Genomic DNA, 127,838 nt, shown 5'->3' on the forward strand with positions numbered 1-127,838 from the left:
TCCAGTCAACCACACTGCATAATATCTTTTACATATACGACTTAACTCAGCTTAACAGAAATGTACATGTTTTTCCTTCAGACTGCTCTGCAGATACACAAAGTTGTAAAGCATCATTTAAAAAGTTCATTTATTATCATTTGCTGGAGTTGATTCTTTTAAATATCAAGAGACTGTGGAAAAAAGCATGATTTCCTAGATGACAAGATATCATATTAATTTTCTGGGCCAATAATATTTGCACTTGTCTTTTAGTTTCTTGTTGTTGCTATACATGTATATGTATGCTTGTTGTTGTTGTAACATGTTTGCTTCAAATGCAACACCACAAAAAACAGAGCATTAGATTACCGTGATTAGAAAGCTTGGACGGATTCTACTGCTTAAATGTGAAATGTTGGGATGTCTCTAAGATTAATATTTTAAGAGAGTAGTGATATCATGGAATTTTAAAAGAAGATTGTACGGAATTTAAAAATCATTGATGAACACAAATCTGTTTCCAGACATTACTGGTAAAAACACAGTAATTTTTGTCTGTAAAATCGAATTTACAATGTGAGAGAATGTTTCATATCCCAATATTTTCAAGCTATAAGTTTCTGTTTTGTTTTGTCAACAATTCTTGCATCAAGAAGGATTTTAATTTCAATCAATTTAAAGCAGCATTTTGTCGACATTGCTTGGCAACACATCATATTATTTCATGTCAACTTCATTGTATATAGGGCATAGTTTATTGATCATGATATTGGCATGTTTTTAAAAGATCTTAGAAACTGTTGTTTGTTTGTTTGTCAGCAATTTATCACATACATTAAAATGAATAAATCAATACATTCGTGTAGCCTCACTCGACAAAGGAAGCCAGTCTTATTTTTCACTTGCATTTTGATTATGGGAAAGATTCTAGTATACGCTGCATGCGCACGGTTTTTTGGAAAATCATACAGGCAAATGCATATTATCGCCAAATCATACATGGTGATATACAAATAATATATCTCAGACGCTTTGGTATAATTTACCTGAAAATGATTCCCTACTTTATGACTTTTGTGGTAAATGAATTTACAATTTCATTTCAAGTAAGTTGACACCGTGTCATAGTTGATTATTTTATTTTGATGTCACTAACGTGAAAAGGAGTAATATATTTCCGATAAATATTTGTAGCCCTTTGCATTTCTTTCATTTTGGATTAATGAATTATTTATAGAAATCCCTATGGTGTAAATCGCGATGTCCAAAATCTGTATGTTGTACATTTGGTAACAATCTCAAAAATTGGGAAAATAAGTTTGTCGCTGTTTATTGATGATTATTTCAGTAAACAGGTATCCTATACTAAGTTGCATTAAGTAGTAGTGCAGAAATATCTTATCGCAAAATCATGCTGGAAGAATCAATCATACCCCAATTATTTTTCACAAACGTGTATCGCGCCGTAATTTATGATAACCGACACGTATATATTTTTTCATCGTTTAAAATTTCTGTTTATGATTACCATTTGTTGCGAATATGAACGTAGTACAGTAGTTAACAACCTGGGTAAATTCTTTTCATAATTTATTTATTCATCACTACTCATAAAAGCAACACTTGGTAATGCATTTATTTCGAAACCAACAATGATTTACTTTTTCACACCGCATTCCAATGTATAACAAGTTACAAATAGAAACTGTTTTGGATTGTTTTTGGCATTCTTACCTGTCAAACCTCAGTAACTGTTTCTTTGAAATTCGACCAGGTATTTCAGGATGGAACACGAATTTAGACCATATATCAATATAACGACGATCTTAGTTACATCAACGTATGAAAAGGTTGTCTTTTTATTTTTGTTTAAGCTAATATCTTTATACATTTAGATTCTACTTGGATACATCGTCAAATATGCCATATGAGTTTTGTATTTAAAGCAATAACCAAACAGTTCCTAGCTTATCTTAATCATTCTATGTGTGCCTGACGAAAGCATGCAGAAGATTTAATTCTTAATTCGGGAGGAACCCAGATCATCTGGAGAAAACCCACGTGGTCGGGCAGGTGACTGGGATCGAATCTGGTCATTTTGGTGAAGACGAGCGCGCTATCCACTGCGCTATGCGACCCACCATATAAGTTCCTCACCAAGAATAAACATCTTCTTAAGCTTTGACTGTGAGAAAATAGTTTCATTGATGCAAAAATTATATTGTGAATACATTATTACCAATCATATATGATACAAAAATCTGCATTCGGTTGAATGAGGGAAGTTCGGCCACCCCTGATATTTTTATTCTTTAGGTAATATTAAGAACTTTAAGGATTATAACAGTTTAGTCGGCTGGGCATTCACACGAAAAATGGCGAAGAAAACTCTAATGTAAAATTACTGAATAGAAGAAAGCTTCTTTTAAGAGAGTAAAAAGAAAATCGTGACCTCGCTTCTATCTAGTAATACGAACCTTCCTACCAAGCACTTACTATCATATTGCTATACAATAAGAATATATTGAAATATCAATAGGGGCTAGTATAGGTTCGGCCCATGCAACACACAAAAAGTCTGATGTTGCATTTTTTATGACGTCATAATTAAGCTGATTCCAACGTGGGTCAAACTTCCTCGAATGTCTGTCCGATGGCGGGACTCGTTCAACCATCCGATTTCCGACTGTTAAATAAAGTTAAGTAATCCTTCAAAAAAGACGTACTGCAAAACTTCCTAGAACGGACTTAAAAAGAAAAGAGCCGAACTTGCCCCGGCCTCCCCTAATTATTATGTCAGTCTTAAAATCTCATTAGAGCTTCTGTTTTATTGTTATTCCTCGACTTGCCGACTTTAAATAAATCAAAACTTATCTCATTCTGAATCAGTAAATATCAACGATTAACAAAAGCTACACTCATTTTAGGCTTTGCCTTTTCATATTATCTTTTACATATACGACTGACATCAGCTTAACACAAAAGTACACTCTCATGTTTCAGATCGCTTTGTTTCAGACTATTCTGCAGATAATACAGTTGTATAGCATAAAATATAAATGCACCCTTTAAAATGCATTTAAAGAAGCTCAACGAAATAAAAATGCAATATACACATTGGGCTGTTATTTTGAAGAGGAGTTTGGTTACTAAGGACCAGATGAACCGTTGAAGTTGGCCAATGGTTTAAGTCTCTTGTGTCTAGTTGCATGAGCTTTTTAGATACGCCTTAGAAATGGCGGGAGATCAAAGTTCTTTGTGAAAAGAGGATTGCCGTATGGGGAATTTCAGAGTGCGGGGAGTTTTCGGTATCTGTCAAGTATCGGGAGAACGTACTTCGTCTGGCCGATGGTGCACAATGGCTGGACATCTAGCTGACAAGTTGACGAGTGACAGAATGTTTTTTTAGTTCTGTATATGTATCTGAATGTTACTGGTTATTGGCTCACTGCTAAGAAAACGTTTACGAGGGACAGTTGGAGCGCAATATTCATTTGGTCTCTATGTGCTTCTAGTGTGGCTTTGACGATTTTGATGATGTGACCTGGCAGTTCGCTCCCGTCTAAAATCGTAGATGGAATAATGAGTTTTTATATATGCCACTATTACAGTTTAATGTTTTGATTCCTTTTGAGTATGATGTCCCTAATGTTCTAGTGTTGATTTCAAACAATTTGTCAGTGTGCATGGCTACATTTACCAGGCAATTTACAATTTTGAAGAAAACACTGGTCGCTGATGTTTCATGCGTTCTGATAAGGGCAACCACTGGAGGTTTCGTAACAGTTTGGTCACACTAATCTGTCTGTTATAATTTTTGTAAACAATTCGGGTCGCATGACGTTGGATTCCGGTAAGATGGTTCCTGTAACATAACATATATAAACCAATCAGCACTAAAATTGGCATATGATGGGCTTCGTAATTTAAAAGAATATATTTGAATTTGGTTAGAGAATACATTTTTGGGCATCTACAAATCTATGTCTACACAACAAAAGCTAGCTTTTCATGTGGTCTATTTTTGTACTCAGCCATTGGTAAATATTGTGAAAAAATCCACCGGAAACGTGCGTACATTCTCAGTTAAGTACAAGGAATTAATTGATACTTGAATGAATAGCATTACGTTGTGGTTTTTTGTCTTCCTGGTCGGTCCTCCAATCATGTCCATCCAGCAAAAGTAAATCTGTTGATATTAGCTCCAATATTTGTTTTTAAACTTTACCACATTTTAACGAATATTGCGTGCTACAATGCATATATAACAAAAGAAGAACTATGTACTCAGTTTTTTTGTTTTGAGAACGGCATTGTTCCTATTAATCTGTAAGTATCAGAACCTTATACATTTATATTTGCCAATATCGGATAGAAAATGTCATTACAAAATTCCGCTTTTTTGTCATAAACACAATATAGGTCCACGAACTTCCATTTAGTTTGGTCTTTGTTCTGGTTGGCAATACTAAATTTCTGCGATCGCAGTGTTTGCTCCTGTTTGTTTCGTTGAAAACCGCATAACAATATCCAATTAGAAATCCGTATTCCTGCACAGACCAAATATAGAATAGTGTAATATATTCAAACATAAGTCAATCGTAAACGTTAACGACATTCAATAAAAGGTTCATGTTTGCCGCAAGCGAACTTCTGTATAAGTTATTCCAGCAAAACACAGTCCATGTTGTTTCTGTTGGTGCCTCAGTCCAGTTATTGCATACACTTGTCAAATTATCTATTGGGTCGGGTCCAACTACCTGTTCCGCTGTTATCGCTAAATGCTTTGTCAGCATAAGCTCTCACTCTATATATGTTCTTATATGAAAACATAATGAAAGAGGTTTGATAAGAAACTATCGCAAATGATAAACCAGTTTTTTCTATAATGTTGCTGCTGAAATTTCTCAAATTATATATTTAATGAAGAGTGGAGAATACAAGAGCCTGACTTCATCGTGATACACTTGTTTATACCCCAAACATGATAGATTTGTATATTAACAGAGGTGTAATCTGACATGCCTTTGTCACATTGACATACTCCTTAGTGTTTTTGTCGTTCACGGAATATAACATAGGGATTACCAACATCGTCTTTATCTGGAACTACAAATTCGTGTTTCGCGCATTAACATTGTATTGATACATGTAATACATCAAATAACAATTGAGCAATTAGAGACCAGTAACTGGTTGCCAAAATCACAAGAAGTATTTCTTTTTCAAAATTGAAACAATATTAATTTTAATGATTAGGAGGAAGTGTAGACTGTTGACTTGCTGGTACTTCTGGTTTGAGAGTTTGACTTATACAAACTTATTATTCGTGACCAAAATACAAATGAGTGGAGGGTCGGGTAGCACAATGGATAGTTCAATGTTTTTCTACCAAGGCGGAGGGAGTTCGATTCCCCGATCGGACGTGAAAAGGGACTGGTCATATATCGACCAGGTTGTCCTGCTCCGACAACACATGCTTTATTACTGGTGTAAAATGTCACCGTTAAAGCATAAGTGAGTAGATAAGTGAAACGTCTTACATGCAAACACTGCTAAAATCGCTGCTAAAATAATTAATATTTCGGAACATATAAACAAACAGAACACAAAGCATTCAATTAAATTGAAATAAAAATCCCTTATCTTCTTCTTGTATATTAATTTCCTTTTCTGCATGTTTTTTTGCATTGACGGCAAAGCATTAACAGATGAGCATCTTCGTAAACTTAAATTGTCAAAGAAATAATGCATCATGAGAGGAGACAAACCCACAAATAGAAATACCTTTCTAAGCAATAAACGCACAGCTAAACATGTACTAATTACGATATACAATTTCATGACATTTGCTGTTATATTGACAGAGAAAACCTTTATGTTTACTTACTTTAAACATAACGATGGAAGGCAGCAAGTACCTAAGATATAACACGTCAATTGGTTGTGCTACACATTTTATTTACGCATTGAACTGTTTTTGTGTGGGTTTTATGATCTATTTGAATGACACAGCTTTGCAAGCAAACAATAAATGCACGCTGTGTCATTCAAATAGATCATAAATACCATACACAAACAGTTCAATGCGTAAATAAAATGTGTAGCACAACCAATTGACGTGTTATATCTTAGGTACTTGCTGCCTTCCATCGTTATGTTTAAAGTAAGTAAACATAAAGGTTTTCTGTTCAATACAGTTCAATACTTATATTTACGTTTTCTCTGCCTCTTATGTTCATTTTTAACTTACAATTTATATTTAAAATTTAGAATTCCCACCTTTTCGACAGTTCACACAAATTCGTGCAATAGTTGGAGCAGCGTGTTGTCGCGTGATTTAAGTTTATCAATAAAACTCTGAGCTGAAAATTAGATTTGAAATTGTTTCGATTTTTCCCCGGAACAAATTTCGCGCATGGATAAATACAGTGAACACCGTAAATGCGACCTTGCTCTCCACGAGGGAGTTCTTTTTGGAAGTTAATTCGAACTTTTCTCTTTGCTCATTTTGTGAAGAATCAAGACGTGAATTTGTTTGTTGATTGTATGGGAATCTGACTACAGTCGGTAGATTCTATAACAGCCTCGTTATTTGACATGTTGTCAGAAACTGAGGAAACCGTGACTGCCAGACGCGTGAAACTGATAGCGTTTGAAGTGAGTGATCTTGCGACGGAGCACAGTGGTTCGTTACAAATGTCTGACTTCAGTTTAGTTAATATTATATCAATAACTATGTAGATTAGCTTGTTAATGTATCAAAAATATAAAACTTAAGAAAATTAAAATTCAACAAAATATTTATGTATATTTATATTAATTTATATGCTTTAGTTCCAACAGGTAAGTTTTACAGGTAGATTTATTTGTTGAAACTCAAAAACCTTTTTAAGAAAAAGACTATAATTACTATCGAAACAAGTTGCCCAACAGGTAAAATATAAAGTGTTGGCACTCAGAGATACATCCGTCGAAACGCCCCGTGAGAGGTGGTCCTGGCTGATGACGTCGGTGGATATTTTAATCGAGCTATTGTATAAAGGTACATGTTTTCCCTGTCATAATCCTGTTACTCGAGGTACACTGTAAGCTGGTATGGTCCTGCAGACTGATTGCTTCACTGACTATATGTACATATAGCTGTGATTCCGTACAACATTCTTACCGCGGCAATAGAGGTGAACACACCAATTATGTCTTCATGTTTCAAGTTACTATGTCATAAAAATGTCCACCGTAATGTAAATATAACAGACTGACCGTACAAGGAAAACGACAGAAGTGTCATCAAATCACACTTTATTTAGTGATTGCTTGTGGATGTTTTTGTCTCCGAGGTTTGCTGTAATCTTGATGGCCACAGTCTTTTTCTTTTTAGTAGTGGCGTGGTTTATAACAAACACACTTTAATATTATTTAATTTGAAATTTACCAGTTCTCCACTGATTTGTTAAATTTGAACTTAAAGGGTTTTACGCACCTGATAAATGAGTTTAAGTAGTGTATCTAATAAACAAATTATAGTTGTACTGTGTTTATTCTCAGCAACTTCCAACGATTAAAAGGTATCGGATTTGTACCAACTAATTGCTGATAATGATCATTTTAACAATCACTATTGTAGTATGAGCCTTTGATGTGACAAATTAATCACAACTATTTCCAGTCAAAGTCAATTTTCCGTTAAAAAAATCACTATTTGGATACAACAACAAAACACATAATTATACAGGAGAAATAGTGTTTATTTACACATGACTGTTTTAGTACAACACAATCATCAGTTACATGTCATAAGTCTAATGATTAGTATGAATATTAAAAATATAGAGAAAATCACATCAAATCACAATATACGTGATAAAAAAATATAAATATAAATTCTTGTTTACCGAAACATAATGTACGAAAAAACATCAAGAAAACGAATGAGAAGATTTGAAATATTTTAATACAATCGCTTAACATTTTCTCACACTGCCCCTAACTTAAGCCATTATATGACGATATATTATATCTTTATTAAAATGGTGAACATATTTGTTCTGTTGGAACACTGTGTTCCAGTTTGAAGACATTTTCGTATAGATGCTTTGAAGCTTTTTACTTTAACAATAATACTTCCAATGGTTGGTTAGATGTAAAAATAAAGACAACATGCTCATGTGTGCAGGTATCTCACTTCTATGCTGAAGACTTTGTTTTGTATATAGATATATTCATTACAAAATTCCGTTTTATTGTCATAAACACAATATAGTTTCATGAACATCCATTAAGGCAGGTTCTTGTCCTGGTTGGCAATATTATAATTCTTCACCAAATCCAAGCAATCCCAGTAGTTGCTGCTGTTTGTTTAGTTGAAAACTGCGAAATAATATCCGATAGGAGATCCATATTCTTCCGCACATCCAATATAGTCCGGTCTAACATATTCAAACATAAATCGATCGCAAACGTGAACAACATTCAACAAAAGCATCATGTGATTTGCCAGCAACGCTTCTGTACATTTAAAAATGTAACGCAAAAAACAGTTCATGCTGTTATTGTGGGTGCCTCGGTCCAATTATTGCATACACTTGTCAAATTGGCCATTGTGCCGGGTCCAACTATCTGTTTCACTGTTAGGAATATACTATCTTGTCTATATGAGCAGTATATTAAGTCTCATGTGAAACTGATATGCACGTGGTAACATGTAATTTTGATAAGAAACTATCGCAAACAATATATTGTATGTTTCAAACAAAATATTCTACATGTATATCGTTGCTGCTGAAATTTCTCAAAGCATACATTAAATGAAGATTAATGAATACTAGAGCCTTATTTCAATGCGGTACACATTTTTATGCTTTTGTTTTTCGCAGAGATCATAACAGAACAAAATATATGGATTATATATGGACCATTTTTCATTCTGAAGACTACAAAAACGTGGTTCGCGCAATAACATTGTATTAATAATAAATCAAATGAAAGGTCAACAATTAAGACCATCAAATGGTTGCCAATATCCCAGTGTTCCTAACTAAAATTTAAACAAAATTGATTTTTTGATAATAAGAAGAATGTGGAGACTTTTTACTTACTGTGGTATTTAGCTTATACTTCTGGTATGAAAGTTTGAACGAAATGTTAGCAAAACAAAAACGAGTGGATGGTCGGCTGTCACAGGTGAAAGGACACTCTTGACATCAAGGCGGAGATAGTTCGATTCCCCAATCGGACGTGAAAAGGTATTGGTCAACTACCGACCAGGTTGTCGTTCTTCTGTATCTCCGATTCATATCACATGGACGCTTCCATTCGGAGACTTATGTTCGTTGTAATGATAAATTCACCCCTATTCCAGAGGGCGAAAACGGCGCAAATCTCGGTACACAGTATCTCTATACTAACTTTTACTCTCGATAGATATCGACCGTTCCTTTCATCTCAAGTTGTCATCTCATAACCTCATCAAAATTCAAAAATGTTCATTGAATTACAACAAAAATAAAAGTGAATACTTTTTATCGATGAAAAAAGTTGTAAAGTTTTAGTTGACGTCCCCTATCAAATCCACAAAACTTGCTATGTCACTCATACTGTGAAACCGATGTTAACGCTTTAAGAATTAAAATATTATAGATAAATACTTGTCAAAATAACGACCTTGAACCTTCTTCATCCCGGGATGAAGGTTTTTTCAATTGGAAACAAGACCTAAAGGTTAATAAGTAAAATGACACATCTAAAGAAACTGTTGTCGTAGAGTTGAGATCGCAAAATAACCATTATTGACAGTCTGTCTGTAAATGGCATTTATGAAAAATAAAATATTTTTTTACAAAGTGGAATATCTTCATCAGTGAAGATCAATTAGAATATACAACTCTCATCATCATCCTTGATATTTTCAAAGGGCGGTAACTCCCGTGGAATGACCACCATGTCATGGCCGCTTTGTCTTCAGTGCCGTTATCTACGGTGCACTGCCCGTTAAGGTTGGACTCACCGCATGCGTTGTACCACCAGCCTGCTTGGCTAAGTTCTGCACAGTTAGTGGTGTTGTCCATGTCTACATCGAAATCAAATGTACTGAATTTCATTCCATTCAGGTTTCCCATAGAATCACCTTCAAAACAGAAACATATTTCTGATGTGAATTTATTGTATTTTAAAGAAGATTGGATAAATAAAATATTTTTTATCCAAAGGATAGTGAAAGATAAATTTAAAACCAATGGATTTTCATCAATTATATAAACTTTGCAATATGAAGTGTGATTTCTAAAGAGCTGCATATGTTTTGTGTATCTGTATATGAACAGATAACCTAAAACAATATCAGATGATATAATAAATTGCAGTTTCTGTGGGATTTCTTTAAAGACATAATAGAAACAAGTTTGATATGCTTGTTGACATATGCTCATTTAAACTACACTCAAATACAAAAATAAATTTATATAGGGAGTATGCCGAGGAAAACACTATTTATTTTCGAATTGCCAAGTCATCGCGTTACCCTTGGGTACCCAACATATTACAAATGTAGTTTTGTTTCACCGTATAGAAACAATGTACAATGTATTGAATTTCTTGTATTTGTTAGCAAATCTTGTCAACAAACAATATCCCGTTCAACCTATTTGTTTGATGTTCTTTTTCGTATAGTACTGTTGATTAAATGTTATAAAGCAAACCTATGGGAAATATATATTAACAACGAAATCCAATTATCATGCACCTATCAAACACATAAACGAGTTTGCTTTATCGGTTATTAAATCGGTACATCTATATAATGGAATAATGAAATACTGCATTTTGTTCTTTAATGCTAATGCTCGTTTGAAAAATAAACATAGCCATCAATTATCTCTTTATATATAAATTCCTTAAAATTTCTCATGTTAAATCCTGTCTTATATAATTTTATTATATGCGTAATGATTCCATTATAATTAAAAAATCAAACCGTTCATATGCCTTCTAATACATATGTATAAGGAATTCCAATGATATCGTTTGGTTCAGAGAACCTTTTCACGGCACCCTGCACCTTTATGGAGATGGTACAGGTACTAGACAAATGTCTAACTTTGATATATGACTATTTACTTACCGGCCGTTCCAGAGTAACCATTTATAGTAAGCCTATGCTGTTGCTCATACCATCCAACATGGAAATTGCTATACTTAGCAAATTTACTGACTCCCTGCCAGTCTTCCAAATCAATACGGGCCTCGTGTTGTTGGTCGGAACACAAATATTTGACCGTGTCGAACCCTGCAATACCCAGATATTGTATCACTAAACCTTCCAACTTCAAACATTTCTTTTGAACATTAATACAGGTACTAAAAGCAGTTAAAATTTGTGTAGTTCGAAACAAAATAAGAACTCCAGCCCACTAAAGACATTGCAACACTCAATAGACTTAAATAGTTTATACTTTAATATAGAAAACGCACAATAAAGGACCATTATTCCACAATTGAAAAAAAGGTGTCATTGCTCTGGATGAGATATCAAATAAAAACAAAGATGATCGGGTAAAATATAGAAATAGCTCATTGATTTGGCTAAGGTCTGAACGCAGGCTTAAAACCTGTTTTATACCTTTAACATATGGTGGCTTTGCGCTGAAGATTGGCTGACTGTTGTTCAGTATTTAGGCCTCGTGATATTGTCTAGGTGCCACCATTTCGTTATTAATTGATATCTTTCATTAAATATCATGTTTCAAGGTTCTATTGGCGAAATGTCGTCATTTAAATAAACGACAATTATCGGACACAAATCTTTGTTAATATTTCATAACCAAAACGAGTCAGCTGAGCCTTTGGAACTGATGTCTTTAGTCTTAGCTAATATAAATGGACAACATAAATGAAATGTATGTATTACTTTGCTGAAATGGGGTTTTAACCAATGATGTTATAATGAAAGTTATGTGGAGTTATAATAAAAGCAAATATGTCAATTAAACAATAGTAATGTAGGAAAATAATAAATATACTGCAGCCCCGATACCGTACATAAATTCCGGACATTGTACATAATCTTTAGTATGTTTTACTGATATCGGCGGATGCTTAATAAGCACCAATACTAACTCATTTTAATGTTACTATGTCGAACAAATTCTTCTTTATAGCAATTTGACATTCAGTCTGTAGTAACATTCAAATATTAAGAACATTTAGTTACTGTTACAAATGCTTTATAGTCATGTTTCCAAGGCTGTAAGTGACGATTCCAAAAAGCCCTATTTCAAACCGCAGTTGTTTTGTCCAAGAAGAATATCAACACATTTAAGCAGACATCGCTAAAATAATGTATTTTGCAGTATATCAGTTATAACGATACATTTTCTGATTCATATGTATCAATTAAACCCAATTCTTACTAAATGTATTTGACTTTTTTATTATCATACTCTACTGCACCCAAATCATCGTTCATTCATTGTTGTAAGATTCCGACTGATACTTACGCCATTACTTATTTAGCATTTGATCGCTTTTTATTTTATTCTATGCAATAACAAGCAACATTTTGAATAATTTCAAAGGGCTTTTGGAGACAAGAGAAAACTGGTTTAATAAGTCCGGACCACTAACATATACCTTCATTTGCCATACAGCATGATACCTATTGTAAACATAAGGAATTCTAAGAATACTACTAAACGGATAAGTCATTGTTTATGGAATGGCAGTGAACTACCCAAATGTAAAGTGTAATCGATACTGCTAGTATATAAACACACTTATAGCTATATTTAAATTTGCGCTGCAACCCACTATATGAACATTACAAGCAGAAATGCATTCCATTTGAGTATGAAAGCAAAAACTCGACGTAACACGTGGTTTACCTATGACGTCATAAATTGTTTAATGAGAGTCTTGTCGCTTCGCTTCGAATAACATTGAGAATGCCACTGCGTCAAACGCTCAAATGACTACGGTTAATTATTGGCGCCAGTTTTATTTAAAAAGAGCTCGTCCGCCAATGTCGTTTAAAGGACGACGCGTATACAAAACGCAGTAAACAAATAAATTATTTAAGAACAAATAAGTTAAATCAAACAATTGTCTATAGTAAAAATGTAAATATATGGATTGAACGGCGTTTTTTAAATTTCCATGCCGGTATGAACGCGATTCGGTTACAGCCATATACATGAAGTCCTAGCTCAATCCCTATATAGCTGTTCCTGTAAGGTAACTTACCTAGCCAAAATTCTCCATCCAAGGTTCCAAATGTCTTCGTATACTGAGAGGCCGTTTTATTAAACGGTAGAGACCCATCAAAACGATTTTGTATAACCTAAAACAGCATTAAAATTTCATTGAAGCAAAATAGTTTCTGTTACCACATTAAGCTCTTATGCAGTTTAGATGTAAAATTACGTTCAGAATAAGATATAAAAAAATAATGCTTACATAATTGTATTCACTCATTCAATTTGATATACATAACAACCTTCATAATCGTTTGTGATTTATCACTACACATGTTATCAATGTTAGATATATCAACATTAACTTAGAGTATAAAACATTTGATGTAAAATTTCTAAATACGAATCAAGGAAATAATCTATATTATAATATAACAAAGACTACGAAGGTCCTAAACTGACATGCTACCCACTTATTTTGTTTCGTTTTATCGAGATATTATTTCGCTTTATTGAGATACTATTTCGTTATAACGAATACTAATTTAGTTTTATGGAGTTATTTGTTATAACGAATTATTATTTCGTTTTATCGAAATATATTTCGTTATAACCAATTATTTTTTTGATATAACGAAATAATAATCTGTTTTTTTTCGAAGGATTTATTGGTTTTGCCGAATTATTAATTCGTTTTATAAAAATATTACTTCGGTTTTTTTTAGAATTATTATTCGGTTTTTTGGTCACCACAAGGAAGTCTAAGCTGACTTAATCCTATCTATTTTTCGGCATCGTCCGTCGTCCGTCCGTTTACAAGTAACATTGGTTACCTCATTACAGAATGCACGGAACCAATTTTAATAAATAATCCGGAGGGACTGAGGGTCTGGGCCAAAATGGGTCTAGTTTCACCAATCTTCTTCCTCAGACCAAAATATGTTGTAATCAAATACCCCTTCCATGGATGGAAGGATACCCCTTCCATGGATGGAAGGGGTCTTAGGGTTTTTTAGGGGGGGGGGGGGGGGGGGGCGGAGTTAAGTTTCCTTTAGTTTGTTAAGACAAATAAAACTTATTGATATTTATTGCGTATACTCAGTTGGAATTCTATATGTGAATAGAGTTTGATATAAAGACCCAATTTGGCCGAAATTTTAAGAATGTTCTTCTTCAGATCCAGATATGCTGGAATCAAATATTCTTCTTTGATAGAAAGAGCTTAATGTGGTTTATCAAAAATGAGAATTCCATTACCCCTGGGTCAAGAAAAAACATATTTGAATTAAACGTCCTATTTATCCCATCAGAACAAGAAACATCAATTTGATTATAACTCAGGTGACTGTTAAGGCTCATTAGTCTCTTGTTTCGAAATGTATTTCGTTTTATTATTTCTAAAAAATCCGGAATATTAACTCGATTTAACGAAATATTATTTCGAAACAAATAGCATAAAAATAATTCATTATATCAAAATAATAATTCGTTTTAACGAAATAAAATTTCGGTTTAACGTAATAATGTTTCAATAAAAAGAAATAAAATAAGTGTGTACTATGTCAGTATTCTAAAGCTTGTGAAATAAACTTTCATTTCCTTGTATCTTAACGTATTACCAATATATAATCACTTATATAGATGTTATGCATGCATATAACTCTTGTTTAAACTTCATAGTGTTAAAGACGGAATTACCTGTTTAAATTTCAATCTTTCCGATCAGAAGGCAACATGATTGTAAATGCAGGACAAATAATATCAATCCATGTCATTTGGTTTAAATGGTCACGTTTCAAGATTTGTTCTTTCTATAAAAAGAAGTGAAATTCCAAATTCGAATGGATAGCTTAAGAGGAGAATATCAATGTGTCATTGTTTGTTGTTACCCAGAAATATTTGGTTTGAGATGGCTAGATTATATCGCATCATAAGTAGTCTGTTTTTCATCTTGAAATTACGTATTTACAGCTAACAAGATACTGATGAATGTGTACTTGAAAACTTACATATAAAACAAATTGTCAAACTGCCAAGCGAGATCGAATTTGTATTCCTCATACAGCATAAATGTCCTATATATAAGTAGTATGTAATGTGAATACAAATTCTATTTTATACAAAGAACTCTTAACATTTACGTATTTGATTATAGATTCGATATTTGTCTTCGCAGTTTGACAAAAAAGTACCCTGCGAATAATAAAGGTGGCAAGTTATGTCCTTACTGTCCAACCCCCTTCGTCAATGTCCATATCACAAAGTACGGTGAAAGGGGTTTGTTTTGTCCTCCTTAGTATGTTAAATACACCGGTCGACATTGGGCTACATGTCATCTTCCATCCCAGGCAGGTATCAGACCCTATGATAAAGAGTAAGTGAAGCAGGTCAGTAAAAATGAAAAGCAGCCATGCGGTGATATATCCTGCTGATATAAAATTGAATCTACAACTTTCAGAAGAAGTATCAAACCTTTTCGAAAAAAAATCTTCCACCATTTTTCCAATGTTATCCGTCAGGACAATGATAAAGTTCAGTTTCGGTTTTTATTGTAAACGGTATTTTTTCTTTATTTTCTATTACACTCTCTACTCTGAAGTGTCCTTGTTTTCAAACTCATATACATAATTCGCAAGGTGAATACTGTATATGTCTTATTGTTTAAAGACGACACAAAGTCGATTTATCTGAAAGTGATATTGAAGATTTTTTTGCAAGGTTTTTGCTTATAAGAAAAACAATATCGATCAGGCTGGTCGTACAGTTTGTTTACACAGAAATAATTCAGTCTGCTGGAAAAAGTATTGCCGTCTAACTCAGGAACTCAATTATTCTTGCAATTTAACCCTCCGTATAATCAATATTGGTCTAAATCGTGCTTTTATTAAAATATTTCACAAGCATTACAAAACCACGCAATAAGAAAACGTAGATGTATCGTTACTTAGGTATGATGCATGATAACAATATAAAGAAAGTGAAAGTAAGATATTTTAATTGAAACAATTTTGAAAAAAATATGTTTCAGATTGATGAAAAGATCCGTTGAATTCTTAAAATTCAAATTATTATTATATCAGCCTAACAGTTTTACAACACAAGTTTAAATAATTGCGTGGTTTTAGGTACTACCAAAACCTGCCATAATACCGTGTCTATACAGTTTTTTGTAAAGTTTTGGAACTCAATGCAAACCAATCAGGTACTATTCCACATATAAATCCGCATTCAGAAATATTGTGACACAAAAGCATGGTAAGCTTAGATTTCGCCTTTCGAAAAAGAATGGAAAATTTATCAGTTCGAATTCCTTTGTTACCAAGCGAGTATACAGATTTCTTTGCAAGGAGTCATAATATTTGCATACAAGGATTAGATCTTCTTCCTGAAATATCTACATATTTTCCATGCGCGGATCGTTGAGTTTTGTTTTTCAATGATTTGCCAAACATAATTGACCAACTCTGAAATATATTCCTGTCCAATATACTCTCGTTTAGCACATTGTCCGACTTAATTTTTTCACAGAAACAATCAATATCTTGAAATTACCATTCCAGTTGATGGTAGTAGTCTTTCGAAATGTTTCGCCTTTATTGAAATCGCTCACAACTTTACATTGTGGATAACAGTTAGATCACTAGTTACCACGTGTCCAGCCGGATAATATTTATATTTGAAATACAACAGAGCATGGTAACCTATATATTTAAAATAACACCAAAACAGGATACTACGTGTAATATGGCAAGGTAATGTTGGACAGTTATTCTTTATTCGTTATTCAAAATTTTACGGAAAATGCTGCAAAATGGAACACAGTGCACACTTTCTGAAGGGTTGCACGCACCGAGTTTCATTAAGATTGAAATAGGAATTCACCCCGAGCTAGGACCAGGGACATTGAATTTGAATAAAAACTCAATTTTGACAATTTTAGGTTATATGGTCCCAGGGGGTCTACAAACCGTGCCGGTGTTCAATTTTTGAAAGGTTGCATGTACAGGGGGTGCCAATGACAGTATTCACACCGAGTTACATTAAGATTGAAATAGGAATTCACTCCGAGCTAGGACCAGGGACATTGAATTTGAACAAAATCTCAATTTTGACAATTTTCGGGTAAGGGTCCCAGGGGTCTTAAAACTGTTCCGGTGCAAATTTTTTGAAAGGTTGCAAGAACAGGGGGTGCCAATGACAGTATTCACACCGAAATTTATCAAGATTGAAATAGGTATTCAACCCGAGCTAGGATCCGGAACATTGAATTTGAACAAAATCTCAATTTTGACAATTTTCGGGTATAGGTTCCATGAAGGTCTAGAAACCTTGTCGGTGCACACCTGTTGAAAATTGCACGTACAGGGGGTGCCAATGACAGTATTCACACCGAGTTTCATTAAGATTGAAATAGGAATTCATCCCGAGCTAGGACTAGGGACATTGAATTGGAACAAAATCTCAATTTTGTCAATTTTCGGGTATATGGTCCCAGGGGTCTAGAAACCGTTCCGGTGCAATTTTTTTGAAAATTTGCAAGTCCTGGGGGTGCCAATGACATGATTCACACCGAGTTTCATTAAGATTGAAATGGGAATTCACCCCGAGCTAGGACCAGGAACATTGAATTGGAAAAAAATCTCAATTTTGACAATTTTCGGGTACAGGGTCCTAGGGGGTCTAGAAACCGTGCCGGTGCACAACTATTGAAAGTTTGCACGTACAGGGGCTGCCAATTATAGTATTCACACCGAGTTTCATTAAGATTGAAATAGGAATTCATTCCGAGCTAGGACCAGGGACATTGAATATGAACAAAATCTCAATTTTGTCAATTTTCGGGTATATGGTCCCAGGGGTCTAGAAACCGTTCCAGTGCAATTTTTTTGAAAGTTTGCAAGTACTGGGGGTGCCAATGACAGGATTCACACCGAGTTTCATTAAGATTGAAATAGGAATCCACCCCGAGATAGGACCAGGGACATTGAATATGAACAAAATCTCAATTTTGTCAATTTTCGGGTATAGGGTCCCAGCGGGTCTAAAAATCGTGCCAGTGCACATCTTATGAAAGGTTGCACGTACAGGGGGTGCCAATGACAGTATTCACACCGAGTTTCATTAAGATTGAAATAGGAATTCACCCCGAGATAGGACCAGGGACATTGAATATGAACCAAATCTCAATTTTGACAATTTTCGGGTATATAGTCCCAGTGGGACTAGAAATTGTGCTGTTGCAAAATGTTTGAAAATTGCACGTACAGGGGGAGCTAATGAAAGTATTCAGACCGAGTTTCATTAAGATTGAATTAGGAATTCACCCCGAGCTAGGACCAGGGACATTGAATATGAACCAAATCTCAATTTTCACAATTTTCGGGTATAGGTTCAAAGAAGGTCTAGAAACCTTGCCGGTACACACCTGTTGAAAATTTGCACGTACAGGGGGTGCCAATGACAGTATTCACACCGAGTTTCATTAAGATTGAAATAGGAATTCACCCCGAGCTAGGACCAGGAACATTGAATTGGAAAAAAATCTCAATTTTGACAATTTTCGGGTATAGGGTCCTAGGGGGTCTAGAAACCGTGCCGGTGCACAACTATTGAAAGGTTGCACGTACAGGGGGTGCCAATGACAGTATTCACACCGAGTTTCATTAAGATTGAAATAGGAATTCACCCCGAGCTAGGACCAGGAACATTGAATTGGAAAAAAATCTCAATTTTGACAATTTTCGGGTATAGGGTCCTAGGGGGTCTAGAAACCGTGCCGGTGCACAACTATTGAAAGGTTGCACGTACAGGGGGTGCCAATGACAGTATTCACACCGAGTTTCATTAAGATTGAAATAGGAATTCACCCCGAGCTAGGACCAGGAACATTGAATTGGAAAAAAATCTCAATTTTGACAATTTTCGGGTATAGGGTCCTAGGGGGTCTAGAAACCGTGCCGGTGCACAACTATTGAAAGGTTGCACGTACAGGGGGTGCCAATGACAGTATTCACACCGAGTTTCATTAAGATTGAAATAGGAATTCACCCCGAGCTAGGACCAGGAACATTGAATTGGAAAAAAATCTCAATTTTGACAATTTTCGGGTATAGGGTCCTAGGGGGTCTAGAAACCGTGCCGGTGCACAACTATTGAAAGGTTGCACGTACAGGGGGTGCCAATGACAGTATTCACACCGAGTTTCATTAAGATTGAAATAGGAATTCACCCCGAGCTAGGACCAGGAACATTGAATTGGAAAAAAATCTCAATTTTGACAATTTTCGGGTATAGGGTCCTAGGGGGTCTAGAAACCGTGCCGGTGCACAACTATTGAAAGGTTGCACGTACAGGGGGTGCCAATGACAGTATTCACACCGAGTTTCATTAAGATTGAAATAGGAATTCACCCCGAGCTAGGACCAGGAACATTGAATTGGAAAAAAATCTCAATTTTGACAATTTTCGGGTATAGGGTCCTAGGGGGTCTAGAAACCGTGCCGGTGCACAACTATTGAAAGGTTGCACGTACAGGGGGTGCCAATGACAGTATTCACACCGAGTTTCATTAAGATTGAAATAGGAATTCACCCCGAGCTAGGACCAGGAACATTGAATTGGAAAAAAATCTCAATTTTGACAATTTTCGGGTATAGGGTCCTAGGGGGTCTAGAAACCGTGCCGGTGCACAACTATTGAAAGGTTGCACGTACAGGGGGTGCCAATGACAGTATTCACACCGAGTTTCATTAAGATTGAAATAGGAATTCACCCCGAGCTAGGACCAGGAACATTGAATTGGAAAAAAATCTCAATTTTGACAATTTTCGGGTATAGGGTCCTAGGGGGTCTAGAAACCGTGCCGGTGCACAACTATTGAAAGGTTGCACGTACAGGGGGTGCCAATGACAGTATTCACACCGAGTTTCATTAAGATTGAAATAGGAATTCACCCCGAGCTAGGACCAGGAACATTGAATTGGAAAAAAATCTCAATTTTGACAATTTTCGGGTATAGGGTCCTAGGGGGTCTAGAAACCGTGCCGGTGCACAACTATTGAAAGGTTGCACGTACAGGGGGTGCCAATGACAGTATTCACACCGAGTTTCATTAAGATTGAAATAGGAATTCACCCCGAGCTAGGACCAGGAACATTGAATTGGAAAAAAATCTCAATTTTGACAATTTTCGGGTATAGGGTCCTAGGGGGTCTAGAAACCGTGCCGGTGCACAACTATTGAAAGGTTGCACGTACAGGGGGTGCCAATGACAGTATTCACACCGAGTTTCATTAAGATTGAAATAGGAATTCACCCCGAGCTAGGACCAGGAACATTGAATTGGAAAAAAATCTCAATTTTGACAATTTTCGGGTATAGGGTCCTAGGGGGTCTAGAAACCGTGCCGGTGCACAACTATTGAAAGGTTGCACGTACAGGGGGTGCCAATGACAGTATTCACACCGAGTTTCATTAAGATTGAAATAGGAATTCACCCCGAGCTAGGACCAGGAACATTGAATTGGAAAAAAATCTCAATTTTGACAATTTTCGGGTATAGGGTCCTAGGGGGTCTAGAAACCGTGCCGGTGCACAACTATTGAAAGGTTGCACGTACAGGGGGTGCCAATGACAGTATTCACACCGAGTTTCATTAAGATTGAAATAGGAATTCACCCCGAGCTAGGACCAGGAACATTGAATTGGAAAAAAATCTCAATTTTGACAATTTTCGGGTATAGGGTCCTAGGGGGTCTAGAAACCGTGCCGGTGCACAACTATTGAAAGGTTGCACGTACAGGGGGTGCCAATGACAGTATTCACACCGAGTTTCATTAAGATTGAAATAGGAATTCACCCCGAGCTAGGACCAGGAACATTGAATTGGAAAAAAATCTCAATTTTGACAATTTTCGGGTATAGGGTCCTAGGGGGTCTAGAAACCGTGCCGGTGCACAACTATTGAAAGGTTGCACGTACAGGGGGTGCCAATGACAGTATTCACACCGAGTTTCATTAAGATTGAAATAGGAATTCACCCCGAGCTAGGACCAGGAACATTGAATTGGAAAAAAATCTCAATTTTGACAATTTTCGGGTATAGGGTCCTAGGGGGTCTAGAAACCGTGCCGGTGCACAACTATTGAAAGGTTGCACGTACAGGGGGTGCCAATGACAGTATTCACACCGAGTTTCATTAAGATTGAAATAGGAATTCACCCCGAGCTAGGACCAGGAACATTGAATTGGAAAAAAATCTCAATTTTGACAATTTTCGGGTATAGGGTCCTAGGGGGTCTAGAAACCGTGCCGGTGCACAACTATTGAAAGGTTGCACGTACAGGGGGTGCCAATGACAGTATTCACACCGAGTTTCATTAACATTGAAATAGGAATTCACCCCGAGCTAGGACCAGGAACATTGAATTGGATAAAAATCTCAATTTTGACAATTTTCGGGTATAGGGTCCTAGGGGGTCTAGAAACCGTGCCGGTGCACAACTATTGAAAGGTTGCACGTACAGGGGGTGCCAATTATAGTATTCACACCGAGTTTTATTAAGATTGAAATAGGACTTCACTCTGATCTATGACCAGGAACATTGAATTTGAACAAATCTCAATCTTAACAATTTTCGGGTATAGGGTCCCAGCGGGTCTAAAAATCGTGCCAGTGCACATCTTATGAAAGGTTGCACGTACAGGGGGTGCTAATGGTAGTATTCACATCGAGTTTCATTAAGATTGAAATAGGAATTCATTCCGAGCTAGGACCAGGGACATTGAATATGAACAAAATCTCTATTTTGTCAATTTTCGGGTATATGGTCCCAGGGGTCTAGAAACCGTTCCGGTGCATTTTTTTTTGAAAGTTTGCACGTACAGGGGGTGCCAATGACAGGATTCACACCGAGTTTCATTAAGATTGAAATGGAAATTCACCCCGAGTTAGGACCAGGAACATTGAATTTTAACAAATCTCAATTTTGACAATTTTCGGGTATAGGGTCCTAGGGGGTCTAAAATCCGTGCCAGTGCACAACTTTTGAAAGGTTTCACGTACAGGGGGTGCCAATGACAGTATTCACACCGAGTTTTAATTTATTAAGATTGAAATAGGAATTCATCCCGAGCTAGGACCATGAACATTTAATTGGAATAAAGTCTCGATTTCGACAAATTTCGGATATGGGATCCCAGGGGGTCAAGAATAAAATCTCAATTTCGACAAATTTCGGATATAGGGTCCCAGGGGTCTAGAAACCGTGCGGATGCATATATTTTGAATGGTTGAAACTATTTCAAGTCGAAAAGAACCTGGTTTTTTTTTAATTGTATCACTATGCACGCCTGTTAAATTTGTTTGTCAATGGAAATACTGTCCGATAACTTCCTGCTTTTCTACGCTCGACAGTGCTTGAAACAGTTTAGTATTACATCTTCAAAAAAAAGAGAGTACACGGTTTCATGGTGACTACACGGTTATGATAGCTAGGGGATTTAATAGTACCTGCGAAGTAGGGACTACCTTTGTATACAACAGCACCTATTGGTTGTATCTGTCGCATAACATTATAGTTATACTTGCTCAAGTGCAGGCTTTATATTTTCAATATAGAGTGACTGTAAATGTTTCCTTTTTCTCTAAATATTCCATTTTATATTTTTATTGTATTATTATCAATTATTCAAGTATTTGACATAAAATAAAATGAAATGAAATCACCATTTCCTTCTTTTATAGGATATTAGGTGATCGCATGTACCCGTCACTACGATATGTTAATGTAGTAGTCGTTGTTCTCTATACAATGACGTAAAGGTTTAGTCTTGCCGTACCATACATTTTTTAAATGCCTAATATCCGGGGGGAGGGGGGGGGGGGGGTAACCGAGATTGTCGTTATATCGATATTTAGAATTCCTGTTCCATCCTGAAACACCGGATTGAATTTCAAATTTTGTAACTGTCACTGAGGTTTGTTAGGTAATGATGCCAAATAAAATTAAACAGTTTCTGCCTGTAACTAGTTATAAATCGGCATGCGTTGTGAAAAAGTAATACGTTGCTGAAAAAGGGGGATGAACTCGGGTTCGTTGTCTGGACAATTATTGTTGATTTAGACATAAATGAATTATCCCTTGTTTCTTTTATGAGTTGTAATGCATACATAAATTATGTAAAGACTATAACCAGACTTTCAAAATTGTTTATCATTTCGTTCATATTCTCAACAAATGAAAATCAAAAGCTGATGAAATTTTAGACGATGAAAAATAAATGTGCACGTTGACCTATTGCTTTAATGCGGCTCTTTTTGAAAATATCTCCCGGTAGAAAAATTAACAAAACCTGGTTGATGACAAAAAGGATCTTCAAAAAACATCCGCGTTTTTACCTTTTTGTGGCTGTGGCAAAAACTGAAATTAAAAAGTCATGAAGCACCGACAAAGAGATAAATGCAACGGCCATCAGTTCCAAGACTTTCCGGTTATTTTTTATCCTTCCGGAAATAACCGATGAAGGTCGATGGATTGTTACGTGCTTGTGACGTCATGGTATGATAATCTCTGAGCGAAGTTTCATGCCTGTTAGTATCACATTGTATGTGATAGACTTTTTTTCACTCAGAATGTATATTATTTCTTATCTTAATAAAGAAGTAATAAAACATGGAGATTGCTTCAAGACTATTTTTTATTTCGGTTTTTTTCAACAAGCACAAAAAGTAAAAATGCGGATATTTTCTGAAGATCTTTTTGTCATTACCCCGGTTCTGTAGATACTTCTACCGGGAGTTATGCCTTTCTTCAAAAAAAGATCATTTAAAATTTCATCAGCTTTTGATTTCCATTTGTTGAGAATATGAACGAAAGAATTAACATTTTTGAAAGTCTGGATATAGTCTTTATATTAGTTATGCATCACCACTCATAACAGAAGCAATGGAAAATGAATTTATCCGGTGTTTCAGGATGGAAAAGTAATTACTATAGCAATTACCAAACAGTTTTCCCCCTGCTTATCTCAATCATTCTTTTTGTGCACTGACCGTAGCACGTAGAGGGTTTAATTCTTAATATGGGAGGAAGCTGGAGTATCCGGAGAAAACCCGCGTGGTCGGGCAGGTGATATACTCCGGCTATCTTGGTGAAGACGAACGCATTATTTACTGCGCCTCCCAATCCATCATATACGTTAAGCACAGGAACAAATATCTACTTAAGGAGGCTCCACCCTTTCGCAATTAGCCAGCAGAATTCAATGAAAGTTTTACATAATGGTTATGTCACTATATAGAGAAGATTTTATGAAAATCTAAGCATTCCGATAAACTGGGGATTTTTTGTAAAGAAAAATTGATTTTTTTTGTCAAATTCAACACTTTCACATTTTTTTGAGCGTGTGGCATTATTCAAAACTATAACAACAATAAAATAATGAAAAGAAACATTGCTTATCAACCCTACAAATATTTTATTTATCATAAAATATCAACAAAATGTTACAAAAAAGTTTTTTATTGAAATTGTATGGATAAAAGTTACTAAGTACAATCTAAGTGCAAACAGGACACATAGTTTCATACAAAAAGAGTGAAAAATTGAACCAAATGCACACAAAGTCTTTATAATTCATTTATTTATCTATTTTACAATAATATGCACTTTTTTCTATAGCAATTTACACAGAATACCAAACAATTATTTTCCCATCGTATTTCAATCATTCTATTTGTGACCTGACGGAAGCACGCAGAGGATTTAATTCTTAATTTGGGAGGAAGCCGGAGTATCCGAAGAAAACCCGCGTAGTCGGGCAGGTAACCGGAATATAATCCGGCCATCTTTGTGAAGACGAGCGCGCTTTCCACTGCGCCACCCGACCCATCATATACGTTACGCACACGAACAAATATCTACTTTAGCTTTGAAAATGGCGTCATTGATGCAAAAATAATATTGTGACAACATTTTTACAAATCATCAACGATACAAAAAAAATACATACGGAAGACCGCGGCAAGTTCGGCCACCCCTCATGTTTTTGTTTTTGAGCTAATATTTACAACTTTAAAGATATAAAAATTCTTAGCAGTTTAGATGCCTGGGCATTCACACGAAAAAATGGCGAGGAAAACTCTAATGTAAAATTACTAAACAGGAGAAAATTACTTCTGAGAGGGTAGAAAGAAAATCATGATCTCGCTTCAAGTTATGCGAACATTCTGTAAACGGAATTGCCATTTTTTATTGCTATTCTGATGAATAGTGGTAAAAAGAAAAAGGTTTATTGATGCTAGAAGGCGGGTTACATGATTAATGATGCTAGATACAAATGTAGGAAGGAACAGGATAATTGGCCCTAGATAGCGGGTAACAGGACAAGTGGCGCTTCATATCGGAGGAAAGGATAAGTGATGCAAGATAGCAGGGAACAGGATAAGTGGTGCTTCATATCGGGAGGAAAGGATAAGTGATGCAAGATAGCAGGGAACAGAACAAGTGGCGCTTCATATCGAGGGGAAAGGATAGGTGGTGCAAGATAGCAGGGAACAGGATAAGTGGCGCTTCATATCGGGGGGAAAGAATAAGTGGTGCAAGATAGCAGGGAACAGGACAAGTGGCGCTTCATATCATAGGAAAATTATTAGTGGTGCAAGATGGCAGGGAACAGGATTAGTGGAAGCTAGATAGCAGGGGAAAAGGTTTAGTGATGACCATATTGTAGAGAAACAGGATTAGTGGACGGTGGATAGTTAAGGGAATATGATTAGTATTGGGAAGTAAATGGGAGACAATGCTAGTGGTTGGACTAACTGTAGTTAAAAAAACAGGGAATAGGATATGTTGTTGCAAGAATTTATTGGCGGGGAAAGCTTATTAGTGGTGACAAGAAAGCAAGGATTAGTGGTGGCTAGATACCAATGATTAGTGGTGGCTAGATACCAATGATTAGTGGTTGCTAGATACCAATGATTAGTGGTGGCTAGATACCAAGGATTAGTGGTGGCTAGATACCAATGATTGATGGTGGCTAGATACCAAGGATAAGTGATGGCTAGATACCAAGGATTAGTGGTGGCTAGATACCAATGATTAGTGGTGGCTAGATACCAAGGATTAGTGGTGGCTAGATACCAAGGATTATTGGTGGCTAGATACCAATGATTAGTGGTGGCTAGATACCATTGATTGGGATCAAAACTAGGTCATAGATAGCAAGGAACAACATTAAAGGTGGCTAGATTAACTGGGATGTACTCTATGAAGTCAGACATCATAATCCCAGTCTCAAACTATAACAAATATATACAGAAGATGTTTCCTGATCTTTATTCTTCATCATCTTCCTCCCATGATTACAATGATGTAAACAAGGAATCAACATCTAGCTCGCCAACTTAATCATCTCAAATGCGTGGATTTCTCATAGAGTTTGATCTGTTTATTGTGTTATACACTTTATGACATTCATTTTGACACAACATTTGATATTCATAACAAGAGACCAATTGGAACGTAGCCGCCTGTCGGCCATCTTTGTTTTTATGTCAGATCCCAAATTCGATATGCGTAACTACAGACCATAAGAACCCCAGTTCTTTCTGAAAAATGGCGTTAACAATCTATCAACATTCAAAATGGACATCTGTTGGTGGTAGTTTAACACAGTGTAAATTATTGCCGTGATACCACCTGTATTCACTTTCTGCATAAAGTTAACGAATAAGGAATAACGAATAACTGTAAAGTAAACGGATAACGAATAACGCATAACTGTCCAACTTTACTTTGCTGTGTAGGTAATATACCTTATCTTTTATAAAGTACACAACATTAAACTACAATAGCATCTTAACAGTATAACATAGAAGTCATATGATAAGACACAATTATATATTCGATGATACTGCATACGAAATGTATTCAAATACCTACATTGATAATAGTACATCACCCCGTCCATTGACACAGCTGCAGATCCGGAGTAGAAAACTGTGGAATACAATCTGCACAATCCGTTTTCTATGTGGATAGAAAAGGACATGCAGTGATGCATCCTGCAATGTTTGATACATTCCGGGAGTACCACAATGTTACTGTAGTGCTGGATAATATCCTGTGTAAACAAAGTACCAACAAAGTCTGCGTTTTGTTTATAATAGTTTCTGCAGGTTTTTATATCGGACGATTGTAAGACGATCAGGAGGAAAAAAAAGATAATCCTCATGCTGACACGGTAACAACCCAGCCAAGTCCGGTCCCTTTGTTGTACTAACCAGAGCGCTGGGAACAAATCATATGGCTGAGGAGATATAAGTATGTATGTGTCGGTTACCAAGTTGATTGCTTTAAGTGCCTAATTGTTTATTTACTGTTTGTTTATATATTTGTATAAATATTAAAATTGATAGAAAAACCGTTCTCTTTTATAGATTGATACTCTTTAATCTTCGAACAAACTTTCTGCTGACGTTAAAATCAATAAAATATACTTTGACACGGTTTTAATGACGTTTGAAATCTATAAAAGAGTGTTAGCGGTACCTACTATACACCTTGTGCGATATGAATGTCTTCAGCGTGTAATCAATTTTAAAATTTCCTAATAAGGGATACCTGATTGTACCTGAGTAGAAAGTTCAACTTGGTGCTATAAATATTGTAAGTTTATGAATCAATAAGATGATTGTACTCGTATATCCAACGATATCCGTAAATGCTTTATCTTTTTCCTGACAAAAATACCAAATTACACTTATCGAAATACTCTCATTCATGCAGTACTAAATTGAGCAGGATTAGAAATACTGTCATTCATGCAGTACTAAATTGAACAGGATTAGAAATACTGTCATTCATGCAGTACTAAATTGAACAGGATTAGAAATACTCCTTGTATATTGTATAAAAGGCCCGTTTAATGTGGAAAAAGAAACCGCAAATACAATATAACGAAAACAGATCGATTTCTCTATCCTAGGACCGTACACACTCTTCTATTTCAGCCGCTTTCCTCGATCTCGACATTCAACATGACCAACAGCGAAGGATTTGCTGCTTCATGAAGAGTACAGTTTCAATTTTCCGTTCGTGCTCTGTCCCTCTCTTGACGGTAACAACCTTGCTTCCCCAGTCTACAGTGTTTACAGATCGTAGTTGATTCGGTATCGATATTTCGCTCCGAATATTTAGACTTTTATGATCGATGTCGACTGCTAACGGACACATTTGCAAACACGGAGTTTCCAAAGATTTAGGTTTATGAAGACTATGGAAAAGTTTGATGGTCGCCATGATGATCTCAGTGAAACATATATTTTCTCTTTGTGTCTTATGACGGTCAATGCTTTTTGTATTATACTCTTCACTGTGTCTTGTCGTTTTTGTTGCACTGACCTAGTTCTTGCTTGGACGATGTAGCATTACCTGAATTTGACCCAGATTTATATGCTGGGTGTCGTCGATGAAGCAAATAACACTTACTCTTCCGGAACGCCTGGTCTTAATTTTCCTAGTTCCTTTTCAAGAGTCTCAATATCAATCTTCCCTTTATTAAATCTGAGTTCCAATTAAAGTTTTGTTCACATTTCGTTTACTAAGCAGTTCTAAAAATGTTCCCGAAAAAAGAAAGAAACAAACACTAGTATGGCTACTACAGGTATTTTGACAAAGTAATTTTATTTATAAAATCTACAAGCGCACACTTATTCACTTGCCTTCAAAATGAATTTGCTCGTTAAAAGAAGGCTATATACTGTTTCAAGAATATTTTATTAAGGCAAAGATTTGTGATTATTTATAATACATGTATGATGTATGTGTTAACATAGGATTTGATGGTCACTACTTTCTTCAATACGTCAACTACTCCAGTTGAAGCTCCCGACTTGAATAGAAGGTTGTTAGAAAAGTCTCTTTATAACAACCCTGTACAATATGAATCACTTACCACCAATGTTAGACACTGAGACTTCTGTGTAGCAGTACCATATTTGGGACATTGATAATTACATCTCTCATGTCCGCCGACACTGTTTGTTAACACACAGATTATGGTGCTTTAGCAGCCATTTTGCATCAATTATGACACATAATGGTAACCAAGTGTATTGTATAGGGAAACATGCGTCAATGTTTGTGCCATTCAGAAACACATATATGTGAGACTTAGAATGTGAGATGTTAAGTGGGGTTTTTCAGCATTATTTAGTTGAGGGACGAATTGCTTGAACGTTTTAAATAAATGACACGTTTATCTACAAGGGGTAGCTCGTACCTGTTTCAGTTTCAACTTCTATAACAGATCGCTCTTTGGAGCATCTGGAATATCTTTGTAATATTGCTTCGTAATTGAAATAATATATTAAATGAGGTTGTAAAATATCTCAAACTCGTTCCATTCAGCGTAGTATTTAGATATGGTAGTCTCATTAAAATCTCGATTTCTTTTACATTTATTTTCTAATCCAATTAGCGCAAAACTAGCAAAGAATCAGTTATTAAGAGTGTATTTGACGCGTAAAATTATGTCTGCTATTAAAATAATATCCATGCACCAGCATACATTATAAAGCATTATATACATGTAAATGGCTAAAACCTATGGAGTAAGATTAACCTCCCGTTTGACAATAAATCACCGACACCATTTCGAAAATCTATTTGTTGCATTTAATTTCAGCGTTTTCATCTCCCTGTTGACCTAATTACAATAAAGATTAAAAATATAGATTAAACGTTGGCTCCCTATATCAGCTTGATATTCACTATCAAGATGATCAACAAATGTTTGAACGTTTCATTAATACCACTAGTAAACCGTTGAAACATGCGTGTTTAAACATTTGTTATAGCGTAATTTCTTGTATATTGTCCGCGGGTATTACGTGTTTTACCTTGCAAAACTGCCATCTGTAGGCAATTTGATGAAGTGGGCAATGTGATAAAAGGCTATAACGAGTGCGGGTTATGCAACATATTGAAATGTAAACAAAAACGCAATAAAATTATAGAAATTCTCAAGTTTAATCATCATGGCTATGTATGTAATGTTGACATACACAACAATCCATATTCGACCAGTGTTTTTTTCGCCCTTCACATTTAATAATTACTATATATTTATAATGTTTACCAATTCCAGCTGTAATTATAAATTCGCCTTCATTACGGCGGGCGAAAAAGCGATAATTAAAATGCAGGGACCTTTTTCCTTTTATACTGTATGTATTTCCTTTTATATTTTGTAGTCCCAAATAACGAAATATATAGTGTCCGTTTTCATAACTAAAAATTATTTCCCGGAAGAACAAGCAAAGGATTTTTTAAAAATGAATATAAACATTTTACCATAAATATTTCCCATATAGAAAGGAACTTCGAATTAAACATAATATCAATTTAAACACCACTTTTGTTCGTATTTGTTCTTCTGAATCGTTAAAAAGGAAGCTCTTTTGAATGTTTTTTAACTTTGATTAAATTTTGTTTTTTTAATCATTATCCTTAATCAAGTGAGATTATGCGGAGTAATATTCAAATGCCGTCTATAAATGTTTGATACTTTAATGGGAGACTTTGATGCGTGCATTTATATGAACAAAGATACAAAAAAACGGTATTTAATAACTGCTCTTTAATTATGAAAGCGACAGCTATTTCAAAATACATTATAATCTGATTATACAGCACAATATCATCACAGCATTGACAACACTGTATTACAAGGACACGCAGATTAACAAGACAGTAAACACACTATTACACGTTTATATAGGGACGAGATAGCAGTAAACAATAATATATAGATTCCAAAACAGAAGTGTCACGGTTTATTCTTATTGACACCAGTTCGTCACAACGCATGATGTATATTAACTGTGTTAATTTTAGAACCACTAATCATCACCAGGACGATTCTAATACCGGTTCAATTATTTGCTTTTCTTTTTGTTCATAGTTTATTTCAGTGGATGTTTTAATATCAATGCTTGAAGCGAGATGAAAAAAATGTCATTATTATTGCACAAGACTCTTGTTTGAATAATGATTGGTTAACTTTGCAAAATATGAAAATATCTAGGACTCTGAAACGAGCAATACATTCCATTGAACACCTCTTGACAAAGAACAATATTATCAACACTGGAATAGTTTAGATATAATTTTACCACTCTCCATCTTAAAACATTATATTTAAAAAATGATTAAATTATTGAATAAATCAAACAAAATAAAAACAAAATATCTTCAACAAAGACACAAAGCTACACACTAATAATCGATATTTTACCGGCCCCCTCGGTTTCTGTAATACAGATAGCATTCAACAAAAATATCATGGGGAATTTATCTTCGTATGTTTTCCTAGAACTGCATGTCTTATTGTTCTTTACGATCCCTACTTAGTCTTTTCAATTTTATATATTTTACGTTCAATCGAATTGATGATTTTTTGTTTTGTGATTAATACAAACCAAAAAGATTTGAAAAGTTCAACAAAGGAATATAATGAATATAACATAATTAAAGTATAGCTATTTGACCGATTTTCAATGTTATCTATTTTACGTTCTTTCGAATTGATGATTTTTTGTTTTGTGATTAATACAAACCAAAAAGTTTAAAAGTTCAACGATGGAATATAATGAATATGACCTACTTACAGTATAGCTATTTGTCCGTTTTTAAATCTAGTACACTAACATTAATAATGCATTTCTCGAAAGAAAAAGAAAGGCACAGCAAGCATGTCTAATATCAAAACAATGCTTTAAACACTATGATGACTCTCGGTAGGTCCAGCACAAAAATTCCGCCGAATATCAGAGTGAGAAGCCCTATGCCTAAGTACCCCACGTAGGCAGAGGAGGGTCGAGGGTCTCTGACACTAGTCCTCTTCCTTATCGTCGACGACAGCATCTCTTCATTTACTTTCGTTTCCTTCCTCAGGGTGTCAAGTTGTGCCTGTAGCTCCTCAGTGATGTTGACGACAGGGTAGATGTCAAAACTAGGACTGTCATCACAATCACAATGACATGTAGTGGTGTCGATGACGGTGGTGGCTTCAGTATTGACAACTGTTGTGCTTTCCGTTGTCGAGAGATCTGTTGTGATTTCTGTTGTAGGGACAGTTGTTGACACTATAGTAGTAATCAAAATAAATGAATAAATAAATACATTGTGCATCAAAAAGTACGCGTTTTCATTGATAAAGTTATTCGAATTGTATCGAAATATTTTAGAAGTGTCCCCTACCGTTATGAGTTCCAGGGTAACGGATATAAATAATGTAGTTTCATTTGGTATGTGGTAGTCTGTCGTTGTAGTAAATAATTAGTAAATACTTCAGTCAAGGAAGAATCATATTAGCTCCAAAAAATATTACTATCATATCAAGGCATTAAATTACCTATACCAAAATGTTTCTGAAAACAAGTCATATCTAGTCAGTAAATGATCCAATAAGTGATAACTTAAAACTATTTTTAATTGATTCATTCATTGATTCTGTGAATGGAATTACACAAACCGAAAGGTGTGGAGCACACTGCTATTGTGTCCTGGGTACAGTAATAATCGTGCCATTTCCTTGTGTAGTCAAACACCCCGATACATTCCTGATCAGTCCCTCCTGGCTGACCACTGTCCCACACGTACCATGACTGTAGGTGACCAGTGCCTTGTATATCCAAATTATTAGCGTCGAACTTTGTGTAGCCAACATAAGCAACACTGGAAGATGTAAAACAAGCTTTTCATGTGACAAGTTCATTAATTGAATAATTAACGACTTCTTGGCTTAATGAATGATTAAAATATTCATGTCAGGAAAACAGTTCACAGCATAAGTATTGGTAACATGAAATGCAGTATCAAGTAAATCAGTTGATAATGAAGAATTTATCTATTAAGATTTCAAAGAGTTTTTTTTTTTTCTGAACATTTTCTTCGGATTGGTAATTGATAAGTATGAATATGAAACTATTTTCTTAACACAACCTATAAGGGTTTCTATGTAACGTTTCGATGACAACATGTAGTATGGTATGCACTCTGTCACCTTCATCAGACAAATTACCATTGAAGCGTATGTACACAAAGGTGTAAAATGTGTACGAGTTGTCTAAATTTGATGTCGGTTGTGCTACGCTGTAAGCGCATTTACAATTAGTTCTTACATATGTACTAAAATGACTCGATTCAGGTACGCTTCTAAATCGAGATAAACTCTCGCACATCTATGACAAAGTATTAAACAAAGAGTAGCTGAATCGAGCCATTTCGGTACACTGCGATGTATTCGTCCGCGCGTTAAGGGCTTGAAATTGACAATCTGCATAATAAATATTCAGTTTTGTCGATATATGTATTGTTTTGATGTTGTCAGATAGTATCTGATGGTGTAGATAAAATAAAATCATTACTGTGAAATACGTTGTCTTCTTGGTTAGGACGGACTACATTTTATTCGCGGAAGCTTTAGTAGTGTAGAGGCCAATTTTATTTGAGGCCCGAGACGGGATACTTGTAGTCTTTAGTAAAATTGATTTTGTTTCTCACGTCTCGGTTAGGATTAGGTTACAGAGACTGAGCCCTCGACTGAGATTACCCGATCTGGCTCAGTTACAGGTAATTCATTTTAAAAATCTGCCTCACACTGCGGTAAGAAGAAAACAACGTACAAATCCCCCTCCATGGATGAAACCTTATGCCTACTGGTTTAGCGTTAAATAACACACATGAGGGTTCAAGATCAATATGTTTTCGATGAGCGGGACTATTTATTTTTGTTAGTAAGCATCATATATTTACGTGAGAACATGATGTTTTCGTAAAACAAACATCATGTGGCATCTCAATACATACGTTGAATGCTGTTTTTTGCGTCTGTTTAATGTACATGGTAATTGTCATGGCGTGACATCATATCAACATATAAGGCCATACTCTTGTTACTGGAATTTAATATGTCGTGCTTAATATGTTACAAATTATCTGTTGCAATTGTAACTGTTCAATGTAGCAAAACACTATAAGTGAAACTCATTAAAAGTTTTTTTTGTGGACCCTTTCCTATTTGTTATATTTTGTAAAATACGTTGGAATACTTCAGATCGCCATTCTTTTGACATTTATTTCCTTCTGTGTAATGCAGTTTATGTTTACTTTGTTTGGGTTGCTGTTTAGTTTATAAGACTTTTAAATAATAGTGTTCATGCATCATATCTAGAAATTATTAATGTTTAATAGAACCGTTTAATTATAGGATTTTTATTCCTCTGTTAGATTTTGCCACATTTTTTTTTTCTTTTTTTCTAGCGGACATAGTACTTTCTAAGACTACACTAACTGACAAACTTAATGATATTCATTGTAAGATTGTTTAGCTTTAAAATACTATTTTCTTCTTTTCATTTTCCTATACAACTGTTAATATGTACTAAACTTTCTGTTAAATTCTTACTAATGAAAATCCTTTATTAATGAATGCATTACCCGAAAACTCATACCAGGAACGAAATGTGGCATAGTATCCGATACTGAAGACAACTGAGTTATATCAAAGTATTCTAAGTTCATTATTCATTCTATTTATTTACTTTTATCTCTTTATAAAATGATTGCTGAAAATATGAATTCTCAAACTTTCCTTGATTCGTAAATCTAAAGACGATACCAAACCAAATTATTTGTGAAGAATGTTAATACCAATTAGTGTGATTGGAAATAATGAAAATAACAGGTTTCTTTGAAGTAAACACCTCACGGTACATGCAGCATATTATTTTCAGTGGCGGTTTTTAAATTAGCTGAAATAATCATACATTCGTTATTGGAATTAACCAAAGTAAGAATCAAGAATTCATAAAATAAATGCGTATGTTACGTTAGATTATATCAAGACAAAGTTGCTTCGGCTTTGATTTAGTATTTTCCAAACGTTGCAAATCTCGAATTTTATAGTCTTTGATAAGAAACCAACATATGCTGAATTATTGAATTTACAGTTGTGGGATAACACAACGTTACCCGAGTTGCAGTGTGCGCACGATGTGAGCGTGATCAATGAAAAACGATAAAAGCGGTAATTTTGGTGGATTGTGCTATCACACAACTATAATTTCATGTTTTTTTCATTGCATACAAGACATCAAGACATAGTCCATCTGATTATTTTAACCTGACTTGTCTTATCGTTTTCATTTTATTATCAAGCCGCTTACAATAAATCCAGGAAAAACGGTTCGATAGTTATATGCATGAGAGATTTCCTCCTCGACATGGCTCATTTAAAAGAGCACGTGCATAATACATTTTTCAAAAAAGCATGTAGGTGCATGGTCATTTATAAAATGTTAAATGGTAAATAATACTGCGTTGCGGAATAATTTGTATAATTAAATGTTAACAAGAGTACCGCAGGGCGGAACAAAATACGCCCGTCGAATGTCATATAGTGTTATATACTTTCTTTCATTGAAATAAGATCTGCATCATTCTAATTGTGGTTAGCTGACATGCTATAAAAAATGAAGGAGAAAATCTCCGGACAAAAAAATCAAATACTGAAATGAACAAAGGGCAGTAACTTTTGAAGGAGAGACATAACTTCATATCATGATTTTAATGTATACCATGTTTCAAAGAGAGTAGTCGAAAAATGTAGGAGGAGATTGCCGGACAAACAAAAGTATACGCCGGACGGACGGACAACCCCATACCATAATACTCCCGTCAAATTTGACGGGCATATAAAAAGGGCATTTAATAACCACGCTTGTATGAACGCGGATCAGTTATATTCCTATTGCATGGAGGCCGCAGGGTTCCATGTTAATGTTGACGTTACCAATATGCATTCAAACCGGCATGAATATAAAAAGCATGCCGTTCAACCATGTGATTTTACTTTCAATTGTTGTTATATTAATTACTGTGTTTTAAAAACGTGTCATCCATAAAGCAACATAAACGAAACAGCGCTATTCAACTAAAATGTGCATCCAATATCAATAGAAGTCATTTTACAGTTTTGTGATCGCATAACGTACCAAACAGCGTGCGAATATCGTGCATCTGTTGGCCTGTATCTGTTGGGTGCGGTAATTTAATCCCATCAAATGTTTATACATGCAGCTCCATCAACAAACTATTTTTCTTTTCTCTTCATAATATGTATATACCGGTATATATTTTGTGTCTTTTCAATATCAAAATAAAAGGTTAGAATTCAAACCATCAGATTCAATTATAATAAAAATGAGTATTAGTAGTTGTTTCCCCTAATTTGATTATTAATTTGATAATACCAACTTGTTTATATGTGTTTGTATGTGTTCTATGTCTATGCTTGTACCACTGTCTGTTACTATGTTTGGAAAGGGCTTAAATAGGCTATGCCTGCTGCCCAATCCATTTGTCCTTTGACAATAAAATTTATTGAAATTGAATATCGTGCATACATTGTGCGCACACCGTTCGCACATCGTCCGCACACGGTGCACACAACTTTACGATTTAAAATCGTTCGTCCCGTTGTGCTCTTCTCTCCGCACAAATGTGCGATTTTGTACAATTGGTTGATAAAATCAAGGAATGAAAACAAATCCGAAAGTAAGTACATTATATACATTGTATATTTATTTCTTATCATATTAATTAAGCATATGTTCAATTTTACAATGCGTGTTACACAGTGTTATATATAGTTACCGTTAGACTGTTAACAATAGGATTGGCTCCCAGGTAACATAACAGGTAAGTGACATTAAGATGAGTGACCGGAGTTTTACCTGGCCTGTACCTGAACAGAGAGCTGATGTATGATACCGTATGACCATTATGAAAACACAGGTAAATTTTAAGTATTTGTCATTTGCATTGGATTTGACCTATAGCTCCCCTTCACCTGGATTTTCACACCTTGACTACTTACATTAGTGCCCCGGGTAAGGATAACTATGGTCCAGGTACATGAACAAAATGGCTATTGACAATATCCATATGTGGTATAATTTTACATGTGTCGATTTTGGTCGTTTAAAAAACATCGAAAACACCGTTTCTAAATTTAAGAAATTATAGATAGATAAATCAGCTAATATGTGAAGCTAGAATATAGAAACATATTTAAAAAACCAAGTTAAGTGCTTAAACACACGAAACCATATATAATATTAATCCATTCCTCAATTTACACCTTCCACGATTGTAATCGCACAACTTTCCTCCATCTTGCGCCAGCAATAATCGTCCAGATTTGTATCGTTCACACATCGCGCACACATCGTGTAACATTGTGTGATCCAACAACTCGAGAACCGGATAGATTTATTCTTCACGTTATTCGAAGCGATGTTTTTATACTCTCATTGACCAAGTCCAACACGTGCCGTTAAAGAGAAACCAAGTTACCTAGCGAGTTTGTGGTACATGTATTATAGTCTAACAAACTGCGTTACTTCTAGGTCTGGTCATGCTCATATAGTGAGTTTCAGAACAAATGTAAAAACAACACAGTGAATCTGTAAACTTACCCACTGTCACCTGATGCGTCCATTAAGGCCATAACAACCTCAAGGGCTGCTTCATTGGGGATGTAAGCAAGTTTACCAGCATCTCTCTTACATATTTCATCACTGTCAGCGGCATTTTGTTTTGAGGATATCATCCAATAGCAAATTTGACCATGAATGGGATCCGTGTAAACATAGTTCGACGATGAACAGGTGTGATAGGCTGGATTAAAATAATTAAAATAGTATTACAGGATGATTAATTGTCATTTCGGATAGTTAGTTCAATTCACCTTCAAAAGAGCTATTTATTTATATTGAAAATACACAAAACGACTTCCATAAGAATTATCTTATCAAAATTTTTAATCTTATTTGAAATCATACATACCATATGTGGAAACTATCGACATTTGAATGGAAAGTTCACGTTGCAACTTTGAATCACTACTTCCTGTGACTTGCTAGCAACAAATAAGGACGACATTGACGATGTTCAAACTGATGGGTATGCCAGCTAAAAGAATGTCTGTACATTATGTAGTGTAGACGTTAAAAAATGAGTATGCTGCTATTTCTATATATAAACGGTTATTTGGCAATCAAGTATGGGTGAATGTTTTCTCAGTTGAAAGTGATATCATTGGTTGGAAGTGGTTATTCAGGATATGCAAAAATGTCTTTTCTTCTCAAGGAAAAAAGGCGTCCCGCTTTATTAAGACTGTGTGCTATTACTATTGGCTTCTTTATTTTAAACAGACAATCCTCGGCTGCTTGGCGAATCAAGACCTAATATTCACAAGATAGGAAATGTTCATCACTGCTGTTCTAGGCACTGCTCGTGCGCCTTGGTCTTTAATATCATGATCCTTATCGGTTGAGATGCCACATCCCTAACAAAACAAATAATACCTTTCATATCGTGCATCACATCACACAAAAAATGCCAAAAGATGTTTGCCATTTACTGGTATTCTCTCAAAACATGGAGACAAAACATTTCGGCTTTTAGATTTTTGACAAAGAGAGCTAATGACATATTACATTCCCTTTAAAAACGTATTCTTTGGATGTGACTATGCCTAAAGATAAGGGACATGGTTTTGAGTATAAACCACGTATATTATGATTTGCTCCTTTTCAGATAACTGAAAGTTACTTTTGCTGTTTGAAAAATGCCTTATTAATTAATTATCCATATCATTTCCGACCAGTTTTTCGTTGTGTTCTGTTCACTTGTTTTACGAGCAACTCCCCTTGGGAATGTATTAACAATCCCTGCTGACCACCACCACGTTTGTACTTACTTAAGTCGGCATTCCACGACTACAGAGTTTGGCTATATTACGTACAAACACAACCACTTCATTAACACTTTTAAATGCGATTTACATTAAAATGATCACTACCAAAACATATCACGTCATCAACTTGTGTCATAAATTACTAGGTAGATTTATAGTTTTCAAGGTGGTTTTTATCGTACAAATGTACCCAAATTAAAATACATATACTTATTTATCATTGCTCAAAGGATACAAAAATGAAACAGCTTTGTATTGGATAAATCATAGCATATTATTTATCTGACGTTATAAACCACACCAAATAATTTAAAGTTATTATTAAATAAAAAGTCTTTACCTTGTACATGTAGTATACAAAACAACAGCGTTACGAACGAAGTTCGTTCCATATAGGAGACCATTTCATTAGGTACTTTTATTCTAGAACCATAAAATTGCCCTCTCCGATATATTTTGATATCTCTGTTTTTCTACCTATCTACAAATCTACACTATAGGTGAAATATTTAGGAGATTCGGATTGGCTGAATTTGAAAATCCATTCGTTTATATATTCAACACAAACGGTAACTTCCGTAGTTGTTTCTGAAATGCGTCTGTGTTTACTTTAAAGTCAATATATATACTTAATGGTATATCCTATACTGAACAACGTTATTACGTTTATGTTCAATTATCGTCTCGGCATATTTCTGTCTTCTCAATTATTAGCTTTTAACTGAAAATTTTACAAAAATCTATATAATATTCTCGAAATGGTCTGTGGTAGCTCAATTATCAGCTTTTAACTAATAATTTAAAAAAATCTATATGATATTATCGAAATGGTCAGTGGTTACACCGAACAATACTTAACTAGAAAGGTTTAAACTGAACGGAATCGTTCAGACGCATATGTATAAATATAATGAAATCCTACCGAGTGTTCTGAAATCGTCTTACCCTTATGAAGCATTAAGCTTGATAATTGTCAGATTTGCTGAGATTTCATATTTCACCCGAAGGACTATAAAAGACAATCAAAGCTTCAATAATGATGGTTGTTTTTGCCAGATTCTATATTCAATATCAGCCTTCCACTGTTAGATAGCATCATAAGATTATTCAATGTAACCTCCCGTCATTGTCTGTAAGATAGCATCATAAGATTATTCAATGTAACCTCCCGTCAATGTCTGTAAAATAACATCATAGATTATTCAATGTAACCTCCCGTCAATGTCTGTAAGATAGCATCATAAGATTATTCAATGTAACCTCCCGTCAATGTCTGTAAGATAACATCATAAGATTATTCAATGTAACCTCCCGTCAATGTTTTAGGAATATATATACATATATGTATAAAGCTTAAACATAATTAAATATAGATATTTTTATTGATTGTTGAAATAGTGTACATCTACATCTCTATGAGAAAATATATACCTTTATTTGTCACTGTTGATTCATGTGCGACCATGTGCGATAGTTTAATCCCATTGTGAGTACGGAGGTTGATTATTCGAGTGTATCCCATTGTGAGTAGGGAGGTTGATTGTTGGAGTGTATTCCATTGTGAGAACGGAGGTTGTTTGTTTGAGTGTATCCCATTGGGAGTACGGAGGTTGATTATTTGAGTGTATCCCATTGTGAGAACGGAGGTTGATTATTCGAGTGTATCCCATTGGGAGTACGGAGGTTGATTATTTGAGTGTATCCCATTGTGAGAAGGGAGCTTGATTATTTGAGTGTATCCCATTGTGAGAAGGGAGCTTGATTATTTGAGTGTATCCCATTGGGAGTACGGAGGTTGATTGTGTGAGTGTATCCCATTGTGAGAAGGGAGCTTGATTATTTGAGTGTATCCCATTGGGAGTACGGAGGTTGATTAATGGAGTGTATCCCATTGTGAGAACGGAGGTTGATTGTTAGAGTGTATCCCATTGGGAGTACGGAGGTTGATTATTCGAGTGTATCCCATTGTGAGTCGGGAGGTTGATTGTTGCAGTGTATCCCATTGTGAGAAGGGAGCTTGATTATTTGAGTGTATCCCATTGGGAGTACGGAGGTTGATTGTGTGAGTGTATCCCATTGTGAGTAGGGAGGTTGATTGTTGGAGAGTATCCCATTGTGAGAAGGGAGCTTGATTATTTGAGTGTATCCCATTGTGAGAACGGAGGTTGATTGTGTGAGTGTATCCCATTGGGAGTACGGAGGTTGATTGTGTGAGTGTATCCCATTGGGAGTACGGAGGTTGATTGTGTGAGTGTATCCCATTGTGAGAACGGAGGTTGTTTGTTTGAGTGTATCCCATTGTGAGTCGGGAGGTTGATTGTTGCAGTGTATCCCATTGTGAGAAGGGAGCTTGATTATTTGAGTGTATCCCATTGTGAGTCGGGAGGTTGATTGTTGCAGTGTATCCCATTGTGAGTCGGGAGGTTGATTGTTGCAGTGTATCCCATTGTGAGAACGGAGGTTGTTTGTTTGAGTGTATCCCATTGTGAGAAGGGAGCTTGATTATTTGAGTGTATCCCATTGGGAGTACGGAGGTTGATTAATGGAGTGTATCCCATTGGGAGTACGGAGGTTGATTGTTTGAGTGTATACCATTGTGAGTACGAGGGCTGATTGGTGGAGTGTATCCCATTGGGAGTACGGAGGTTGATTATTTGAGTGTATCCCATTGTGAGTAGGGAGGTTATTTGTTGGAGTGTTATAGAATGTGTGGCACTCGCGTTGTTCATATACTCAGTCGAGTCACTCTAGTAGAACATTTATTGTATGACATAACATTGTCAACGAAGTCAGGATTTCAAGATATACATGTAGGTAATCGTGTTAGTCGGATAAAGCCCGGGTAATTTTTATTATCAAACAAATAAATAAAAAACGTAAGATTTATTCGACATACCGTTTTATGTTTAAGAATATATTATTATACTACTAAAAGTAAATTTACAAATTTATTAAGTAAATTTAAAAATTGACAATAATAATAATAAATATATAACTAGAATAATGTTCTAGCGTTTCTGATCAGAATAGATAAAATATATTTCATGATACTGTTATTTTATCACGTCTACAATACGATTTAGGAAAATAACTATATTATTTTATGCAGTGTATATAAATGCTCTTTAGGAAGAAATCATCATTCTAGTCTAAAAAGAAAATCGTGCTTTGACATGTTTGTATTGTTCAAAATATATTGTCTGATATTGCTCTTTTCTGGATTAGAAATGCACGTAGTATCATTAAAAAAATATGCATACACTTTCCTTTTCTTCTGTATTTTGATTTATATGATTGAAATAAAAATATGGTCAAACGATTACCCAGAAATATATTTTCTAACAAAAAGTTTAATTTGTCTTTTTATTAGATTTTCTTTGATTTTTATTTATATACAGTTATATTTACATTTGCGCTGCAACCCACTATTTCAATATTACCAGCAGAAATACATTTCTTTTGAGAATGAAAGATGAAAATCTCGTGAGATAACACGTGGTTTACTTATGACGTCATAGATTAACCTTGCTCAATGAGAGTCTTGTCGCTTCACTTCGGATAACATAGAGAATGCCAATGTGTCAAACGTTCAAATGACTACGGTTAACTAGTGGCACCAAATTTATTAAATTAGGGCAGTTCCGTCAATGTCGTTTAAAGAAGACGAATATACAAAACACAGTAAACAAATAACTTATTTAGGAACAAATAAATCTATCTAAACAATTGTTCTATAGTAAAAATGTAGATATATGTATTGTACGGCGTTTTTCTAAATTTTCATGCCAGTATGAACGCAAATTGGTTACATCAATGATAAACATGAGACCCGCTATGTAACCGTTTTGCGTTCATACCGGTATGAAAAATTAATAAAAACGCCGTTCAATTCCTATTTGGGATCGCACAAAGTTACACGATGTGCGGTCTGCGCACGATGTGTGCAAGATGTGCGCACGATGTGTGCAAGATGTGCGAACGATAAAAAATTGAAAGAGCATTGCTTGCGCACATTTGTGCGCACGATGAACTAATGTTTTACGATAACGGTCGTGGTTGGTGTAAATTGAGGAATGGTTTAATAATATATACGGTTTTGTATTTAAACATAAAAACTTGATTTTGAAGTATGTTTCTATATTCTACATGTAGCTACAACTAATAGCTTATATTTCTGTCTATACATTTTTAAATAAAGAAATGGTGTTTTCGGTGTTTTTAAACGCCCTTTATCGACACATGTAAAATTACAAGACAGTCCCGTATACAGGTTAACATAGCTACTTTGCACAGGTTCATGTACCTTGGCCGTAGTTGTCCTCATACGGGGCACTTACGTAACTCGTCGGGGTGTGACAATCTAGGTAAAGGGGTGTTATAGGCCAAACCGTATGCAACTACATGTAACAAATACTAAACGTCCAGTTTTGTTTACATATCGGTCATACAGTATTACCTACAAGCTGTGTGTGTCAGACACAGGCCAGGTAATACCCCGGTCACTCATCAAATTGTTCTTTATCTGTTCTGTTACCTTGGAGCCAAACCCATTCAATCTAACACTGTGTAGCACGCATTGTAACATTGTACAATTACAGTAATATATACAGTGTACAATGTACATTATTGCATACATTACGAGCCTTCCATTTATTTTTCATTCCGTAATATTGATCAACAAATTGTACCAAATCGTACAGTTGTGCGATAAGAAGCGCACAACGAGGCGAACGATTGTTAAATCGCACATGTGTGCGCACCAGTTCTGGACGATGTGCGGACGGTGTGTGAACGATGTGCGCATGCTATTTGTGGTGTGTTGTACGTGTTGTGCGCTCACATAACTGTACTTCATGTATTATGTGATCAAACACACGACACGACCTGTTACTCTTTTATTGGAAAACAACAAGGATATGTCGGAGAAACATTGCAAATAACAACCTTTATCAAAACAGAAAATCACGGCTGATTCAAGTGAATAGCCAGTCATATTTTATTTAAACGAAAACGCACGGTGACTCAGGTGATATTCAGGTACCATTATCATTAAAAATAATAATAAAGGGTCACATATTATATCGCTAAAATGCATAGTTTTGGTAATAATTCGATCAATAACGCAGTATTCAGCTCAAATACATGATGGCTTAAAGAAAAATGCGATGTACATTTTGATTGTTTTAATTATTTTGGCAATTTCATTTTCCAAAAAAAAAGGAAACTTTCCTAATTTGCGATCTCAAGTAACGAAAAAGTTCGTGTGAAGTCTTTTGTAACCGTACAAATTGTATATATGATAAAAGATTTTTTTCTTCTTTGATATTATTTTCCAGGAAGCAAACGATAAGTAAAGGTTTTGCATTAATTTAAAAAAATGTTTTCAGGATTTTTTTCCCTATGCAAAACTATCCCAATAGTTCATTTGATATCCGAGGTTCGTATTTGGTTGTCTGATACTTTTGAAAGCAGGGCTTTAAATTTACTTTCTTTGTTATCGTTTTTAATGAATACAGCAGTTGTACATTTTATCATCTGCTTCTATGAAAACTTGCTTATCTGTCGATATTTCAATACAACATTAGCCTACACATAATTGCTTTCCAAAGGCTTTTATAAATGTCGTTCAAAATAAAATCGGAAATTCGATTTTCGCATACCTTTGTGTCCTATAAAGTGTCAATAACCCTATACGAGCTGTATCTAAGTGCTTTTCTCTGATAATAAAAGCGACAGTCAGTTTGAAACCATTGTCAATATTCTAACGCGATCTAACAGACTACAAGACAATATCAACAAAATGACAATACCGTATACCATTAGACCTAAGAATCCAAATATAACAATATGAAAAACACACAATTGCAAGTGTACATATATATCGGGTCGAAGTATCAATGAACAATACGAACACAGTGGCGGACCCAGGGGTGTTGCCCTAGTTGCCCGGGCAACACCCTTTTTTCTGTGTCCAAAAATAAGAATTTCCTCTATTTCATATGGCATTTCCTTCTAATATCAACCATCCCTTAAACTATGATTTTCTATGGCTTCCCCTTGCCAGCAGTTTGAATATCTATATATGCCTATTGGTGTTGCCCAAACAAGGAGTCCACTGCTTATACTCTAAATAATAGGGATTAATCCTCCATTATCTATATATTAGTAGGGTCGTCTCCACCAGTCAGGTCAGTGGCCTGGTCAAGGCTAACTAGACTGACTCCCTAATCTAATGTCACGGTGTGGTGATCACCCTGTCAGTTGAGAGAGGACTATACCATCTGTTGGAATTAGGTATATAGGTAAAGTGTTATTTTAAGGTAGAGTCCATTTCATGATAGATAAACCTGTATTTTCACCTGTGGTTTCATATACACATGGTCATCAGGAGTGATTAATTATACCAATTAAACAATATGAATTTCAAAAATTTCAAAGACAATGAAGCACCCTCCTTAGCATCACTTAATCAGGTGTTGCCCTTGTACATATGTATGCGTACAAAGTCATAATTCATATTTATGACAAAATAAATCAATATGTAATTGCCAAATGCTCGACTAAACTATACATGCACATGAAGGGCATGACACAAACATCAACATTTTAACCAAAAAAAAATTCATAAAATATAGATACTCTACGCTATACGATATAACCTGGAATAATACCGCAAACTCAGCAAACTATTCTGCACCTCACTCGATCTGTTTGTCAATGGAAATAATGTCCGATAAATTCTTGCTTTCTACGCTCGGCAGTGCTTGAAATAGTTTAGTATTACATCTTTAGAAAAAACAAATTCGCTCTGCTCGGCGGGGAAATCGTAATTGTCACAATCTCATAAATAACGACGTCATGTATATTTTGAGTGCCAGAAAGTAGTATACTTAACAACCAACATGACATTTCTAATTTATTAGTTTTAGATAAGTGCCAAAAAATTGTCTTTTTCTGAGTTTAAAATATTGGGTAACACCCAAAACTAATTCCTGGGTCCCCCCCCCCCTGTAACATGTCACAAATCTAAATCAAAACTGAACTGATTCTTTTTTATTTACATTATTTCTATTCAACGCATCAAGTACATTAACATGTTAATTGTATTGTCATCAGCATACTCATAGAGATATTTTTCAAATTGTATTCAATTATTTTGAAGAAAGCTTAATTTGAATATTAATAAATAACATTGATCACGTAGTACCTTTAATCCAACCACTATTCATGTCTAAAATATATATTCAAACAAGTCAAAATTCAGCTCTTAAACACGAATTTACACATCTATTGTCAACGCCCTTGGTACATGTATCTGTAATATAGTTAACAAATACCAACTAAAGCTACCTTTGTATTGTGTTTACATAAATCAATTGTCGTTTTTCTTCACGAACTCAGCTTTTATCTATTTTACGTTCTTACAAAATGTGATATTGGTGTGGGGTTGAAAATATTCAAACATCTGTCATATTCAACATAAGACCGCTGAATGTTTCACGTTGAAAGTATTTTTTATGTCACTATTTTACATTCAGTACAGTTGCATTAAAAACCAAAAGAAGGAATAAAAACAAACATGTAAAAAACTAACAAAACGTTTTCAACACCATGATCACTCTCGACAGGTCCACCATGGAAATTCCCCCGTAATATTGCGGTCAGATGCGCTATCCCTAGATAGCAAAGTTAGCTAATTAGGAGGGACGAGGGTCATTGGTACTGGTCTTCGTTCTTATCGTCGACGAAAACATCTCTTCGTTTACTTCGGTTTCCTTTTTCAGGCTGTCAAGTTTGGTCTGTAGCCACTTAGTGATGTTGACGATAGGGAAGATGACAACCCTACGGCTGGCATCACAATCACAATGACACGAGTTGTTGTTGGTGGCATTATCACTGATGACAACTTTGACATCAGTAGTTACGTCATTAGTGCTGTCTGTAGTCCGATAATTCATGTTGCTAGTTAAGACATCTGTTGTGATTTTCTGTTTTAATGAACACAAGGAAATTCTTACTAAAATATGATACAACTATGTTTCAATATTAAGTACGATTTATTTGTAGTGAACTACTTGTTTAAATATATTTTTCTGTTTGTTTTTTGTTTTAAATAATACACATTTTTTTGTATAAGGTCCTCTTTAGATGTTACTCAAAATATCGAAATAACACAATGAATTTTGATTTGTGGTTTAATGAGTATTTTTTATTTACATTTTGTAGATAATAAGGAGTATGGCACGTTATCTAAAAGAAAAAGAAATAAAGAATGAATCGAATGATATTTTGTCTGTACGTACCTGTTTTAAATTGTTTCGAACAGAGTGCAGACAATATTGCTGAGCAACGAAAATCGTGGAATTTCCCAATGAGAATATATATTGCAATGCATTCCTGGCCGTCTAAATGATAAAACGATGCATACGTTCCAAGCTGTTCTGTTAAAAAAGCCGAGGCCTCCAAAAGAGCATCATCGTTCGGAATGTACACCAAGGTACAATTATCTAGCTTATAATTGGCTTCGCTAAATGTTGCGTCTTGTTGTGTGAGTCACCAAAGTCGACAGACACCTTATGTGGAGGATTGGAACCTTCAATTGAATTATCAAAAAAGATTTTGCTAGTGCATAAACAAAATATACATCAATGTATTCGTCATCATATCAAAGTTAATTGATGTGTCAACTGATCCCCATTTTTTGTTTATTGCGAGTACAGTTAAATGTTATTTAAACTGTAAATATTGAGCTTTATGATGCAAACATACAGGTGTATATTAAACTCATTAAACATAGTTGTATTGCTATAAGAGTATGTTATAGATACTCGGACAATATAACAATTCCGTGTGAGGTCTGTAGTATTTACCTTAACTGCATATAGACACACTGAGTAACTGTGTTCTACATCAAATTAGAAGTGGTGTCAGCAAATCAATGATGTATTTTTTAAGATGAAGACCTTTTCGACCCCGTGTCTGGTATATCTTTGTTATAAACTTCCTTTTTGAAAGCGCAACTCTAAAATATCCAATATAAGCCGAGGAGGGACGAGGGTCATTGGCACTGGTCTTCGTTCTTATCGTCGACGATAACATTTCTTCGTTTACTTCGGTTTCCTTTTTCAGGTTGTCAAGTTTGGTCTGTAGCTCCTTAGTGATGTTGACGATAGGGAAGATGACAACCCTACGACTGGCATCACACTCACAATGACATGCAATGATGTTGGTGACGTGGGCATAAGCATTGATGTCAACAGTGACGTCAGAGGTGATGTATGTCGTCTGATAATTGATGGTGTCAGTAGAAGTTATGATTTCAGCTGTAGAGACACCTGTTGGGGATCTGTCGTAGAGACACATGTTGGGGATCTGTCGTAGAGACACCTGTTGTGATTTCAGCCGCAGATACACCTGTTGGGGATCTGTCGTAGAGACAGCTGTTGTGNGACACGTGTTGGGGATCTGTAGTAGAGACACCTGTTGGGGATCTGTCGTAGAGACACCTGTTGGGGATCTGTTGTAGAGACACCTGTTGGGGATCTGTCGTAGAGACACTTGCTGGGGATCTGTCGTAGAGACACCTGTTGGGGATCTGTCGTAGAGACACCTGTTGTGATTTCAGCCGTAGAGACACGTGTTGGGGATCTGGAGTAGAGACACCTGTTGGGGATCTGTAGTAGAGACACCTGTTGGGGATCTGTCGTAGAGACACATGTTGTGATTTCAGCTGTAGAGACACCTGTTGTGGTTTCTGCCGCAGAGACACCTGTTGTGGTTTCTGTCGTAGAGACACCTGCTGTGGTTTCTGCCGTAGAGACACCTGTTGTGGTTCTGTTGTAGATACACCTGTTGGGGATCTGTCGTAGAGACACCTGTTGTGGTTTCTGCCGCAGAGACACCTGTTGTGGTTTTCTGTCGTTAAGACACCTGTTGTGGTTTCTGCCGTAGAGACACCTGTTGTGGTTTCTGTTGTAGATACACCTGTTGGGGATCTGTCGTAGAGACACCTGTTGTGGTTTCTGCCGCAGAGACACCTGTTGTGATTTCTGTTGTAGAGACACCTGTTGTGGTTTCTGTTGTAAATACACCTGTTGGGGATCTGTCTTAGATGCACCTGTTGTGATTTCAGCTGTAGATACACCTGTTTGGGGATCTGTCGTAGATGCACCTGTTGTGATTTCAGCTGTAGATACACCTGTTGGGGATCTGTCGTAGGTGCAGCTGTTATGATTTCAGCTGTAGATACACCTGTTGGGGATCTGTCGTAAATGCACCTGTTGGGATTTCGGTTGTAGATACACCTGTTGTGATTTATGTTGTAGGGACACCTGTTGTGGTTTCTGTTGTAGATACACCTGTTGGGGATCTGTGGTAGATACACCTGTTGTGATTTCAGCTGTAGATACACCTGTTGTGATTTCAGCTGAAGAGACACCTGTTGTGATTTCAGCTGTAGAGACAACTGTTGGGGATCTGTCGTAAATGCACCTGTTGTGATTTCAGCTGTAGAGACAACTGTTGTGGTTTCTGTTGTAGAGACACCTGTTGTGGTTTCTGTTGTAGAGACACCTAATGTGGTTTCTGTTGTAGAGAAACCTATTGGGGATCTGTCGTAGATGCATCTGTGATATCTGTTGTAAAAACGTCTATCGGGATATCTGTTGTAGAAACTTCGGTTGGGATTTCTGTGGTAGAGACATCTGTTGTGGCCTCTGTTGTAATAAAATACAACATACAAGACATTTCCTGAATAGTGTGAAAGCAAAGCGAAATATCACATATGTTATACACAAGGCTTCTTAGTTTCGTCACTCTAAGGTGCCGACTTTACAGCCGCTGCAAGTCAAACAACGGAAGTTATTTATAGGGTTTCGGGAAAGTAAATTCACTCCCGCTTCCTGGTAAGAAGTCTTCAAGCCTACCAGGATCAACAACAAAATCGACCTGAAAGTGTCTTTGAGCAACAGATAAACTCGGAGGCAAAAATTAGGAGCAGTAAGAAGAGACAAGTAAGTAAAATTAAAATATATATTTAGAGGTTATTACATGTCTGTTTTCATATCAGGCCCCATATTGGCCCGAGCTACTTACTGTATATCAGGCCTAAGGGCCGAAGGTCCGCAGGCCTGATATAGGTTGAGGGCCAATCGGTCTGACATAAAAACAGGCATGTTATAACATTTTTATCATATACATTTTACTAATGAAAAAAAATCCTTTAAAACGATTTTTTTCCTTTGTGTTACTATTTCTCATGGTATCGACAAAACTACCGGTGTCCTCTCTTTCGATGTTAACAAACTTTGCCTCTTCAAACCTTTGGTCATTTTCTTTGTCGTGAAATTCATCTGATTCAAGTATTCGTTGAGCTAACGACTCGAGTACTGCCTCTCCATGAGACTCCATTGTAGACGAGGGGTGCTGCGTACAGACGACAACAACAATAAACCTCTAAAATTTGAAGCGGTCACCGGACCGGACTGTGTTGAAGACCCGGATGCGAGCTGATATATAACCGGAAGCGGGCTGATATCACCGGCTGCGGGCTGATATCGATAGGTTATTACACGGGCGGGCAATATCGACAATTGGAATAATACAGTATCACATATGCAATTTGGTCTAAATTTTAAACAAGTATATGATAACGATATATATGTTATCGGATAAGGCTTCTTTATGGAATGGTGTTTACCTCCGTGTCTACGATGTTAATGCGTACATGAGCAGAAGAAAGAGTTTAGGGCATTAATGACAGTTACTGCGTGTTTTGCCACGGTTCAGTTAGAACGTACAGCCTGTACTTTAATTGAAAGACACAGTTTTGCAAGCAAACAACATAATGCGCGCTAGCTCATAAATACCATACAAAAACAGTTCAATACTTATATTTACGTTTTCTCTGCCTCTTATGTTATTCTTTAACTGATAATTTATATTTAAAATTAAAAATGCCCGCCTTATCGACAGTCCACACAATTTCGTTCAATAGTTTGAACAGCGTATTGTCGCGTGCTGATTGGCAAACAAAGTAGTACTTTGAAATTTTAACAAACACTTCAATTTTATTCCACAATTCAGTATTAATACAATTGCGTATGATATGTATATAGGGTGATTTAAGTTTTCAATAGAACTCTGAGCTGAAAGTTAGATTTTAAATTGTTTCGATTTCCCCCAGGAACAAAGTTCGCGCATGGACAAATACAGTGAACACCGTAAATCCGACCTTGCCCTCCACGAGGGAGTTATTTTTGGAAGTTAATTTCGAACTTTTCTCTTTGCTCATTTTGTGAAGAATCCAGCCAGGCGTGAATGTATTTGTTGATTGTATGGGAACCTGACAACAGTCGGTAGATTCTATAACATCCTCATTTTTTGACATGTCGTCAGAAACTAAGGAATGGTGGATTCGAGACGCGTGAAACTGATAGCGTTTGAAGTGAGTGATCTTGCGACGGAGCACAGGTTCGTTACAAATGTCTGAAATGTTTATTTGTGCTTTGACTCATATCAGTAGGTCTGTAACATATGTGTCAGTAGGTCTATAGAATATGTGTATTTCAGACATTTGTAACGAACCCCTGTTGATCAGTGCAGTGTAACAGACGATATTTCTGATAAATTGCATGAGCGTTAAAATTGTTTCCATTGCCGGCATTGGTGATTTCAACCGATGTGCATTTTGTACGATATTGCAGACCTTGGTCTTGTTTTCGTTGTAATAAAAGTGTTTTTTATTTTATTTTTTATTTTGCACATAAATTTACAATGACATTGTCAAATCTCACAATGCCCAGCGATATTTCAGCAGCCGTCATGTTTATTTATATTGGATATTGTAGTTCCGGTCAGTGTTGTATTAATACGCTAAGAATTGTGTCTCGTGATGCATGGTAATTAAAGTCCCATCAACGACACAGCTTTCAAAGAGGCTATATAGTGACAATGCCATGCAAATGTAAATATTAGGACATATTTCGTATATTTGTGTTTGACAAATAATGACTTACAAAATCATTTATTTTCCAATCTAAATATTTTTCGGCTTTTGTTAATGAAACTTGTCCAAACCTTGTAATATATTGTCCCCCCTTTCCGACTCTGAAATTAAAGAAGGTTTAATTGTTATTCGAGAATTGAGTTTTGCAAGCAGAAAGAAACTAATAAAGGCAGCAGCAATATCTATAGCAATCACACTAAGGAACCATGCACTGCCGATCCTACGATTGCCAATGCCACTGTTTAGGAATTCTTAATGCAAAGGATCAAAATAAAAATTAAATAGATTGAGAAAACAATATAACTCTAAGCCCTACAAAGTCATTCATAATGTCTCATCTTCAATGAATACCGGAACATACTATAAATAGAAAATAACACTTTGTAGTAAACCCCGACTGTGACAGTGGTGCCCGTTATAGTATAATGAGGCTGTCAGTGGTATGCTCACTTACATCTTGTCTTCGATGATAACTGGGTCATAAGGTCTCAACATACTTTGTCTATCTCTGTTTGGACCTGTCCTATGCTACATAATTGTCTCGCCCGAATTGAAGTTAAATTCCTCACTTTGCTGTTACTGTCATCCAAGCTTCTAATTCAGCTGCAGGCTATTTTTGTGGTGTATTCTGGCCAGTATCAATCCGTACCCGAACCACCTGCATCGTTGTTGTTTTATGATGCTCTGATATAGCCAAGCTTTATGCAGAGACATAATATCAATACAAACACCACTTTTGTTCGTATTTGATCTTCTGAATCTTTAAAAAGGAAGCTGTTTTGATTGTTTTTTTTACTTTTATTAAATTTTGATTTTTAATCATTATCCTTCATCAAGTGAGATTATGGAAATCGTTAATTCATTGATATTTCAATGATCACTAGCTTACACGGAGTAATATTCAAATGCCGTCTATAAATGTTTTATATTTTAATAGGAGACTTTGATGCGTGCATTTATATGAACAATGATACAAACAACGGTATTTAATAACTGCTCTTTAATTATGAAAGCGACAGCTATTTTAAAAAACATTATAATCTGAGTATACTGCACAATATCATCACAACATTGACAACACCGTACTACAAGGACACGCAGATTAACAAGACAGTAAACACACTATTACACATTTATATAGGGACGAGATAGCAGGCAACAATAATATATAGATTCCAAAACAGAAGTGTCACGGTTTATTCTTATTGACACCAGTTCGTCACAACGCATGATGTATATCAACTGTGTTAATTTTAGAACCACTAATCATCACCAGGACGATTCTAATACCGGTTCAATTATTTGCTTTTCTTTTTGTTCATAGTTTATTGCAGTGGATGTTTTGATATCAATGCTTGAAGCGAGATGAAAAAAATGTCATTATTATTGCACAAAACTCTTGTTTGAATAATGATTGGTTAACTTTGCAAAATATGAAAATACCTAGGACTCTGAAACGAGCAATACATTCCGTTGAACACCTCTTGATATAACACTGGAATAGTTTAGATATATTTTTACCACTCTCCATCTTAAAAATTATATTTAAAAAATGATTAAATTATTGAATAAATCAAACAAAATAAAAACAAAATATCTTCAACAAAGACACGAAGCTACACACTAATAATCGATGTTTTACCGACCCCCTCGGTTTCTGTAATACAGATAACATTTAACAAAAATATCATGGGGAATTTATCTTCGTATGTTTTCCTAGAACTGCATGTCTTATTGTTCTTTACGATCCCTACTTAGTCTTTTCAATTTTATATATTTTACGTTCAATCGAATTGATGGTTTTTTGTTTTGTGATTAATACAAACCGAAAAGATTTAAAAATTTCAAGAAAGGAATATAATGAATATAACATAATTAAAGTATAGCTATTTGACCGTTTTTCAATGTTATCTATTTTACATTCTTTCGAATTGATGATTTTTTGTTTTGTGATTAATACAAACCAAAAAGTTTAAAAGTTCAACGATGGAATATAATGAATATGACCTACTTAAAGTATAGCTATTTGTCCGTTTTTAAATCTAGTACACTAACATTAAGAATGCATTTCTCGAAAGAAAAAGAAAGGCAGGGCAAGCATGTCTAATATTAAAACAATGTTTTAAACACTATGATGACTCTCGGTAGGTCCAGCACAAAAATTCCGCCGAATATCAGAGTGAGAAGCCCTATGCCTAAGTACCCCACGTAGGCAGAGGAGGGTCGAGGGTCTCTGACACTAGTCCTCTTCCTTATCGTCGACGATAGCATCTCTTCATTTACTTTCGTTTCCTTCCTCAGGGTGTCAAGTTGTGCCTGTAGCTCCTCAGTGATGTTGACGACAGGGTAGATGTCAAAACTAGGACTGTCATCACAATCACAATGACATGTAGTGGTGTCGATGACGGTGGTGGCTTCAGTAGTGACAACTGTTGTGCTTTCCGTTGTCGAGAGATCTGTTGTGATTTCTGTTGTAGGGACAGTTGTTGGCACTATAGTAGTAATCAAAATAAATGAATAAATAAATACATTGTGCATCAAAAAGTACGTGTTTTCATTGATAAAGTTATTCGAATTGTATCGAAATATTTTAAAAGTGTCCCCTACCGTTAAGAGTTCCAGGGTAACGGATATAAATAATGTAGTTTCATTTGGTATGTGGTAGTCTGTCGTTGTAGTAAATAATTAGTAAATACTTCAGTCAAGGAAGAATCATATTAGCTCCAAAAAATATTACTATCATATCAAGGCATTAAATTACTTATACCAAAATGTTTCTGAAAACAAGTCATATCTAGTCAGTAAATGATCCAATAAGTGATAACTTAAAACTATTTTTAATTGATTCATTCATTGATTCTGTGAATGGAATTACACAAACCGAAAGGTGTGGAGCACACTGCTATTGTGTCCTGGGTACAGTAATAATCGTGCCATTTCCTTGTGTAGTCAAACACCCCGATACATTCCTGATCAGTCCCTCCTGGCTGACCACTGTCCCACACGTACCATGACTGTAGGTGACCAGTGCCTTGTATATCCAAATTATTAGCGTCGAACTTTGTGTAGCCAACATAAGCAACACTGGAAGATGTAAAACAAGCTTTTCATGTGACAAGTTCATTAATTGAATAATTAACGACTTCTTGGCTTAATGAATGATTAAAATATTCATGTCAGGAAAACAGTTCACAGCATAAGTATTGGTAACATGAAATGCAGTATCAAGTAAATCAGTTGATAATGAAGAATTTATCTATTAAGATTTCAAAGAGTTTTTTTTTTTTCTGAACATTTTCTTCGGATTGGTAATTGATAAGTATGAATATGAAACTATTTTCTTAACACAACCTATAAGGGTTTCTATGTAACGTTTCGATGACAACATGTAGTATGGTATGCACTCTGTCACCTTCATCAGACAAATTACCATTGAAGCGTATGTACACAAAGGTGTAAAATGTGTACGAGTTGTCTAAATTTGATGTCGGTTGTGCTACGCTGTAAGCGCATTTACAATTAGTTCTTACATATGTACTAAAATGACTCGATTCAGGTACGCTTCTAAATCGAGATAAACTCTCGCACATCTATGACAAAGTATTAAACAAAGAGTAGCTGAATCGAGCCATTTCGGTACACTGCGATGTATTCGTCCGCGCGTTAAGGGCTTGAAATTGACAATCTGCATAATAAATATTCAGTTTTGTCGATATATGTATTGTTTTGATGTTGTCAGATAGTATCTGATGGTGTAGATAAAATAAAATCATTACTGTGAAATACGTTGTCTTCTTGGTTAGGACGGACTACATTTTATTCGCGGAAGCTTTAGTAGTGTAGAGGCCAATTTTATTTGAGGCCCGAGACGGGATACTTGTAGTCTTTAGTAAAATTGATTTTGTTTCTCACGTCTCGGTTAGGATTAGGTTACAGAGACTGAGCCCTCGACTGAGATTACCCGATCTGGCTCAGTTACAGGTAATTCATTTTAAAAATCTGCCTCACACTGCGGTAAGAAGAAAACAACGTACAAATCCCCCTCCATGGATGAAACCTTATGCCTACTGGTTTAGCGTTAAATAACACACATGAGGGTTCAAGATCAATATGTTTTCGATGAGCGGGACTATTTATTTTTGTTAGTAAGCATCATATATTTACGTGAGAACATGATGTTTTCGTAAAACAAACATCATGTGGCATCTCAATACATACGTTGAATGCTGTTTTTTGCGTCTGTTTAATGTACATGGTAATTGTCATGGCGTGACATCATATCAACATATAAGGCCATACTCTTGTTACTGGAATTTAATATGTCGTGCTTAATATGTTACAAATTATCTGTTGCAATTGTAACTGTTCAATGTAGCAAAACACTATAAGTGAAACTCATTAAAAGTTTTTTTTGTGGACCCTTTCCTATTTGTTATATTTTGTAAAATACGTTGGAATACTTCAGATCGCCATTCTTTTGACATTTATTTCCTTCTGTGTAATGCAGTTTATGTTTACTTTGTTTGGGTTGCTGTTTAGTTTATAAGACTTTTAAATAATAGTGTTCATGCATCATATCTAGAAATTATTAATGTTGAATAGAACCGTTTAATTATATGATTTTTATTCCTCTGTTAGATTTTGCCACTTTTTTTCTTTTTTCCAGCGGACATAGTACTTTCTGAGACTACACTAACTGACAAACTTAATGATATTCATTGTAAGATTGTTTAGCTTTAAAATACCATTTTCTTCTTTTCATTTTCCTATACAACTGTTAATATGTACTTAACTTTCTGTTAAATTCTTACTAATGAAAATCCTTTATTAATGAATGCATTACCCGAAAACTCATACCAGGAACGAAATGTGGCATAGTATCTGATACTGAAGACAACTGAGTTATATCAAAGTATTCTAAGTTCATTATTCATTCTATTTATTTACTTTTATCTCTTTATAAAATGATTGCTGAAAATATGAATTCTCAAACTTTCCTTGATTCATGCATCTAAAGACGATACCAAACCAAATTATTTGTGAAGAATGTTAATACCAATTAGTGTGATAGGAAATAATGAAAATAACAGGTTTCTTTGAAGTAAACACCTCACGGTACATGCAGCATATTGTTTTCAGTGGCGGTTTTTAAATTAGCTGAAATAATCATACATTCGTTATTGGAATTAACCAAAGTAAGAATCAAGAATTCATAAAATAAATGCGTATGTTACGTTAGATTATATCAAGACAAAGTTGCTTCGGCTTTGATTTAGTATTTTCCAAACGTTGCAAATCTCGAATTTAATAGTCTTTGATAAGAAACCAACATATGCTGAATTATTGAATTTACAGTTGTGGGATAACACAACGTTACCCGAGTTGCAGTGTGCGCACGATGTGAGCATGATCAATGAAAAACGATAAAAGCGGTAATTTTGGTGGATTGTGCTATCACACAACTATAATTTGATGTCTTTTTCATTGCATACAAGACATCAAGACATAGTCCATCTGATTATTTTAACCTGACTTATCTTTTGTGGAAAAATTTGGCAAGTGATTTTCCGTTTTCATTTTATTATCAAGCCGCTTACAATAAATCCAGGAAAAACGGTTCGATAGTTATATGCATGAGAGATTTCCTCCTCGACATGGCTCATTTGTTAACATTTACATTACATAAGAAGGCACTTAAAAGAGCACGTGCATAATACATTTTTCAAAAAAGCATGTAGGTGCATGGTCATTTATAAAATGTTAAATGGTAAATAATACTGCGTTGCGGAATAATTTGTATAATTAAATGTTAACAAGAGTACCGCAGGGCGGAACAAAATACGCCCGTCGAATGTCATATAGTGTTATATACTTTCTTTCATTGAAATAAGATCTGCATCATTTTAATTGTGGTTAGCTGACATGCTATAAAAAAATGAAGGAGAAAATCTCCGGACAAAAAAATCAAATACTGAAATGAACAAAGGGCAATAACTTTTGAAGGAGAGACATAACTTCATATCATGATTATAATGTATACCAAGTTTCAAAGAGAGTAGTCGAAAAATGTAGGAGATTGCCGGACAAACAAAAGTATACGCCGGACGGACGGACAACCCCATACCATAATACTCCCGTCAAATTTGACGGGCATATAAAAAGGGCATTTAATAACCACGCTTGTATGAACGCGGATCAGTTATATTCCTATTGCATGGCGGCCACAGGGTTCCATGTTAATGTTGACGTTACCAATATGCATTCAAACCGGCATGAATATAAAAAAGCATGCCGTTCAACCATGTGATTTTACTTTCAATTGTTGTTATATTAATTACTGCGTTTTAAAAACGTGTCATCCATAAAGCAACATAAACGAAACAGCGCTATTCAACTAAAATGTGCATCCAATATCAATAGAAGTCATTTTACAGTTTTGTGATCGCATAACGTACCAAAAAAGCGTGCCAATATCGTGCATACATTGTGCGCACACCGTTCGCACATCGTCCGCACACGGTGCACACAACTTTACGATTTAACAATCGTTCGTCCCGTTGTGCTCTTCTCTCCGCACAAATGTGCGATTTTGTACAATTGGTTGATAAAATCAAGGAATGAAAACAAATCCGAAAGTAAGTACATTATATACATTGTATATTTATTTCTTATCATATTAATTAAGCATATGTTCAATTTTACAATGCGTGTTACACAGTGTTATATATAGTTACCGTTAGACTGTTAACAATAGGATTGGCTCCCAGGTAACATAACAGGTAAGTGACATTTAGATGAGTGACCGGAGTTTTACCTGGCCTGTACCTGAACAGAGAGCCGATGTATGATACCGTATGACCATTATGAAAACACAGGTAAATTTTAAGTATTTGTCATTTGCATTGGATTTGACCTATAGCTCCCCTTCACCTGGATTTTCACACCTTGACTACTTACATTAGTGCCCCGGGTAAGGATAACTATGGTCCAGGTACATGAACAAAATGGCTATTGACAATACCATATGTGGTATAATTTTACATGTGTCGATTTTGGTCGTTTAACAAACATCGAAAACACCGTTTCTAAATTTAAGAAAATGTAGATAGATAAATCAGCTAATATGTGAAGCTAGAATATAGAAACATATTAAAAAAACCAAGTTAAGTGCTTAAACACACGAAACCATATATAATATTAATCCATTCCTCAATTTACAGTACACCTTCCACGATTGTAATCGCACAACTTTCCTCCATCTTGCGCCAGCAATAATCGTCCAGATTTGTATCGTTCACACATCGCGCACACATCGTGCGCACATCGTGTAACATTGTGTGATCCAACAACTCGAGAACCGGATAGATATATTCTTCACGTTATTCGAAGCGATGTTTTTATACTCTCATTGACCAAGTCCAACACGTGCCGTTAAAGAGAAACCAAGTTACCTAGCGAGTTTGTGGTACATGTATTATAGTCTAACAAACTGCGTTACTTCTAGGTCTGGTCATGCTCATATAGTGAGTTTCAGAACAAATGTCAAAACAACACAGTGAATCTGTAAACTTACCCACTGTCACCTGATGCGTCCATTAAGGCCATAACAACCTCAAGGGCTGCTTTATTGGGGATGTAAGCAAGTTTACCTTCATCTTTCTTACATATTTCATCACTGTCAGCGGCATTTTGTTTTGAGGATATCATCCAATAGGAAATTTGACCATGAATGGGATCCGTGTAAACATAGTTCGACGATGAATAGGTGTGATGGGCTGGATTAAAATAATTAAAATAGTATTACAGGATGATTAATTGTCATTTCGGATAGTTAGTTCAATTCACCTTCAAAAGAGCTTTTGATATTGAAAATACACAAAACGACTTCCATAAGAATTATCTTATCTTATTTGAAATCATACATACCATATGTGGAAACTATCGACATTTGAATGGAAAGTTCACGTTGCAACTTTGAATCACTACTTCCTGTGACTTGCTAGCAACAAATAAGGACGACATTGACGATGTTCAAACTGATGGGTATGCACGCTAAAAGAATGTCTGTACATTATGTAGTGTAGACGTTAAAAAATGATTATGCTGCTATTTCTATATATAAACGGTTATTTGGCAATCAAGTATGGGTGAATGTTTTCTCAGTTGAAAGTGATATCATTGGTTGGAAGTGGTTATTCAGGATATGCAAAAGTGTCTTTTCTTCCCAAGGAAGAAAGGCGTCCCGCTTTATTAAGACTGTGTGCTATTCCTATTGGCTTCTTTATTTTAAACAGACAAACCTCGGCTGCTTGGCGAATCAAGACCTAATATTCACAAGATAGGAAATGTTCATCACTGCTGTTTTAGGCACTGCTCGTGCGCCTTGGTCTTTAATATCATGATCCTTATCGGTTAAGATGCCACATCCCTAACAAAACAAATAATACCTTTCATATCGTGCATCACATCACACAAAAAATGCCAAAAGATGGTTGCCATTTACTGGTATTCTCTCAAAACATGGAGAAAAAACATTTCGGCTTTTAGATTTTTGACAAAGAGAGCTAATGACATATTACATTCCCTTTAAAAACGTATTCTTTGGATGTGACTATGCCTAAAGATAAGGGACATGGTTTTGAGTATAAACCACGTATATTATGATTTGCTCCTTTTCAGATAACTGAAAGTTACTTTTGCTGTTTGAAAAATGCCTTATTAATTAATTATCCATATCATTTCCGACCAGTTTTTCGTTGTGTTCTGTTCACTTGTTTTACGAGCAACTCCCCTTGGGAATGTATTAACAATCCCTGCTGACCACCACCACGTTTGTACTTACTTAAGTCGGTATTCCACGACTACAGAGTTTGGCTATATTACGTACAAACACAACCACTTCATTAACACTTTTAAATGCGATTTACATTAAAATGACCACTACCAAAACATATCACGTCATCAACTTGTGTCATAAATTACTAGGTAGATTTATAGTTTTCAAGGTGGTTTTTATCGTACAAATGTACCCAAATTAAAATACATATACTTATTTATCATTGCTCAAAGGATACAAAAATGAAACAGCTTTGTATTGGATAAATCATAGCATATTATTTATCTGACGTTATAAACCACACCAAATAATTTAAAGTTATTATTAAATAAAAAGTCTTTACCTTGTACATGTAGTATACAAAACAACAGCGTTACGAACGAAGTTCGTTCCATATAGGAGACCATTTCATTAGGTACTTTTATTCTAGAACCATAAAATTGCCCTCTCCGATATATTTTAATATCTCTGTTTTTCTACCTATCTACAAATCTACACTATAGGTGAATTATTTAGGAGATTCGGATTGGCTGAATTTGAAAATCCATTCGTTTATATATTCAACACAAACGGTAACTTCCGTAGTTGTTTCTGAAATGCGTCTGTGTTTACTTTAAAGTCAATGTATATACTTAGTGGTCATGAATAGAGATTTCTATTATGAATGCATACATAACATGCTTAGTAATGTTGAATTTTATGCTTCGGCAAGTGACGATTTCGATGCGGAAACCCGTAGATTAATCAACGAGCTAACACGGACACATGAAGCATGCCTACATGAAAAGGAGATAGATTATCTTGTCAATTTTATGCATAAAACTAGTTATTTCTATGGTTTGCCTAAAATCCACAAAAGCTCTATTATAAGTAAAGCTATAGAAGAACAAAACTGTACATATATTGAAGTTGAAAATCCTACGGATTTGAAGTTTAGACCCATAGTAGGCGGCCCTAATAGTGCAACGCAACGTTTGAGTCATCTTGTAGACCTCATTCTTAAACCTTTATGCACAAGTGTAAACAGTTATATCAAAGATGATTTTGATTTTCTGAGCCGTTTATCTAAACAGGTCCCACATAATGCTAAACTTGTTTCTTTTGATGTTGTTAGTTTATACACTAATATACCGCATGATCTTGGTATTGAAGCTGTTAAATATTGGTTGATCAAAAAACGAGAAAAAGTTAATTCTCGTTTTAGTAATGAATTTATACTGCAAGCTCTAGACATTGTCCTCAATCGTAATTCTTTTTATTTTGAGCAAGAATACTTTCAACAGATTAAGGGTACAGCGATGGGAACTAAAGTTGCCCCTACATATGCAACCTTAGTTTTAGGATACTTAGAGGAAACACTTTATTCTAAGATTGAGACAAAGTTTGGGGAAAACTTTACTGAATTTATCAGAAATAATTTTTTAAGGTTCCTTGACGATTGTTTTGTTATATGGCCTTCTGATAAGGATTTAAATGAATTTCAAAACCTATTGAATTCTTTACATCCTTCTATTTGTTATACGATGGAGTGTAGCGAAACGTCTTTACCTTTCTTAGATGTTTTAGTTCAACTAGATTCAAATAAGATTACAACGGATTTATATTGTAAAGCTACAGATGCACATAATTATCTAAATTTTTACTCTAACCACAGTAAACACACTAAAGTTAATATTCCATTTAATCTTGCCTCACGGATTGTCACTATCGTCAGTGACCAACAAGCTCAAATTGCTAGACTAAGTCAACTAAAGCAATACCTTAAAGCTCAATGTTATCCTACTGAGATAATAGAACATGGTATACAGAAAGCTATTGAAAAGGGACCCTTTACTTCCCGTCTACAAAAACTAAAGGATGAATCAAAGTTAGTTCCTTTTGTTTCTACTTTCAATCCACGGAATTGTAATATGTTTCCTGTGATAAAGAACAAATGTGAAGAGTTAAAGCAAAGTAGCAGGCGTATGAGAAACATTTTTAATAAACATGCTATTTTACACTGTAGACGCCAACCTAAAAACTTGAAACGTATGTTGACATGTTCTAAGTTTGATAATTCTTGTGTAACACCAAAAGTATCCAAATGTAAGACACCAAGATGTGCTACATGTCCTATGATTATCGAGTGTAATACTTTTATTTTCAAGAATGGTTTGAAATTTACTGTGAAGGTAAATATGAATTGTAAATCAAAAAATGTAATTTATGCAATCGTTTGTTCTAAATGTGGTGATTTTTACATCGGTCAAACCGGTAATGAACTCAGAACACGTATGACTGTACATAGACAACAAACTAGAACTGATTCTTTACGAAATCTTCATGTTAACAAACATATTCATGAATGTGCTGGAGATAAATTTAATGTATTACCTTTGTATCAACTATTTTCATCAGACACTATTTTAAGAGAAACGAAAGAAGACCAACTAATAAAAATATTAAAACCGAGTCTCAACAGGCCACAATAAAATTTTACGCCAAATTGTCCACCAATCTTGTGTACTTCGTGACGTCACGTTACTATTGTAGTGTGATGACCTGTAATTGTGACGTCACGACGTTGTTCTCTTTTGAATAAACCTGAAGAGCCCTGTGAAGGGTGAAAGCAGCTAGTTTTTTAGTCGGTCGTTAATTTTATTTTTTCTATATACTTAATGGTATATCCTATACTGAACAACGTTATTACGTTTATGTTCAATTATCGTCTCGGCATATTTCTGTCTTCTCAATTATAAGCTTTTAACTGAAAATTTTACAAAAATCTATATACATGTAATATTCTCGAAATGGTCTGTGGTAGCTCAATTATAAGCTTTTAACTGATAATTTAAAAAAAAAAATCTGTATGATATTATCGAAATGGTCAGTGGTTACACCGAACAATACTTAACTAGAAAGGTTTAAACTGAACGGAATCGTTCAGACGCATATGTATAATCATAATGAAATCCTACCGAGTGTTCTGAAATCGTCTAACCCTTATGAAGTATTAAGCTTGATAATTGACAGATTTGCTGAGATTTCATATTTCACCCGAAGGACTATAAAAGACAATCAAAGCCTCAATAATGATGGTTGTTTTTGCCAGATTCTACATTCAATATCAGCCTTCCACTGTTAGATAGCATCATAAGATTAGTCAATGTAACCTTCCGTCAATGTTTTAGGAATATATATACATATATGTATAAAGCTTAAACATAATTAAATATAGATATTTTTATTGATTGTTGAAATAGTGTACATCTACATCTCTATGAGAAAATATATACCTTTATTTGTCACTGTTGATTCATGTGCGACCATGTGCGATAGTTTAATCCCATTGTGAGTACGGAGGTTGATTGTTGGAGTGTATCCCATTGTGAGTACGGAGGTGGTTGATTACTTGAGTGTATCCAATTGTGAGTACGGAGATTGATTGTTTGAGTGTATCCCATTGTGAGTACGGAGGTTGATTGTTGGAGTGTATCCCATTGTGAGTACGGAGGTTGATTATTTGAGTGTATCCCATTGTGAGTACGGAGGTTGATCGTTGGAGTGTATCCCATTGTGAGTACGGAAGTTGATTATTGGAGTGTATCCCATTGTGAGTACGGAAGTTGATTGTTGGAGTGTATCCCATTGTGAGTACGGAGGGTGATTATTTGAGTGTATCCCATTGTGAGTACGGAGGTTGATTGTTGGAGTGTATCCCATTGTGAGAACGGAGGTTGATTGTTGGAGTGTATCCCATTATAAGTAGGGAGGTTGATTTTTGGGGTGTATCCCATTGTGAGTACGGAGGTTGATTGTTGGAGTGTATCCCGCTGTGAGTACGGAGGTTGATTATTTGAGTGTATCCCATTGTGAGTACGGAGGTTGATTATTTGAGTGTATCCCATTGTGAGTAGGGAGGTTGATTGTTGTAGTGTTATAGAATGTGTGGCACTCGCGTTGTTCATATACTCAGTCGAGTCACTCTAGTAGAACATTTATTGTATGACATAACATTGTCAACGAAGTCAGGATTTCAAGATATACATGTAGGTAATCGTGTTAGTCGGATAAAGCCCGGGTAATTTTTATTATCAAACAAATAAATAAAAAACGTAAGATTTATTCGACATACCGTTTTATGTTTAAGAATATATTATTATACTACTAAAAGTAAATTTAAAAATTTATTAAATAAAGTTTAAAAATTGACAATAATAATAATAAAAATATAACTAGAATAATGTTCCAGCGTTTCTGATCAGAATAGATAAAATATATTTCATGATACTGTTATTTTATCACGTCTACAATGCGATTTAGGAAAATAACTATATTATTTTATGCAGTGTATATAAATGCTCTTTAGGAAGAAATCCTCATTCTAGTCTAAAAAGAAACTCGTGTTTTACATGTTTGTATTGTTCAAAATATATTGTCTGATATTGCTCTTTTCTGGATTAGAAATGCACGTAGTATCATTAAAAAAATATGCATACACTTTCCTTTTCTTCTGTATTTTGATTTATATGATTGAAATAAAAATATGGTCAAACGATTACCCAGAAATATATTTTCTAACAAAAAGTTTAATTTGTCTTTTTATTAGATTTTCTTTGATTTTTATTTATATACAGTTATATTTACATTTGCGCTGCAACCCACTATTTCAATATTACCAGCAGAAATACATTTCTTTTGAGTATAAAAGATGAAAATCTCGTGAGATAACACGTGGTTTACTTATGACGTCATAGATTAACCTTGCTCAATGAGAGTCTTGTCGCTTCACTTCGGATAACATAGAGAATGTCAAACGTTCAAATGACTACGGTTAACTAGTGGCACCAAATTTATTAAATTAGGGCAGTTCCGTCAATGTCGTTTAAAGAAGACGAATATACAAAACACAGTAAACAAATAACTTATTTAGGAACAAATAAATCTATCTAAACAATTGTTCTATAGTAAAAATGTAGATATATGTATTGTACGGCGTTTTTCTTAATTTTCATGCCAGTATGAACGCAAATTGGTTACATCAATGATAAACATGAGGCCCGCTATGTAACCGTTTTGCGTTCATACCGGTATGAAAAATTAATAAAAACGCCGTTCAATTCCTATTTGGGATCGCACAAAGTTACACGATGTGCGGTCTGCGCACGATGTGTGCAAGATGTGCGCACGATGTGTGCAAGATGTGCGAACGATAAAAAATTGAAAGAGCATTGCTTGCGCACATTTGTGCGCACGATGAACTAATGTTTATGATAACGGTCGTGGTTGGTGAAAATTGAGGAATGGTTTAATAATATATACGGTTTTGTATTTAATCATAAAAACTTGATTTTGAAGTATGTTTCTATATTCTACATGTAGCTACAACTAATAGCTAATATTTCTGTCTATACTTTTTTAAATAAAGAAATGGTGTTTTCGGTGTTTTTAAACGCCCTTTATCGACACATGTAAAATTACAAGACAGTCCCGTATACAGGTTAACATAGCCACTTTGCACAGGTTCATGTACCTTGGCCGTAGTTATCCTCATACGGGGCACTTACGTAACTCGTCGGGGTGTGACAATCTAGGTAAAGGGGTGTTATAGGCCAAACCGTATGCAACTACATGTAACAAATACTAAACGCCCAGTTTTGTTTACATATCGGTCATACAGTATTACCTACCAGCTCTGTGTGTCAGACACAGGCCAGGTAATACCCCGGTCACTCATCAAATTGTTCTTTATCTCTTCTGTTACCTTGGAGCCAAACCCATTCAATCTAACACTGTGTAGCACGCATTGTAACATTGTACAATTACAGTAATACATACCGTGTACAATGTACATTATTGCATACATTACGAGCCTTCCGTTTATTTTTTTTCATTCCGTAATATTGATCAACAAATTGTACCAAATCGTACAGTTGTGCGATAAGAAGCGCACAACGAGGCGAACGATTGTTAAATCGCACATGTGTGCGCACCAGTTCTGGACGATGTGCTGACGGTGTGTGAACGAAGTGCGCATGCTATTTGTGGTGCGTTGTACGTGTTGTGCGCTCACATAACTGTACTTCATGTATTATGTGATCAAACACACGACACGACCTGTTACTCTTTTATTGGAAAACAACAAGGATATGTCGGAGAAACATTGCAAATAACAACCTTTATCTAAACAGAAAATCACGGCTGATTCAAGTGAATAGCCAGTCATATTTTATTTAAACGAAAACGCACGGTGACTCAGGTGATATTCAGGTACCATTATCATTAAAAATAATAATAAAGGGTCACATATTATATCGCTAAAATGCATAGTTTTGGTAATAATTCGATCAATAACGCAGTATTCAGCTCAAATACATGATGGCTTAAAGAAAAATGCGATGTACATTTTGATTGTTTTAATTATTTTGGCAATTTCATTTTCCAAAAAAAAAGGAAACTTTCCTAATTTGCGATCTCAAGTAACGAAAAAGTTCGTGTGAAGTCTTTTGTAACCGTACAAATTGTATATATGATAAAAGATTTTTTTCTTCTTTGATATTATTTTCCAGGAAGCAAACGATAAGTAAAGGTTTTGCATTAATTTAAAAAAATGTTTTCAGGATTTTTTTCCCTATGCAAAACTATCCCAATAGTTCATTTGAATACCGAGGTTCGTATTTGGTTGTCTGATACTTTTGAAAGCAGGGCTTTGAATTTACTTACTTTGTTATCGTTTTTAATCAATACAGCCGTTGTACATTTTATCATCTGCTTCTATGAAAACTTGCTTATCTGTCGATATTTCAATACAACATTAGCCTACACATAATTGCTTTCAAAAACCTTTTATAAATGTCGTTCAAAATAAAATCGGAAATTCGATTTTCGCATACCTTTGTGTCCTATAAAGTGTCAATAACCCTATACGAGCTGTATCTAAGTGCTTTTCTCTGATAATAAAAGCGACAGTCAGTTTGAAACCATTGTCAATATTCTAACGCGATCTAACAGACTACAAGACAATATCAACAAAATGACAATACCGTATACCATTAGACCTAAGAATCCAAATATAACAATATGAAAAACACACAATTGCAAGTGTACATATATATCGGGTCGAAGTATCAATGAACAATACGAACACAGTGGCGGACCCAGGGGGGTTGCCCTAGTTGCCCGGGCAACACCCTTTTTTCTGTGTCCAAAAATAAGAATTTCCTCTATTTCATATGGCATTTCCTTCTAATATCAACCATCCCTTAAACTATGATTTTCTATGGCTTCCCCTTGCCAGCAGTTTGAATATCTATATATGCCTATTGGTGTTGCCCAAACAAGGAGTCCACTGCTTATACTCTAAATAATAGGGATTAATCCTCCATTATCTATATATTAGTAGGGTCGTCTCCACCCGTCAAGTCAGTGGCCTGGTCAAGGCTCACTAGACTGACTCTCTAATCTAATGTCACGGTGTGGTGATCACCCTGTCAGTTGAGAGAGGACTATACCATCTGTTGGAATTAGGTATATAGGTAAAGTGTTATTTTAAAGGTACAGTCCATTTCATGATAGATAAACCTGTATTTTCACCTGTGGTTTCATATACACATGGTCATCAGGAGTGATTAATTATACCAATTAAACAATATAAATTTCAAAAATTTTAAAGACAATGAAGCACCCTCCTTAGCATCACTTAATCAGGTGTTGCCCTTGTACATATGTATGCGTACAGAGTCATAATTCATATTTATGACAAAATGAATCAATATGTAATTGCCAAATGCTTGCCTAAACTACATGCACATGAAGGTCATGACACAAACATCAACATTTTAACCAAAAACCTACATTTTAACCAAAAACCTGCATTTTTACCAGTTTTTTTTACAGAATTTCTTAAAATACAGATACTCTACGCTATACGATACAACCTGGAATAATACCGCAAACTCAGCAAACTATTCTGCACCTCACTCGATCTGTTTGTCGATGGAACAAATGTCCGATAAATTCTTGCTTTCTACGCTCGGCAGTGCTTGAAATAGTTTAGTGTTACATCTTTAGAAAAAACTAATTCGCTCCGCTCGGCGGGGAAATCGTTATTGTCACAATCTCATAAATCACGACGTTATGTATATTTTGAGTGCCAGAAAGTAGTATACATAATGTACTTAACAACCAACATGACATTTCTAATTTATTAGTTTTAGATAAGTGCCAATAAATTGTCTTTTTCTGAGTTTAAAATTTTGGGCAACCCCCAAAACTAATTCCTGGGTCCCCCCCCCCCTGTAACATGTCACAAATCTAAATCAAAACTGAACTGATTCTTTTTTATTTACATTATTTCTATTCAACGCATCAAGTACATTAACATGTTAATTTTATTGTCATCAACATACTCATGGAGATATTTTTCAAATTGTATTCAGTTATTTTGAAGAAAGCTTAATTTGAATATTAATAAATAACATTGATCACGTAGTACCTTTAATCCAACCACTATTCATGTCTAAAATATCTATTCAAACAAGTCAAAATCCAGCTCTTAAATACGAATTGACACATCTATTGTCAACGCCCTTGGTACATGTATCTGTAATATAGTTAACAAATACCAACTAAAGCTACCTTTGTATTGTGTTTACATAAATCAATTGTCGTTTTTCTTCACGAACTCAGCTTTTATCTATTTTACGTTCTTACAAAATGTGATATTGGTGTGGGGTTGAAAATATTCAAATATCTGTCATATTCAACATAAGACCGCTGAATGTTTCACGTTGAAAGTATTTTTTATGTCACTATTTTACATTCAGTACAGTTGCATTAAAAACCAAAAGAAGGAATAAAAACAAACATGTAAAAAACTAACAAAACGTTTTCAACACCATGATCACTCTCGACAGGTCCACCATGGAAATTCCCCCGTAATATTGCGGTCAGATGCGCTATCCCTAGATAGCAAAGTTAGCTAATTAGGAGGGACGAGGGTCATTGGTACTGGTCTTCGTTCTTATCGTCGACGAAAACATCTCTTCGTTTACTTCGGTTTCCTTTTTCAGGCTGTCAAGTTTGGTCTGTAGCCACTTAGTGATGTTGACGATAGGGAAGATGACAACCCTACGGCTGGCATCACAATCACAATGACACGAGTTGTTGTTGGTGGCATTATCACTGATGACAACTTTGACATCAGTAGTTACGTCATTAGTGCTGTCTGTAGTCCGATAATTCATGTTGCTAGTTAAGACATCTGTTGTGATTTTCTGTTTTAATGAACACAAGGAAATTCTTACTAAAATATGATACAACTATGTTTCAATATTAAGTACGATTTATTTGTAGTGAACTACTTGTTTAAATATATTTTTCTGTTTGTTTTTTGTTTTAAATAATACACATTTTTTTGTATAAGGTCCTCTTTAGATGTTACTCAAAATATCGAAATAACACAATGAATTTTGATTTGTGGTTTAATGAGTATTTTTTATTTACATTTTGTAGATAATAAGGAGTATGGCACGTTATCTAAAAGAAAAAGAAATAAAGAATGAATCGAATGATATTTTGTCTGTACGTACCTGTTTTAAATTGTTTCGAACAGAGTGCAGACAATATTGCTGAGCAACGAAAATCGTGGAATTTCCCAATGAGAATATATATTGCAATGCATTCCTGGCCGTCTAAATGATAAAACGATGCATACGTTCCAAGCTGTTCTGTTAAAAAAGCCGAGGCCTCCAAAAGAGCATCATCGTTCGGAATGTACACCAAGGTACAATTATCTAGCTTATAATTGGCTTCGCTAAATGTTGCGTCTTGTTGTGTGAGTCACCAAAGTCGACAGACACCTTATGTGGAGGATTGGAACCTTCAATTGAATTATCAAAAAAGATTTTGCTAGTGCATAAACAAAATATACATCAATGTATTCGTCATCATATCAAAGTTAATTGATGTGTCAACTGATCCCCATTTTTTGTTTATTGCGAGTACAGTTAAATGTTATTTAAACTGTAAATATTGAGCTTTATGATGCAAACATACAGGTGTATATTAAACTCATTAAACATAGTTGTATTGCTATAAGAGTATGTTATAGATACTCGGACAATATAACAATTCCGTGTGAGGTCTGTAGTATTTACCTTAACTGCATATAGACACACTGAGTAACTGTGTTCTACATCAAATTAGAAGTGGTGTCAGCAAATCAATGATGTATTTTTTAAGATGAAGACCTTTTCGACCCCGTGTCTGGTATATCTTTGTTATAAACTTCCTTTTTGAAAGCGCAACTCTAAAATATCCAATATAAGCCGAGGAGGGACGAGGGTCATTGGCACTGGTCTTCGTTCTTATCGTCGACGATAACATTTCTTCGTTTACTTCGGTTTCCTTTTTCAGGTTGTCAAGTTTGGTCTGTAGCTCCTTAGTGATGTTGACGATAGGGAAGATGACAACCCTACGACTGGCATCACACTCACAATGACATGCAATGATGTTGGTGACGGGGGCATAAGCATTGATGTCAACAGTGACGTCAGTGGGGATCTGTCGTAGAGACACATGTTGGGGATCTGTCGTAGAGACACCTGTTGTGATTTCAGCCGCAGATACACCTGTTGGGGATCTGTCGTAGAGACAGCTGTTGTGATTTCAGCCGTAGAGACACCTGTTGGAGATCTGTAGTAGAGACACCTGTTGGGGATCTGTCGTAGAGACACCTGTTGGGGATCTGTCGTAGAGACACTTGTTGGGGATCTGTCGTAGAGACACCTGTTGGCGATCTGTCGTAGAGACACCTGTTGTGATTTCAGCCGTAGATACACCTGTTGTGATTTCAGCCGTAGATACACCTGTTGGGGATCTGTCGTAAATACACCTGCTGTGGTTTCTGCCGTAGAGACACCTGTTGTGGTTTCTGTTGTAGAGAGACCTGTTGGGGATCTGTCGTAGAGACACCTGCTGTGGTTTCTGCCGCAGAGACACCTGTTGTGGTTTCTGTCGTAGAGACACCTGTTGTGGTTTCTGCCGTAGATACACCTGTTAGGGATCTGTCGTAGAGACACCTGTTGTGGTTTCTGCCGCAGAGACACTTGTTGTGGTTTCTGTCGTAGAGACACCTGCTGTGGTTTCTGCCGCAGAGACACCTGTTGTGATTTCTGTTGTAGAGACACCTGTTGTGGTTTCTGTTGTAAATACACCTGTTGGGGATCTGTCGTAGATGCACCTGTTGTGATTTCAGCTGTAGAGACACCTGTTGTGGTTTCTGTTGTAGAAACACCTGTTGTGGATCTGTCGTAGATGCAGCTGGTATGATTTCAGCTGTAGATACACCTGTTGTGGTTTCTGTTGTAGAGACACCTGTTGGGGATCTGTCGTAGATGCACCTGTTGTGATTTCAGCTGTAGAGACACCTGTTGTGGTTTCTGTTGTAGAGACACTTGTTGGGGATCTGTCGTAGATGCAGCTTGTATGATTTCAGCTGTAGATACACCTGTTGGGATTTCTGTTGTAGATACACCTGTTGTGGTTTATGTTGTAGGGACACCTGTTGTGATTTCAGCTGAAGAGACACCGGTTGTGATTTCAGCTGAAGAGACACCTGTTGTGATTTCAGCTGTAGATACACCTGTTGGGGATCTGTCGTAGATGCAGCTGGTATGATTTCAGCTGTAGAGACAACTGTTGGGGATCTGTCGTAAATGCACCTGTTGGGATTTCTGTTGTAGAGACACCTGTTGTGGTTTCTGTTGTAGAGACACCTGTTGTGGCTTCTGTTGTAGAGAAACCTATTGTGGTTTCTGTTTTAGAGACACCTATTGTGGTCTCTGTTGTAGAGACACCTGTTGGGGATCTGTCGTAAATGCACCTGTTGGGATTTCTGTTGTAGAGATACCTGTTGTGGTTTCTGTTGTAGAGACAGCTGTTGGGGATCTGTCGTAGATGCAGCGGGTATGATTTCAGCTGTAGAGACACCTGTTGTGTCTTCTGTTGTAGATACACCTGTTGTGTCTTCTGTTGTAGATACACCTGTTGTGTCTTCTGTTGTAGATACACCTCTTGTGGTTTCTGTTGTAGAGACCCCTGTTGTGGTTTCTGTTGTAGAGACACCTGTTGGGGATCTGTCGTAGATGCACCTGTTGTGATTTCAGCTGTAGATACAACTGTTGGGGGATCTGTCGTAGATGCACCTGTTGTGATTTCAGCTGTAGATACACCTGTTGGGGATCTGTCGTAGATGCAGCTGGTATGATTTCAGCTGTAGATACACCTGTTGGGGATCTGTCGTAAATGCAACTGTTGGGATTTCTTTTGTAGATGCACCTGTTGTGATTTCAGCTGTAGATAAACCTGTTGGGGATCTGTCGTAAATGCACCTGTTGGGATTTCTTTGTAGAGACACCTGTTGTGGTTTCTGTTGTAGAGACACCTGTTGTGACTTCTGTTGTAGAGACACCTATTGTGGTTTCTGTTGTAGAGACACCTGTTGTGGCTTCTGTTGTAGAGACACCTATTGTGGTTTCTGTTGTGGAGACACCTGTTGTGGTTTCTGTTGTAGAGACACCTAATGTGGTTTCTGTTGTAGAGAAACCTATTGGGGATCTGTCGTAGATGCATCTGTGATATCTGTTGTAAAAACCTCTATCGGGATATCTGTTGTAGAAACTTCGGTTGGGATTTCTGTGGTAGAGACATCTGTTGTGGCCTCTGTTGTAATAAAATACAACATACAAGACATTTCCTGAATAGTGTGAAAGCAAAGCGAAATATTACATATGTTATACACAAGGCTTCTTAGTTTCGTCACTCTAAGGTGCCGACTTCACAGCCGCTGCAGGTCAAACTACGGAAGTTATTTATACGGTTTCAGGAAAGTAAATTCACTCCCGCTTCCTGGTAAGAAGTCTTCAAGCCTACTAGGATCAACAACAAAATCGACCTGAAAGTGTCTTTGAGCAACAGATAATCTCGGAGACAAAAATTAGGAGCAGTAAGAAGAGACAAGTAAGTAAAATTAAAATATATATTTAGAGGTTATTACATGTCTGTTTTCATATCAGGCCCCATATTGGCCCGAGCTACTTGTATCAGGCCTAAGGGCCGAAGGTCCGCGGACCTGATATAGGTTGACGACTCGAGTACTGCCTCCTCATGAGACTCTTGTAGACGTGTGATGTGCTGTGTGCAGACGACAACAACAATAAACCTCTAAAATTTGAAGCGGTCACCGGACCGGACTGTGTTGAAGACCCGGATGCGGGCTGATATATCCGGAAGCGGGCTGATATCACCTGATACGGGCTGATATCGATAGGTTATTACACGGGCGGGCAATATCGACAATTGGAATAATACAGTATCACATATGCAATTTGGTCTAAATTTTAAACAAGTATATGATTACGATATATATGTTATCGGATAAGGCTTCTTTATGGAATGGTGTTTACATCCGTGTCTACGATGTTAATGCGTACATGAGCAGAAGAAAGAGTTTAGGGCATTAATGTGAGTTACTGTGTGTTTTGCCACGGTTCAGTTAGAACGTACAGCCTGTACTTTAATTGAATGACACAGTTTTGCAAGGAAACAATATAATGCGCGCTAGCGCATTATGATCTGTTTGCTTGCAAAGCTGTGTCATTCAAATAGATCATAAATACCATACAAAAACAGTTCAATACTTATATTTACGTTTGCTCTTCCTCTTATGTTATTTTTTAACTGATAATTTATATTTAGAATTAAAAATGCCCGCCTTATCGACAGTCCACACAATTTCGTTCAATAGTTTGAACAGCGTGTTGTCGCGTGCTGATTGGCAAACAAAGTAGTACTTTGAAATTTTAACAAACACTTCAGTTTTATTCCACAATTCAGTATCAATACAATTGCGTATGATATGTATATAGGGTGATTGAAGTTTTCAATAGAACTCTGAGCTGAAAGTTAGATTTTAAATTGTTTCGATTTCCCCCCGGAACAAAGTTCGCGCATGGACAAATACAGTGAACACCGTAAAGCCGACCTTGCCCTCCACGAGGGAGTTATTTTTGGAAGTTAATTTCGAACTTTTCTCTTTGCTCTTTTTGTAAAAAACATTTTTTTAAATTAATGCAAAACCTTTACTTATCGTTTGCTTCCTGGAAAATAATATCAAAGAAGAAAAAAATCTTTTATCATATATACAATTTGTACGGTTACAAAAGACTTCACACGAACTTTTTCGTTACTTGTGAAGAATCCAGGCGTGAATGTATTTGTTGATTGTATGGGAACCTGACAACAGTCGGTAGATTCTATAACATTCTCGTTATTTGACATGTCGTCAGAAACTAAGGAATGGTGGATTCGAGACGCGTGAAACTGATAGCGTTTGAAGTGAGTGATCTTGCGACGGAGCACAGGTTCGTTACAAATGTCTGAAATGTTTATTTGTGCTTTGACTCATATCAGTAGGTCTGTAACATATGTGTCAGTAGTTCTATAGAATATGTGTATTTCAAGATCAGTCTTCAAAAGATAACCGACTGGTTGCAGAATCAAGACCCCTACAGTGTCCGAAGACAGGTTCGACACAAGACGCCGTCAGCCGAAACACCTTTAGTGGGTGTGGACTACATGTGGGACGCAGATTTGGCAGACGTATCTGACATTAAAGAACACAACGAAGGCACGTGGTTCTTGCTCGTTGTCATAGATCATTTTTCGCGGTACGCTTGGGTTCTACCCCTGAAAAACAAGAAGGCCAGTACGGTGTTAGAAGCTTTTAAAACTATTTTCGGCGAACGAAAACCAAACATCATAAGAACGGATCACGGAAAAGAGTTTGCGAATAAGTTATTTCAACAGTATTGTAAATATGTAGGCATTACGCACGTCTTAAGTCACAGCGCTCATAAAGCTGCATTTGCCGAATCGTTTATAGGGAAGTTTAAAAATATTTTGTACAGATACTTTCATTCCAATCAGACGTTTAAGTTTACCGACGTGTTGGCCGATATCGTTCGTAGTTATAACGGCAGGGTTCATTCGGCCCTGTACGGATTATCGCCTAAAGAAGTAACCAAAAACAATCCTTACGAGGTCCTACGTAGAAAAGACCAGCACGTAAACGGTAAGAAAGGACCTCGCACGAAAAGGAAATATAAATTTAAAAAGGGCGATCAAGTGAGATTGAGTTATAAAACACGTCAGTTTCGACGAGGATGGCAGCAGAAATGGACGGAGGAAATATTTGTAGTGACTCACAGATATTATCGAGGAGACATTCCCGTGTATAAAGTGGAAGACTTCGACGGCGAACCGATACAGGGATCGTTTAACGAATACGAACTACAGAAAGTACACCGAGACAGAGACACAAAGTGGAAAATCGAACAGATAATGAAAAAGAAGAAGGTAAAAGGGCAAACCCAAGTCCTCGTGAGATGGTTGGGATGGCCTAAGAAATTCGATTCTTGGATTCCCGAGAGGGACATGAAATAGTATATATTGAAGTCGTTAGTTTGAAAGCGAAAAAAAAATCATTCCGTCGTCATGCCTCACACGTGTCCGGCATGTTCCAAATCGTACGCATTGAAAAATTCTCTGTGGAAACACGTGGCGAGAAAACACTCTTCTCTACGTAATCCTAGACTCGAGGTATGGCGTTCGCCCGCTCAATTTAGCGGAAATACCTCAGTCGTTTCGTACGACTATAATCTACCGTACGAATTGACGTCTACGCCACTGCATTTCTTACCGCCCGCATGCGAGGCCCATTTCTTTCCCTGGAAACATCCGTTCACGTGCATCATCGCGGGTCCTACTGGAAGTGGAAAAACGGAGTTCGTGAAACGCTTCCTGGCAAACGTCGATCGCATGGTGACTCCTAAACCGGACAACGTCGTCTGGTGTTACGGAGAATACCAGACGTCGTACGGGTTCGTAGACGGCGTCAAGTTCGAACAAGGTCTACCGGACTTGAAGAGTTTCGATCCGACTCTCAAACACCTAGTCATCATCGACGATCTGATGATGGAAGCCGACGATTCCGTAGCTTCGCTGTTTACCAAGAAAAGTCATCACGGTAACATAAGCGTCATGTACGTGGTACAGAATCTATTTCACCAGACGAAATATCACAGAAACATCAGTCTCAATGCCCATTACATCGTACTGATGAAAAACCCCAGAGATTCGTCGCAGATAAGACGTCTGTCTCAGCAAATGTTTCCAGGAGGAGGTACGCTATTATACGAAGCATATTCAGCAGCAACGTCTAAACCTCACGGTTATCTACTCGTCGACTTGAAACAAGACACGTCGGAAGAAGTTCGATTACGTTCGTTTGTTTTCCCGGGAGAATATCAAAAGGTGTATTCCGTTTAAACGTTTGAAAAAGAACCGAAAAAGGTATAAATATACTAGTTTCGGTCAGTTCTCAGAAATCATCGGAATATTTTTCATGTTAGGATGACGTATGCTACGTCAAACATAGAAAAACACGCTAGAGAATTGGAGTTTTTGTGTCGCGCTAAACCTACCGTCAGAAAAGCGGTCGTAGAAAAAGCGGACAGAAATTTAATTAATTGCATCTGTGAATGCTCAAAAAACATCCTGCTAGGAAACGTACACTGTACGAGGAAACAACGTTCGGCTCTTAAACGACATAAATCGGAACTCAGAAAGATCTTAAGAAAAAAACTAGCTATAAGTAAAAAGAAGAAAATCATTCAAAAGGGTGGATTTCTCACGGCTCTTTTAGCCCCGTTGGCGGCTACGTTCTTACCGGGACTCATTTCTAAAGTGGCTTCGATATTTCAATGAGAATCCGTCACGTGGTCATGTCTGGACGCGACGTGCGCTCTAGACCCAAACCGCCCGTCTCGACGTCCGTGATGTCGCTGAACGCCCTGGACGGAGAAATGAATAGGACGTTAGATAGGCTGGACATGGCGGACAGCCAGAAAGCGACGTTATACGATCAGCAACTTAGGAAATACGTCGATCGCTATAGAGAATTCTTAGATAGAGACAGTACTACGAAGGCCCTGGCGCCTACCGAGGCCCCCGAGCCTCGGGTAGAATCCGCAAACGAAGTCGACCACATAGAAAATGCCATTTTAGAAAGCATTCCGCGCGGAGCTCATTCTAAAACTAAACTGTTGTTGGGAAGATTGAAAGACGTCATTCAATGGAACGACCGCGGCGAATTCGGATACAAAGGAAGCTCCGTGATTCCTGGATCGAATCTGGTGGATTTAGTCGGTAATGCCGCACGTCCGACCTCACTCAAACACGTGGCTCCCAAGGGTCTCGACGAATTCATGGGTGCACTCAAACGCTCGAATGCACCCCAAAGTTGGATAAGCAATAAGACATACACCTCAAGAATGCAAAGACTGTCGTCCGCCACGCCGACTAGGAGCCGCGCTAGAACTCCCGAGCGCACGCCCGAGTTACGTAACATACCCGAAACGTGGAGCGAAGACGAAGACGAAGACGACAGCGGTTTTATCTCCTCGTTCCACACTCCGTCTACAGTGCGAAAACAACGAAGGTGGTCGCCTTATTAGTCAAGCGAGTCACCAAAACATCTATAAAAGGGAACTCGCTTTCGTGGTTACTAACAAGAAATGTCGGAATCAGGCAGCGACGCTAGGTGGTCCGTATTTGGCAAGAGAATACCAAAAGGAGAGATATTGTTTTTCGTTCAAGTCTTCGTAGTGTTCACGGTAGTCGTAAGTTGTATACTCAACTTATCGTTTTCAAACGGACACACGGAGTTGTGGATCACTCTACTGAGCAGCAGTCTAGGTTACGTACTTCCAAATCCGTCCGTCAAACGCAGTCATAGAGATGTTTTATCTGACGCTACCAAGTAACAGTAGCATGGATTACTATCCGGGAAATACTTTAACCACTTATACGACGCGGTTGTCACAACCCTTAGATCTAAAAGGAAATTGGGAGGTGGGATTAGCCGAGATACACTATCCACATCTGTGGTATAACGTGAAAAGCGGCGAAGCTCAGCTGAAGTTATCACTGGGAGCAGGTAACGAGGCAAGTCCCGGATTGACGATAGACATACCGGAAGGATATTATTCATCTACGAAAAGAGTGCTGAAGTACGTGGATAAAGCTAAGAGAATGATTTCTCACGGCGATCGGTTTAGCTTTCACGTCCACGAACACGATCACAAAGTTAGGCTTCACATTACCAAAGGCGTGCACGTATACCTCACTCGGGCTTTAAGCGAAATGCTCGGTTTTAGAAAACAAGAATTCGCGGACGGAACACACACGGCGGAATTCAATAGTGACGTTCGAAGAGGATTTTATTCTCTGTACGCTTACTGTCCTCTCGTCGAATCGAGAATGGTCGGAGATACGAGAGCTCCACTACTACGCATCGTTCCGATAGAAGGCAAACCTGGCGACACGGTGTGTAAAGTATTCGATCCCGTACACTACGTACCTTTACAACAGCGTCAATTTCAAGAAGTGGAACTCACGCTGAGAGACGACACGGGCGCACCCGTACAGTTCGAGACCGGCAAAGTAGTGATGACGTTACATTTCAAAAGAAGACCCTTAGACTTTCCCTAAAAATGCTATATATATACGATTCGAAACGACAGTAATCAACATTTCAAAAACTTTCAAGATGAGGCACCCTCCACACAGAAGCGATCCCTACGTGTTCGATCGGTATTATCTCGATCAAGCCGGAAGCGGAAACAACGTTTTCGCCGGAAGTCGAACGCAGAGAGGTCACGGTCTTGGTTCGATATTCAGCGGTTTGTTTAAGGCTGCAGCCCCGTTGTTAAAAAGAGGTGCGAAGGCATTAGGAACACAGGCTTTGAAAACGGGTATGGAAATAGCAGGCGACGTCATAGACGGCAAGAATATCAAAACTGCAGCGTTGTCTAGGGCTCGCAACGCCGGAAGTGAATTGAGAAACCGCGCGTTAGACAACGTTAGAGAAGGTCCGCCGGGACGACGTCGAAAATCGAAACGTAACAAAAAGAGAAGAGTAGACTATTTAGATGATTAGGGGCAGAAAAGTGTATAAATATAAACGAAATGTATCGATTTTCCGTTCGACCGCTATTAAACTTCGCAATACATAAGTCATGTCGTTAGTTCATCCGAATTCGTGCGAGTGCGCGAAATCCGAATTGGATCTTTTTGACGTACCTCCCACCCAGACGAGTGTCGAAGACGGCTACTGGCAACAGATCGGTACGGTGACGTCGGTCAACGACGGAGGTCCGTACACGTTTAAGATATCTGGATCCGGAGAAGATTACCTAGACTTGGGGAACACAAACCTATTCGTGAAAGTAAAGTTGGTAAAGAAAGACGACGGTGCCGCCCTAGCGGCTGATTCGAACGTAGCTCCGACTAATTTATTCTTACATTCGCTGTTCAATAACGTGAGCGTCAGTCTAAACGAAAGGCTCGTGTCTCCGCCCGACAATGCCTATCCGTACAGAGCGTACATCGAAACCCTGTTAAGTTACGGGCCCGCAGCTAAAGACTCTCAACTGACAGGCTCCATGTGGTACAAAGATACCGCAGGTCAAATGGACACTCAGGGCGACGAAAACTTGGGATACGTCGCGAGGAAAGCGATGACGGCAAGAAGTCGCACCGTCGATTTGATGGGGAAAATCCATGCGGACGTGTTTGCACAGGAACGCTACTTAGTCAACAACGTCGACGTGGAAATAAACATGTCACGCAGTAAGGACGTGTTCTGTCTCAATGCAGAGGGCGACACGTTTAAAGCAGTAGTGCAAGATATCTGTCTGTACGCAAGGAAAGTGCGTTTGAATCCGTCCGTTCGCCTTGCTCACGCGAGAGCCATGGAAAAAACTCCCGCCAAGTATCCGATACGGAGAATAGAAATGAAAGTGACGTCCGTGCCTCGAGGTAACATGGACTTTACCAAGGACAACCTGTTCATAGGACAGATGCCCAAGAGGATCGTCCTGGGCATGGTCGACACGGACGCTTTTAACGGTACCGCCACCAAAAATCCTTTCAATTTCAAACACCACAAGGTCGATTACGTGTGTCTGAATGTGGACGGGAAACAAATTCCAGCCAAGCCATTACAATCGGACTTCACGAACGGTCAGTACGTGCGCAGCTACATGAATCTCTATACGAGCACGGGTAAAATTTACCACGACGAGGGAAACAACGTGTCTCGAGAGGAATTCGGGAAAGGATACACCCTGTTCGGATTCGACCTCACGCCCGATCTGTCGGAGATGGGCACATTTCATCTCATAAAAAGCGGAAACATGAGTCTACACCTTCATTTCAACGAGATTTTAACAGCGACGATCAACGTCATAGTGTATGCAGAGTTTGACAACATCATAGAAATCGACCGTAACAGACAGATTTTATTCGATTACAGCGCATGATGAATACCATTCAAATAGATTCCATCTTGAACAAAAACTGTCCTCATTTCAAAGGCGTGTACGCCAGAAACAGATTACCGAGACGATTAAACGTGCCGTGTGCACTCGTGTGTAACACAGATCCCGATACACTTGAGGGTGAACACTGGATTGCGGTGCACATAGACGGTGAAGGCCACGGAGAATATTACGATCCCTTCGGATTTCCGCCGACGAACAAAGTATTCACTAATTTCATGGACAGACAGTGTCGAAGTTGGCGGTACAACGGCGTTAGAGTACAACACCTCCACTCGTTAGTGTGCGGGCAACATTGCATTTTCTACATAGTTCAGAGATGTAAAGGAAAAACGATGTCCGACATAACGTCCTTATTAAAAAAAGACTTTCATGCTAACACGTATTTCGTAGACGACTTCGTAAGAACGCTCGTTTCGTGATGTCTTCGTTTGCCAACAAATCCATGGGATGGCTGGGGGGTTGCTTATGTAAATGATAATCAATCAATGTATCAAATAAAAAGAAGAAAAAAACAAAAACAAAAGAAAACAAAAAACAAAACAAAAAATTAAAAAACAAAACAATTAAAAAAAATTAAAGCGGGCAACAATGAGTCAGTTGGGCACTGATGATACCCCCGACTATGATCGGATAATACGGGGGAAAAAACCCGGGGGACCCGTAGCCACATCTTGATTGCTTTGTTGAATGCCTTAGCTCGATTAGCAAAATACTGTCAAACTTTGAGACTTATGACGAACGAGGACAAATAAGGACAAATAGTGACAACTAGGGACAACTAGGGACAACTAGGGACAACTAGGGACAACTAGGGACAAATAGGGGACAATAGGGGACAATAGGGGACAAATAGGGGACAACTAGTGACAACTAGGGGACAAATAGGGACAAATAGTTGACAAATAGTGGACAAATAGTTGACAAATAGGGACAAATAGGGACAACTAGGGACAAATAGGGGACAAATAGGGACAAATAGAGGACAACTAGGGGACAAGGGACAAAAAAGGACAAATAGTGGACAAGTGTGTACAAATAGGGGACAAATAGGGGACAAGTGTGTACAAATAGTGGACAACATACAATACAGAATCAGCAGTATCTGCATATTTTTACATCAAAAAAAAAAATTCGTACTTGTTTTAATTTAGTCTCGAAATACGTTCTTTCACATTGATCGATTTATCTATCTATTATTAAAATAACCTTAGTTTCAAACTTCTTAGAAAAAATCAAGAAGGATTCTATACAAAAAATAAAATAAAAAATAAAATAAAAAATAAAATAAAAATGACAACGGCGCGCATCGAACCCGCGACCATGCGCCCTCAATCAGAATTCGACCAATCAGATTTAAGGAAGTAAAAGTATCAGCCACATTGAAACCCAAAACATCTAGAAGAAAAAAAACGCATATCGACTTGCACTTTCTGCTACAGCACCGACACACTCACTTCCTACACGAAAAGAAAGTTCATCTCGATTTAATACCACACTCGAAAACACCGTAAATATGCCGTGAATTTTATTTATATTATAAATAACGCATTATTGTGAGAAACAGAGCCCCTCATTTTCACGGAGAGATGATTGCAAACAGTCTACAGAATGTAAAACCACAACCGGAAAAACCAGAAGAACCGAGAGAGAGTGTCTACTAATATTTATTGAGCATATGTACAATGAAATGCATTCTGTTTCTTTCTTTTTCTTCTTTCTCACAGGGCCCGACGTTCGAGTGTAGTCCTATTAACCATGCATACCTAAAAAAACAGAAGGCAGTATTTAATACATATACAGGGGGAGATAATTATGTGAGTACCTCAAAAATGATGACGACACAATCAAAACACATGTGATGAAGTGATGTTACTTTGAAACCGTAGGAGGTGGGGTTGCTAAGGCCACCATCTTGGATCCAAGATGGTGGATTTCCTTAGCAACCCCACTTCAAAGTAACATCTATTCATCAGATCGGTGAACAACACGTATCAATGGAATACCCTTTTGAATTCTGCAATTAAACCGCACTGTAGTAAAAAACGTTCATGTAAACAAACATGTTATTCAAACTAAATAAATTCTTCTAGACTAGATGTGAAACAATGAAACATTGACAATGAAACTCTGAAAAAGTACAATAATAATACAATGTGTTTCGGAGGGGTAAATATTTGTTGAAATTATATATTTGTTTTATTATTTAAACGTACCAGCAGTGTCGGAAGTGATCGATTCCTTGTATTGTACCGGTCGTGGCGTGCTTCCGGTTGATGTGGTCTACATCCATTGTACTTCCGGTTTTATTTCACTGTGCGGATGATCGCACCGTCACGTATATGGCATGTTCAGAGGAGGATATTCGTACATTACGTCACTAGGAGTAGTGCTGGTGGATGGTATAACTTCCGCTAACTCCATACTGTCGACGTACGGCCATGCATGTACCTTTTAACCACAATGCAAGTGTACATACCTGCGACCCATATGTCCCGAGGTTTCAGAGTTATATTCGATACATAATTATATACGGTGATATTTTGTATTGGAACTCCATAATGTTCCCATACCAAGCTGCAATAAAAAAAAATCAGAACACCATTTAATGCTTAACAACCAAAAGAGCTGTGGGAGCAGACAGTAATCACTAATAATTTTAGCTACACATAAATACATGGTTCACAACTTATGAACCAATCGTTATAGCTACACATAAATACATGGTTCACAACTTATGAACCAATCGTTAAAGCTACACATAAATACAAGGTTCACAACTTATGAACTAATCGTACCGTATTAAGATATGCTTCTACAAATATTGATGTCGATTAAGTTTAAAACAAGCAGTACGCAGAAAGCCGAATAAGTTCAACATTACATTTGTTTATGAGAGAGTGAATATGAATATGGTAACATTTAACATACATATATAATCCATTTTTCTGGGAGAGAGTTTATAAACAGTTGGTGACATTTAACGTAAACTCCACTTGGTTTGTAGATATCTTATGAAGACACGTTGACATTTAACAACATTCCAGTTTTACGGAGAGAGTTAATCAGATATGGTAACATTTAACATACATATATAATCCATTTGTCTGGGGGAGAGATTATAAAGAGTTGGTTACATTGAAAATATATTCAACTTGTGCTGGAGAAAGCAAACATGATATGGTTAAAGGACTATGAGCGTTAAGGGTCATTATTGGCCTCATAAAAAGTTTTTAAAAAATCACCTGGAATTTATTTATAAATTTCTGTTATAGATTAGTTTGGTATGATTATAACCGCCTCATATGTTTATTTACCGTTTAGATTGATTATTTGCCGTTTGGTATGATTATGTCAATTTCATATGTTTATTTACCGTTTGGTATGATTATTTGCCGTTTGGTATGATTATATCAATTTCATATGTTTATTTACCGTTTAGAATGATTATTAACCGTTTGGTATGATTATAACCGCTTCATATGTTTATTTACCGTTTAGAATGATTATTTACCGTTTGGTATGATTATAACCGCCTCATATGTTTATTTACCGTTTGGAATGATTATTAACCGTTTGGTATGATTATAACCGCCTCATATGTTTATTTACTGTTTAGAATGATTATTTACCGTTTGGTATGATTATAACCGCCTCATATGTTTATTTACCGTTTAGAATGATTATTTATCGTTTGGTATGATTATAACCGCCTCATATGTTTATTTACTGTTTAGAATGATTATTTACCGTTTGGTATGATTATAACCGGCTCATATGTTTATTTACCGTTTAGAATGATTATTTGCCGTTTGGTATGATTATAACCGCCTTATATGTTTATTTACCGTTTGGTATGATTATAACCGCCTCATATGTTTATTTACCGTTTAGATTGATTATTTGCCGTTTGGTATGATTATATCAATTTCATATGTTTATTTACCATTTTGAATGATTATTTGCCGTTTGGTATGATTATATCAATTTCATATGTTTATTTACCGTTTAGAATGATAATTAACCGTTTGGTATGATTATAACCGCCTCATATGTTTATTTACCGTTTGGTACGATAATTAACCATTTGGTTTGATTATAACCGCCTCATATGTTTATTTACCGTTTAGAATGATTATGAACCGTTTGGTATGACCATGTACCGTTTTATATGTTTTTTTTTACCGTTCAACAGCTTTTAGCAGTTTTACCTACAATATAAGCACCAGGAACAGCCCACTTCATGTACTTAGCTGTAGGATGAGCTTGACCATTTTGAATTTCCGCCTTGACATTTCTATTTTCTTGATAGTGACAGCCCTGCTTCCCCTACCAACTGTGTTCACATGTTGAGTTGATTATATTTTCATAGACTTGCTCTGAATATCTCGATTTTGTATGGTAGTAAACAAAAAATACAATAAAGGGTTTTTGGAAATCAGGTTGATGAAGACTATGGGCATGTGTAAGGACCGTTATCAATACCTCATTGGGAAATGTGTTGTTTCCTTGTGTGATGAACGTCAGACACAAACAAGTGGTTTACAAGGTAAAATCCCCTTAATTATATTCAAACCATTCAAATTTAATATTTCCCGGTAATGACTTTTGGCAAAGTGGCTGAGAAAAAACCATATACTATATTTTGGTGTCTACCTTTCTACTTTGATTCAATAAATTGACATAAAAACTGGAAATGGATATACAGCCCTACGTATACTGTGTCATCAAGGAAAATTTATAGACATTTCACATATAGTATATGTTTCTCCTTTCAACGCTATATATTACCTCACATTTTCCTGATCCCGTGGAACATCGGATCCCATTATATGTTAGTTTAAGATATAACCAATAACCCAAATAGTGTGGTAGCATAACCTTTAAGGTACATGTATCAGCATATTGACGAAGCTGATGCTATAAGGTACTGTGCCATTGTAACGTTGGCCATGCTGTTTAACTTCTAGGTAATAGTTAATTCACTCAGCGATATACATATAGGTGTATCAGGCATACATTTAAAGCTATACACACAGCTATAACACTCATGATGCATTCAAGCGTATATTATTGCGTGTATTGGTTGTTATAAATAGCATTGGACGGGTTTCCTTCTTCCGATTCTGCTGCGTGTAACACTTCCTATTTGCCGTCAGAGTAAAGTTGTACAGTCAAAACCAGAGAAGAGATTCAATAAGGTAATGTAACTATCATTTATTGTAAATGGAAAAGTTCCTACAATGTAGTTGCTTATAATAGTAATATAATTGTGTTGTTGATAATAGTTATAGAACTGTGTTGTTGATAATAGTTTTAGAACTTTGTTGTTGGATATAGTTATAGAACTTCATATGTTTATTTACCGTTTAGAATGATAATTAACCGTTTGGTATGATTATAACCGCCTCATATGTTTATTTACCATTTTGAATGATTATTTGCCGTTTGGTATGATTATAACCGCCTCATATGTTTATTTACCATTTTGAATGATTATTTGCCGTTTGGTATGATTATAACCGCCTCATATGTTTATTTACCGTTTGGTACGATAATTAACCATTTGGTTTGATTATAACCGCCTCATATGTTTATTTACCGTTTAGAATGATTATATAACAGTGATTTTGATAACAGTTATATAATTGTGTTGTTGATAAAAGTCATAGAACTGTGTTGTTGATGAAAGCTATAGAACTTTGTTGTTGAGAATAGTTATAAAACTTTGTTGTTGATAATAGTTTTAGAACTGTGTTGTTGAAAGTAGTAATAGAACTGTGTTGTTGATAGTAGTTATATAACTGTGTTCTTGATAATAGTTATTTAACTTTGTTGTTGAGAATAGTTATAAAACTGTGTTGTTGATGATAGTTATAGAACTTTGTTGTTGATAAAAATTATAGAATTGTGTTGTTGATGAAAGCTATAGAACTTTGTTGTTGGATATAGTTATAGACCTTTGTTGTTGATAATAATTATAGAACTGTGTTGTTGAAAGTAGTTATAGAACTGTGTTGCTGATAATAGTTATATCACTGTGTTGTTGATAGTAGTTATATAACTGTGTTTCGTTAATAGTTATAGAATTTTGTTGTTGATAATAATTATAGAACTGTGTTGTTGAATACAGTTATAGAACTGTGGTTTTGATAATAGTTTTAGAACTGTGTTGTTGATGAAAGCTATAGAACTTTGTTGTTGATAAAAATTATAGAATTGTGTTGTTGATAAAAGTCATAGAACTGTGCTGTTGATAACGGTTATAGAACTGTGTTTTTGATAATAGTTATAGACCTGTGTTGTTGATAATAGTTATAGAACTGTGTTGTTGATGAAAGTTATAGAACTGTGTTGTTGACAAAAGTTATCGAACTTTATTGTTGAGAATGATTATATAACAGTGATTTTGAGAACAGTTATATAACTGTGTTGCGTTAATAGTTATAGAATTTTGTTGTTGATAATAGTTATATAACTGTGTTGTTGATAATAGTTATAGGACTGTGTGGTTGATAATAGTTTTAGAACTTTGTTGTTGAGAATAATTATATAACAGTGATTTTGAGAATAGAAATATAACTGTGTTGTTGATAATAGTAATAGAATTTTGTTGTTGATAATAGCAATAGAATTTTGTTTTTGATAATAGTTATAGAATTGTGTTGTTGATAATATCTATAGAACTGTGTTGTTGATAATAGTTATAGAACTGTGTTGTTGATAATAGTTATAGAACTGTGTTGTTGATAATAGTTATATAACTGTGTTGTTCAGAAAAGTAATATAATTTGTTGTTGATAATAATTATAGAACTGTGTTGTTGAATACAGTTATAGAACTGTGGTGTTGATAATAGTTATAGAACTGTGCTGTTGAATATAGTTATAGAACTGTATTATAGAACTGTGTTGTTGAATATAGTTATAGAACTGTGGTGTTGATAATAGTTATATAATTGTGTTGTTGATAATAGTAATATAATTGTGTTGTTGATAATAGTAATAGAACTGTGTTGTTGATAATAGTTATAGAACTGTGTTATTGATAATAGTTGTTATAGAACTGTGTTGTTGATAACAGTTATATAATTGTGTTGTTGATAATAGTAATATAATTGTGTTGTTGATAATAGTAATATAATTGTGTTGTTGATAATAGTAATAGAACTGTGTTGTTGATAATAGTTATAGAACTGTGTTGTTGATAATAGTTGTTATAGAACTGTGTTGTTGATAACAGTTATATAATTGTGTTGTTGATAATAGTAATATAATTGTGTTGTTGATAATAGTAATATAATTGTGTTGTTGATAATAGTAATAGAACTGTGTTGTTGATAATAGTTATAGAACTGTGTTGTTGATAATAGTTATAGAACTGTGTTATTGATAATAGTTGTTATAGAACTGTGTTGTTTAAAACAGTTATAGAATTTTGTTACATATATGCAGTTCTACCTACAAAATTGTGTTGTTGATAAAACTTACAAAAAATTGTGTTGTTGAGTATATTTTTAGAAGTGTGTCGTTGGTACAGAATCAAGTTATGTAACCTAGTTATTCAACCATGTTTTCTAGAACTTATGAGTATGACACAGTGTGTCTGTTTATTTTGTTAATGTGAATATATTTGAAATATCCCAATAATCATTACTGTTATGCCACTTACAGAATAACGTCGTGTTAAATCACCTTATTAAGTCGACATGGATGTTGTGTGTTTCTCCTTTGACTGTACCTTCAATGATGATGGAAGTTCGAACTGTAAACAATCTACGACGCCAACATCTACAGTAAAATCAACTTCATCACGCCCATCTTCACAGAAACCTTCGGTTGTAACTTCACAGAAACCTTCCATTGTAACGTCACAGAAACCTTCGGTTGTAACGTCACAGAAACCTTCCATTGTAACGTCACAGAAACCTTCCATTGTAACGTCACAGAAACCTTCCATTGTAACGTCACAGAAACCTTCCGTTGTAACGTCACAGAAACCTTCGGTTGTAACTACATCAGTACCAAAACTATCTCCTGGCAAGCCATCTTCGACGCCAATATCTACAGGGAGACCTACTTCGTCACACCAATCTTCTCAGAAACCTATAGTGACGACTACATCTAAAAGTTCTATATCAACCGTGACGTTAACACATATAGTAACTACTCCTATGGTCGTTACAACCACCGCCAACAGCAGTCGACTGTCAGATCCCCCATTGCCTCATAAAGTGACATCACATCCGCCCATTAACTCTGCTGGTGGAAAGTCAATCTACATACCGTGTTTGGTGGTGGGTTGTGTAGTAGTCTTCCTCTTCGTCAGTATTGGTATGATACGTCGGCATAGAAACCGAAGACGAAGGTATGTAAGCCTACACAACTGCATTACTGGTACTAGATAGTATGGTACCTTGGCTTTATAAGCTATTCAAAACGAGCACAGACCAAAATATACGTATAGAAATCCATCTGATACAATATAAATCACAAGTTAGTAACGGAAATATCTGTATGAACTATAATCAAATTTGCCAATTAAAAGCATTCCGTTGTAAGCATAACGACTACACCCTGGCGTCTCCTGGTTGATATACGAATTAAATACTCAAATTTCAAAAACAAATGTGTAATGATCTATATAACAATAGTTTTTTTTTTAAATTTTAGATGATATTTCTATTGATTTACAAACCATTTTACCGATTAACATCAATAAAGTGCGGAACATTTTGTAAATTTGTCGTCCCTGATCAGATTCCCCTGAACTTATGAAATACTGCAGTTGAGTTTGATGATTTATTACCACATATAAAACAGGAAAAGATTTATTAATTCCTGTCTTCTGTCTCTTGTTCAATGGTATGTGTGTGTGTACTACCTTTATAATGGTCCTTATAACGGACCGTATTACGGGCTTGTATTGGATCATATTACCGGCTTGTATTTAATCATACATGTATGACCGGCTTGTATTTGACCATATTACCGGCTTGTATTGGATCATTGTATTGGATCATATTACCGATTTGTATTGGATCATATTACCGGATTGTATTGGATCATAATTATTACCGCCTTGTATTGGATCATATTACCGGCTTGTATTTGATCATATTACCGGCTTGTATTTGACCATATTACCGGCTTGTATTGGATCATATTACCGATTTGTATTCTCAACATTAAGTTGAATGTAATACACATGTGTTTTAAAACTGAAAAAAGTACATCATAACCTACTTTAATTTGATTGATTGATTGATTGATCGATTGATTGCAAAATATAATAACGTTCTTGTTTCTTTTCAACAGGTCGGACGACAGACAACCGTTGAATTCTGAAGCCGAATGTGACCTGACTTTTGAAGATCCTCCATTCCAATTTAACGTACAGGTACGTAAAATGTGCTTTCAGTAGACATCAAAACGTAATCCTGATGTAATCATGTATATTCGTCATAGATACACTTGTTCGTTAAATAGGGCAGAAACTCATTCAACTCTAGTATCAAGTCCGGTTAACCCTCACTTATTATTTGATTTTCCATGATATATCATGACCAAACATAGTTTGTTCATTTTCACTTATTACTCGTTTGGATGTCCTAATATGCGGAAATATCATACCAATACATTATCTGATCGTTTGTTGATTAATGGAAATCTGCTCAAATAAATTCTACCTTCCACAATTATTATAGTAAAAGCATACTTGTTCTTTTTAATCATATTAATTTTATATTTGTAGACAAGTTTTGTCCAACCATTAACAGGACACGGTGACCCCAGATTTTCAATCGACGATAACAGTGACAAAGAAGACAATGACGCTAAACGTCTTGGTTTTCATTATTTAAGTTCGAACGATAGTGATGATTTGGAAACATCACCACAAATTGATTGTGATGAAGTCGTATTTGACGCAAGCACTGTCCTTCAAAAACAACGAAAACATGGTGGCAATAACTCAGGAGTTGTTTGAATACTTGGCCGATTGTGTAATACATAATTTGACCATAAAAAGGATGTTAATAAAATCTTACCAGGACATAGTTCTTAACCGTGGCGCTTGTTTCGGATATAGAATAACCGATTTTAGATACTTGTTGGAATCGTTTCTGGCTACAACAAGTTTGTTTTGAAGGATAACTATGTGCATTGGTTCGATATTATGTTTTTATCCCATTGTAACTTAAAATACATTGTGCAAGAGTGACGTCAGAAACAACAATGACAAAGCGTTCTAGATTCATCTCTCACACCATTGAATTGAAGTCTGTATTTTGAATTATCTTTGATTAAACAGACTTTACTTAATGCAGGTCGGTGAAGACTAGTTAATATTCGTCATAATGAACTCATCGGAAATATTTATTTCCTTGTGTAATCTTGATGTTTTTATTGTGCTGATAAGTGGGCCCTGTGGTTTCGTCGTCATTACTTTAGTTCTCATTTATATTGCAGCTGTCGCCATTGAGCGCAAAACACTTACCCGGAAATCCTGGTCTTATTTTCCTGGTATTTTGTTCATGTTAATATTTTTGTGCATATTCTGCATTATTGCCATAGTATTTAGTTCCAATTACGATTTCGTTGGTTGTCACTTCAGAACTCCCTTATTGTGCTTTTACCTTATTATGTTATCAAATTACTTTATTCAGATCACACGATTAGGTTATTCATAATAATAAGAAAACGATGATTTAAAATTCATGTTCCTCTGGGCTAACTGAGCTACTTGGCAGTTTTGTAAGCTAGTGCTACAATTATATCCAAAACGCAATTAAGGGGAGGTAACTTCGGTTTTGGTGTTTTGCCTACATAGGGACAGAGATCCTTTGAATTTACTGCTGTTTTTGTCTTTGTCGAAGAACCAAATAGTCACTTAATGCTTCTGTGTTGCTATTGGTGCAATTCATTACCAATTTGTAAGGGTTTTATCCAAGAAATATTTATGAATAAAAGTGTAATAACCGAATGCATGTCTTTTCTTTTAATTAAGTGAACGCATCCATGTCAAATTATTGCATATCGCTCCATATCAAAGATCAACCATAGTAACAAAAGACCAAAGACAAAAGAGATGACGTCATATTCTTCAAGACCATTAAAACATTTTGACTTTTGATAATGTCATGGAAATGACGGAGATAGACATGCATGTCATACATAGACGAGATAAAACATGACGTAGGCGTTTAAATGGCATGAACATTTTCTTTGTTGTATAATAACGATTTAGCGACAATACATTTAGTATTCATACTTCCTTCGGCGTTTCATTGGATATTTCTTTTTCACATTATTACTTATTAACGTAAAGTGTAAAATATATATCGGTACAGATGCTTTTAGTACGTTCTCTGTTTAAAAATAGGATATTTAAGCTAAAACTTCCATATTAAATAAATAATTATGTATAGTTACAGTTACTTTCATAAAAATGATCAGTATACAAGTATGTTATTTATTACTAGACCATACTGGACTTAACCTTCCTTGTTTACCAAATCTGTTAGTTATACATTAAGAAACAACCAGTAAATGTGTGTTCATTACGGTGGGTTTTATAATGAGTGTAAGAAAATTATTTAACGAAGAACGTTCTTATCTACTTTGATGCAATAATTCAATATAAGAAACTTGAGAAAGAAATACAGTCAAACGTATAGTGTCAGAAACGGCTAGCTGGTATATTTGTAGAAAGATCAAAATCCTGAAATTTTCACTTTGATATTTCTGCTATAATAATTAAACAATTCATCATTCTTTACTGATTCTGAGGAATAGGGTTTCCTTAATAACCCGTTTATGTTCAACGCAGGCGTCCGGGGTTCGTTCCCCGAAGTCGTCGCACGCATGGAATATTCAGAGAAAGTATTTTTCTCCTGCCCACACAACTCCAACAACCCAGGGGGGGAGCATACAATGGTCTGGGGTGGATGTTGCGGTATCTGTGTTGTAGCATTCAAGTGAGGTGGCACTATAAATGATACCGTTGGAAGCACGGTCCCACTACAAACAGAACACCATACATCTCCAGCACACACGCAGGCATACACACACAGGGAGATATTAGCCAGATGGCATAGGACTAGTAGTTAGCGCCTGCGAATTCCTAAAATTGTATGGATTAATGTAAATGATAATTGTATTGATTGTGAAAAAACAAGTGTATATCTATGTACTGTAAAGCGCTTTAGAGTGGCTAAGGTTAGCTAGATAGGGCGCTATATCAAATGCCGTATATTATTATTCTATGATGGTTTAAAATATTAAATTAACCAAAATATGGGATACGCTTTAGACGATTTTCCTCTTGGTTTATCCATTGTTATGACGTCATTACATTGTTTTACTACATTAGTGTATTTTGAGCCTTTTTAAAATGTCATTACAGCAACTTTCGGTATTGTAATACTAATATTACAGGTACACCGACAACACACACCAAAGGTGTCAGAATACTCATGCAGTTGATGCAATGATACACTGCGTAATAGTGACAGTGCTCAGGTATACCTACGTAATACTCAATTTACTGAGGAACATATAAACACGTGAACCGAGCGTACGTATAAAGCTGCCCGAACAGTAATAATAAAACTCATTGTGCCGTATGGAATAGTGTGTATTGATGTTATTAATAGAACTGGGTAGCCTTCCGTCTTCAACATCTGTGATGTCCAAAACTTCCAGTTAGCCGCCAAAGTGAAAACCTAGCTAACGGAGACAGTCAACAAGGTAATGCCGAGGTTGTTGTTGATATATATATAATATCATATAATAACGTGTTGCTAATAATTACAAAGATATGTTATTAATGATACTTAAAGCAACTGATTGGTGAGAAAACCTGAACTGTAATACTACCGACCCACAGAACTCGAAAACAACGACATCTACACCAACTACCTAGCCTGCTCCATTACCGACACATCCAACATCACATCCAACATCTACACCAACTACCCAGCCTGCGCCATTACCGACACGTCCAACATCACACCCAACATCTACACCAACTACACAGCCTGCGTCCTTTCCAACACGTCCAACATCACACCCAATATCTACACCAACTACCCAGCCTGCGCCACTACCAATACGTCCAACAACACACCCAACATCTACACCAACTACCCAGCCTGCGCCACTACCAATACGTCCAACAACACACCCAACATCTACACCAACTACACAGCCTGCGCCACTACCAACACGTCCACCATCACACCCAACATCTACACCAACTACCTAGCCTGCGCCATTACCAACACGTCCAACATCACACCAAACATCTACACCAACTACCCAGCCTGCGTCACTACCAACACGTCCAACATCACACCCAACATCTACACGAACTACCTAGCCTGCGCCATTACCAACACGTCCAACATCACACCCAACATCTACACCAATTACACAGCCTGCGCCATTACCGACACGTCCAACATCACACCCAACATCTACACCAACTACCCAGCCTGCGTCACTACCAACACGTCCAACATCACACCAAACATCTACACCAACTACCCAGCCTGCGCCATTACCGACACGTCCAACATCACACCCAACATCTACACGAACTACCCAGCCTGCGTCACTACCAACACGTCCAACATCACACCAAACATCTACACCAACTACCCAGCTTGCGCCATTACCGACACGTCCAACATCACACCCAACATCTACACGAACTACCCAGCCTGCGTAACTACCAACACGTCCAAAACACACCCAACATCTACACCAACTACCCAGCCTGCGGCACTACCAACACGTCCAACATCATACCCAACATCTACACCAACTATCGAGCCTGCTCCAATACCGACACGTCCAACATCACACCCACCATCTACACCAACTACCCAGCCTGCGTCACTACCAACACGTCAAACATCACACCCAGCATCTTCACCAACTACCCAGCCTGCGCCACTACCAACACGTCCAACATCATACCGTACATCTACACGAACTACCCAGCCTGCGCCATTACCGACACGTCTAACATCACACCAAACATCTACACCAACTACCCAGCCTGCGCCATTACCAACACGTCCAACATCACACCCAACATCTACACCAACTACCCAGCCTGCGTCACTACCAACACGTCCAACATCACACCCAACATCTACACCAATTACGCAGCCTGCGCCATTACCGACACGTCCAACATCACACCCAACATCTGCACGAACTACCCAGCCTGCGTCACTACCAACACGTCCAGCATCACACCCAACATCTACACCAATTACGCAGCCTGCGCCATTACCGACACGTCCAACATCACACCCTACATCTACACCAACTACCCAGCCTGCGCCATTACCGACACGTCTAACATCACACCAAACATCTACACCAACTACCCAGCCTGCGCCATTACCGACACGTCTAACATCACACCAAACATCTACACCAACTACCCAGCCTGCGCCATTACCAACACGTCCAACATCACACCAAACATCTACACCAACTGCCCAGCCTGCGCCATTACCGACACGTCCAACATCACACCCAACATCTACACCAACTACCCAGCCTGCGCCATTACTAACACGTCCAACATCACAACAAACAGTCACGTCTCCGACATCTATATTTACACCACTTACACCTGTACCAAAACCATCTCCTGGTAAAACATCTGCGACACAAATTCCTACAGAGAGACCGACTTTTCCACATCCATCTTCACGAAAACTACAGTGGATACCACAGCGAAAAGTTATAGATCAACTGTGACCATACCTTATGTAGTAACGACTCATGCGACCTTTACAACCACCGCCGACAACAGTCGATTTCCGGATCCTCCAATGCCTCATCAAGGAAAGTCACATCCGCCAGGTGACTTTGCTGGTGGAAAGTTAATCTAATACCGTGTTCGGTTGTGGGTCGTGTAGTAGTCTTCCTCTTCGTCAGTACAGGTATTATACGTTGGCAGAGAAACTGCAGGCAATGGTATGTAAGCTTAACTAATATACCATTATCAAAAACCATTGTGCCTTGGATATTTAAATTGGCTAAATGATCAAAGACTAAAATATATGCATAAAAAATCATAAAATGCAATATTCATTTCAAGTAGTTTATGAACGCAATTGTATCAAGCATAATATAGGTCAGTCAGTGCCAAATTGGATGTCCCATATTAAAAATATAATTCATCTGTAAGCATAACGACTATACTATGGCAGTTCCTACATACCTTTCACTTACTGGTATATAGTTTTTGTTTAAGTTTCAAAATCCGTTTTCCTTAACAGATTTTATAGAAATATCGGCCTTTTTCGTTTAGATAGTATTTCTATTGATTTACAAACACTTTCATCAACAAATATCCGAAATGCTAATATATTTGTCTGAAGAATTATGTTAATGTGTAGTCCCTGTTAAGATCTCTTAGATTGCGTTATATCACTGAAGGGTGTGATGATTTATGACCATATATAAATCAGGAAAAGATTTAGTAGTTCCCTCTCCACTCCCCCTTGTTCCATGGCATGTTTGTTTAAACTGCTTTTACTACTTTTCACGTGATGATGTTTTAAATTTCACCTATAGGCTATCCTTGTTTTTTCGTATGACAAATTCAGAAAAAATATGCATTAAAATTGTTTAATTCATGATGAATTGGCTTTGTATAAAAAGGTAACAAATGCAGTCAAAGGAGGAGTGCCATTTGGGCCTTTTGGTGGCTATCACCGATAAGTTTTATTTTTCGTATATACATACCTTGGGGTTATACCATCATGATATGACATGAAATTAAGGTCAGCATGGAGACCATTCCGAGATATGAGGGGGTAAAGTGGTGGACCAAAATCACAAATGGACGCCTTTTTACAAAACTACATGTTATCTTTTTAGAGTTTCTTCATCAGTTTGGTGTTTTGCGTAACACTTAAACAGCATATATTAAAATTGGCCGAAAAAAGTAGCACATAGTTGACAAGTATTATAATGCCTTTTGTCATATATTTTCCTCATGACAAAACACCAGTTTACAGTATCATGCAACCCTTAAATATATAGAACATGTATATGTCCCGTTTTAGATATAACACCACATATACTGTTATGGATAAACTAACATAGTTGATTTATGTTTATGTAATAATTATAAACCTTTCATTGCTCTGAATTTTTAATTTAAGTAAAAGCTCAGCACCTTTTTCTCCCCTTTTCATCTCACTAGTTTCAATGCTAATGATTAACTCTGATTTTCATGTAATATATGTATTTGATTTTATTCAGTTTAATTATGATACCTTGTTATATGAATATAACTTCCTACTTATGATTATTTGATTGATTGATTGATTGGTTGAATAATAATGAAAATACTGAACTTGTTTCTTTGTAATCAGTTCGGAGGAGCGACAGCGTTTACATCCTGACTGTGGCATTCTCTTTGACGTTCCTCCGTTCGAAATGATCGACACACAGGTACATCAATATACCTTCAGTTGACAACATAACGTTATCCCAGTAGAATAAACACACTCGGTTGTTCAATAGGAGAAATATAACCATTCAAGATTGATTGATTCATATTTCAATATTTTGACAACAAGTTTTTATTTCATAAGCATTTGGATTGATAAATAATCAGTTGGAATTAGAAAAAAAACTATAAACCCCTCTCCTTTTACATGCATCTTTTAAAACCATGTGTTGCAGATTTGTCTGTCAGTAGTCGATATCTATCACAGCGATCATGATATTCGGAGCAAGATCTTGAATACTTAATGAACAATCTTCATTAATGATTCACAACTATATATTGTCTCTTTGTTATTTTACTGGTATTTTCTATTGATAGAGTAGTGTATATTATCTGTGATATTATCAGCTGTCTCATATCAATAATGTTGCTGTAGTTCGTTATATTATACAAAGATACATATCGACAGGCTATCTTTAATTTAATGTCAATTGATCGTAATCCGCTATACATCTTCCTCACAGGTCATACACAAAACAAAATTATTCATTTTTTATCATGTAAATATTATGTTTGCGTAGGGTTCAACCAACTACATTATCAGCAAACGGTGACCCCATGTTCCCGGACGTCCCCTTAGCTGACGATATCAGCGACACAAAAGAGAATGAAGTTGAACGTGATGACCTGCTTCACTTTAGTTCGGGTAATAGTGATGATTTGGAAACATCACTCATACTTGAAGTCGATGATGTCATATTTGACGCAAGTACTGTCCGTCAAGAACATTGAATTCATGGTGGCAATAACTCAGGAGTTGTTTGTGAAATAATCAGCAGATTGTTTTAGTTCAAATTTTGCCCTCAAAATGGATTTATGGTTAATCGCTCAGGCAGTTAATACAGATACAAGCCACTCTATTATCAACGCACGTGCTACGATAAATTACCCAAAGATTGACGTAACAATGATGGCGCTCTCTAGATTCGTCTCTCACAGCATTCATTTGAAGAATGTATTTTAATTTTCTTTGGTTAAAAATGTGCTGCATTATCCAAGTTTGTGAGGGTTTTTATTTACAACATCTTTTATCACTAAATGATAATATCTTGGTTATTAAAAGATCATATCTGAATTTCATGCGTAATTTTAAGTTGACAATGCGCGCAAACAACAAGTCTCCGAAAAAGATACAATGGTGTACACTGCTTCTGAAAACAATGCGACACCGACCTCAAACGTTCTATCGACCAATCGACGAACCAGATGCAGTGAGTGACACGCTGAAACAACCGTTCGGTTTGTGGGCGTGTTCTTTTTGAACACGGCTTGTTGACGCCGTAACGATTTGATCGTTTTCTTATTTTTGTTGCAAATCACCCCATTTAAAATACCACCTTTGGTGATAATGGATCAAAGAGAAAAGACATGACGCCATTTCTTCAAGGTCCATTAAGACACTGTGACCCTGTTGGTAAGAGTGTACATATTCAATTCGGGATGGCAGCTTTAAAGATTTGACGATGACTACAACAAATGTGAACGCCATGAATTGAACTTGTATTTCAGCTTTGAGATCGAACAAGACTTTGATGGTTTTAAACACATCAACCTTTCGCTTTTAGCGACAATTCATTTAATATTCACTTTTCCTTTGGTGTCTCACTAGGTAATTCTTTATTACATTACTGTGGCAGTGCTATGCTTTTTAGGTTATTTTGTTATAAGAGTTTAATGCAAATTATTAAACTATATAGTATTGTCTAAGTGAGAATGCTTAAGTTGTACGTATGTCTGACGTACTTAACTATGTTTATATACCGATTCTCGTACTCGTTCAACCGGTTTGTCTGGTCAACGTGTGTCTCAAGTGTTTGTTACCTGTGCTGTTTTGTTATGTAAATGTCTTGTCACGTGATCGCATGTCAGCTCGTGCACTTGTACGTCTTGTATCTTCACTCCCGCACTGGATAGAGACCGGACCAGACATAGAAACCTATACCGACATATATTATACCGACTGCGGTGAACAGAACTCTACTTATTTCAGAGTAAGTGTATGAAACATTTTAGTATTGAGCTATTTGAAATACTATATTTTAGAGTAACCTTTATGGAATTAGTATGTTTGCATTGTTAAAATATTTGAAGAAGTTCAAATATCTTTCTTTGATAAACGTATTTTTGGGTGTGGTTTCCATTCTCTTTTTATGGAAACTGTAATTCACTCTAAAGTATTTTAAAAGTAATTTGCTAAACATGTTTACTATATATTAAGTTTTGTTATTTTCGTTTTCAACAGAACCATAGACCTATTATGTAGGCAACGTATATTATACGTAGAGCTATCATCATTAGACCCCTGTCGGAGCGATAGGGTAGGTATTTTTAATATAAGGCACTATTTAATTATCTCGTAATTATCATAGTTCATGTGCAAAATTGGTCAATTCTAAAATTTATCATGTATAAGTATTTCAAATGTATTGTATTAAATTCGTAATGTTAATTGCAACCGTTACGGGTATCGTGTATCTTTATGTAAAGCCAATTTGATGTCCATTGTATAATGTAGATCTTTTATGTATTGAATATGTGCTTATATGTTTTATTTGTGATATTGCAGGGTCTTTCGACTCCAATAAAACGATTGCATATCTAGGAATTTGCTTCTTCGTGATTTATAAGAATCTGTGTAGCACCTGAACCCGGCTACATTACTATCTCTTAAACGTATAATGTTTAACATAATGATATCCTCTCAGATGTCATTATTATGTTATCCATTACAAGATATGGCATTCCTAATAAAAATAATTTCTGATATACATATATGGTATTACAAATATTCAGTATAAAATCTCAATATATCAATTTATACTAAACCATGATAGATTATAACCGTACCCCATTCTCGTTCTGTTAGCTTTGACTTAAGAAATAAGCATCATCTGTTTTATAATTAACGAAGGCTGCCTCGGCCTGGGTTATTTATTTTCAGATCCCTGGATAATATACAGGCACGTTGCATATTTGCTTTACCACTTAAAATGTAATGGAAATTTACACATGTACCTATACACCTAAATTATGAAAGGTAATCTTGATACGCCAATTACATATATGTATATAGATAATTGTCATGTGATGTCTTCAAATGTGTATATACATGTGTGTAAAGCTTGATGATATATAGGCGGGAATTGGTATACAAGTTTACTTTAATCTCAGGTAAAAATGGCTTGATTTTATGGGACATGTTTTGATAGAAAAAATAAATGCGGAATGATTGTAGAAGGCTAGGTTGATGCTTGGCTCTAATATAGTGTTATTAGCAGATTGTCTTAATTTCTTTATTTCTTCAATTATTCTACCTTCCTGTTAGAAGGACATTAAGAAGTCTGCTAGCGCTAGCTACAAACACGAGGTAATACTTCCCGTTAATATGAATGGATCTTTAGATTTTAAGTTTTATCTTTTATTAATTCATACTTGAATCATCACATACGTTAAAAAACAAAGGTACATACTGGCTATGCTGGTCACGATCTATGAACGGGCACACAATAGCAGTTATATCGATAACATCATTTCAATTGCTGTGATGTTATTAGTCAGTACACATTGCTACAGCTTAATCTGAACATGAATTCGACACTGAAATGGTGTAGAATATCCCGTAACGTAGATTTAACAAGCATACATCTTATAACTTTGTACATTAATAGTGTATGAGATCAATATTATTATGATAATATTCATCTCAACATATCGTATAAGGCAATAGTACATGTATATACAATTTAAATAGGTTTAACAGGAAACGTTGCATAGAATCAGCTGAGTTTGATCATAGGCGGGGGAGATGGGTAGAATGCTGTCGAGTAAAAATTAAATATGGTGAAATTTAAAGTTGTCTTACAGTTTTGGAATGTGGTAACCAATATTGTCAGATCACGATATGAAGCTGAAGAAGCTGTGGTACGTGAAAAAGCAGCGTATGTTTAAAATATCTTCGGGAGAAAACCCTGTGTGTTGATATAATCTTAATGTTTATGAGACATAACGCATAAAACAGATAGCATAATTACCTGAAGAAATACAGATTCTATACAAACAATGATAAGATAAGCTAATCATTTTTCATCGTAAACAGATCAGATTGTAAAATGTTTACAAGGAATTGTACACTGGTTTATACCTTGCACGCTCGTATATGACGCAATCAACACGACCTGTTGGACAAAACAGAAATTTAGATCAAACATAGGTAGTGTAATGTATAAACTATCAGACCGTAAAATAGTGCACAGAGCCTAGCACACGTTTACACAAATAATATATAAACTAACAGACCGTAAAATAGTGCACAGAGCCTAGCACACGTTTACACACACAATTATAAACTAACAGACCGTAAAATATTGCACAGAGCCTAGCACACGTTTACACAAACAATATATAAACTAACAGACCGTCAAATATTGCACAGAGGCTAGCACACGTTTACACAAACAATGTATAAACTAACAGACCGTCAAATAGTGCACAGAGCCTAGCACACGTTTACACAAACAATTATAAACTAACAGACCGTAAAATATTGCACAGAGCCTAGCACACGTTTACACAAACAATATATAAACTAACAGACCGTCAAATATTGCACAGAGCCTAGCACACGTTTACGCAAACAATATATAAACTAACAGACCGTAAAATATTGCACAGAGCCTAGCACACGTTTACACAAACAATTATAAACTAACAGACCGTAAAATATTGCACAGAGCCTAGCACACGTTTACACAAACAATGTATAAATTAACAGACCGTAAAATAGTGCACAGAGCCTAGCACACGTTTTCACAAATAATATATAAACTAACAGACCGTAAAATAGTGCACAGAGCCTAGCACACGTTTTCACAAATAATATATAAACTAACAGACCGTAAAATAGTGCACAGAGCCTAGCACACGTTTTCACAAATAATATATAAACTAACAGACCGTAAAATAGTGCACAGAGCCTAGCACACGTTTACACAAACAATATATAAACTAACAGACCGTAAAATATTGCATAGAGCCTAGCACACGTTTACACAAACACTTCCTGCTTCGTCACGATTGTGAAATATGATGCTATTGTAAATACGTGTTGTTTTTGTTTGGTCTGACAGTCCTTCTGTTTTCTCTCCTGACATTCCAGCTGCATTTAATCAGAAGATATTGCAGTTGTACAAGGCAGTGAATCTGATTTCTACGTAGAAGCATTTGAAAACAGAAGACAGCTCACAGTATGAACTAAAAAAAAGATAAAGTTCTCAATTCACTTTCCGGGGACCTGCACTCGTGACCTCGACTAAATACACACTAGCCACTGAGGATACTTCCATATTAGAACTATATACCCCTACGACAACATATCGGATATAGGTCTCAACCTGCTCATTTCAGGACGGTATAAATCTCCTGGGCCAATTGTTTTATATACAATCGATTTTCCCTTTTTAATGCACTTGGTAAAATGTGTGTTGGGCTTTTTAGATCTATAAATAACCTTCGAATCTCAGTAGACCGAAGTGATACGCTTAAATATCAGCATAAAATGTTTAATAATAACTACATTTCTCCGTTATATAGTATGAGTTATGCAATACTGCGTTTGATTGACACACGTAGTCCAAGTTCAGAAAGACATAATAAGTGACCTTTTGGGAAAATCCCCTCCTAAGTAGGATTAAATGACACATTTATATACTCCTTTTAATGGTTTTACTTTTGAAAAGGTATTTTTTTGCAATTGTGATTACTAAATGCAAATGACGTCGCGTTTACAGTTTAAAAAAAATCAAAATAGCGGAAGAGATCTTACACTTGTTTTTGCAGATTTGTTTTGTTTTACTTAACAGTACTCAAATCTATTAATTTGACTTAAACGTTATTTGGTTAAACTCACGTGATGTTGTGACAATATCATTTCGATGATGTTACATGGTCGTTTATCAATCTAAATTATATTTTGAGAAATATTACTGAACAAAGACAGAAAATGCGTGGAATAGAAATATACGCATACCTAAACACCACAATGCGCTGAACTGGATACTACATTAGGCTTATGTCACCTTTAATATTCAGATATCTTGTCGTTTACCAGGACGGCAGTGGAAAAGTTACATGACAATTACATATCAATTGATAACCCTGGAACGGAACTAATCCGCAGAGACTGTGTCTAAGAAGGTCTCCCAAAATCTTAACGAAAATCGTAAAAAAAACGTATGTCCCATGTATATACAGTTTTGTTATTTACAATGTAATACTGTTCTGTCTATGAAATATACATAACAATAGTACATGTACGTGGATGGTTAAACGTCTTAACTGTGTAACATTGTCATGTTAACTTTTTATAATGATCATCGTCAATTAGAAATTTAAACATGATTGATAAGGAACGGATTATCTCTAAATAAATCAATAGATTTCATAAGTAAGTATCGGGTGCAGTCATGACAATTTGAGATAAAAATGATGTTCGTACTCATTCTTATTCAGCAAAATACACGTCGGAGTCATTTTTTTCACAATATATTGCTATTTAACGGTTACCACTGAAAATGGAAATACGTTTGCCTTTTTGACCCTAGTTCTGATGAACAGCAAACTACACCTCAGCCGCATGGTGAGAATACGACAGTTATCGCCCTTGGTGTTGTAGCGGCCATTGGTATTCTGGTGTTAGCTGTCGTCCTCGGAATTATCCTCTATCGACGTATGAGGTACAATGGATCTTTAATGAACGCCAATACTTCTATCCCTGTATTAAAGCGGACAAATTATTATTCAAACTCTTGTAACTTAGTGTAGAGTAATATGAAAATTGTTGGTCTTAATATATCAACATGTAAGAAGGATCAAATTAAATGTAATAATTTACAATGCTGCTTCGATATTCCACTTCTATTTGTTTTGTTCCCAATTAATATCCAGCTGCTTTTGTTTCTGTTAGATTATACTGTCACCTTTTTCCTCTAACATAATACAGCCACCTGCGTAATCCTAGTAATACTTCGGCCAGTTGTTTCTTTCAGTATGTTAATCAGCCCCGGTCAAAACATCTACTCGGTAGTGAAGCGGACTTAAAACGTTTCAATCAATCGCGTGCATCTATTTTCAGACCCCGATTAAACTGTTTGACATACCTAACCTATATTATATGGAAGCACATATCTCTCCTCCGTGACAACTCATATGCAGGGTTATTCTTTAAATCAAGCGTTTCGGAACACTTCCTGAAAAACAAATCGACAGGGAAAACTTACACATTTCAAACAAATACATTAAGATAAAATTTCACTTACCGCGTATTACAAATTAACATATCCTTGATGTATCTATAAACATTGCAGAACGTAATACGAGTATGAAATACCAGTTTACAAGCTGACAGTTTACTTTAGATAGCAATCTACCTATAAAGAAACTTCCAGCAGTTATGTTCAGTCACGCACGCTCAGTTCACCCAGTGCATAGGGTATATCGTATGGTTTCCATCAGTGTAATCATTTCAACCGCTCAGTTAGTGCTGGTTTTTCCAAAACTCATTTCACTGAGATAGTTATATCAGGATATTATTTAAGCAAAGCACATACATCTTACAACCATTAAACTGTACGGATAGTTTTTAAATATGGTGACTCCCAGATATTGCATATTATATTGTGTCAACCATCAGTCTGCGGAACTCAGAATCATAGAAGATAGAATGGTCATCTTACAAGCCACTTCTTCATCAATTGCCTTAGTAGGCCTCAGTAGGCAAGTTTTATTTATTATCTAACGAAATTGATGATATCATATTAGATACTAATACAATGGGAGATATAAACATAAGCATAAAATCACATAAATATATTCTCTCTGGTGTCCTGGCATATGTTGAAATATCTGGATTTTTTTCCATGCTGTAAACTATCTTACTTTTATTGACGTTTTTATTAATACAGATCTGATGTAATCGGTTAAAATGACACTGTGTGTAGCGACAGTGACTTTGGTGTGCCTCTAATCAAACATTCGACCTTATCTGTTAAAATCTCTGTTATTCTAATAATTAATCTCTGTGTACATGTATTAAAATCTCAGCTAACTATTTCTAGTTTTCTGTATTTACGTATATCTACTTTGTATATACTGAATAAATGAATATCTGCATTGTATGTCTTCCCATCTAGAAAAGACTTAAATAGATGATGTCTGTGCCTATTATAATTTTACGTTTTTTACAATAACATTAATTTGAAATGATGCTGACTTCACATTGTATTTTGCATATGTGTATTGATAAATATTCATAATTATGTGTTTCGTGATTCAAGAGAGAGAGAGAGAGAGAGAGAGAGAGAGAGAGAGAGAGAGAGAGAGAGAGAGAGAGAGAGAGCAATATGTGTTAACGTATACTCAGCCGGCGCGACACAAATCGTGTGTGTATAGTTTTACTATCCATATTCGTGTGGCTTGACTGTATATATTGAGGTGTTTTATAAATTCGAGCATATATTGTGAAAAAGTATAGGAAATATTACTTTGATTAAAGATTTATATATTTACCAAATTTCTATTTATTAAATCAGTAACACTAAAAAAAATATGCTAATGAAACTTTCTAGTGACTATGCAAAGCATTTATTGGGAAAAACCCTATGCGTTTTAAAGTAAATAGCTTTACAATTTATACACAAGGCATCCCAGTGTCGTCACGCTAAGGTGCCGACTTCACAGCCGCTGCAGGTCAAATTACGAAGGTTATTTATAGGGTTTCGGGTAAAGTAAATTCACTCCCGCTTCGGAATTCCTGGTAAGAAGCTTTCTAGCCTACTACGATCAACAACAAAATCGACCTGAAAGTGTCTTTCAACATCAGATTAACTCGGAGACAAATATTAAGAGCAGTGAGAAGAGACAAGTAAGTAATGTTTAGATAATGTGGTATATAATTGACCTTCTTTGTGAAATAGTGTTTACTTCCATGTTTACAATGTTAATGCGTACATGAGCAGAGAAAGGAGTTTGGGGCATGGTGTGCACGAATGTGAGTTATTGTGTGTGTTACCACAGTTCAGTAAGGACGTAAAGCGTGTACTGTTTTAAGACAGTTTTTCATATATTTGTGTTTTACAAATAATAATTTACCAAATCATTTATTTTCCATTCTAATTACTTGACGATGTTTCCGCTTAAATGATAAGGATTGTCATAACTTTGTATCATATTGCCTCCCCTTTCCGACTCTGAAATTAAAGAAGGATATTCGAGAATTCAGAACAAAGTTAAGGAATAGTAGCCAAATATAAAGGAGTCACACTAAGGAACCATACACTGCCGATCCTACGATTGTCAATGTCACTGCTTAGGAATATTAATGCAAAGGATTAAAATAAAAAATTAAACAAATTAAACTCTTCAAACTCATTGATAATGTCAAATCTTCAACAAATATCGGAGCATACCTTAAATAGAAAAACAGAACTTTGCAGAAGGCTCATGTTTGCGATTACAACTGATGCAGTTGTGCCCTTTACGATATAAATGAGGCTATCATGGGTAGGCTTTCTAACTTCATTTCTTCTATGATAACTCGGTCAACGCTCCGATAATGAGTTGATCACGATATTATGAATATTGCAGGGAAATTCTGCTGAAAAATGACAATAAAATATCAATTCAATAAACACCAATTCGATAGGTCAATTGGTGTTTGAAACATTAAATTATGTAAATAAATAATTTGAAAGGTTTTTAACATATTCATAAGATTACTTATGTGCAACACTGATTCAAAGTCTACTGATAAAAAACAGAAGAAATTGTTTCCAATCATGTAACATTGTATTTAACAAAACTAATTCCATTAAGAAGTTATTTACTTTTTATGCCTGGTCTACTTTAATTAAGGAACATTTAACATGTTCAGGTCATATCGACAGTAGTACACAAGTTACTTTTTGTTTGTATATTGAATCTAAAAAATAGATAAATACGACTAATAATATGCAATGTGCTTTAACTCAAAAGTGTTAGAGCTTACGTACACGTGGCATCTTTACCTCTAAATACAGTTGTGGGATCGCACAACGTTACACGATGTGCGGTGTGCGCACGATGTGTGCACGATGGGCGAACGATAAAAAGCTGGACGATCATTGCTTGCGCACATCTGTGCGCACAATGGACGGACGCTGTGCGATAACAATCGTGGTTGGTGTAAATTGAGGAATGCCTTAACAATTTATACGGTTTTGTGTTTAAACATATAAACTTGATGTCTACGTATGTTTCTATATTCTAGCAACATCTATAAACTTATATAATTATCTTTCTGTCTATACATTCTTATATTTAGAAATTGTGTTTTCTGTGTTTTTAAACAAACTTAATCGTCACATGAAAATTACAACACAATCCCGTATACAGGTAAACATAACCACTTTGTACATGTACCTGGACCGTAGTTTTCTCCCCGCCTGGGGCACTTACGTAACTCGTCGGGTAAGGCCGGGGGTGTGAAAATCCAGGTGAAGGGGAGCCATAGGCAAACGAATGCAAATAACAAATACTATTCATTACGGTCAAACGGTATCGCATATCAGCTCTGTGTGTCAGGCACTGGTCAGGTAAAACTCCGGACACTCATAAAATTGTTATTTACCTGTTCTGTTACCTTGGAGCCAAACCCAGCCCATTCTTGACAGCCTTACGGTCGCTGTAATACTGTGTAACACGCATTGTGAAATTGTGTAATCTTGATTATTGTGATGAGAAATTACAGATATATACACAGTGTACATTATCGTATACAAGCTTTCCGTATTTTTGTAGTTCCGTAATTTTGATCTTCAAATGATACCAAATCGCACAGTTGTGCGGAGAGAATCGCACAACGGGGCGAACGATTGCTAAATCGCAAAGTTGTGCGCACCATGTGTGGACGATGTGCGGACGGTGTGTGAACGATGTATGCACGGTGTGCGCACGCTATTTTTGGTGCGTGGTGCGGTCTCACAACTGTAGTATACAGCAACGCGGTGAATTGATGATACTTTTTTTCAGGTTATTGTTCTGAATTTCAATATACGTTCCCCTCATCTCAAACATATACAACACGAAATGAAGAACTAAACAAGAATTTTTATTGATTATTTAAAAATAAACTCTAATAAATATCTGGGATAATAAAAAGCAAAACATTATTCTCTGGGCTTCGGGTTAGAACTACCGACCTTGCGATTACCAAACAAACTGTTTGATATACAGCAAGCTGTTATCGGACTGTCAACATTTCATATGTATTCAAGATGGAATGCAATAACCTGATAAAATATTTGGACGAATTTTTTTTCTTCTATATTTCGGTAACAGCCCATAACAGTAACCTTTTTTGAGAACAGGATATAAGTTTTATCATATGATACAGGATGAAGGTCAACATCATTAGAATTGGTACCTGCATGCGCTGTGTGTCAAAAACGCATTCAAAGAAGGGGAAACATGGGTGTTTTCTTGCACATTGGTCAAAGTAGCATCTTTGACGGCACGTGAGATTTTAAGTTAAACAAGCCACATAAGTCACCCTCACTTCAACCCCTTGATGTGTCATATTGAAATACCTCAATTAAAAATCGGAACTTTGATAACATTTTGTAATGTTACGAATGCGCTAAACATGTAATAAACATTGAAACTGAAAAGTACGATAATGTTTATAACATGTCTAGCTTCTTTATAACAATATTAAATGTTAAAAAATGACACTTCAATATATGACGTTCGTGTAGTGTTTATGGTCAGATGTCATGGTTATATACAAATATGTTTTACTATGATTTTTGTTCATCCCATAGACACAATCATCTACTGTTGAGGACGGTATGCCTCTTCACACCTAATTAAAGAATAGTTAAGCTCCGCATGATTTAAGTATGTAAATAAACTTTAAATAGCAGTGCATTTCGTAGCATTCAGTTGGGTCGCAAAAGAGATTGATTTGTTATAACAGGTGCTGACTTAATAGGATTTGTTGGGGAATTTAGGTATTTGCTGTATTGATGTTTAGAAAATGAGTAGCTGAAAATATGTAATCTGTCAGTCTTCTCCAGGGTTGGAATGAATTGTGGAGCTAGATGGAAGTTTTCACCACGGTCTAGATCATGTAGTTGTAAATGATGTCGGATACCCCCTGAAATCAAGGGGTGTATGTATGGATTGTCTTTTTTGCATTGTTTAACTAAATAACTACATGTTGATAACAAATGTGATAGTGACTTAATTGTAACTAGGCTTTAACCAAATTATTACATTTCTTTAGATTCGCCTGCGAGTTATAACGAATTGATCTCTTGTAACTTCCCTGGAACTTTGGCTATGAAATTGTGTAAGAAAGGTAAGTATCTACCGGTTATTTTAAATTGCCGTGATTTCATAAATGATTCAGGTGCCAAATAGAAATTATTCCATAAGGAATATTCATCATTATTCTGTGAATGAGTACCAAAATAGAGATTTTTTGGCAAGTCTCCAATCAACTTGTCACTTTTCCCCGCTGTCTCTACCTTTCAACCACTCCCCTTACCTTTTTGAGATTTGAGATGTGTCATTCTTGTACAACAGGAATATATTTTATTTGTTCTAAATTTGCAGATATACTATATCTTGTTTTGTTTGTGTTTCTAGATAATGAAAAATCGGGTAGCAGTGACGAGTTTACATGTTTTGGGGCTCTCGTGTATACAAAACAGTCATCTCCCGCAAAAACCGGAACCTATAATTTTAGTTGCAATACTGACGAAGATGTCAAATACGCTGGGAACGACCATGATTGCATTTGTTCACTGCATCGTGAATTGGACATTACGACTTCCCAAGGCAATATATTAACAAGTACGTTATACCTTGTCTCTCAATTTCTATGACTTCTGATTCAAAGTAATTATATTGCTGTTTTGCTACAATGTATAAAAACTCGTAACTAATGCAGGGGCGTACCCTATAATACACAATAACGTCAACCTAAATATGTAATACAGAGATTGAAATCAGTTAACCCGTTTAGTACTTGAACTCGCTCGAGTACATAGAACAAGTATAGAAGTGGACTTATTTGTTTCGACAGACATAATATTTGTGAAAATATTTCCGCGATTAGTTAGTAGGGTTGTATCAATAATTAAAAGTATTATCTAATGTTTATGTAAGACCAAGTGTCGGAGATCACATGTACAGGCGAAACTTGCCTTGAGTGATTAATCAATTACTTTTATATAGAGTAAATAAAGCAGAGGTATAATAATCCAAAATGAATTGATCTAATCAATCAAAGTCAAAACTAGCGCACGACATCATCTCACTGAACCCGAACAGAAACTACATATACACAAAGACAACAACTAAATCTGATACATGTAATAATACACTATTTAGCTGGCACTTTCGACCTTTGAATAACATTACTTGGGGGCTTCTTAGATAAACACTCCTGCTACATTGTAGACAGCAGGTTTCCATAAAGTACTAAAACATGTAAAGTGTGATAAGTATGTTTCTGATGTGGATAATTAATTATCATATTTCAATTCTTACAGGATGTTTCAGTGATTCAGATGAATCTAAATGTATGATAAGCTGGAACGGGAATAATTTTGCCAAGCTGCTTTCCTCTTCATCTTGTGAAAAGATTTTGGTTGAGGGTCAATGTAAAATTAAGTGCTGTAATAGTGACACTGAAGTTTTATGCGAAAAAAACATTAAATGCACACGTTCATCTGGTGAGAAAATACCTTTTGACAATTTCTTATATTCTTATATCCTATTCTTAAATTAAATCAAAACGTTGCTCCAGAATTATTGTAACTATGTGTTGTTAAAGTGATTGTATTAATTAGTTATAAGTATAACTGCAATACCATATCGTCAATGACACATTTGTCTGTACCAAGTTACAAAATGCAAGTCAATTGCAACAAAGCTTTTGAGAAAAACCGATGTCACTGAACTTGTATTGGTTGATGATAATATTACCAGACATAAAAATAAATGGTATATTGGTATCATGTTCATATATAGCTTAGTACATGCTACTTTTACCATTCATTAAATAAACCAACAAAGGGAATACGAATGCAGGGATCTGTTACCAGACTGAAAAATCAACAACTCAACAATCAAGGTATTTTTATAGTGTCATTTATATTCTCCGATACGATAGGTGCCTATAAAGCGTTTTAAGTGATTTCATATACACTATTTAAACCCCAAACCTCAATTTTGGATCAAGTATTTGCAATAGTGATTTTTTTGGTACTTTACAACAACAAGACACTGTTGCACCATGTTAACAAGGGGGGAATATCGTGGTCAGAAACAGCTCCATTGGCACTCATCCTCTCCTATAACGGGAAGCGCGCAATGTGGGTAAACACACATGTAATAGAAAGAACATTATCCTAAATTTGCGCAGCCAGATATTTCTTACTCGATATTCATGTATAGCACGTGCGGTGCCATATTTTAATATATGACTTCCAAATACAGTCATTAGTTGGACTATTATGAGTGGACGTTTATTTTACAGCATCACTAGAGACGCTGTATCCACAACTGCGCCCACAACATCTACGAAAAGCACCACCTTTGTTCCTTTTGACAAAAATCATCAAACCGCATCTCAAGGAAATGGAGACTCCGTAGTTATTGCCCTTGGGGTTGTAGCAGGATTGGCCATCCTAGCACTGCTAGTCACTCTTGTCCTGGTGTTTATATTCCGTCGTCGAAAACGTGGAAGGTAACAATACTCTTTTTATAACTCTTAAGCCAATAGCAAAATCTTCATACAATATTTTTTTTACCACGGTGAAGATTTAACTTTTTTGTCTTCATTAAAATATCCAAGGTTTGCATATATGGTTTTATTATTCATGAATTTAAATGTTATGAGTGAAGTTTTAACAAAGGGGTATTCTATGATACTTAGATGAGTTACATCACAATTCTGTGTTGTGTACTGTACAGGTACTAGAACACTCATGTTTTGCTTAATATTTGAGATAAGAATGCTTTTCAAAGTGAAAAATAAAAACTTGAAATTGTTAGCTTGGGTATTCAAGTGAATTAAACAAAACCAGTGAATAAATCTAGAAACGTCGTTATTGTATTTAAGAACAAGCAAGTATTTTTGGGCTTTCTGACATATTTTGTGAAACGTAATTGTTTTATGATGACTGTTTATCTCTGTGAAATATGTTGTGACAAATACTGGTGTCATTATTATTATCTGATTGATTGATTGATTTACTGACAAATTAATTAATTTGTTGACTGATTGACTGATTTATTGATTGACTGTTTGAATAATTGATATATATATATATATTTATTTATATATTCATTGATCTATTTAGAAAACCGACCTGTACCAATGTCTATATGGATATGAATGTATCAGAAGTCGGAAGTACTACATATGAAGTAGGTATAATATCGCATTAGCTAGTGAAGGTGACATCATTCGAATATACATATACTTGTGATATTTTTGTAACGTTAGTATCGATGTGTCATCTAATAACACTAGCTTATTCATTCACGTAGGATGTATTATGATTAGCACTACAATCATAATTGGAAATGTAGAATAGACCATTCAATACTAATCGTACAGATTATACTAACATATATATGCGATATAGAAATATACTAAAAGTGGTTCGAAAACGTATGGTTCATTGCAAAAAAAAGGCATTTTATGAGAGTTTAAATTATTGTTTGTAGTCATCCATGGGAAGCCAAAAGCATCATGAACGCTTAGAGAACGAATGTTCGAATACAAAAGATCGGCAATCGGGATTATACATGGACCTCGACGATACAGCAATTGTAAAATCTGACCAAACTACACAACAACAACAAAGTGGCACTGAAGCAACTGATGGTATCTACAACAGCATAGACGAGTATGAACCGAATGTGGACGAAGGTTATTCTCAAACTAACGACCTTTCACAACGTTCACAAGATCTGGCCAGCCCTGTTGATTTCCCTGTTCCGTCAGCTGACTATTTTGTCCTAGAAAAACAAGAAGAAATGTCTTCCACGAGGCCGACTGAGGATTTGAACCAGACAGGAAACTATTTCGTTCTAGGATGAAGATCGAGTCCTATCAGACCTTACAGACATTAGTACTGACAGCGGAATTGTTAACGCAAACAAAGCAGATACTTATTTTATTGTAGAAGAACAAAGAAATGAAAAAAACAACGAAAGTGTGCCAACCGACGATAATATTTTGCTTCAAAAAGGAACAGAAATCAGCACCAAAGAAGGAACTCCCAATGATGATACCTACAACACATTAAACAGCGATATAAATAATGAACAAGATGAAACCACCCAAGAAGACTACTCTCACGCTAGAGGTGCTGGTAGTTCACAACAGAGCACAACAAGGGAGACAACCCCAGCAGAAAATGTTGACGACTATGATCAGTTATTCCAAAAACCTAACAACAAAGTTGTGTACGATGCTGATAACGATTACGAGCACATAAACAATGACGATCCTTTGACCTCCCTTTAATTATATCATGAATGGTTTGTCGTTCCTCTTATATCGAATGTTGGTACCCTACAGACAGTGTTATGGTACATATGTAGTTGTATGGCATTTGTTACAGATGACACAGAACTATTGGAGTTATCTCCCATTTGAACATTGCTACATGTATATCAATAGCACTATCCTCCCTATCCTAGAAAACTTTCGTGTTATTTTAAGCTTTATCTGTGTATATTTTAATTTGCCCCAAAACGAGACACCTTAATTAAGGTCAGATATATGGCCTACATGTATCAATCTACATCAAAAACAGCAAATTGTATGCTAAATTATTTAGCATTTTATATCCTAGTGTCTCAGATCATAGGATTTTATTAAGATGTTTAAATAAGTGATATACAGTTTATATAAATGTTTTATGATTTGTCTTATAACTGATTGTTTGAGCCATTATCGTAATGTGTAATACATGCAATGGCTACTTACTTGTGTTTACAAGTTGATATTTTGTAATCATAACCATTGGAAGGTGTAATGGTATTATTTTTTAACCAAACACGAATTGTTGCATTAACCACTTCCCAGCATCATACTGACTAGTACTAAGCAGTATAGAATGGCATATACATTTTTTCTTTAATCGGGTATTCTCTTGTTTGTTACCTTATTTTGAGACATAAAACAAATGATCTGCTACCCCCATTGCAACCCTTGGGATATATTCTCTTTCTCGATTTCCTTCGTTATCTTTTCAGTATTGTCTCCCTTATTTCCCCTTTTCAATTAACCCCAAACAAACCAAAACATATTCCTAAATTTCTTCATCGAATGACCATCATGACATATGCTTCCTTTATTATACATTCTTGTACAAACACAATTAAATTGTTTCATTAATTTTATATCTATAATAATTACGCAAAATAATATGAAAAGTTTAAGATATATTCGTACACATGTATCATGTTCAATACCAAATGCACGTACTCATCTGGTAGATTTTATTACTACCTGAAGCGTAATATTAACACAATCACAAATACAGAAGTTATCAATCAGAAGCCCAGTTAAATTCCACATGTTATATGCATATTGTAAATAAGCCGGATGTCCACGAGTTTGTTTAGTGTTGGCTATTGTCTTGACGGGTTACTTCAGCCAGCAGTACCTTTACAGTTTGTTTAGTGTTGGCTACTGTCTTGACGGGTTACTTCAGCCAGCAGTACCTTGTACTATCATAACGTATACCTTTAGTTATACTTATAACGTATTGTCTGTTTATCCATTTAAGGAAATATGCTATTAGATGTACAATGTATAACATAAATTTTAACATAGAACATACAATGTATATGTCAATGAAAATTTGAATTCAATTGAAAAGATATGAACAGTTTGTCACATTTTATGAACAGTTTGACACATTTTAAGAACATGTTAGCACATTTAATAAGAAATTGATTGTCAAATATCTTATCTGGATGTAGAAAATCTACAACTATGTAACACTGAGTCGTAAAATATCATAGAGGTAGAATTTGATGCTAGATTTATAGATCGTTTTAATTTTTATCCTTCCTTACAAAAATGTTTCATAATCAGAACACTTGATATTTCCTCTTGGTACAGCTGTCTTTTCCAAGAGCGTATATACGCATACTTTGTGAAAAACATGACAAAGACAGGTATGAAATAAATAACCATGGAAATAATTGAGCTCCTGGTTCACAGTTTATTTGTTTGTAGCCAAATCTTTCCGAAGACTTTAGGAACTCCCCTTGAAACAAACCGTGGTCCTCTCATAGCCATCTTGTTTTTGCTTGTTTATGAGGCTAAACGTGTATTTTCCCCAAATACTGTGATTGCTGATACCAGTTCACTGCATATCTTTTCATTAAAGAGCCATGTAGCTAACATAAATTAAATATGTTTTAATAGTCAATCACATTGTACGTTACAAAATATCAATCACAAATGATTTCCCTTTCATCAACCGCAAGTATATGATTTTTATATATATTCTAGAATATTGTATTAATGCATAACAAAAATGTTTACATTACAATAAAATTTATCTACTTATTTGTTTTTAATATTTTTCCTCGGATATTTTTTTACAAATATAACAAATGTAACAGGAATCCTCTCACCTTACCTACATAGTGTATGGTGCTAAAACTGCTCGTGTATAACACGCGCTCCTAATTGCCCATCCAGACGAGCTAGAATGCAAGCAGTCCAAAGAGCTTTTCCTTGTTGTTAGAAGTCTGCGACACCGCTTCTAATGGATATTCTTCTTTTACTCCATAAAGCCTCTCCTTACTGGTCAGTGTTGTCGCACTCTGAATGTCCTTTACTTACTGGCCAGTGTAGTCGCACTCTGCAGGCCTTTCACTTGCTGGTCAGTGTTGTCGCAATCTCCAGGCCCTTTCCTAACTTGTCAGTGTTGTCGCACTCTGCAGGCCCCTTCCTTACTGGTCAGTGTAGTCGCACTCTCCAGACCTTTTACTTGCTGATCAGTGTTGTCGCACTCTCCAGGCCCTTTCTTTACTCGTCAGTGTTGTCGCACTCTGAAGGCCTTTTACTTACTGGTCAGTGTTGTCGCACTCTGAATGTCCTTTACTTACTGGCCAGTGTAGTCGCACTCTGAATGTCCTTTACCTACTGGCCAGTGTAGTCGCACTCTGCAGGCCTTTCACTTGCTGGTCAGTGTTGCCGCACTCTCCAGGCCCTTTCCTAACTTGTCAGTGTTGTCGCACTATGCAGGCCCCTTCCTTACTGGTCAGTGTTGTCGCACTCTCCAGGCCTTTTACTTGCTGGTCAGTGTTGTCGCACTCTCCAGGCCCTTTCTTTACTCGTCAGTGTTGTCGCACTCTGCAGGCCTTTTACTTGCTGGTCAGTGTTGTCGCACTCTCCATGCACTTTCCTTAACGATCAGTGTCGTCGTACACTGCAGAGCCCGTCTTCCCGGTAAGAGTTTTCGCACTCTGCAACCCCTTTCCTAACTTGTCATTGTTGTCGCACTCTGCATGCCCCTTCCTTACTGGTCAGTGTTGTCGCACACTGCAGGCCCCTTCCTTACTGGTCAGTGTTGTCGCACTATGCAGGCCCCTTCCAGACTGGTCAGTGTTGTCGCACTCTCCAGGCATTTTAATTGCTGGTCAGTGTTGTCGCACTCTCCAGGCCCTTTCTTTACTCGTCAGTGTTGTTGCACTCTGCAGGACCTTTCCTTACTGGTCAGTGTTGTCGCACTGTGCAGGCCCTTCCTTACTGGTCAGTGTTGTCTCACTCTGCACGCCTTTTACTTGATGGTCAGCGTTGTCACACTCTCCATGCCCTTTCCTAACTGGTCAGTGTTGTCGCACTTTGGAGCCCTTTCCTTACTGGTCACTGTTGATGCATTCTGCAGGCCCCTTTTTTACTGGTCAGTGTTGTCGCACCCTGAAGGTCCTTTCCGTACTGGTCAGTGTTGCCGCACCCTGAAGGCCCCTTCTTTACTGGTCAGTGTTGTCGCACTCTGCAGGCAACACGTCATCGCCGATTTCTTTGTTCTGCGAAGACAGAAATCGTCATCTTTAAGTCATAGAATACTATTTGTCAAAAATTGGTTTGCCTTTGAATATCCTTTTTATGTTATTTTAATTGACAAATACCAACCAATTAATCTATATTAGACAACACACACACAAATCATATATTGTGTAATAGATAAATCAATTAAATCGTATTTTTTATTCATGATATATATTTAAGGTCAGGAAAATGAAAAATAATACGAAAGTGCAAACAAAGAAACTGTGTTGATATTAATAAATAATAATGATAATCAAATCTGTTATTTATACAGGGTTACGTATTTGTAATAACTTGCTTGTTCGGGCTTCTTTCTGCCACTACACACTCCTGTCTTCTCGCTACTGCAAACTCCATCCTCCATTTAACTTTAGTTTGCCAATACAAACCCAAACCCTTCATCTTTCCTTCCTAGTATACTCCTTACCTTTCATCTTGAACTATAAAGGGATGTAATGTTATCACATATAATGGAGTTTTCCCCCTTTTACTGTAACTTGCTATATCTGTTTTACTATCATGTATGACTTGTAAGCTTGTATGTCCTTAATGTTTTATTAATGATTATTATCTCACGAAGCATATTTTAAATTAATTGCTTCCAGTTCCCCCAAAAAAATGTTATAGCTAAAATTGGCATAAATGTCCCTATAATTAAATCACACTATATTAGTGTATATCCGGTCAACATTTTGCTTTATTAGCATGTATGCAAATTACACTGTCAAAGCGCTTTAACCCTCAGCTAGTAATACTTGTGTTACATACTAGTTTGCATTGTTTACCTCCAGTTTATAAATTTAACTTTCAATTGATTTGCTTTTGTACCTTTATTGCTTTTACTTTTGCTTGCTATTTCTTACTTTGCTTTGAATTTACCTGTATGCTGTTTATCCATGCTATTTCCCCTTTGTATCATTTTTTTGTCGCAAAAATAGCACTACAGTGCTTTTGTTCATTGTTTTAAATATGCGACGTTAAATAAAAATATCTTGTATTTCGATTTAAATCTAATTTACAATATGGTCCTGTAATAACAATTTACAATGGTCATAGACATGATACATAGAATGACATATACAGTATAGATCAATACTAACAGTACCACATGTGCAGATCCCAACAAGTTAATCTATTCGTTACATCTAAAACAGTTACTGCAGGCATTCCTTCTAAAAGGACTCGGATAAGGACAAAATATGGATGAGCTCCAAACTGCTCACATCCATAAAAGCATCAGCAGGCTAGCCTTCTTTAAAGACTCTAGACTAGGTAAAATATGCAGTGAGCTTTCGAAATTGTTCCATAAAATGCTCACAGAAAACTCACTAAAATTTCTCTTATAATTAGTTGTTCTACATTATTTCAACTAAAGTTTTGTGTTGTTAAAACAACGTCTTATTCTGGTAGAAACCTGACTAACATAGGTTAGATATTTATTGAGAACAGGCAACAGCTCATGTTAAAGCTTATAAAAAAAGTATGGATTTCCTTAAATCATAGAATTTATGATATAAGAACATTCTTAAACTAGCCAGTTGAAGGTTTGTCTGATAATTTCTTTTGAGTGTGTTCGAGTTGTCTCTCTTGGATCACTGGGTCATACATATATAGTCGCGGTCTGCCGTCACTTTAACTTTACTTCTCTCTTTAAATGGTGAAGATTAGTACTAATTGTGTAGATGGAGATACAAAATGAGTTTAATGGCTTAAAATCAAACATACAAAATTGTAACAACATCCGCTTTACTTGTTATGTGTAGTGAACATTTTATTGCAAAACATTTTTTGTAAAGTTTCTCACAGGAAATGTTATTTAAATATTAACATCAATAACATAATTTGATTTTTTTTTCTTAAGGAAACAGTTTCACTGGAGCACAGCGGTAAGATGGTCACCGAGGCCAGGTACATATTTGATATAATCCCCGGGCGGGTCATCCCATCGGCAATGTCCCTCCCCAGACCCTCCTAGACCCTCCCCCAGACCATAATAACGTTAGGTTACGTCTCTTATCGGCAAGAAGAATGCCCCATTCTGCTTGTTTCCCCATCAAAAACGCCAAACAATCTACCACATTCCGATGACGAACTTATCAACATTGATATAGATAAATTCATTAGAGATGAACAGGACAGGAACACACAGAAAAAACACAGAATCTAACATAAACAAACTGTCAGAATGTATCTACCAAAACCTTAAGGAGTCACGGCCAATCATACAAACACCACTTCAGGAACTATGCAAACTTCTTTGCATATTTTTCATGAATGTTAAAGGAAAGGATGGAAAAGATCTAGAACCCAGTATTATTAGGTGAATTTCATGCAGTGTTGACAGGCACCTGTAATGTAATGATTACGGCTTTCCAATTTCGACAAGTAAGGCATTTCAAAAAGTGACAGACGTCATCCAAACAATACGAAAAAAATGAAAAGGGGTGGGGAGGGAAATTTTGAAAATAAAGCTGATCCTTTTTCTGAAGACATCAACAAATTGTACGAAACAAAGCAGTTGGGTAATGGCAATCCTGAATTCCTATTACGAACCGTCTGGGCCAACAACACCATACATTTTTGAATGCGGGGCGTTACAGAACATCACGAAATGAAATAGGGTGATGTGGTCGTGTGCTAGACTCGGGAAATGACAATAATTTGCAATACAATGGACGCCAAACCAAAACCAGACCAGGTGCCAACCCAAGAAATGTTAGGGCACTACCCCAACGCGATTGGTCTACTCTCGAAAACCCCTCTGGTGGTCCCGTGGTATAATTCACAACCAGTCGGCAAAAATGAACTGGGAAAATGCATGCCGGCTATGGCAAACAAATGCAGGCACACATTAAGGACTCTGCTCATCTCTGAAGAGATGGAGATTGGGTGAAACTGCCCGTGCAAATGAAGGTAAGGATGTTAATTGAATGAAAGGATTCGTAAATAATACACCTGTCGGCTCTTCGTACACAACATTTTGTTAATATCATATAAGGAATACTAACTGGCGGCCTTGTTGAAGGTTACACCTTGAAAGACTGGTTCGAATTAATCTTATATTTACTAGTGTATGAAGTGTGCTTAAACTCTATTGAGATAAAGTTGCTAAAGTGACGGAGGCAAAATGTGCCTACCAGACCTTGTTTATACATAACAGCTATCCTTCTGCAATGGATAGTCATTCTAAAAATCTTCTATAAGATTGGATAGGCAACCTTTGCGTTAATTTGCAAACAACGTTTACCTGCAAAAAATCAAAAATGTTCACCCATAACCCGACATATGACTTTGATTTTCAATGGGATCTTTTGATAGTTTTCCATGTAATATCTTAATCCTCAGCATTGCATTTTAGAACAACAAAAGGTCACCTGTGTCCATCCTTTCTAGACCCAATTAAATGTGTTTTCTTCGATTAACGGATTAACTTAATTTCTAAAGTTTGCACCCCACTTGAAAATGACATGGATGTAAGCTTAAATTTAAGACTCAAAGTGTTATTATCAGAGACACGACGAAAGGTGTTGTGTAATTGCTCGTTACTCACAGTACTGTAGTTAGTGACACCAAGACAGATAACATGTAAGTGTTCGTTACTCACAGTACTGTTGTTAGTGAAACCAAGACAGATAACATGTAAGTGTTCGTTACCCACAGTACTGTTGTTAGCGACACCAAGACAGATCACGTGTACGTGTTCGTTAATCACAGTACTGTTGTTAGTGACACCAAGACAGCTAACGTGTAAGTATTCATTACTCACAGTACTGTTGTTAGTGACACCAAGACAGATCACGTGTAAGTGTTCGTTACCCGAAGTACTATTGTCAGAGACAAAATGACGGGCTACGTCAAATGATAGTTAAATAGTGGCGTAAAATTACACGAAAACAAATGTCTATTTGATGTTTATACTGGATTTTTTTCTAGTTTCATTTGCGTATTCACATTTATTTCCTATATTTTTCCTTCATTAAATCTCTGTAGTGATTTTTTTTCTATTTTGTTTTTGTTTATTACAATCATAGCGTCCAGCTTGAAAACCACCATAAGCTGATCACGGAGACAAGGAATCTTCTTGCTCGTATGGCAGATGATGAGATTTTCCATTGCCACATCCTGGTGTCTGTGTCAGAAAATATACACAATCACCAAGATAAGTGTATCCGTGTCGATTGCGTTGAAAATATAGATGTACATGAAACTATCGAAAAACTATATGAGATGAATTACGGCTTCATTGAGCTGACAAGATGTCGTTCACCGCCAATTGTTATTTCCGACGGAGAAAGGATTCGGATTTCTTTACGCGGCGGTGGCGTCAGGCTTCCCTGGAATTTAAAAAAAAAGAACAGATGATTTTATCATTTCTACGCGAAGGCGTACACAAATACATCGTGTTTCCAGTCGAGGCACAATTCGGAAACAGACCCACTAACTTGGGTTACCGCGGTCAGTATGGAACGTTGTTAGATTTACAAGATTTCATTAAACATTCATTATCTATTTCGTGTCCTCGGGTATGTGCTGGCTTAACAGTCTATATATAAAATATATAGTCATGTAAATACGAGATCAGTATTGTGCAATTATAATTGATGTCACGGACATGGATGTTTGAAAATCGGAACAAAAAGATACTTTCCTAAATATATTAAAAGAAAATTATGATTTTATGGTTCCAAGATATATAACATGTGAAATGAAAAAATAGATATATAAAACCTAATTTTACCACAACATAATGAAGTATTTTCATATGTTTATCATCGTTTCCGTTCATAAAACCGGTTCAATAGCTGCATCTTTGTCTCTCAATGGAATCGGGGTCCTATTCACCAAGGTAAACACGAGGACAATATTGTAAAATGATATGAAAATCAGTTTTGTAAATAGATATATCAGGATGACCACGAGCTCGGTATGGTACAATAGAAGGAACATCTGTAACTAAATATTTAGCAGTATGAACATGAGGTCAGTAATGTACAGTAATAGGAACAGGTACTTTATAACTAAATATTGAGCAGTATGAACATGAGGTTTGTAATGTTATAGTAACATTATTGTAACTAAATTTCTTAATAATGGGCCATGCGAACAGCAATGATCACAAGGTAAATGTAGTAAAAAGTTGTTATAATCGGTCTGTGTTACACTGTGCCATTCGTTCAGTAATGATTTGCACGAAAGGTTAATAATCGGTCGGTATTTTGCTTATTAGTGTCAGCACTTGCAACTAAATACAACGAAGCTCATCTCAAAGGTAGTTATTAATGCTATATTTGTTACTGATATCATGAAATGTGCCAATTAAAATAAGTGTTTAAATATATTGAGAGGAAAAGAGAACATCGAAGTGTCAGCATAGTAATAATTCTAACTCAATCTCGTTAACACTAGGGTAATATGTAAACAAAGGAAATATTTACACGGGCACCTTAGAAAAGTACAAGGTTACTTCAACCAGGTGTTCCGGATTGGTAAGAGTCACATTTTTGAAATTCACGTTTATTCTTATTGAGCCTTCTTTTTGTATAACATTTCATGACACATTTTGTATGACATTTAACAGTTATATAAAAACCGTGTTCTATTTTTTGAAGCTCCCTCACCAGAAGGACCCTCACATGGTACACATCATGATGAAGATCAAAACTTCTTTATCATAGTTGCTGATAAATGACAACTGGAAATTCACATTGAGAGCGATTCTTCGTATGTAATGATGATACAAGCACACACAATTTGAAATGAAAGCATGATATTGTTTAAAAACTATTCTAATATGCGGTTAAAACATGGATGAGTGTACGTTTTTTCTTTTTATTATCCTTAACAACTCTAAATACTGTTTTATCGAATGATTATGTTGCAGATTGAGTTTTTTACAATTTATTTGGTTTTGCACTCGACAAATCTGTTTTAGGCTATTAAATTTATTCGATTAATAGATTGATTGCAAATATTTTTATATTGATGTAAAAAGGAAAAGAACTACTTTTATACTATTTGTGAACGCAAAAAAACTATTTTGCTAACAGATGACAGCGGGGTTGAAGAAGACAGCATATTCTCGGAAAAACATTGAAGGAAAGACATGAACGCGATGTTCTTTCATGAATTGCAGATAACCACTTGTCATGTCTATATATATATTGTACAAAAGCAGGTGCGCTGGAATCAGCTGTATGAGTATTGCAAGCAAAAATATAATTCATGAGTCATGAGACAATGAACGCCGTTAGAAGCAAACACTTATGGGATGGTTCCAGGAATATATTTTGCATTTACGATATAGATTCTTCAATACAACAAATATTAGTGCGCTTTTTGCTATGTACATGTAACCAATTTGCAATCATACCAACACGAATATCTTGTTAATCAGTTTAATTGTAAATATAGGCATGATGAAATAAGAAGGGCATGACGAGTTTCATAAACTAATGTGAACTGAAACGAAAGTAGTATCTTTTTGAAGCACACTATAATCATTTTTACGAATGTCTTAAAAGCACAGTTTTATGTCATTCTTGAAGTATTGAATTCCACTATCTTGAAATATTTTCACATATGCTTGCTAAGCAACTGACACTGGTATCCATTAACATATAATTATTTAATGATTATATAAAAATGCCAGTTTTTTTGTTATATTTCTTTTTAGTTTAAGAATGTATATATAATTAATGGTTATAAACACGATTGTTTCTGACACTGCTGTGTTGTTTACAAGATGCAAAAGCTAGTGCCAATCAGAAGTGATAGAAAAATATTTTACTCGTAATTTTGTTTTCATCTTTAAATAACAAAAATAAGTGTTGATTATTTAGGACGATGTCCGTCAGATGTATTTAATTTCTTTAATTTTTTAAATTTTGGATTTTATTTTCTATAGTAATGCGAGTACATATCTATCGCCTGTGTTTTGTGCGATCGCGTCATTGTCGATTTCTAGTAAAATAACTAATCCAAGTCTACTGTGAAGTAATGTAAATTACAGTGGTAGTTAAGTCGTCCTCTTTCTATCATGCACGCGTGGTCGTCTTGGAATTCATACGTTCGTCGATGAAATATTATAATCTAAAAGACAGATTTTACCATAAATGGAATTGAAATGCTTGATCATACCGTGCGCTATTCGGACATATAAGCGGTATTGATTTGTTTACCGTATTGCTACGTATACACAGTAATTTCCCCTGTGACATTGTTATTATTTTCAAATAAATCAGAGTTAGGATGAAAGTTAGCTAACCTGGTCTCAGAGGACCGCTAACTCTTATCTAACATGGTCTAAGAGGACCGCTAACTCTTATCTAACCTGCTCTCAGAGGACCGCTAACTCTTATCTAACCTGCTCTCAGAAGACCGCTAACGCGATGTTGGCTCCGCAAATGTCTGTGTTCTTTAAGCCAATTTTATTATGTTAATAAGCTTTCAAAGTGAGATATGGATATGTTATGGAGCCGATGATCCCGCAGTCATAGGAGGGGCGTATCCCAGCATTCCGGTCACTGTGATAAAGATGAAACGTTATTCATGATCTTAACAGAGCTATGTTTTATAATAATTATCTTTTCAGATACCCTTAAACGATGATCGTGTAGCATTGATAAAGCATGTCCTATGTTCACAAAACAAAACATATTATTGCGATCAATCCATAGCCGCCATCTCCACCCCTAATAACTCTGGATAAAGTGAAGCACGAGATCCGATTTAATTTTACAACACTCAATGATCACGAAAGGTACTCACACAACAATCTGGTAATTGTGGATGGCAGAGTTCATCAGATCTGCTGCAGACAAAATTCACAACTTTTTATATTTTAATATATTAATGATAAAATACCTACTTGCTGAGTTGTTGTTTTTGACTACGGTAGTGGTTGCTTGACCTGGCATGACGACGGAAGTATTGTTTCTCTGTCTAACGCAACACCAAACTAAAAGTAGCAGAAACAGGCCGGCTCCTCCTGCCGAAATAATCAGAAATAGAAATAAATCGTTCCACGAGAACATGATGCCGTCTACCTGAAATTCAGATAAAGAATAAAATATTGTCACTGAACAAACTATTCAAAACTTGGAATATATGTGGAAAATCGGCAACGGACATCTGCTCCTTACAGTTGATTTTGATATACATTTTATCCTTCTAAGTAAAAGGATTTCATTGCATTTTAAAGTCACTTAAGGATGTACACCTCTGAGAAGTCAAAAAATTCCTGTATTAAACCTTTTTCATATATTGATTTTTGGAAAAAGAAGATAAGGGTATAGTAGAAAATGCAAAAAAAATATATGTCCGTGTGTTCGTTTTTGTACTATAATCGGTCAAAGATTTTAAGTGAGTTTTCGGGTTTTGACCATTTGCAGAACAAATTCATACAATTTCCTCCAAGTGTGTTATCAGATATGTATGAATGTTTGTAGAATTGATAAAAACATTATTTTCTTTTATATTTTGGAAGTAAAATTTCTTAATCTTATTTATTTTAATCAGAAATGCGATTTTAGTTACCCCTACCCCTTATTTTTTAATGAGAAAAAACACACATTTTTTCACCATTTTTTGCAGATTAAACGCTTGATATAAAAAAATCCTGTATTAAGCTTGTTTAAGTGTTCAATGAATCAAAAGAAAATGTGTTTCTCTTTCTAAAACAGCCACAAAAATGGGGTTTTTTTCGGGGTCAAAAATCAAAAGTGCTTCAGTTACCCGAATATGTAAAAAAAATACCAATAATATATAACTTTCCACTTTTTTGCATATTATTTTTATCATATTGAACACTATAAAGTTGTACAGCAAAATTGAACCTGCTACAATAAAAAAGGGTGACACAATGACAATTTAAGCGATCAATCTAGTGTAAAAAAAGGTGAAATTTTGGCCCTTTGTGAAGTGCAAGAAATTCACATAAATACACTTTTTCAAAATGGCCGCCGAATTGGTCATTGTTTTCAAATTCTTATTAAAAAATGTTCTACACACAACACACATCTAGTTTTTTTTACATATTTTTCAGATGTGTGTTTGCTATTAAACCTATCATAATTTGTTAAATATTACAAAACCCCGTTCCACCAGATCAAAACGAGACTTGAACGTGACTGAAACCTCAGAAGGGTACATCCTTAAGGCCGGAAATTCTGTACTTAAATCTTTCACCATGAGTATTATTGTTTATCAGAAGCAGTAGAGCATCCGCCGACTTGAAAACAGAACAACTGTACTAGAGTAAGCGTAAGTAGTAACAATTGGTTTGTAGAAATGTAACACTTGAAGGTCTTAAACACGTATAACATGATGCGGCTAAATTACATATACATGTTTTAATTTGTCATTTACATATGTGGGGAACAAATCAGTATAAGATAATGTTTTTTCAAATTGAACTATCATTTATCTATCACTTTAATTGTGTATAGAGTTACAAACGGCTATACAGTTGATGGTCAACACTTTATATCAATAAAAAAACAACAACAAATCAATGAGAAATGTATAAATACTACTACCAAACCAGCTTGTCTTTTTTAAGGAGTTTAAGTAAAACATTTTGAACAAAACATATCGTAATTTATTACATTATATTTTTTTTTTTAGTTTAAACATATTTTATTGATACAAAAGGATTGGGCACAAGTTATTAAACTTATATGAAGCCCTCTCCAACACATGTTACAAACATTTATATTAACAATTCGAAGATGGCAGACTTTCAACATCGTGATAACAAGTATATTAAAAACAAAATATTATTGCACAGGCATGTTGTTTTTATCATATTCAACTAGAGTGAGAACATGAAAGGGGATAGAGAGAAACAGAGAGAGACAGAGAGAGACAGAGAGAGAGAGAG

At 35.9% G+C, this 127,838-nt stretch overlaps 6 protein-coding genes and 2 long non-coding RNA genes across 8 annotated transcripts; 5 read left to right on the forward strand and 3 right to left on the reverse strand.

The window, feature by feature from the left end:
• Nucleotides 1-53,999: 53,999 nt before the first annotated feature.
• LOC110460030 lies at nucleotides 54,000-59,712 on the reverse strand. Its single transcript, XM_021512729.1, has 3 exons — nucleotides 59,579-59,712; nucleotides 54,887-55,089; nucleotides 54,000-54,497 (listed from the first exon to the last, which is right to left on the reverse strand). The coding sequence occupies exons 1-3, from the start codon at nucleotides 59,710-59,712 to the stop codon at nucleotides 54,115-54,117; spliced, it is 720 nt and encodes a 239-aa protein (XP_021368404.1). The 3' UTR covers nucleotides 54,000-54,114.
• Nucleotides 59,713-69,804: 10,092 nt separating this feature from the next.
• Nucleotides 69,805-73,903, reverse strand: LOC110460032 (hyphal wall protein 2-like). The gene is made up of 5 exons (XM_021512730.1): nucleotides 73,878-73,903; nucleotides 73,187-73,543; nucleotides 72,465-73,064; nucleotides 71,317-72,127; nucleotides 69,805-70,095 (listed from the first exon to the last, which is right to left on the reverse strand). The coding sequence occupies exons 1-5, from the start codon at nucleotides 73,901-73,903 to the stop codon at nucleotides 69,805-69,807; spliced, it is 2,085 nt and encodes a 694-aa protein (XP_021368405.1).
• A 6,056-nt stretch (nucleotides 73,904-79,959) lies between these two features.
• Nucleotides 79,960-81,264, forward strand: LOC110460033 (uncharacterized protein F54H12.2-like). Its single transcript, XM_021512731.1, has one exon. It carries the CDS (start codon nucleotides 79,960-79,962, stop codon nucleotides 81,262-81,264), a length of 1,305 nt encoding a protein of 434 aa, XP_021368406.1.
• A 1,713-nt stretch (nucleotides 81,265-82,977) lies between these two features.
• On the reverse strand, nucleotides 82,978-89,065 carry LOC110460037. The gene is made up of 3 exons (XR_002463959.1): nucleotides 88,977-89,065; nucleotides 83,499-83,859; nucleotides 82,978-83,048 (listed from the first exon to the last, which is right to left on the reverse strand). It is a non-coding gene; the product is annotated as an uncharacterized LOC110460037 (long non-coding RNA).
• On the forward strand, nucleotides 86,429-92,246 carry LOC110460036 (protein EVI2B-like). The gene is made up of 4 exons (XM_021512735.1): nucleotides 86,429-86,483; nucleotides 88,956-89,649; nucleotides 90,600-90,681; nucleotides 91,036-92,246. The coding sequence occupies exons 2-4, from the start codon at nucleotides 88,991-88,993 to the stop codon at nucleotides 91,267-91,269; spliced, it is 975 nt and encodes a 324-aa protein (XP_021368410.1). The 5' UTR covers nucleotides 86,429-86,483; nucleotides 88,956-88,990; the 3' UTR covers nucleotides 91,270-92,246.
• Nucleotides 92,247-92,730: 484 nt separating this feature from the next.
• LOC110460034 (putative uncharacterized protein DDB_G0282133) lies at nucleotides 92,731-95,959 on the forward strand. Its single transcript, XM_021512733.1, has 3 exons — nucleotides 92,731-92,737; nucleotides 94,171-94,966; nucleotides 95,005-95,959. Exons 1-3 carry the CDS (start codon nucleotides 92,731-92,733, stop codon nucleotides 95,957-95,959), a joined length of 1,758 nt encoding a protein of 585 aa, XP_021368408.1.
• Nucleotides 95,960-99,739: 3,780 nt separating this feature from the next.
• On the forward strand, nucleotides 99,740-100,424 carry LOC110460029. Its single transcript, XR_002463958.1, has 3 exons — nucleotides 99,740-99,818; nucleotides 100,070-100,145; nucleotides 100,394-100,424. It is a non-coding gene; the product is annotated as an uncharacterized LOC110460029 (long non-coding RNA).
• A 6,212-nt stretch (nucleotides 100,425-106,636) lies between these two features.
• On the forward strand, nucleotides 106,637-116,450 carry LOC110460038. Its single transcript, XM_021512736.1, has 7 exons — nucleotides 106,637-106,744; nucleotides 110,144-110,218; nucleotides 110,509-111,599; nucleotides 111,943-112,000; nucleotides 112,406-112,615; nucleotides 113,232-113,298; nucleotides 113,602-116,450. Exons 3-7 carry the CDS (start codon nucleotides 111,371-111,373, stop codon nucleotides 113,974-113,976), a joined length of 939 nt encoding a protein of 312 aa, XP_021368411.1. The 5' UTR covers nucleotides 106,637-106,744; nucleotides 110,144-110,218; nucleotides 110,509-111,370; the 3' UTR covers nucleotides 113,977-116,450.
• The last annotated feature ends 11,388 nt before the right edge of the window (nucleotides 116,451-127,838 follow it).

Source organism: Mizuhopecten yessoensis, unplaced genomic scaffold, assembly GCF_002113885.1.
Source record: "Mizuhopecten yessoensis strain PY_sf001 unplaced genomic scaffold, ASM211388v2 scaffold10303, whole genome shotgun sequence".
Classification (NCBI taxonomy): Eukaryota; Metazoa; Mollusca; class Bivalvia; order Pectinida; family Pectinidae; genus Mizuhopecten; species Mizuhopecten yessoensis.

Excerpts from the sequence above, each read along its gene's own strand:
- LOC110460030 (XM_021512729.1), bottom strand. The coding sequence starts at position 59,712 with ATGATATCCTCAAAACAAAATGCCGCTGACAGTGATGAAATATGTAAG. Across the intron at positions 55,090-59,578 it reads GACGCATCAGGTGACAGTGG|TGTTGCTTATGTTGGCTACA; the intron begins GTAAGTTTACAG and ends TACATCTTCCAG. Across the intron at positions 54,498-54,886 it reads AGTGTGCTCCACACCTTTCG|TGCCAACAACTGTCCCTACA; the intron begins GTTTGTGTAATT and ends TTACTACTATAG.
- LOC110460032 (XM_021512730.1), bottom strand. The coding sequence starts at position 73,903 with ATGGGGCCTGATATGAAAACAGACAT. Across the intron at positions 72,128-72,464 it reads CTACGACAGATCCCCAACAG|ATCCACAACAGGTGTTTCTA; the intron begins GTGTATCTACAG and ends CATCTACGACAG. Across the intron at positions 70,096-71,316 it reads CAACATCATTGCATGTCATT|AAAATCACAACAGATGTCTT; the intron begins GTGAGTGTGATG and ends TCATTAAAACAG.
- LOC110460033 (XM_021512731.1), top strand. The coding sequence starts at position 79,960 with ATGTCGTTAGTTCATCCGAATTCGTGCGAGTGCGCGAAATCCGAATTG.
- LOC110460036 (XM_021512735.1), top strand. The coding sequence starts at position 88,991 with ATGGATGTTGTGTGTTTCTCCTTTGACTGTACCTTCAATGATGATGGA. Across the intron at positions 89,650-90,599 it reads CATAGAAACCGAAGACGAAG|GTCGGACGACAGACAACCGT; the intron begins GTATGTAAGCCT and ends TCTTTTCAACAG. Across the intron at positions 90,682-91,035 it reads CATTCCAATTTAACGTACAG|ACAAGTTTTGTCCAACCATT; the intron begins GTACGTAAAATG and ends TTATATTTGTAG.
- LOC110460034 (XM_021512733.1), top strand. Across the intron at positions 94,967-95,004 it reads GCTTGCGCCATTACCGACAC|CCTGCGTAACTACCAACACG; the intron begins GTCCAACATCAC and ends CGAACTACCCAG.
- LOC110460038 (XM_021512736.1), top strand. The coding sequence starts at position 111,371 with ATGTTTCTGATGTGGATAATTAATTATCATATTTCAATTCTTACAGGA. Across the intron at positions 111,600-111,942 it reads TAAATGCACACGTTCATCTG|GGAATACGAATGCAGGGATC; the intron begins GTGAGAAAATAC and ends AAACCAACAAAG. Across the intron at positions 112,001-112,405 it reads TCAACAACTCAACAATCAAG|CATCACTAGAGACGCTGTAT; the intron begins GTATTTTTATAG and ends TTTATTTTACAG.